Source organism: Monodon monoceros, unplaced genomic scaffold, assembly GCF_005190385.1.
Source record: "Monodon monoceros isolate NGI ecotype Baffin Bay Population unplaced genomic scaffold, NGI_Narwhal_1 Super_Scaffold_21, whole genome shotgun sequence".
NCBI lineage: Eukaryota > Metazoa > Chordata > Mammalia > Artiodactyla > Monodontidae > Monodon > Monodon monoceros.
The window spans coordinates 67,328,843-67,473,021 of record NW_021703778.1 but is presented as its reverse complement, the minus strand read 5'-3'; the positions used below and the strand labels follow the sequence as shown (position 1 = coordinate 67,473,021).

Sequence of the window (144,179 nt, the reverse complement as noted above, 5' to 3'; positions counted from 1 at the left end):
TTTTAGCCACAGCAATCAGAGAAGAAAAAGAAATAAAAGGAATCCAAATCAGAAAAGAAGAAGTAAAGTTGTCACTGTTTGCAGATGACATGATACTATACACAGAGAATCCTAAAGACGCTACCAGAAAACTACTAGAGCTAATCAATGAATTTGGTAAAGTAGCAGGATACGAAATTAATGCACAGAAATCTCTGGCATTCTTAAACACTAGTGATGAAAAATCTGAAAGTGAAATTAAGAAAACACTCCCATTTACCACTGCAACAAAAAGAATAAAATATTTAGGAATAAACCTACCTAAGGAGACAAAAGACCTGTATGCAGAAAATTATAAGACACTGATAAAAGAAATTAAAGATGATACAAATAGATGGAGAGATTATACCACGTTCTTGGACTGGAAGAATCACATTGTGAAAATGATTCCACTACCCAAAGCAATCTACAGATTCAGTGCAATCCCTATCAAACTACCACTGGCATTTCCCACAGAACTAGAACAAAAAATTTCACAATTTGTATGGAAACACAAAAGACCCCGAATAGCCACAGCAATCTTGAGAACGAAAAATGGAGCTGGAGGAATCAGGCTCCCTGACTTCAGACTATACTACAAAGCTACAGTAATCAAGACAGTATGGTACTGGCACAAAAACAGAAAGATCAATGGAACAGGATAGAAAGCCCAGGGATAAACCCACGCACATATGGTCACCTTATCTTTGATAAAGGGGGCAAGAATATACAGTGGAGGAAAGACAGCGTCTTCAGTAAGTGGTGCTGGGAAAACTGGACAGGTACATGTAAAAGTATGAAATTAGAACACTCCATAACACCATACACAAAAATAAACTCAAAATGGATTAAAGACCTAAATGTAAGGCCAGACACTATCAAACTCTTAGAGGAAAACATAGGCAGAACACTCTATGACATAAATCACAGCAAGATCCTTTTTGACCCACCCCCTAGAGAAATGGAAATTAAAACAAAAATAAACAAATGGGACCTAATGAAACTTCAAAGCTTTTGCACAGCAAAGGAAACCATAAACAAGACCAAAAGACAACCCTCAGAATGGGAGAAAATATTTGCAAATGAAGCAACTGACAAAGGATTAATCTCCAAAATTTACAAGCAGCTCATGCAGCTCAATAACAACAACAAAAAAACAATCCAATCCAAAAATGGGCAGAAGGCCTAAGTAGACATTTCTCCAAAGAATATATACAGATTGCCAACAAACACATGAAAGAATGCTTAACATCATTAATCATTAGAGAAATGCAAAACAAAACTACAATGAGATATCATCTCACACCAGTCAGAATGGCCATCATCAAAAAATCTAGAAACAATAAATGCTGGAGAGGGTGTGGAGAAAAGAGAACCCTCTTGCACTGCTGGTGGGAATGTAAATTGATACAGCCACTATGGAGAACAGTATGGAGGGTCCTTAAAAAAACTAAAAATAGAACTACCATACGACCCAGGAATCCCACTACTGGGCATATACCCTGAGAAAACCATAATTCAAAAACAGTCATGTACCAAAATGTTCATTCCAGCTCTATTTACAATAGCCAGGACATGGAAGCAACCTAAGTGTACATCAACAGATGAATGGATAAAGAAGATGTGGCACATATATACAATGGAATATTACTCAGCCATAAAAAGAAATGACATTGAGGTATTTGTAGTGAGGTGGATGGACCCAGAGTCTGTCATACAGAGTGAAGTAAGTCAGAAAGAGAAAAACAAATACCGTATACTAACATATATATATGGAATCTAAGAAAAAAAAAAAAAAGGTCATGAAGAACCTAGGGGTAAGATGGGAATAAAGACACAGACCTACTACAGCATGGCCTTGAGGATATGGGGAGGGGGAAGGGTAAGCTGTGACAAAGTGAGAGAGTGGCATGGACATATATACACTATGAAACGCAAAACAGATAGCTAGTGGGAAGTAGCCACATAGCACAGGGAGATCAGCTACCTGGATTGTGACCACCTAGAGGGGTGGGATAGGGAGGGTGGGAGGCAGGGAGACGCAAGAGGGAAAAGATATGGGAATATATGTATACGTATAACTGATTCACTTTGCTATAAAGCAGAAACTAACACACCATTGCAAAGCAATTATACTCCAATAAAGATGTTAAAAAAAAAAAGAAAGCAGCTGATAGACAACTAATTCCCACAGGACAGTTCTTCATAAATAGCACAAGGTATTATCTCTCTCCAGGGGTATGTATACTTTAATAGGAAACTCAAAACCTTTAAATCCCAAAGAAAGTGCAGTCAAGTTGGCAGGGAATGTTATAAAACCTCCTAACATTTCGTCAAATCACAGTAAATAAATTCAAATTCAGCAGCTGTCTATTGATGATCTACCATACTGTCTTCATAAAGATAAGGCATGGTTCTTGCACAGTGGAAGAAAACAACACAGAAAATACTACTTTTATTTTTTTTTAAATAAATTTGTTTATTTATTTATTGGCCACATTGGGTCTTCGTTGTTGCGCGCGGGCTTTCTCTACTTGCGGCGAGAAGGGGCTGCTCTTCGTTGAGGGCTTCTCATTGCGGTGGCCTCTCTTGTTGCGGAGCACGGGCTTCTGTAGTTGTGGCACGCGGGCTCAGTAGTTGTGGCTCGCGGGCTGTAGAGCTCAGGCTCAGGACCTGTGGCGCATGGGCTTTGTTGCTCCACGGTATGTGGGATCCTCCTGGACTAGGGATTGAACCCATGTCCCCTGCACTGGCAGGCGGACTGTTAACCACTGTGCCACCAGGGAAGTCCCTACCTTTTTTTAACTGAATGTCTGCTATACAATAGGCACTAAGCTGGATGCTTTTAATAAGCAATTTGTATCGAGTATTATATTTAGCTCAATGTTTAGCAAATAACAAATGTTCAATGTATCGTGGCCATGATTACTATAATCATTAATTACCTCTATAACTGCATTTAATCTTTTTGTTTTTGATACCTCAGATTTTTTTTGTAATTGGAGTATAGTTGCTTTACAATGTTGTATTAGTTTCTGCTGTACAGCAAAGTGAATCAGATATACATATACATATATCCCCTCCGTTTTGGATTTCCTTCCCGTTTAGGTCACCACAGGGCACTGAGTGGAGTTCCCTGTGCAGTAGGTTCTCATTGGTTATCTATACTGCATTTAATCTTCACTTCCGCTCTATGAAATAGTTATTAGCTTTACTTTAAGATAGGAAACAGGCTTAGAGAAGCTGAGTAATATGCTCAAGGTCATACAGCTATTAATAACCAGGATCCAAACTCAAGTCTGTATGATTTTACAACATATGTTATTAATACCTATACAATATTCAAATATTCCATAACATTAATAGAAAGATGTTTAATTTCATCCTGAAGTCTGAAGACTTGGCTAACAAGAATATGCCATAAAGAAGAAGTGATGTTTAAACTGGGTCCAGAATGACAATTTACGAAGTGGGAATGAAAGAGGGTGAGAGTAGAGTGTGGTCCAGGTACAAAATGATAAGGGTCTGAACAAAAGAAGTGGCAACAAGTACAGAGAAGAGGGGACATAAAAAGAGATATACAACATATAGTCTCTCAAAGGGCCTTTGTGATGCACTAGATCTGAGCAGAGAGGAAAAGGTAAGGATGACTCAGAAGTTTCTAGTTTGGCTGAAAGGAAGGAAATATTCCCACTACTGAAACTGCGAAAACATGAGATGGGCTTTAGGGGCAATTTTGTTTTGGACATTGTGAGTTTGAAGTACATTTGGGACAACCAAGCCAGGAAATTTTAGGCAGCTGGAAACCATGGCCAAACTTTAGAAAGAGGTCAGGGCAGAGGACAAGGATTTGGGGGTCCTTGCTGTGACTACAGAAGTTTGAAAAAATGGAAGTATAAGAGATTGACACGTAAGTAGCACTAATGCTATCTACATATAAGGCCAGTCTTAACACCAAAACCATGCTGAAATCTGAAAATAAGCAGGGCCTTAACACATGCCCACAAATCAACATATACCCAACACCTCCATCTTCATATAAAAAAAAAAGACGTTCAATAAATATCTGATAGGGCTTCCCTGGTGGCGCAGTGGTTTAGAATCCGCCTGCCAATGCAGAGGACATGGGTTCGAGCCCTGGTCCAGGAAGATCCCACATGCCGCAGAGCAACTAAGCCCGTGTGTCACAACTATTGAGCCCGCGAGCCTCAACCACTGAAGCCCACGTGTCTAGAGCCCGTGATTCACAACAAGATAAGTCACCGCAATGAGAAGCCCGCGCATCACAACAAAGAGTAGCCCCCGCTCACCACAACTAGAGAAAGCCCGCGTGCAGCAACGAAGACACAACACAGTCAAAAATAAAATAAATAAAATAAATTTATTTAAAAATAAATAAATAAATAAATATCTGATGAACGGAAAGCATGAATGAAGGAAGCACAGAGAATAAAACAGAATGTCCTAAGTTACACAATTTAAGTGGTAGAATGGACACTAGGATCCAGGTACTCTCAATCTTTTATACTTTACATTACACAGGTTTCTCCAACCCCACCCTCACACACATGCCCCTACCTCAAGGACTATTTGTTATGAAAAATAAAAATAAAGTTCCCTGGTGGCCTAATGGTTAGGATTCCAGGCTTTCACTGCTATGATCTGGGTTCAATCCCTGGTCAGGGAACTGAGATCCCGCAAGCACAGAGTGGCCAAAAATTTTTTTAAATTAAAAAATAAAAATACTCTTAAATCTCAAACAAGAGTATAAATGTTCCCTTCAAAACTCCATTTTAATAAAGGACACCTCTGAAAAAAACCACAGTTAACATCATACTTAATAGTAAAATACTAAATGTTTTCCCCTAAAATCAGGAACAAGCCAAGGATATCTGTTCTTGCCATTTCTATCCAACATTGTACCGAAGGTTATAGCCAGGGCAATTAGGCAAGGAAAAAGAAAAAAAGACAACCATATTAGGAAGTAAAAGTATCTCTATCTGCAGATGACATGATCTGATACAGAGAAAATCCTTAAGAATGCATGGAAAAACTATTAGAGCTAGTAAATGAGTTCAGCAAGGAAGCAAGATACAAGATCAATAAATAAAAATCAACTGTATTTCTATACACAGCAATAAGTAACTCGAGTATGAAAGTGAGAAAGCAACTCCACTTACAATAGCATCTAGAAAAGATGCTCAACATCACTAATTATTAGAAAAATGCAATTCAAAACTACAATGAGATATCACCTCACAGCAATCAGAATGGTCATCATCAAAGAATCTACAGGGCTTCCCTGGTGGCACAGTGGTTAAGAATCCACCTGGCCATACAGGGGACAAGGGTTCGAGCCCTGGTCCAGGAAGATCCCACACGCCGTGGAAAAACTAAGCCCGTGTGCCACAACTACTGAAGCCCGTGCACCTAGAGCCTGTGTTCTGCAACAAGAGAAGCCGCCACAATGATAAGCCCTCACACCGCAACGAAGAGTAGCCCCCACTCGATGCAACTAAAGACAGACCACACGCAGCGAAGACCCATCGCAGCCAAAAATAAATAAATAAATGTACATATATATAAAAAAAAGAATCTACAAACAATAAATGCTGGCGAGGGTGTGGAGAAAAGGGAACCCTTCTACACTGTTGGTGGGAATGTAAATTGGTACAGCCGCTATGGAGAACAGTATGGAGGTTCCTTAAGAAACTAAAAATAGAACTACCACATGATCCAGCAATCCCACTCCTGGGCATATTATCTGAAGAAAAACATGGTTCGAAAGGATACATGCACCTCAGTGTTCACTGCAGCGCTGTTTCCAATAGCCAAGACATGGAAGCAACCTCAATGTCCATCGACAGATGAATGCATAAAGAAGATATGGTACATATATACAATGGAATACTACTCAGCCATTAAAAAGAATGAAATAATGCCATTTGTAGTAACATGGATGGACCTGGAGATTATCATACTAAGTGAAGTAAGTCTGACAGAGAAAGACAAATATCATAATATTGCTTATATGTCTAAAAAGAAAAAAGATACAAACGAACTTATTTACAAAACAGAAGCAGGCTTGCAACTTAGAGAATAAACTTATGGTTACCAGTGGGGGAGGGTTGCGGGGAGGGACAGATTGGGAGTTTGGGATTGACGAGCACACACTGGTATATTTAGAATAGATAACCAACAAGTACCTACTGTATAGCACAGGGAACTCTGCCCAATATTCTGCAATAACCTAAATGGGAAAAGAATTTGAAAAAGAAAAACAAAACAACAACAAAAAATAGCATCTAAAAGAATAAAACACTTAGGAATAAATTTAACAAAAGTCCAAGCCTTGTACTCTGAAAACCACAAAACATCACTAAAAGAAACTAAAGACCTAAGTAAATGGAAAGAGATCCCATGTTCATGAATTGGAAAACTGTTAAGGCTGCAGTACTCTCTAAATTATGTGACAGATTCAACTCACTCTCTATCAAAGTCCTAGCTACCTTTTTTTTTTTTGCAGAAATTACCAACCTGATCCTAAAATTCCTATGGTAAGGCAAGGGACTCAGAATCCAAAAACTCTTGAGAAGAAGAACAAAGTCAGAAAACTCACAATTCTTGGTTTCAAAACTTACTACAAAGCTATAGTAATCAAGATGGTAATACTGGCATAAGGATTGACATGTAGATTAGTGGAACAGAACAGAGAGCCCGGATAAAAACCCATACATTTATGGTTAATTAATTTTCTACAAGGGTGTCAAGACAATCCAATGGGGAAAGAACACCCCTTTCAATATGTGGCGATGGGAAAAACTGGATATCCACATGTAAAAGAATGAAGTTGGACCCTTACCTCACACCATGTACAAAAATTAACTCAAAATGGATCAAAGATCTAACTGTAAAAACTAAAACCAGGGACTTCCCTGGTGGCGCAGTGGTTAAGAATCCGCCTACCAATGCAGGGGACACGTCTTTGAGCCCTGGTGTGGGAAGATCCCACAAGCCACGGAGCAACTAAGCCCACGCACCACAACTGCTGAGCCTGCGCTCTAGAGCCCAGGAGCCACAGCTACTGAGCCCGCGTGCCACAACTACTGAAGCCCACGCACCTAGAGCCTATGCTCCGCAACAAGAGAAGCTGCTGCAACGAGAAGCCCACAGACTGCAACGAAGAGTAGCCCCAGCTCGCTGCAACTACAGAAAGCCCGCATGCAGCAACAAGGACCAAACACAGCCAACAATAAAAATAAATAAATAAACTTATTTAGAAAAACCCAACTAAAACCATGAAACTAATAAAATAAAGCATAGATGTCAACCTTCATGACAATGGTTTAAAATATGACACCTTGGGAGCTCCCTGGTGGTCCAGGGTTAGGAGTTGATGCTTTCACTGCTGTTGCCCAGGTTCAGTCCCTGGTCAGGGAACTAAGATCTCGCAAGCCCCAAGGCATGGCAATAAACAAATAAATTAACTAATTAAAAAAAAAAGACACCAAAAAGCATAAGCAACTAAAGGACAAAAAGATGAAACGAATACCTCAAAACTTAAAACTTCTGTGCTTCAGAGAACACTATCAAGAAAGTGAAAAGACAGTCCACAGAAACAGCAGAAAATTTTGCCAACCATATATTTGTTAAGAGACTAGACTAGTATCCAGAATAAAGACTCTTACAACTCAACAATAAAAAGACAAACAACTCAATTAAAAATACGGGCAAAACAAAAACAAATTTTTTAAGAAAAAAACATATGGGCAAATAATTTGAATAGACATATCTCCAAAGAAGATATATAAATGGCCAATAAGCACATGAAATGATGCCCATTAGTCATTAGGGAAATGCCAATCAAAACCATGAGATACCACTCCACACTCACTAGGATAGTTATTATCAAAGAATGGACAATCACAAGTGTTGACGAGGATGTGGAGACACGGGAATCTTCATACATTGCTGGTGGAAATGGAAAATGGTGCAGCTGATTTAGGAAAAAGTTTGGCAGTTCCTCTAAAAGTTAAATATAAAGCTATCATATGACCCAGCAATTCTGCTCATAGGTATATTCCCAAAAGAATACATGTCTACACAAAAACTTATACACAAATGCACAGCAACATTATTCATAATAGCCCCAAAGTGGAAACAACCCAAATGTCTATCAATGATGGATGGATAGACAAATGTGATATATCCATATAATGGAACATTATTCAGCTATAAAAAGAAATGAAGTACTGATACGTGCTACAACATGAATGAACCTTGAAAACATTATGCTAAGTGAAAGGAGCCAGACACAAAAAGGTCACATACTGTGTGATTCCATTTACATGAAATGTCCGGAATAGGCAAATCCATAGAGACAGAAAGTAGACTAGTTGTTGGCAGGGGGTGGGAGAAAGGGAGAATGGCTGTGTGTGTGTGTGTGTGTGCGTGTGTGTGTGCGCGTGCGCGCGTGTGCACGCACGCACGCGTGTGTGTGTGTGGGAGAGAGACTGCTAATGGGGTGATGAAAATATTCTGGAATTAAGTATTGGTGATGGTTGCAGTATATAAAACCACTGAGTTATATACACTTAAAAAAAGGAAATTTGACTATCTTAAATTTTTAAATTGTGTATGAAGGGAAAAAAATCCCCATCTATAACCTGTTTAGCTCACCTCTTGCAACCAAATTCTCCAACCATCTATTAGTCATTAATGGATTCTAGAAATAGGTTAATTTCTACCTTTTGACAATAAATAAGGAAAGGCAGGAACATTAAAGCCATCTGATAAACATGGAAAAAACAGAAATTCTACCCACAGCTTGGGCTACATAATTTCTCAACCTTCTATTCATATAAAATTTAAGTTAATAACATGGAAGATTTACAAAGATTTTCCTAGATTTCCTTAAATTCTTAAATCAATCTCATGGTCAAAACCTACTATTAGGTGTCAATCCTGATTTGATTTTTTTTTTTAACAACTTTATTGGAGTATAATTGCTTTGCAGTGTTGTGTTAGCTTCTGCTGTAAAGCAGTGAATCAGCTATATGCATACATATATCCCCATATCCCCTCCCTCTTGCGTCTCCTTCCCACACTCCTTATCCCACCCCTCTAGGTGGTCGCAAAGCACCGAGCTGATTTCCCTCTGCTATGCAGCTGCTTTCCACTAGCTATCTATTTTACATTTGATAGTGTATATATGTTAATGTTGCTCTCTCACTTCATCCCAGCTTACCCTTCCCCCTCCCCTTGTCCTCAAGTCCATTCTCTATGTCTATGTCTTTATTCCCGTCCTGCCCCTAGGTTCATCAGAAACATTTTTTTTTAAGATTCCATATATATGTGTTAGCATACAGTATCTGTTTTTCTCTTTCTGACTTACTCCACTCTATGACAGACTCTAGGTCCATCCACCTCACTACAAATAACTCAATTTCATTTCTTTTTATGGCTGAGTAATATTCCATTGTACATATGTGCCACATCTTCTTTATCCATTCATCTGTTGATGTACACTTAGGTTGCTTCCATGTCCTGGCTATTGTAAATAGAGCTGCAATGAACATTGTGGTACATGACTCTTTTTGAATTATGGTTTTCTCAGGGTATATGCCCAGTAGTGGGATTGCTGGGTCATATGGTAATTCTTAGTTTTTTAAGGAATCTCCATACTGTTCTCCATAGTGGCTGTATCAATTTACATTCCCACCAACAGTGCAAGAGGGTTTCCTTTTCTCCACACCCTCTCCAGCATTTATTGTTTCTAGATTTTTTGATGATGGCCATTCTGACTGGTGTGAGGTGATACCTCATTGTAGTTTTGATTTACGTTTCTCTAATGATTAGTGATGCTGAGTATCTTTTCATGTGTTTGTTGGCAATCTGTATATCTTCTTTGGAGAAATGTCTATTTAGGTCTTCTGCCCATTTTTGGTTTGGGTTGTTTGTGTTTTTGATATTGAGCTGCATGAGCTGCTTGTAAATTTTGGAGATTAATCCTTTGTCAGTTGCTTCATTTGCAAATATTTTCTCCCATTCTTTTTGTCTTGTTTATGGTTTCCTTTGCTGTGTAAAAGCTTTTAAGTTTCATTAGGTCCCATTTTGTTTATTTTTGTTTTAATTTCCATTTCTCTAGGAGGTGGGTCAAAAAGGATCTTGCTGTGATCTATGTCATAGAGTGTTCTTCCTATGTTTTCTTCTAAGAGTTTTATAGTGTCTGGCATTACACTTAGGTCTTTAATCCATTTTGAGTTAATTTTTGTGTATGGTGTTAGGGAGTGTTCTAATTTCATTCTTTTACATGTAGCTGCCCACTTTTCCCAGCACCACTTACTGAAGAGCTTGTCTTTTCTCCATTGTATATTCTTGCCTCCTTTATCAAAGATAAGGTGACCATAGGTGTGTGGGTTTATCTCTGGACTTTCTATCCTGTTCCATTGATCTACATTTCTGTCTGATTTGATTTCTTCAAACCAAAATTTGAAAGACTGTAAAAAGATAGTTCCAAAGATTAGTCTCAGAGCTGCTAGAGTGATTATTTTGACTGGAAGCTCTCTCTCTCCTATTATATGGAGAGATTCCATGTTAAACGAAAAGAAAATCTACAATAATAACCTACCAGTATAGAATGCACACTTTCAGAGAATATAAATAAAAACAGGCCCAACTAGCATCTCTCCCCATTTCTGTCCTGTCAAAAGATCTTTAGGGTATATTAATGAAGGTCTCTTTTGGGAATGGCTATACCTGATACTGCAAATGTCAAAGAGTACTTTCAGACACCAGTGTCTTGAAGTTCCTGTCTCATTTTAACGTTAATAAGGAATAATAAACAAGACCAAAATAATTTCCCTACTAAGCCAAGATTTCCATCTTCTTTACCATAAACCTTTAAGAGTTAAACAAAAATCTATAATATCTATGTAAATATCTAATAAGCAGAAGCTCCAGACTGGTCAACATAAATCCAGATAGAAAATTATATAGAGAAAAAGGGAGGATTTGTTTCTGTGCTGTTGCCTTAACTAAAATGTTGCTCTAGGGGAAAAGAAAAAGTTCCTGTAGCTCAGTTTGTCTCAAGATTCCATGAAAAACAGCCCTTTTCTTTTATACAACAAGAAATCTCAAAAGACAAAATTGACAATGCTCATCAATGAAAGCAAATTATTATGTTAACTGATACCACAGACACCTCTTTCCAAAAAAGGGTTTGAGAAAGCAGGTCAATATTTAGCCTTTAAAAATAACAAAACCATTTCCCCCTACACATTCATTCACCATCACTAATTTAAAACAGGAACACCCAGACTTCTAAAGACAATCACAGATGAAGATAAAAACTTGGCTTAAAACAAGTTATAAAAACTTAAATATAGAAGATAGTTTCATACTCCAGGGTGAGATTTCATCAAATGTAATAAAATCTAGCCAAGCAGAGCCCGACCAGGTCAGTTCTCAAATGGTAAAATAAAAGATGCTTAAACTTAAGGGAACAGGATTGAGCTTTATGAGGTATATAGGTCATGTACAAGCCAGCCCTGAACAAATAATCTCAGCCAGCTTCACATTAAAAAAATTCTTCCATTAAGAAAATGAATATGGTAGAATTAAACATGATTTTTCTCTTGTTCCTTTTACCTTTCTGCGTTTTCCAAATTCTTTAAAATAAAGCACTTATTACTTTTGTATTTAAAACTTTTTTTTAAAAAAGCATTAATAGTGGATTTTAATGCCTGAACGCTGAAACTTCAGGAGTAGAAAATAATCTCAAAGAAACCTAAAACCACGTGGACAGGTTGCTGTAATTCACAAGGTCAAGACTCTCCCACTTGCCAAGTAGACAGTTTGCTCTGAGGGCATCAGAGATAACAATGCTTGTACTTTGCCCCAATCTTCTCACTGACAAAATAGGCTTTTGTCTAGAGTCACCAGATGCCTCAGCAAGTGCCTTAGCCAAGTGCCAGAGGCTCAGAGCCTAGATAACACAGCTGAGGTTTGGTACTCCTTACAGGGATTAAGAAACAATCCCCAGCCCACAACTCTATTGAGCAAGCTTTGGCAGCTGCCAGGGCCAGTAAAGAATAATGAGGGGACAGGGGTCCAGAGACATAGTTACGTTTCTTTCCCATACCAACGCTCTCCTTTTGTCCTCAGACGGCTCATGTTGCTGCCAACTTCAGGTCTTATGGTCTCCTTGGTTTAGCCACCATGGCTGTCTTTTTTTTTTTTTGGCTGCGTTGGGTCTTTCGTTGCTGCGCACAGGCTTTCTCTAGTTGCTTCGAGCGGGGGCTACTCTTTGTTGCGGGGCTCGGGCTTCTCATTGCAGTGGCTTCTCTTGTTGCGGAGCACCAGCTCTAGGCGCAAGGGCTCAGTAGTTGTGGTACGCTGGCTCTAGAGTGCAGGCTCAGTAGTTGTAGCACACGGGCTCTAGAGCACAGGCTCAGTAGTTGTGGCGCACGGGGTTAGCTGTCCGTGGCATGTGGGATCTTCCCAGACCAGGGATCAAACCTGTGTCCCCTGCATTGGCAGGCGGATTCTTAAACACTGCGCCCCCAAGGGAAGTCCCCATGGCTGTCTATCCTTTTTAAAAAACCATGCTGGCAATGATGGGATTTCAGTAAAACTTAAACACTTCCAAATAAACCGAAGGTACCTTACTCGGGGTACTTTAATAAAAGTTATGAGCCTTGATTCTACCTAGTTAAATCCCTTCCGGCTTTCGTCTTGGCAGACCAATATTAATAGGCTGTGTTAGAAGAGTTATAAAACACTCAATATGCAACTATTTCCTGTACCTTGAAATGTTAAGTACTAAAGGGGGTTGGGGAGGGGAGGGGAAAAAAACATTAACAACAAGAAATGGAAGGGGGAAAAAAACCTTCTCAGGGCAATGCCTAGACTCCAGAGACCAGGTCCAAGCTCCCTCCCTGCTGTTTCCAGCCACACGACAGCCAAAGCCAAGAACAATCCTTCCACTTACAGAGCCTTCCACACACTTCCCTCCTCAGCCAACTGTGGAGACAGGATGAGAAATTCCGTGGGCACATGCCAGTTCTCGTTTATGAGCCCCGTTACTACCTCAAAGGCTGCTTGGCCCAAGGCCTGCCCTCTCTTTGCAAGATCTTTCAAACTTCAAAACGCGATCTTTTCTTGGACTCCTCCTAAGACACTGAGGTGGTTTACTGGACCTCCTGCTTCCAGCCTAGGTCCTATCCAATGACTTCTCTGGGGACAGTTTTCTCAGGGAGCAGGCAACATCATCCAATATGGAAGGACAATTTACCCACCCATACATAGTGGAGAAAAACTGAAAGATTTTATATCAAAGATAAAAGCAAACACTTTCAGAAGTAACTTCAATGGGCCATCAAGAAAGAGATCATAAGAGTGGAAATGACCCAAAATCGGGTGACCCTCTCCTTTGCTGTCACAATACAGAAGAGAGGGTGGGAAAGGAGATACCTGTTTTGCTAATAATCTGTCCTGCACCCAGAGCTTATTTCTGAAATCTTGTAATAGAAATTTTCCTACATTGAAATTCCACACCCTATTGACTAGGAGTTGAAAAGAGACATTTGGAAGCCAAATTTTTAGACTATTTTTTGCCTTTCCATCCTACCATAGACCCCTTTCCCCCCATAATTCCATCCCACCTTTTAGGGATTAAGAGAGAGTGAAAACCTAGACATAGTTAGACATAGCTATTGGTTAGAGCCTGGTTCTCTATTGCCTTTGGTAAAAAAAAGATTAAAGATTTGTGTGTGTGTGTGTGTGTGTGTGTGTGTGTGTGTGTGTGTGTGTAAACATAACATTAACAACAGAAAACTGCATATATTATGCAACTCACTGCATTTTCATAAACATAAAATTATATAAACACAGCCGTGTAACACCCACATCAAGAAACAGTATTTTAGCAAATAGTTCTCAAATGGGATTTTGCCCTCTAGGGGACATCTGGCAATGTCTGGAGACATTTTTGTTTGTCTCAGCTTGGGGGGAATGCTATTGGCACCTAGTGGGTAAAGGCAAAGATACTGCTAAACATCCTACAATACATTGGGCTGCCCTCAGCCCCAAATGCCAATGATGCTGTTGTTGAAACTTCTGGATTACCCTCCAGAAACCCTCCTTCTACTTTCTCGCCAGTAAGGGGTTTTACCACTGAAATGCAAAACTCCTTTGCTCTAGCAGAAAAGCTGCTGTTACCATGATCACAGATGAAAAAACTCACCTGCCTGGGAAAAACAGGAGAGGTTGCAAGGAAGAAAAAATAAAACAGAACAAACATTTGCTGCTGGCTTACAACTACTAGACTACCACATACTATGCACTTACAGTGTGTTTTTAATCCATAACAATTTAAGGAAAATGAGATTCCGAGAGGCAGTTTGCAAGATTCCACATATATTCAGGGGCAGTGCTGGGGTTCAAATACAGGTCTAATTACAAACTCTATGCTTACATTTTAATTCCATTGTGGAAGTTCAGAATGATTTGGAAGAGGCTGTGAAAGGCAGAAAAAATAGGGAAAGTGGTTAAAGTAAAAAGCAAAGATCACTTTCATTATTCACAAGTAGCATGGGGAAGGAACTTTTCCTTAAAGCATGACTCAATCCAGTAAACCAAATCTAACTACAGAACTAATCAAGTTCTTTTTTTTTTTTTAAAGAAACTTATTTATTTTATTTTTGGATGCACTGGGTCTTCGTTGCTGCTCACGGGCTTTCTCTAGTTGCAGGGAGTGGGGGTTACTCTGTTGTGGTGCACAGGTTTCTCATTGCGGTGGCTTCTCTTGTTGCGGAGCACAGGCTCTAGGCGCGTGGGCTTCAGTCTTTGTGGCATGCGGGCTCAGTGGTGTGGCTCGCGGGCTCTAGGGCACAGGCTCAGTAGTTGTGGCACACGGGCTTAGTTGCTCCACGGCATGTGGGATATTCCCAGACCAGGGCTCGAACCCATGTCCCCTGCATTGGCAGGTGGATTCTTAACCACTGTGCCATCAGGGAAGCCCCTAAGCAAGTTCTATAATCCCTTTCAGAGAATTAAAAAATGATTTTGTAGACATGTGTTCCCTGTTGTAGCTTTGTACACTCTCCATTACACAGGGAAGCACTGCCCAGTATGCCATCTAAGTTAGCTACATTCTTGGTGCTCCTCAGGGATCTATCCTGGGCCCCTTCCTTTTTGTCTCATTCAAGGGTCACATTCTCCCTAGGTAGCTCACCCACCTTTATGGCATCAATTACCATTTACTTGTTCACATTAGTAATCCCCATATCTTTAGATTTCCAGTTCTCTCTCATAACCTCCAGACCTTAAGGGACATTTCCACTTGGTTGTTCATTCATTTAACTCCCTTCTCCAAATTAACTACTACTCATTCTTCAGATATTTACTCAAACTTCTTCATGGATATTTTCTCTGACAGTGACCCTGATATGCATGTGATTATTTGATTCCATTCTGTCTCTCCTACTAGATTTACTATTCAGTAGCCTGCAAGTTGAACTTGGGAAATGTTTCTGAAAGATGTAGAAGAATATAAGCAGGATAAATACAATGATAAGGAACCATTTCCTAAGATAAGGTCAGTACGAGAACATTTAAGAAAAGATAATTTTTACTAAGTGAGCACCAAATTAAAATCTAAGTTTCTGGGAGTTCCCTGGTGGTCTAGTGATTAGGATTCTGTGCTTTCACTTCCGTGGCCTGGGTTCAATCCCTGGTTGGGGAACTCCCGCAAGCCCCATGGCTTGGCCAAAAAGAAAATAATAATAAATAAATAAATAAAATCTAAGTTTCCTTTAAAAGTTTGTTTCTTGGGAGGTATTATTTAGGCCAAAGATATCATCTCTTGCTACCAAGTCTTAAACTACACTGATCTCAAGTTCCTACCCAAAACCATCCCTAAAGGGTGATAAACCAGCCATTTGCTATTTTTCTTGCCAGTAGCAAGTAAACAGGTGATAGCAAAAGTAGTAATATTTATTTGTTGTTGTTAAAAATAAAACTAAACCATCAAAGTTTATATTTAGGCACTCATTCCAAATCCCACCATCACAAAGCCCAACTCCACTACTTCCTCACTGCCACAATCATCCAAACATACCTCTCAGGCTGCTCCCAGTTCATTTCAACAAGCTTTCACCAGCATCAAAGCTCTATGCGGGGGCTTCCCTGGTGGTGCAGTGGTTGAGAGTCCTCCTGCTGATGTAGGGGACGCGGGTTCGTGCCCCGGTCTGGGAAGATCCCACATGCCGCGGAGGGGCTGGGCCCGTGAGCCATGGCCGCTGAGCCTGCACGTCCAGAGCCTGTGCTCCACAACGCGAGGGGCCACAACAGTGAGAGGCCCGGGTATCGCAAAAAAAAAAAAAAAAAAAAAAAAAAAAAGCTCTATGCGTGCAAGGGAATGGGAAGGATTAAAGTGGGATTTGCTGACTCTTTGCTCCTGCTTTTGGTTATTAGATATGAAATGGAAGATGAAATGTGACTAGGGAATAAAAACAAATGAAAAATCTGAAAATATTAGTCAAATATGAAAATGTCATTGGAGTATTATTTTCCAACTACCTTTCCAGACTTTTCTCTGCATTGAATGCCACTTCAGGTCACTAATCCAGAAGAAGCCAGAGACAGCCCTAACTAACTTGGTTTCTAAACAACAGTCAGTTTTTCCTCTTCATGCGATATCTAAGGACACCTACCTGCTTAGTTCTAAAAGGGCTGATTGAAGAGTTGGAAAGTGACATTATTTTGAGCCTTTAAGTCTGCTCTATCCCATCCCTTCCCCTGCTTTGAAAAGAAGCTCCATTTCACAAAGGCTAAGGGAAAAAACCCCAAAGCTTCCTAAATCAATAAGTTTAGAATTCCATTTCCGGTAGCTTTGCTCTAGCCAAACTGCTTCCCAGGGAGTGGCAAACTGTACTTTCCTTCTTCCTCAGCGATGCATTGGCCTACAACCAAAAACATTTCACTTAGCTCTTCAACATGAAAACTTCTGTCTCTCCAGTCCTATAGGCCAACTGCAATGTTCTGGCCAAGAGCTGCCACCAGCACACAGCTAGAAGCATAGCACTGGCACCAAGCCTTCAAATAAGGTATCCTATTCACAGCAGGTAAAAACCTGTAGTCAGTAGTACAGTGGTTTTCTTGATACAACCAATGCTGTGTCCAGACTGTAATGAATACCCATGGTAGAACATATAAAAATGACTACTTTTTCCTGGTTACTTACTTTCAATTGGAGAGGAGAAGAAAAGCCCCTCTCTAAATCTCCATAATGAAATATAATCCCATACGGTTAGGACTGGACCAATAACAAATGTAAAAGTGAGTATCATAAATAACAAAAAATAATTAAAACAACTACAGGATATTAAAGAAGCATGATATAGATTCTAAGTGTAAGTCAGAAAAGGACAGAAAATGAAGAGTAGCTGAAGGAGGTTACAAAAGGCACTGGGTCTAAGAAAGAGAGATTAGGCTCAAGGATATTTATGTTGGTAGGACGAGAACAGCTCTGTTCTTCAGTTTGCCTATAGGATGGTTTTTGTTTAACTCAAGGATAAGATATGAGGTCAGCATATACAAATGGCTTTATTTCTTCAGTGATCAAGGGAACCTAAAGAGAAGGAATTTGTGGGATTGTGAGGAACAAGAAAGTCAGAACTGGGACTTCCCTAGTGGCAGAGTGCTTAAGAATCCACCTGCCAATGCAGGGGACACGGGTTTGAGCCCTGGTCCGGGAAGATCCCACATGCTGTGGAGCAACTAACTCCGTGTGCCACAACTACTGAGCCTGAGCTCTAGAGCCCGTGAGCCACAACTACTGAGCCCGCCAGCCACAACTACTGAAGCCAGCATGCCTAGAGCCTGTGCTCTGCAACAAGAGAAGCCACCGCAATGAGAAGTCCGCGCACCACAATGAAGAGTAGCCCCCGCTCGCCGCAACTAGAGGAAGCCTGCACACAGCAATGGAGACCCAATGCAGCCATAAATAAATAAATAAATTTAAAAAAAGAAAAGAAAAGAAAGTCAGAACTGAAAAGTAAATGCTACAGAAGAATAATCATTATATTGGGCTGGATTCAATCCATGGACCCATAAATTTCCACTATAGAGAAACTCTGGACCCCAAGATTTCTTCCGTCATAAAATACTTCTGTACACTAAATAGATAACATAACCAAATCAACTTTATGTGACTGGCAAAAAAAAAAAAAAAGAAAGAAAAAGAAAAAACAAAGAACAATGTGAATGGTTTGGGCCTAGCAGTTATTCCATCCATTGAGTATACACTCTGGAGGGAGCCAGAGATGGGAGACTTGAACTGGCTGTTCACTTATCTGGTTTCCATTGCAATGTGTCTCCTCATAGCGTAAGCATTTTGCCAGGGTTAGGGTAATTCTAGTGCTTACAAATACATATTTTTTATCAATACAGTCCTCAAACACAAGCCAGCTTTTACATGAGACCGCAACTGAAGAAATAATGGTTTGTTTCAATGCTAAAGAAAAAATTGTTCATGTTGAATTTATGAAGCCAGTATGGCAATCTCCAACATATGTATAAGCAAAATGAAAAATGCCTTATGGCATATTTTATCTAAAACAGACACTCTACCAGATATTTAGGAATCTGCATACTGATAGAATTAAGATCTAGTCTAATATGGTGTATATAAATGTGTAGTCACTTTGTATGATGACTTCTTCCCCACATTTGCCAATTTTTTCTCCTCCTCTGCAATGGTATATGCATACTCAAAAACCTAAAAAGATCCATTTAAGTATAGATTATTGTAAATTTTGACAGCATAGATAATACAATTATCAGTACTAAAAACCATGTTTTAAATTTTATTATATAGGGACTTCACTGGCGGTCCAGTGGTTAAGACTCCGTGCTTCCACTGCAGGGGGCTCAGGTTCGATCCCTGGTCAGGGAACTAAGATCCCACATGCTGTGCAGTGCAGCCGAATTTAAAAAAAAATTTATTATATGAAAATTTTAGGTTATGTGATTATAATTTTGCCCCAAACATGACATTCCATAATGCTTTTAACTATAAGTTTGCAGCATATTCAAGTATGTGTTCATCTCTGATAACAATTAGCATTCTAACTATAATGAGACTTAAAATCCCAGTAGGGAAATACTTTATACTCAAAAGCATTTAATTTTCTTCCTGACTTCAAAGAAATAGTATGTGTTTACAAAAAGAAAGCAAAGAAAGACAGTGAACCTCTACTACTTTTGTGAAGTGATGCTGTCTCTTCTTAAAACAGCATGTTTAATTTGAATATGTCCAGAAGAAGGCTCAGGAACAAGTCTTTATTGGATAGCTGCATTATTTTATATTGGAGTGTCATGGATTTCTGGAAAATTAAGACCACCTATTGTCCAACATAAGCACAGAAATACATTCACAAATGAAAAAGAAAAGAAGCTGCTTTTGGATTAGCAATAAATTTAGATTATCTAAACCTGTCTTCTGCTCCCCTCCAATTTAAATAGAAAAAAACCACAAGTTGCCTATATATGGCAAAACATATCTAGTCATAGGAATTTTGTTCAAATTTGCTTTAAAAAATCTGAAACAATAATTTTAAAATGAATCAGTAACACTGATATGGATGCTCTACTTTTTTTTGTTTGTTTGTTTGTTTTGTTTTTGTGATACACAGGCCTAACAATGTTGTGGCCTCTCCCGTTGCGGAGCGCAGGCTCAGCGGCCATGGCTCACGGGCCTAGCCGCTCCGCGGCATGTGGGATCTTCCCGGACCGGGGCACGAACCCGTGTCCCCTGCATCGGCAGGCGGACTCTCAACCACTGCACCACCAGAGAAGCCCTGGATGCTCTACCTTAAAGGCTATAACTATCAAAAATTTATTAATTAGTTCTCCTAATTAAGGGGATAATGAGAAGTCAGATTCATTATGTCTATACCTAAATGACCCCAACACAATGAGCAATGAAAAAGGAAAGCTGGAGGAAGATCTTGACCATGCTGTAAAACACCTGAGGATCACATGATATCTAAAGTGCAGCGCACAGCTCCATCTGCAAATGGCAAAAAGCAAGAACTTTAAATGTTCCCTGGCTGAGTGACTAACAGGGATTTCCAGAGGCTGTATAGTGAAATCAAAGTCCTTTCCGCAACGACAGTGGTTTTTTTTTTTTTCTCTGCGGTACGCGGGCCTCTCACTGCGGTGGCCTCTCCCGTGGTGGAGCACAGGCTCCAGACGCGCAGGCTCAGCGGCCATGGCTCACGGACCCAGCCGCTCCGCGGCATGTGGGATCTTCCCGGGCCGGGGCACGAACCCGCGTCCCCTGCATCGGCAGGCGGACTCTCAACCACTGCGCCACCAGGGAAGCCCACGACAGTGGTTTTCAACCAAGAGGCACATTAAAAGTACCTGCTGAAGTTTTAAAAAAATAGGTACATGCCTGGGGTCCCCAACCCTGTAGATTTTACTTCAGTAGGGCACTTTTACTTTGTAGAAGCTCCAGAAGGGATTCTGACATGCACCTCCACTTGAGAAGCCTCAGCGCCAAGAGACTCTTCATCCAGAATTTCTCTAACCTCATGCTACTTTGGTTGGTATATGATGAATATGTACACCTCCTTTCTACAATACTCTCTGTACCAGTCAGTGCAGAGTTAAGTATTTAACTTCTAAAGAAACATATCAAATAGGAAATGTCAAGTCTGAGCTGAGTGGGCTGGAGTACCAGTTTACAAAAAACTTTTTACAGTAAAGAGAACCCATTACTAAACAAAAACAGAGGCCAAGAGAATACAAAGAGATGGCCAACAGGTACACAAAAAGATACTCAATATCACTAATCATCAGAGAAATGCCAATCAAAACCACAATGAGATACCACCTCACACCTGTTAAAACGGCTATTAAAAAGACAAGAAATAACATGTGTTGGCAAGGTTGTGGAGAAAAGGGAGCCCTTGTGCACTGTTGGTGGGAATGTAAATTGTGCAGCCACTACAGAAAACAGTTTGGAGGTTCCTCAAAAAATTAAAAATAGAACTACCATATGATCTAGCAATTCCATTTCTGGGTATTTATCTGAAGAAAACAAAAATGCTGATTTGAAAAGACATTAAAAAAAACCACATATGCACCCCCATGTTCACTGCAGCATTATTTACAATAGCCAAGACATGGAAAGAACCTCAATGTCCATCAATGGATAAATGGGTAAAGAAAACGTGGGGTGTGCATGTGTATATATATACACATATACACAATGCAATATTATTTGACCATAAAAAGAATGAAATCTTGCCATTTGTGACCGCATGAATGGGCATTATGCTAAGTGAAATAATTCAGACAGAAAAAGATAAATACCGTATGATTCCACTTATCTGTGGAATCTAAAAACAAGTAAACAAAATCCTGAGGACATGGACATAGAGAACAGATTGGTGGCTGCCTGAGGTAGGGGGTGGGGGGTGGGCGAAATGGGTGAAGGAGGTCAAAAGGTACATTTCCAGTTACAAAATGAATAAGTCATGGGGATATCACATAAAGCATAGTGACTATATTTAATAATACTGTATTGCATATTTGAAAGTAGCTAGGAAAGTAAATCTTGAAAATTCTCATCACAAGAAAAAAAGAATTTTTTTTTGTAACAATGAGGATGTTAACTGGACTTACTGAAGTGATCATTTAGCAACATATACAAATATTATATCATTACATTGTGCACCCAAAACTAATATAATATTATGTCAATTATACCTCAATCAAAAAAAAAAAAGGCCAAGAACGGATTTAATGTAAAGGTTTGGCTCATTTAAACCAAGCTAGTATTTGCCACTAAGGCTGGAACCCAGTGGTCTCAAATTTGAAAATACTCAATTAGTGTATTTTTCACAGGCACACAGTCGAATTGTACTCTCCCAGTGGACAATATTTCAAGTTGAAAACTGACCACCTCCTAAAAATCTAAGAACTGCCTTTTTATTTCCTGCAGCTAGTGACAAATTCACAAAAAGAAGCATCTCAATCCTTATTCTTCTCTTGACCATTTAGACTGCCTGTAGTTCTAATCCTTTCAAAAGGCTAAAGTCTGCACTCTTCAAAGATTAACAGAAGGAAAAAAAAACTTTCCGAACTAAAACAATCATGTTGTGCTCGCTTCGGCAGCACATTTACTAAAACAATCATGTTATAGCCATTTCAATGCTTAGAAAAATAATTCAGGGGCTTCCCTGGTGGCGCAGCGGTTGAGAGTCCGCCTGCCGATGCAGGGGACACGGGTTCGTGCCCCGGTCCGGGAAGATCCCACATGCCGCGGAGCGGCTAGGCCCGTGAGCCATGGCCGCTGAGCCTGCGTGTCCGGAGCCTGTGCTCCGCAACGGGAGAGGCCGCAACAGTGAGAGGCCCACGTACCACACACACACACACACACACACACACACACACACAAAAGTTAAATATCCCTTTTGCTTTCAAAGTCCCAAACCCTTAGGATTGCTTCCAATTTTAGGTTCCTGTCAGTTTGCCCATAAAGAGAAAAGATATATCTGAACATCACTCAGGAAATTAAAAAAAAAAAAAAAATCATACCTACTGTCCAGAGTTACTTTTTACCCCTTCAAGTCTTTGGTGAATTTGATCTTCACTATTAAGAGGACAATGTGCTCTACAACAGCGGATCTCAAACTTTAGTGTGTATCATGATCAATGGGAGAGCTATCGGTAAAACATAAATTGCTGGGCCTTAAGCCTAGAGTTTCTGACTTGGGGGCCTGGGATGGGGCCTGATACTTGAATTTCTAACAAGTTCCCAGATGCTATGCTGATGTTGCTGGTATAGGGATAACAGTTTTATAAGAAGCTAAAAGGAAGTAATTCTCTCTCACCTCAGCTGTCACCTTTCTCATGTAAAAACACTTCTCTACGGAGCACTTCCAACAAGAGAGACACTTAGGATTTAAAAACATCTCCAGGTTCTGAAAGCTAAAAGACTTTCTTTTCCCCCACTTCACAAGGGCTCCAATGTCACAAATGACATTAAAGCAGTGGAAATCCAGAAAAAGGAAAATTAAGGTCAGAATGATTGTAAACTCTGCTCAAGAACCTTACCAGGCACATATTACTTCTTCAGTCTGAAAAGTGTTTCCTTTGGGTCTCCTAAGGCAAGAGAAATGCCCAAAGGAAGAAAGAAGTAGCTTGTTTCATAACACTAAAAACACAAGGACAGGCTCTGAAAACAAGAGAATCTTGCTCCATAAGTAAAAAATCACAAAATGCTATGAATCCCTATCTTTCCTTTGTCATACTATTCTCCATCTCAAAAGAGCTATTCCTCTTACTGAAGACTGACCCAAACTCTATACTTTCTTAGGTAGCTTAAATATTGACTATGTCAATGTCAGCTAGGATGAACAACTTCAGAGAATAGGATTTGTTAAAAATGTCTCCTCAGCCAGCCTGGGAAGCTTCTTACTCGGGTGGGTGCTCTCAACCGTGACTAAACTGTACCTAGAGAAATATATTTTAAAATATTAATATGGCCTAGCACTTTCCTGATGGTAATCCTTCCAGGCCCATCCCAATGGCACAACTGGGAAATTAAGTGAAGAGAAAAGCAATCTCCTCTCTGCTCTCTACTTTCAGATGCTCCTCCTCTACAGCTTTGCCACGCAGAGACTCATTTCTATACATATACACTGAGATAGAACATTCGCACACACACAAATAACTCTCGGCAGGAACCAAAAATCAAAGCCTAACCCCAAGGTTTTTAAGTGAGCAAGTCCAATTTCCTTCTTTGAAGCCCTTGACACATGCTGGCTGGGAGCCGTCTGGATTTTTTTCTGCCTTGTTCCTGCACCAGAAGGCTCTGCACTGCAGGTCAGGGGATGATAAGGAAATGAACAGTGTAATTTCCAAGGCCTCTGAACACAGCCCTGTCAGCAGCTCTGGAGGCGGGTTACTCAAGCATGGCCTGAAGAGTGAAAACCACAGAGAGGAGGGCTCAGACAACCAGCAGTGGCAGGATCTCAGCTGTGCATGTTACTGCCATCTCCAGCCTGAAAGCCCAAGCCCTGCTGCCTCCCTGGATGAGCTCTGTTGGTAAAAGCTCTTATACACAAATGGCAAAAATACAAGTTCACGCTGGGGGAGGAAGATTAAGGACTAGGACTTAGATTTTCCATGTACTCTTGTGCAGAAACAGAAACATTTAGTGCTCTTCCAGCATACATGAGATTGCACCTGCTGGCAAACCCACAGTAATATGTATCCAACATACTCAACCCCATACCAGGGATATGGCCAAAAAGGAAACTCAATTCATATGAAATCTGAAATTCAACAGGCCACTTCAATATCCTTTGAAGCCAATTTCTGGTTTCTACCTCATCAAACCCCACTATAAATTATATCAGGGCCTTTAGAACACATTACCAGCATTCAAGCTTCCCAATCCAGGTTTGGAACTTCTCCTGAGAACAGTGCTGCACGTCTTAGCCAACATGCTTATCTATTCATACTGGGCTTCCGGTATAGGTGGTATGTTGTTATATTTCAGCCCATTATTGCCTACAGCAAACTGAGACATATTTCAACTCAAATCATGTTATTCTTCTTTTGTAATATTTACTAAATGCTCCGTATGTGCCAAACACCGTTCTAAGTGTTTTATATGAATTAACTAATTGAATTTCACAAAAATCCTATTAAGGAACTATTGTTTCCTCATTTTGCAGATGAGAAAACTGAGGTAGCTCAGTTAAGTAATTTGTTCAATATCACTCAGTTAATAAGTGTCAAAGCTGGGATACAAACCCCGGTAGTTTGGCTCCAGACTTTATACTCTTAATCACTAAGTTATGCATAAGAGCTCATGTGCAGTTTAAGTTTACAAGACTGGTGTTTTAGGTTGGAAGTGGCTCCCAATGCCCAACTTATGAAGTGTCCACCTTTAATGATGGTTAAAGAAAATTCACAAACATTAAAGTATATAGCAATTATCTGGAGAGTCTTCTGGAAGTACAGATTTCTGGGCCCCTACCCCTAAAACTTATTTAGCAGATCTGGGGTAAGGTCTAAGACTCTGCATTTCTGACATTCAGATGATATGATGCACATGGTTTTATGGACCACAATTTCAGGAACTCTGCTCTAGATGGTAAACTGTAAGCAAAGAGCAGCAACCATCTCTGTTCTGTTCACCAGTGTACACCCAGTACTAAGCACAATACCTGGAATGTAAAATGCACTCAGTTAATATACAGAATGAATGAAAGATGACAATGGTATCTAACAGTATCATCTCTTTACAAAACAGTTAATATCCACAATACATTTACGGTCTGCCTGTTAGTGATATATCCAAGAAGCACAAGGGCAGGGTTGTTTTTTTTTTTTCATACCTGCAATTGCCAAATAAAGAGGGAACTGGCAATGCCTCAATGATTACAATGAAAATTTGACTGAATGCAATACTCCAGAACACACACACACACACACACACACTCTCAAGAAGTCAAACTCAAAGTAGCAGTTTAAAAAGTAACTTTCCGTCTGTATGTATAACAGGGGAGGTTCAGCACCAGCTATAAATGGTTGTTCTTTGTAAACATCATCACCTTACCAAAGAAAGTGAAATTCAAAGATCCTTTGTTTACTGAGTGCCTACAATATTAAAATCGGTATAGAAAACAAATGAAAGCAGTCTTAAGAGCACCTAGGCATTTACATCCAATGTTTCTGAGGTAGTCTTTAAGTGGGAAAACAGAATCCTTCATAACAATGAAGGATTTGTTAAGAATCCCAGAGTAACAATATGCCAGAAGAACCTGGTAAACAAAAACCTGGCTTTGCCACTGACTACCTGTGACAGTCTAGGTAAGTCACATGACCTCCCTGGTCTCAGTTCCCTCTTCTATAAAGTGAGGAGATTGGACAAGATAATCTTTCTCAGGGCCCTCCTTGAATTACAACACCCGGATGGAAAACAGAGCTGCTGAAGAAAAAATAAATTAAGCTCAGACTTCGTTGTAGTTAGAGAATGCATCTCTGTCCCACATAAATATCAACTTCTTTTAATTTTTTCCAAGAAGGAAAATGCTTGAGGGCATTTGGCTTCAGGAAGCAAGGCTAACTGCTATTTCATCACTAGCTGAGAAAGAACAGCTTGTGAAGGAGGAAGGTGTTAAGAGAGCAAGCCCTGGATCAGAAGGAATAAAAGAGACCTGACCTTGGTTGAGCAATGAGGGATTGCAACACGAGAGAAATGAGATGGAAGGCATAAACTAGGGCAAGAAAACAAAATCAAGGGCAAAGGAAGATGCTCTTAGAACACAGGATATGATAGCAAACATGATTGGAAGGGGAAAGAGCAAAGAGCACACTTTAGTTTTGTCTCCTAAACTAATGGGGGAAGTGGTAAATATGTGTATGCAGCATTCTGAGAGCAGCAGAAGCTGAGACACAAACATGGGGAAAGCACAGTGCAGTGTTTCTACCTTCCAAGATCAAAAGCAGCCGCTGAAGAGACAAGGAGAGCTTCTGGCTGCAAACTTCTAGATCCTTTAGCCACTAGAGCTTTACTTTATACGATCTGGAAAAAAAAGGAGTCTCACCTTAAACTCCTGGTTTAAGCCCCAACTCAGAGTCAACACAGATAGATCACTGCCTTCTGTGGTTTGTAAATTCTTTTTTCTTGCCTGTCAGAGTGGTAACGTGAGCACTAAGCTGGGGACATTCAGACAGGCACTCTCCCTCATCCTACCTCCCCTTCCATCCCTAACTCAACAACCTATCAATCAAACCAAAGACAAGGAACAGACAGGAGCTGGAAGGCTCTGTCTTGTTTATTCCTCAACATTCCCTCCCCCATCTCTTCAGCTGGCAGGAAGTATGAGGCAAGAGTGTTCAATGACAATTCAGGGCAGCAGTAGTTGCTAAGACTCTCTAGGTCTCTCCTAGAACTCTGGGAAACAGCACAGTGAAGCCTGCCAGAGAGAGGTGTGGTGGAGCAAAAGTGGGATCCCATGAAGGGAAATTCACATTCTTGGCTGACTGAAATTCGCTCAGCCATAGACTGAGATACCCACCTTGATGAGAGAGGAGGTCCTGAGGTAGAGAATTAGAATATTCAAATCTCCCTCATTAGCTAGTTGTAGACATGTGACAATTCTGTCCTACACCACAAACTCCACTTGTCTTCTGTCTCTTGTTTCCAAGGGGTTACAGGAGTGGGTATGGGTAAGGAGACTCCAGCTAAGACACTTTCCAAATTTTATGAGTTTTCCCTCTTCATGACAGCTTCCAGCTCAGCGTATGTAATTCCTAGATTATATCAAAACATCTGTTTTGTTGTTTTGGTTCTGTTGGTTGTCCCCCACATGGAAGAAAACATTCCAAACCAGTTAAGCCATAGGCAAGCCCATATCTCAGAGACAAAAATCTTAAGGAAGTTTTTAAAGACTTAGCTTATGAATTATAGTATTAATCATCAAACACCGACTCAAACACCTCTTATGCCCAGCACCCTGGGATCCTTGTTTCTCAAAAGCTGCTCCACTCCGAGATTCCTAGCCTGCGTTCCCTTTTGCATCTTTCCCTCCTCCCATTCCAGAAACGCTGTCTTTCTGCACAGTGTTTTCATCTCCTAGCAACTTCCAAATATTTATTTACATAATTATTTATTTCAATGGCCAAATGCTTTAGAATGGCACCCCACAGAACCAGACTGTTCAAGAGGGTTGAGGGAACAGGGAAAAGAACTGAGAAAGCAGGTTCTTGCTTAGAGTGACATCAAACTGCACAGCAAATTTCCTCTTCTAAGAGTACTTCTCAGCAATTTTACCTTTCCTCCAAAAACAGCAGCACAGTCTCTTTCCCTTTTCTCTCCCATTCCACTGCCCCAGTCTCAGTCTTTTGGGGTGAGAAGGCATATAACACAGCTATATTATTAAGAAGCAAACCTCCCTGGCACCAAGGTGTATTCTTAGCTGAATATACTGCATCTTTCAGCCCAATTATAATCTGAAGGGCAGCCACCCAACCAGTCCCTGAACCTGTAAGAAGAAAAAGGGTTCCATTGCTTCTCTGTTGGAGACTCTCAAGGACATTTAGACTTAAATCCAATATGAAGATAAGCATCATTAATCCTTTCATCCACAGACCACTACTGGGCTTAGAAGATTGCAATATGAGTCAAGAGTTCTAAACAGAAAGGAAACTGAAGGCCACCCTCAGAAGTGGCCACTTTTCAGCACAGGAAGAACAAAGATTATGAACACGGATATACGGCAAGAGTTTACTGGAGCCAGATGTAGGGAACAGTCTAATGGGCCTGGAATAGAAGCAAGAACTCCTGGTACTCCTAAGCCTCTTTAAAACAGTATTATCCATCTGCACCCCAGAGAAAATGGTAAATCACAGCCAGCACAGGGTGCACCATGCCAGTAACCAGCTGGAACTTGACTCTGCTGAGGTGGACTGTAGCATCTGCCACCTAAACATAGGCAGACTCTCTGGCAGCTGCCACTGGTAAAAGGGAATAAACCATTGTGTTATTAGTGGAAGAAAATTCACAGTCCTGTTACCAGGGAAGGCCAGATGTTGCTAAGAGTCACAGATGTGCCAGAGGCAAGGACCAAAACACCTACAGCAAAGAAAGCGTAACCTAGCACTGAGAGGACACCACCACCCAAACATACACATCCTGCCTCTATTAACACTTACATAATGGAAAGAGGTATTCCCTGCTGCAGCTGATGCAATTACAGAGAAATCAATTTATACTGCGTCTGCTGGGATCAGCTGAAAGCGTAGGGTGAGCAGAACACAGAGCGGAAAATCAAGAGCCAGTGAACAGCACATTACCAGGCCAGCCACTTTGCAGGAAATTGTAAGCTGCAGAAGTTTAAGGCAGCCTGAGCTGACCCTAGATTCACACCCACTCTGGTCTAGGCCTGCAAACTGCATTTACTGAGACATGAACTAAGATCATCTTCCCAAAGGAGGAGAACCCCTTGTGGGGCTGCAGGCACCTGTCCTTCCAAGTCAAGCAGAAGGCAAGGTATCATTATACCATTTGGCAGCTATTAAACCACCAGGAGACCTCGATTCCCAATAGTTGAGGGAGATACCCAGCCAAGAACTATACTTTAGTGGCCAAAGAATCTCCTTCAAGGCCAAACTTTCATAGCCACTACACTAATCCATAAGACCTGATTAAGTACCTCAGTACCTCCTGCTCCACTGTTTACCTGCCCCAAACTGTGACCTTTTGCTCTTTGGCAGTCACCAACAGAACACTTGGTAGATACCATGTAATGAAAGTTACTTAACCCTTTTCTCTTCCAGAGACCCAGCAGCGCCATTTATCCCATTAAAAACAGCACTCAATTGAAAGCCTACTAAGTTTATCAACTTGTTAAGTTTATCAATGACTCTAAGGATGAAATGTCAGTCAAGCTGGGAACCATATAAAGGTTGATGCCAGCCTCTAGTAACAAGTATCTGAGGTGGTACAAGGACAAGGCTGGAGGTTCTTGACTTACGGAGAATTCATTCTACCAAGCAGCTACCCCCAACAACAGACACTCTTCTCCAAAATGTCCAGGCCTGCTGTTAATGAATCTGTAGGGAATCCCCTAATTTGGAACAAAACCACGTTATCATTACCAGCTGCTCTGACGTTGTAATTGGTCATTACCCACAAACTAATGAGGCTCCCACAGAGTGCACATAGCATTTGGCGGTTAGTCCAGGGCAGTTCTGACTGGCAGTGGGCAGCCAGATCTGGCCACCTCTTACCTTTTCAGACTTGACTTTCTTTAGCGGGCGACACTCATTCTCCCCTTCCTCTGGCTCCGGTTTAGCTCCCAAAGGGTTGAGCGCTGCCCCAGGCTCAATAGCTATACTCCCAAGTGGCTCCACAGCTCCTGGATCCACCCCTGTGCTTCCATCATACTGACCACCACGTCCTCCCAAGGGAACTGGCTGGAGGACCCCAGGATCCTTTTCTGAACAAGTCCCCACTCCTTCGCTTCTCTCCTTCTTGCTCTTAGATGAGCTGTTCTCCTTCTCCTTTTTGGAGCCGGCTACACTGCGGGATGCCTTAGCCGCCTTCTCTGAGCCCTTGGGAGCAATAGCAGCAACCAGGCTTCCTGCATTGGCACCATCTCCTGAGCGTCCCTGCACCTCTTTCTTGCTAGCTGCCCCCTCACTTGGAGTGAACAGGGACGTCCCTGGAGTGGGTTTGCTAGTGTCTTTGCCACTCTTATTCCTTTTAGATTTTGATTTGCCTTCCTTCCCTTGAGGACCTGGCACTGGGGTCACAAACTTGATGTTGTCTGGTAGTGTAGCCACAGCATTGGGAGCTGGTATCCCCACCTCCTTTGAGCCTGACATTTCCAGTTTCTGCTGGTCCTTTTCCAGATCGGCGTCCAGGTCAATGATGAGATTCCCTACTCCAATGTCCCATTCATCCCCACTGTCGTATGTCTCAACCGGGTTTGCATCCACTCCTTTCCCTCCGGAGGCTCCACTGCTCAAGGACATCTTAGAGTCAACGTCCCACCTCAAGATTCAAGGCTCTTCCTTGCCCCCAGCTTTCCTATTTTCAGCTTCAGCTATGTTCTCAGACCTGCCACATTGGTCAGTATATGCCCAGTGGACAACATCATTGCTGGAAAAAGAAAATTTAAAGAGCTGTTAAAGGAAACAATACAGGCAAAGAGGCTGAAATAAACTCCCACAAAAAACAGACCCTTCCTAGGTGGTTATCACACCACAATAGACAAGACAAACAGGTTCAGCTGTATTTCTAACCAAGTCACATTGGACCAAGGGAAAAGCTAATTCCCACTCCATCTCCACAGGGGAGAGTACAATATTTGCAATTGCCCGGAAATTCGGCGGTCTTAACTAGGAATTCTCTAGAGTTAGTTTCCCATTCCCAAGAGACTTATTTCTACTACCACTGCCAGGCGGCAATCCTCCCTCAATCAATACAGGCCCTGGCACATCCTCTAGCACAACTTTACTCATACCTCTTTTCTCCTTGCTTCTTCTTGAACTATCAGAGATTCAGAACATAGTCTAGCAAAGGCTAAATCCCTCTACTAACAGGGCCTGTCCCTACTAAAAATAATATAGATTCCTTGTCATTCTACTGCTGGGGGTGGTGGTATCTAATTGTGGGTAAGTAAAAGAGAAAAGCAAACAGAACTGGGGAAAAATACAATATCAGGATAGGGGCAAAACCTGCAATTAGAGGAGACAATCCTCAGAGAGGACTTAACCCATCAGCTTCAGTTCAGTTAAGCCAGCCTTATTAAACTCCAGGTTTCAAATTATGTCTAAATAGCAGAATCCACTGTAGTCTTTCTCACTACCCACTAAAATACCCAGGAAGACACACACACACACACACACACAGAAAAAAAATTACCCTATCAATAACTGAACAGTACTAAAAAACCTCATGTTAGAATGTGGGAGAAGTCTCTACATTCTAATAGTATAAGACTGATGGCACTATATTGATAAATAGCAGGGCCTCACCACATGGAACAGAGATAGCTAAAAAAGGGGGTGGCATGGGGTGGGTGGTAAAAAAGGCAATTTATACCTCTCCTTGGGAGTGTACCATCTAGAAAACCTGGCAGCCAACATACACCATCCAGCTATTACTTTATTTTGTTTTTATTTTTTGCTGTACGCGGGCCTCTCACTGTTGCGGCCTCTCCCTTTGCGGAGCACAGGCTCCGGATGCGCAGGCTCAGCGGCCATGGCTCACGGGCCCAGCCGCTCCGCGGCATGTGGGATCTTCCCGGACTGGGGCACGAACCCGCGTCCCCTGCATCGGCAGGCGGACTCTCAACCACTGTGCCACCAGGGAAGCCCCCAGCTATTACTTTATGATGAAACCAAAGATTTCTGTTCTTGCTCACTCCCGTTTACCATCTTTCTATATGCATATAGAAAATAACTCTCATAAGATGACAGAGCAGAAAGGGTAAAACAGAGGTGGCACAATGAATCCTACAAAGTAAATATCTAACAGGTAAATGCCATCAATATCTCTTAACAGAGATAAGACACATTGTACTTTTCCACCTGCTCTCTCAAGGCAGTGTCAAAGAACCAGGGTGCAGTTCAAGAGAAGATGTCACCTAGGAGAGCAGAGCTATACCAAGTGAGTGCTTGACAGCAACTGGGATGTAAGAGAGAAATTCAGCGCATTAATAATGGCAGCACATTAACCTGCCATTTAGCCATAGGTCTGAGAAGAAAATACATCCTTTACCCAAGTAGAGAGCTTAGTGTCAACAACTAACCATTGCTGACGTTGAGTCCACATAGATCTTACTTCATAAAATGATGAGCAAAAACTGTGTGTGTGGGAAAACATCACATAAGAACTATGGGGCATCCCTGGTGGCACAGTGGTTAAGAATCCACTTGTCAATGCAGGGGACATGGGTTCGAGCCCTGGTCCGGGAAGATCCCACATGCCGCGGAGCAACTAAGCCCATACGCCACAACTACTAAGCCTGTGCTCTAGAACCTGCGAGCCACAACTACTGAGCCCGTGTGCAACAGCTACTGAAGACTGTGCACCTAGAGCCCGTGCTTGGCAACAAGAGAAGCCACCGCAATGAGAAGCCCGCGCACTGCAATGAGGAGTAGCCCCCGCTCACCACAACTAGAGAAAGCCCGCGCGCAGCAACAAAGACCCAATGCAGCCATAAATACATAAATTTAAAAAAAAAGAACTATGAAAAAATGCCACCCACAAGGTAAAGGCAACATAATCTCTGAAAAAATTAAAGAAATGATACCTCTGATAGTGATCTAGAATTCTGAAGAAATTTTTAGTAAAATGTTTGGAATTCTCTATACTATACACTAATTCATTCAAAAAAACGTGTATTAATTGCCTACTAAGTACCAGGCACTAAACTAGGTGCTGGGAATACAGTAGCAAGTGAGAGTGTATAAGGCAGTGGAACATGATACTGAAAATAATTCTATTATGAGGGACAAAGGCATTTCTAGAAATGGGAATGCCAACTGAATCAGCACTACAAAGGATTATTAAAGCATAGTTCTTCCCAACATCATCATTTGTCACCTCTGCAATCTCTGCAATTGTGGTGAGGCTTAGAGCATAACCCACATTCATCTAACACTTACCCACTTTCCTCTTGAGCTGCACTATCATCAGTATGTAATGTAACCATAAGAACAATTCCATGTTTGTTTATTCAGTAAAACTTTCAAAAGACCTTCCTCCAAAAAACAAATAAACAAAAACCCTTCCTCTAGAAAATACGATGCTAATGGAAGAGAGACTCTGGAAAGGTATATAAAGGGAAGAATATAAAGTACATAAAAGTGTTTGTGCTCACTGAGAGCTCCTGACAGTTCTGCACTGGCTGACCTGTCGTATGGAGCAGGGTAAACAAAATATGACACTAAAGAAGACATAGCATTAAGAAGATACTAGGCTGAAATGGAAAGATATGAACTTAGACAAAAGAATCTGATTTTATTTTTTAAAAAAGGAAGATGCAAGGAAATGAAAAATGCAATTAAAATTCATACAGAAATCAAAAAAGCACAGAACTAAAACTGTGGAAAATGAATCTGTAAATTACAAGAAAACCTGAGATACTGTTCCAGAAGGCAAAGGCAAAGGACAGCAAAAAGAAAACAATGAGGGAAATCGAAAGACAGAGAAAGTATTTAACAATACTCAAAGCAAAACTGAAGAGACTAGAACAAACGGGAGAAGAGCAACCCATCAAGGCATAATATATGAATAACACCTTGAGCTGAAAAAGATCTTGAAAAAGTTCACTACCTTTTCAGCAAAATCAATTTAAAAAAAGCCAAACTTGCAGACATCCTAACAAAATATTTGAATTACAAAGGACAAAACTTAGGCCAACCTCAGACTGCTCTGCAATATTAAATGTTAAAAGAGAATGAAAAATCTACAAAGAATTTTGAAGAGAAAAGGTTATTTTTCAAGAGTCTTTCACTGAGTCAAGTTGTTTGTCACGTGTAAAAACAACAGATTTTCAGTTATGTAAGAATATATATATATATCCACCTTGTTAAAAACTATCTGAAGCATTAAAATCAGTTCAGTGCAGCATAAAGTTGAATAATTCTTGTAAACAGAAATACCAAATGATTTTTGTAATCTTAAGAGTAAACTCAACGCAGATATTCCTGGAAAAGATAGGAGGCAAAATCAATGCTTGCAATAATGCTGAACCTAGAACGTTCAGCCTTAACATCAGTAAGGAAAGACACTTCCTCAAATTCCTTTTGTCCCAATTCCATATGTCATGGCGAATTGTTTTGTTTTTTCTAGTAAGCAAGAAATATTGTTATAAAGCAGAGGCTAACACACCATTGTAAAGCAATTATACTCCAATAAAGATGTAAAAAAAAAAAGAAATATTGTTGTTAACATGTTTTTTAAATTGTGCTTCTTCTTAAAAGGGAGCTGGAGATGAAAAGAACATCTGATGCTCTGTGCTCATTTTCAAGTTCCACATCTTAAGTGAGATATTCATTAACTGGAGGGATATCCTAGAGTATAGTAAAACACCAAAAAACCATTTCGTAAGAGGAAAGGTCTTAGAAACTGGTATTCTTTAATCTGGAAAGGAGTTAGCTGAAGGGAGACAGGCTGGTTAGCTTCAAATATATGATGGTTGCAATGTGGAAGAGAGAAACTTATTCTGTGATGCTGAGGGTATAAAATGGACCAGTAAGTAGAAGTTACAGAAAGACAGATGTTTAACTCAGGAAAAAATGTAATACCCTGGAATTCCCAACAATGACCCACAATGCTTAATGAAGCCATATCTTTATCACTGAAAGTAGTGACCAGAAAAACCATAATCACCTGTCAAGCAAATTACAGAATTCTTCTATGTGTGACAGGGAGTAGTCTGGATATGCCCAGGGCCTTTTTCAAATCTGAAATTCTGTTAATGTACCTATCAAAAAGTGCATTCCCTGGGCTTCCCTGGTGGTGCAGTGGTTAAGGATCCGCCTGCCAACGTTCAAGCCCTGGTCCGGGAAGATCCCACATGCCGTGGAGCAACTAAGCCCATGCGCCACAATTACTGAGCCTGCGCTCTACAGCCCGTGAGCCACAACTACTGAGGCCGCGCACCTAGAGCCCATGCTCCACAACAGGAGAAGTACCGCAATGAGAAGCCTGCACACCGCAACGAAAAGCAGCCCCTGCTCGCTGCAACTGGAGAAGGCCCGCGTGCAGCAACGAAGACCCAATGCAGCCAAAAATAAAAATAAATAATTTTTTTTTTTAAAGTGCTTTCCCTACTAGAAAACTACCCAGAATTTCTGAATGACCAGGACGCAAACAAAGAAAACATATCCTGAGGACTGATATTTAGTGGTCCTGATGCTCTATAGAGAGCCACTGTCCTCTAATTTCTGAGTGAGTTAAGTAAGTACCACTTTTCAACCAGGTGACTTCTCAGAAATTCAGTTTACCAAACCCAGCAGGTTTCATAGTAACTTTGGTGGTACCTTTCCAAAGATATACTGAAAATTTGCCAAGGATTCTTTAATCAGCCTGGCTACAGCAGCCAGACCACTTTCCATCTGCTCCCTACCACATCCCTGGCTTCATACAGCCAATAATCAAACTCTCTGACAGTTCACAGCAGAGATGTTTAACCCCAGGAGGTAGGGTAACTAACATGGTAGCTGGAAATGAAAAGCACTGACCTCTTGCTTCCATGGCAGAGAAAGTGCAGAATCAGGAGAACCAATACCTTACAGAGACCACAAAGTACTTTCAACTTGCAGGAGCTTCTGGATATATCTTCTTCTCTCTTCTTCTGTCTAATTGTACTACACTTCGCTATTTAGGACCATGATTCACCAAACTCTGAATTACTTGCCAGTGCCATTTCTGCTTTGTTCTGCACCTGATCACTAAGAACTCTTCTCTGCGTGGATATAGCTAAGGGACCAAGATAGGCCATGACAATCACTCCTCATACCCTGCATCTATAACAATGAAAGTTCAAATTCCAGTTTCCTCTCTGGAACCCAACTCCATCTCTCAGACTCCCAGCCCACAGGCTGGTTTGTAATCATACATTTCAGGTCATTAATTGCTTTTTACTAGGGCACATGCCATAGATTACACCACTTCCCTACCTCAGTAATGAGCAAGGCCTCTCTTCCAGACTAAGAATGAGAAAAAGAGTCTTCACGCAAGGTCTCTGCCCCTGCCCAGAGGACATAAGCAACAACTGACCCTACTTATGTCCAAACACAATATGAAGAAGAATACTTCTCCTTCTGCCCAGATAGAGCTCTGTATCCATCCTACAGGGCATCAAAGAGAAAGGGTCTCTTTAACTGCCAATTACTTATAGCTAATCTGGTCTAAGTAGCAAAGTGTCCAATGCTCTCCCAGTGTAAATTTATCTGTCCTCCCCTCTTGTTACAGTTTTTGGATCAATCTTCTTACAGGCTTTGGTCTGTGCAAGTGACAGTTGTGTTTGAGTGAGTACACTCTGCTTGCAACCACACAGGTCACACACATTTGGGTGTGCGGGTGATCCGTCTGGCTAGCTAGTTCTCACCGAAAGCTATATGGACAAAGAAAAATATGCTACACTCAATTTTAGGAAGGCAGCATGGTGTAGAACACAAAACTGAGCTGAGAATCAAGAGATGTGATTTCTGAAAAAAAAAAAAAAAAAAAGAGATGTGATTTCTGGACTCAGATTTCCAATGACCCTAGCCAGGATGTTAGCCAAGTTGCTTCATTAAATATTAATTTTCTTATTATAAAATGGAGGGAGACTCCATCATGGTTCTAAGCATATTATGAGGATCCAAATCTGAAAAATATGACAACTCAAAAGTATAAAATGACCCAAATATTCTCACAATGTTCTAGGGTCTCAACTTAAATAGGCCTGCTTCATGGTTATACACTGTATAAAGACCTAAAGTATTTTTAAAATAAAGGAAAAATAAGTATTAAAACAATTTTTACAAATTAAATTACAGGTAGTACTGATATTCATTTGAGTTCTACGAAAGAAAACGGCAATCCTTTCTTCTTTCAATTACTCAGTGGTTTTCACTTACTCTGGTTTTCCATTTAGGCTACTCCTACCTTCAGATGTGGCTCATAAAATCCTACACTATACTGACTGATAAAAAGACTCCATCTTGCTTCAAAAATCCCTCAGGGCCAAGGTACCAACCTCAAAGCTCATGGTTTTAACATCTGGACTATCTCTTTTGCCAACTGTTCCAGTCCAGTAGGTTGTTGACCCCCCCTGACAGGCCTTCAAAACTAAATTGTGTGAGGTTCACAGGGTTTGATGCCCTAGGGAATTGTCAATAAAGCAGTGGGATAAAACAAAGTTGAGAGAAAACCAAACTATACCATCTTCCCTGAATTCCAGATGCTACCCTGAAATCACATACTCAGCCAACCTCAGGTGAGGCTAGTACAGCATGTAAACCATCCGTGGTGACTCTGAGCTTACCCAGCTGGAAGAACAGGCATCTCCCTCTCCAGCTGCCACATTAGAGCTCACTAATCAACTGAATTTCCAACTGGGGCTCTAACAAGAAACAATCAACTTTCCTTTGGGTCTCTTCCTTAATTTATTACATTAATTACTGCAACAAAGGAACTGTGTCATCTCCTCAAGTACCATACCTCTCAGCTTATATCTCCAATGGGGATCAGATAAAGATAGACTAAGAGTGCCAATTTGAGAAGATGGATCCAATTCAACAGGGCTCATCTGACCATGTGTCACCTAAGGACAGAAGAGCAAAAGTGTAGCATCTTCCAGTCCCTCAGTGTTTATAACCTGCACCTCATGAATAGTTTTATGGTCCTCACAGGCTGCTATTCTCAGAGTAAGATTATGAGGCTTGACCTGTTTCATTTCACATAAGCAAATGACACTTCCACTAGACATAATTATTCAACAGGGCTCAGGTTTAGAGCCTTGGTGTTTGTCAATACTGCTCTGTGCCAGCATACATCTCACAATAGGCTAAACAGCATACTAAACATGTAAATAATTCAGCCCCAACCTTATAGGGATTCATTGGTGGAACTGGTTCACAGAGAAAACCCTTACCAAGGCCTATGTATAAGCAGAAGGCAAAGATCATCTAAAGTAAACAATAAAGCTCTACCATCCCTCCTCCCCTAAAAACTGAAGGGCTATGTAGCCCTTTATAATTTAGTTCTTTTCCCCAGAGGTAAACATTCTGTACTAAAGAGAAAGAGGTGATGTCAAATTCTCAAGAAAAAAGTGAATAGTGGAGTTAGCTTAGGAATCAGGAGATCTAAGAAATTGGCCCTCCACACAGAACTGTTGTGGCAGAGCTTTTCTCACCTCTAAAACAGGGAATAATATGGGTCAGGTTCATAGGAATGGGGGAAAGGAAAAAACCTAAGCAGGGACTTCCCTGGGGGCACAGTGGATAAGACTCTGCGCTCCCAATGCCGGGGGCCCAGGTTCGATCCCTTGTCAGGGAACTAGATCCCACATGCATGCCGCAACTAAGGGTTCACATGCCACAACTAAGGAGCCCATGTGCCACAACTAAGGAGCCCTGGAGCTAAGGAGCCTGCCTGACGAAACTAAGGAGTCCATGTGGTGCAACTAAGACCCAGTACAACCAAATAAAATAAATACATAAATAAATATTTTAAAACAAAACAAAACAAAAAAAACCTAAGCACTTTTCAGGAAACATGAGGAATTACCTTCATTTTTATATTCTAGACCTCACCTCCCTTCCTAAGTCTCTTACTTAACTACTATCCTATAGTAACTCTAAAAAGCACACAAAGAAAACTTCTCTATCAAAAGACAGTATCTAGGGGCTTCCCTGGCAGTCCAGTGGTTAAGGCTCCGTGCTTCCACTGCGCACAGGTTTGATCCCTGGTCGGGGAACTAAGATCCCACATGCTGCATGGGGCAGCCAAAAGAAAAAAAGATACTATCTACACTGTTAGACTAACCATAAAAAATGGTGGAATTCACACACACATCCCTTAGGATATCTAAGCTAGATTGACTTCTCCAGCCTCATCTCATGGCCACACTCTGTCCTCTGCACCCCATTCCCACCTTACTGCCTTTTGGCATTTACCTCAGACATTCCCTGCTCACATCCTACCTCCCAGTGCGTGTGATGATTTGATTAACATTTGTTTCCTCCACTGGACTGCACGCATCCTGAGGGCAAGGGGCTGCATCTCTTTTGCTCACCATCGTATCCTAATAACAGTGTTTATGTCACAGTGCTCCCTCAATAAATATTCTGGTCAATAAATGAGTGAATGAACACTGCTTTCCTCAATGCGCAGAATCATAACACTGCCAAGGCTGCCATTTCTCATCTCCATTCTTACTTGAGCTTGATTTGTCACTAGTTATACGCTGTCTCAATTACCTAACAGTCTTCAAACTTACTAGAACAGAGTGTGGATTCCTCTTTCTTGTAAGATACAGATAAAGGATACAGATTTACCAAGAGTCTAGGGGAAAAGTAAGAAAACAATCCAGTCCCCACATTTCTTAAAAAATGCCTAACTGCTCTGGAGTATTCTCAGCCTTCAGTCTCATCCATGCATAGCTGCTACCCAAAATAGGGCTAGCCCACAAATCAGGATTTCTGGACATAAGCAATCCCTTGGAAGCCTCATACTTAAATGTATGATACATTCTATCAGACTTAAAACGTTCAGTTAGCACATTTTAAATATCTATGAATCAAAGGTGACAGAAGTCAGAAAAGTGGTCATGTCTGGGAGGAGGTGACTGAGCAGAAAGAAGCATGAGGGAACCTTGTGGGTGCTGGAAGTGTTCTATTATCTTAAGCTGGATGGTAGTTATATGGCTATATACACATGTAAAAACTGTGTTGTACACTTAAGATTGGTGTACTTTATGCACATTATCATATGCACATTATATTAAAAAAAAAGGTAAAATAGTAAACACCTATGAATAAAAGGACTATATTACTGGATCATGGTCCTGGTCCTAAAATAGCATTTTATGTGATCACGGTAAAAGGGAATCATGCCATCAATCCCCACAGGATATTTAGGGGGATGGAAAGGGAGGGAGGGAGGGAGGGAGGGAAGGAGAGAAGGAAGGAAGGAAGGAAGGAAGGAAGGAAGGAAGGGAGCTACATTTAAGGATTACCATGTGTTTGACTATATTGTGAGGAAATTTATAGATCTGTTGGAGAGTCTGAAAGAATTAATAACAACAAACCAAAAACAGTGAGGTACTTAATGATATTAAATCCTGGAAAAAAACATAAGTTGTATAAGAAAACATAACAGGGGACTTCCCTGGTGGTCCAATGGTAAAGAATCCGCCTTCCAGTGCAGGGGACGCGGGTTTGATCCCTGGTCTGGGAACTAAGATCCCACATGCCGTGGGGCAACTAAGCCCATGCGCCACAACTACTGAGCTCGTGCGCCTCAACTAGAGAGCCTGCATGCCGCAAACTACAGAGCCCACGTGCCCTGGAGCCTGCGCGCCACATTAGAGGAGAGAAAAAACCCGTACGCTACAATAGAGAAGAGAAAACCCGCATGCCAGAACTAGAGAGAAGCCCGCACGCCACAACTAGAGAAATCCCGCACACCACAACAAAATATCCAGCATGCTGCCATGAAAGATCCCACGTGCCGCAACTAAGACCCGATGCAGCCAAACTAAAATGTAAAAAACCAAACAAACATAATAGTAGTATACTAAACGGTTCAATAATAAATATTTACTTAACACAATAAATAATGGATACTGATGAAACCAAACATTTGACTTGATAAGAAGGGGAGGGCAATAGGAGTGTATATTATTTATTACTTAGAAATATGGGAGTAAATACAAGAAAAAGACTGAAAATTTTAAAGCAGGTGCCTAGTGGGAGTGAGACTTGGTGATGGGAAGGGGTAAACAGTGGATTACTGATTTTCATTAAAAGCCATACTACTATTTGACTTTTAATATAAAGTTCATGGGAAGACAAAAACAAAAAAGTACATGTATTAATCTGATAAATAAAACATTTTAAAATAACTTTATATGGTTATTATAGTTCCATAATTAATTAAAAAGAAATAGATGCAAAGTTCTAAGAGAGCATAAAGCAATTCCTATTCAGACAGATTGTATATTTAATTTTATTTTTCATTTGTAACATTCAAATATTTTAGTTTCATTGTAATAGTTGTTTCCTGTCCATCAATGGACACTGATTTTTAAAGGGGTCATTACTCCATTACAATAAATACAGTAAACTGGAATGCTGAAAAAATAAATTAAAAAATAAAATAATTTTATAAAAAGTTAAGGATACACTCCCCCAAATATTCCTGGATCCCCTTGACAGGTTATTATAAAATATATTAATCCAATAATTTATCAAAAATCTTATGAGATAGGAAGAGGGGTAGCAGAAGTGAGGCAGGTGTGGCTATAAAACGGCAATGTGAGGTACCTTGGTGGTGATGGAACTGTTCTGTATCTTGACCGGTGGTAATAAAATTGCATAGGACTAAATATACACACTCATAAATGGGTACAAGTAAAACTGGGGAAATGTGAACAAGCTGGGTGGATTGTATCAATGTCAATATCTGGTTGTGACACTGTACTATACTTGCATGACATTACCACTGGGGGAAATTGGGTAAAGGGTACAAGGGATTCCTTTGTATTATGCTTACAACTGCATGAGACTCTTACAATTATCTTAAATAAGAAGTTTTAATTTAAAAAAACACAAGAAAGCCTTCTAGACCCCCCTTTTTTTTTTTTGCGGTATGCAGGCCTCTCACTGCTGTGGCCTCTCCCATTGCGGAGCACAGGCTCCGGACACGCAGGCTCAGCGGCCATGGCTCACGGGCCCAGCCGCTCTGCGGCATGTGGGATCTTCCTGGACCGGGGCACGAACCTGTGTCCCCTGCATCGGCAGGCGTACTCTCAACCACTGCGCCACCAGGGAAGCCCTAAACCCTTTTTTTAATTTCTACTACCTCTAGTGTTAACAAATTTTATTTATTTACTATTGATAAGAGCAACCCAATAATTAAGCTAAATTCATTTCTAATTTGAAAAGGTGCTCTCTATCCAATACAGGATCCTAAGAACTGGTGAACAAGTCTATATGTTCTTCTCATCGCCTGATAGGGTTTGACAATACTCCCTCTGTCTTTAAAAGCTGAAGATTTTTTTTTTTTTTCATTTTACATGTCTTCATTAAAGCCTTCATCTCATTTGGCCACCAGCTCTGATACATATTTCTTAGGGATGCAAAGAACGCACAGTAACACAAAGACAAACCTTGCTTTTGTATAGAGGGAAGTTTATTTTTATCTTTCTTTAGTTCTCTTCCTAATGACGCCTAGCATTTCCCTGGCAGCACACTGAGCTAATTTTTTGAGGGATAGCTTACCAAGATTTCTAGTCTCCTTTGGGGGCTATAATTGTTAGCTAGAAGTTACTCATGCTAACAAAGTGGTTTGGACTTTCTGCCTCTTATTTATTTATTTATTTTTTGGCTGCATTAGGTCTTTGTTGCTGTGTGCAGGCTTTCTCCAGTTGCGGCGAGCGGGGGTTACTCTTCATTGCGGTGCATGGGCTTCTCATTGTGGTGGCTTCTCTTGTTGCGGAGCACCGGCTCTAGGTGCGCAGACTCAGTAGTTGTGGCTCGTGGGCTCTAGAGTGCAGGCTCAAAAGTTGTGGTGCATGGGCTTAGTTGCTCCATGGCATGTGGGATCTTCCCAGACCAGGGCTCAAACCCATGTCCCCTGCATTGGCAAGCGGGTTCTTAACCACTGCACCACCAGGCAAGTCCCCTGGACCTTCTGCCTCTTTTAAATGTAATACTATGCACACTGAAGCTCATCTTCTAGTTTTCATTCCCCACACACAGCCAAGATATTTCAGAAGTATAATCTTGAACAATTTGGGAACCTAAGTACTTGAAAGAGCTTAATGTCATGAGAAAACCTGAATATGTCACTTCTGTAAAACATTTATTAAAATGTCAAATAAAATGAGTGTCACTACTTAAACCCTTCCACCTAGAAGAACTTATCGAGATGGTTTCTGGAGGTAAAGTCATGAGAAACCAGCACAGTACAATGGAAAACAAAACAAAACAAGACAAAGGAGGAGGCAGCAAAAGCTCAAGTCTACTCTTTATTCCCCCCTAGATGTGTAAGAATCTTGGGCAAGTCACTGCACTTATTTGAGCCTCAGTTATTTCACCTATAAAAAGCTGAGATAATTAGTATACCATACACAGTTTAATACTCTCAGTAGAAACTGGAACAGCACCCTGACAAGAAACTCATTAATATTCTTACAACAAAATGAATAAATATTTACTTGAAATAGAACAACCACCAAAAAAGGTTATAAATAGCCTCATTAGCTGAAGTCAGGTTTGTGCCTACCTTACAAAAAATCTTTCAGCTTTCAGAACTTTGGGGTTTTAGAACGGCAGAGAAGAGACTGTGGACCTACACAGAAGTGTTTACTGTCAGAAAGTCAGTTTGCTAAGGCACAACAAAACATTTTCTCCCTTTCCAAGACTAAAGTTTTTAAATAGCCTTTGGCCTGACTTTAACAAAAAATCTTTTAAAACTAAACAGTGTCAGGACTTCCCTGCTGGTCCAGTGGTTAAGACTCTGCGCTCCCAATGCAGGAGGCCTGGGTTCGATCCCTTGTCAGGGAACTAGATCCCGCAAGCTGCAATGAAGATCCCGCATGCCGCAACTAAGACCCGGCACAGCCAAATAAACAAATATTAAAAAAAAAAAACCTAGGGCTTCCTTGGTGCAGTGGTTGGGAGTCTGCCTGCCGATGCAGGGGACACGGGTTCGTGCCCCAGTCCAGGAAGATCCCACATGCCGCGGAGCGGCTGGGCCCATGAGCCATGGCCGCTGAGCCTGCGCGTCCGGAGCCTGTGCTCCGCAAAGGGAGAGGCCACAACAGTGAGAGGTCCACGTACCGCAAAAAAAAAAACAAAACTAAACAATGTCCACTGGTAACAACTCTGTCCACACACAACTGTCAATGATTTGTCATTTGTGACTTCTCCTTATATAAACTAACCCATCGCCTTGGCCCCAGTAAATGATATGAATGATACCAAGTCATCTCAATCTTTAATTTACATTTTTCAATTTTCTAATATAGATTTTATTCCCTCCACCTCCAAACCCTTCTACGGACAGAACCACATATCTACACTAGTCCCTTAGTGTAATGACCATGCCACTTAAAACATGAAGTGATATACTTTCACTAAGAGTTACAGTTTATCCTTGAATTCTTTCTCAATTCTTGGGTAGATAGGTTTAATCTCATCAAATTTACTGATATGATCAAGAAAAGCCTAGGTAGCTAGGAAAAAAATGTATTGGAAAGACTAAATAAATATTACCATTTCTGGGATAACTCCAGGGACTTCTGTACATTTTTCTGTGCTTTCTATGCATTAAAAAAGATTAATTCGTGCCCTAATTTTTTTTTTAAGTTAAGCATTTATCATCATTTGACCAGAAGCTTTAAACTGCTTGGGAAGCGGGAAAAACAGAAGTGGAAATTCTCCAACGTCTTCATCCCTGAATGGATCTTTCACATCATAATCAAGCAGTCTTACAATTTTCTAGTTGCCTTTCCATTTTTAACATGTCTTCTTAAAAAAGCAAAAACAAACATAAACTCTTACCATCAGTTGAGCAAAGAGCTTAACTAATTCATCTTTTTTTCTTTCACCTAATTTCTAGGCAGCACGTGTGACTAACCACCATCACTTCGTGGGCTTCTTTGGTCTTGATTGAAAATGTTTAAAAATTTTTTTAAAAGATGCTTTTCTCCTCTCCACAACCTCTGAGACTATGCCAAGTGACCATCTGTTTTGCACAGTCCTTTTGATCCCTTGCTTTCTAATAAAATGGCTTTTAAGTCTTTAAACTTCCGGTGGGTTGTTTTTTAAAATCTTTCCACTTTTCCTACTGTACATACTTGATTGCAGCTCAATTTCTTAAAAATGAATCCTCATATGATAGATTTTATTCCTGCTCTCCCTGAAGAATGTTGAGCTTAATCAAGATTATGATTACTATTAAATAGTGTTGACCTACAGAAAAGTTTATCAATTCTTGTTTGTTCCTCAAAGCAAAATCCAGGTTATTTCTTTGCTTTATGGGATCTAAAACTGCCAACTGTGTGAAGTGGTTTATCTTACTCAAAACCACATCTTCACATTTGCTGTCAATAAAGTATTTAACTAATCTATGTGTAAGTAAATAAACCCCACATTATTATTATCTGGCCTAATTCTGCAGCTTCTCCAATCTCCTTTAACAGTTTCAACTCAGCCACATTATTGTGATTAGGGCTGTGACATTCTTATTTAAGTAAGGATTTCGATCCTTATAAAAATTTAATCCCTTGCAACCTGTATCATTCCTATGAAGTGCAGAGCCTAGCAGCACCATATTTCAACAATTAGTTTCCTTCCATCAAGTATCTGAGATGTGAATTAAACCACTGTATCATTATTTTGCCTACCAAGAAAGGAGAAGGGAAAAAAATTATATGAAGATGACAGAAATGGCACTCATCATGTTTATGTAACACTTTAAAACAAATCTAATGCTTCAGATCACAAATTCAGGTAAAATATATTATAGGCTTGTTGTTGGAAGAAAATGTCACTGTTATATTACCTACCCCAATGTAATCTTGTTAAAACTGAATTTCTTTCTTATACGAAGGCTCCATAAGAAAAAGAATATTACCAAACACTGTCCTGCATTACCCTCTTTGCCAGGTAGTGTTATGGAACTCATGTGAAATCCACACTGCCAGGATTTCTAGCTCTGTTAGGACTAGAAGGGACTACTAATACAAACCACAGAAACAATACTACTAAAAAAGCAATTATCACTAGCAAACTAAGCAACGTTAAAGCATTTTTACTAATAAAGCAAACAACTTGGTCAGTTAAACTGAAACCCTTTTAACCACTAGAGGAAAAAAACAACACACACTTGAATTAACAGACACTGGTTTTAAAGTTCATAATATCGGTAATATGTTATTGTACCACTTGAGTGTATGTGGTGAGGAAGTATGACTTCAAGTCTGATATGCAGCAAATCCTGACAAAGAAAAGCAATGTGAAATCTGCCCAGAGGCTCACCTAACATTAGAACCATATCTGCCTAAAAGTTAACAGATGTTTCTTAGCATCGACCCCAAGTTCATCGAGAACCTTTATTCTAAAATTTTATATCAAAATAGCACATTTTTTCAGAATGGCAAATAGGTCTCGTTGTGCACTGCACCTGCACAAGATGATGATATAAATAACTAGAAATAGAGCGTACAGGTATCCTGCACCTCTCAGCTACCTCAAATAGCATACAACATAACAAACGTGCTGAGAGCTTGATGTCCATAAGCTGCATTCTACACAACCCAAGGACGGAAATAAGACATCTCTCATACATTAGGTAGGAATTTTAGCTTGGAGCCAATTACCAAAACGGCCTAAGGGATTTCTGTTTCCTATCAGCTTAATGTAAAGAAAAAGGGAAGAGGCAACAGGAAAAATAATGAAGTAGTAGAAGGGTTAGTAAAGAGCAAGCAAGGAAACTATAAGAAAATTTACAAAACACAAGTCAAACAAGAGAGCATCTAGACATCATAAGACATCTTCATCCTCAGGCTAATGAATTAGGTACAGAGACTTCCAGAACACAGCTAGCTAGCTATGCATTGAGAGGAAGTCGAAATACGACAAACCTTAAAATTCAATTTTTAGGCTGAGAGCAAAGTGTACAGTCCCTTAAAACTTATTTTTAATGAGCTACCCCAAACAAAGTTGCTGAGGTCTCACTAGAAGAGGGAAGGTCATGATAATGGGCTTTTCCCGCTGAGGAAGGAGAAAACTCAGAGGTCTAACTCATCCATTACTCTAGGCACCCAAGGGCCAATCAACAGAAGAGTAAATCCCACTCCTCAGGGAACTGGCTACAAGGCCTCCAGTTCTACCCTTGGTGTCTTCCAGACATGACTGCAGTTTTCACCATGATTAACTTCCAGGAATGCCAGCCAGGGAAGCAGCCAAGAAAAAAGAACATTTTTCCGCCTCACTGTCAGCTAGACCCTTTGGAACAACTGCAGACAGTGCCTCTATCTCTCTTCGGGGCAGAAGAGTATTTAGCACCCTCAGGGAAGTGCCTAACAAACCAGTAACATACTAGCATCACAATTCTCAAAGATGTCTACTCTGACCATCTTATTTAAAGCTGCAACCTAGGGCTTCCCTGGTGGCGCAGTGGTTGAGAGTCCGCCTGCCAATGCAGGGGACACGGGTTTGTGCCCCGGTCCAGGAAGATCCCACATGTCGCAGGCTGGGCCCGTGAGCCATGGCCGCTGAGCCTGCGTGTCCACAAAAAAAAAAAAAAAAAAGCTGCAACCTTCCTACCTCCCCCACCTATCCTCCCTGCATACTCCTAATCTCCCTTACTCTGTTCTATTTTTTCCCACATTATTTATCACCCTCTTTACACTATATAATTATTTATTATCGTTATTTATATTTCCTTTTGTTAAAAGACAAGATCCATGGGGTTGGGATTTGTCTATTTTGTTCACTGATAGATCCTAAGACGCTAGGACAGGACCTCACATATAGCAGGAATCCAATAAATATTTATGGAACGAAGGAAGTAAATAAGAAAAACTAAAAAGACCTCTTGGAGGTCAACAATACCCAGAGGGCCCAACCATGCCTATATTCCTCTAACAGAATCAGTCTGGTTCCTGTGACTGACCTACATTGCTTCTGTCTGCCATGTACTACCTCTCCCCTTCCCCTCAAGTCTTCCATCAGCTAGGATATATGGAACCACAGTACTGCTGCAGGCACTAAAGGGCACAAATACTTGTCCTTGAGTCTGAAGGAATTCTAAAGGCTTTCACAGTCCGTGCCTTGTTCCTAGGTTATTCAGTTTGGGATAAAATGTGTTAAATGCAAGTTACCTTAACATAAAAGAAGGTCTGAAAAAAAAAATCACAAGAAGTTTCTGTTTTCAAAAATCAAATTCCAATTCAATTCAGCAAGCATTACACATAAAGTTATATTCAAAGCACTGGGGTGGAAGCCATGGGAAACAGGAGACTCAGGTCTCTTAGGAGTTTAGAATAAGGTAGGGAAAAAAATATATTCACATATGATTAAAGTCAAGGTGTGATACAGTGCTATAACAGAGATCCTAGCAAAGAGTTAAAGAGATACAGAGGAATACAAAATCAATTCTGGAGATATAGACGGGTGGGAAGACGAAAGTTAAGAAAGTCTTCAGGAAGGAGATGAAATTTTTTGGTAGGTTGAAGGAAGGATCAGATTTAAAGCTGAATGCCTTGGAGCAGGGAAGGGCATTCCAACAAAAAAGAAAAGAAAAAAACTAAGGTGTTGAGACTGAAAAATGCAGGGTAAGCGGAAGGAATGGCTGGAAAAAGAAAGAAGTAAGACTGAAGGCTAGGGTTGGTCAGATCATAGAGGATCTTGAGTGCTGGCCTATATAGGCAGTAAGGAGTCCTTAAAAGTTTTCAGCAAGAAGTGAAATAATCAGAACTGTGTTTTTAAAAGTCTACACTGGGGGCTTCCCTGGTGGCGCAGTGGTTGAGAGTCTGCCTGCCAATGCGGGGGACACGGGTTCAAGCCCTGGTCTGGGAAGATCCCACATGCCGCGGAGCAACTAGGCCCGTGAGCCACAACTACTGAGCCTGCACATCTGGATCCTGTACTCCGCAACAAGAGAGGCCGCGACAGTGAGAGGCCTGTGCACCGCGATGAAGAGGGGCCCCCACTCACTGCAACTAGAGAAAGCCCTTGCACAGAAACGAAGACCCAACACAGCCAAAAATAAATAAATAAATTAATTAATTAAAAGTCTACACTGGGATTCCTTGCTACATATTCTTCTAGAAACAAATTCTTTCCTTTCAAAGCACTTCAGCTCATAATCATACATTCGTTAAATGATTGCTAGTTTCCTCAACTAGATGTGTAAGTCCAGAAAGGACAGAGATGATGTCTAGCCTGGCACATAAGTGCTCAATAAATACAGGCATACCTTGGGGATATTACAGGTTCGGTTCCAGACCACCACAATAAAGCAAATATCACAGTAAAGCAAGTCACACAAATTTTTTGGTTTCCCAGTGTATGTAAAAGTTATGTTTATTATATACTGTAGTCTATTAAGTGTGCAATAGCATTATGTCTTAAAAAATAATGTACATACCTTAATTTTAAAATGCTAACCATCATCTGAGCCTTCAGCAAGTCACAGTAGTAACATCAAAGATCACTGATCACAGATCACCTTAACAAATATAATAATAATGAAAAAGTTTAAAATATTGTAAGAATTAGAGAAATATTGTGACACAGAGACATGAAGTGAACAAATGTTGCTGGAAAAATGGTGCCAATAGACTTGCTCGACACAGGCTTGCCACAAACCTTTAATTTGTAAAATACGCAGTATCCGCAAAGCACAGTAAGACAAGGGATGTCTGTATTCACTAAATAAATAAATAAAAACTATAATAATATTGCAGTAGTATGTAATACAGAAAGAAGCATTAACCATGAGGTTACTACAATAATATACAGATGAAGGCCTGAACTAGGTCAGGTGAAAAGGTGAAGCTAAATGATAAAGTATCTAGAATGATTCAAACTTGGTGAATGATCAGATGAGGTGGTAAGGAAGAAAAAAAGAACCAAATATGAACCCAAAGTTTTGTGCCACGGCAACTGGAAGAACTGTAATGCTTAGGGGAGAAAAGGGTAAGCAAGTTTCAGAAATGATGGACTGGAGGTACATTCAAAAGCAAATACCAAGTAGAAAAAAAATTTCCCCCTTCCCACTATACCTTTCAGATTCATAGACCCCATGAGCCTCACAATTCCAATTTCTCTATTGTTCCATTTCTGATACCATTCTTGCTGAGTTTCACACCAAACCTCAGAATTTGTAACTGAAGTTTACAAGGGACATTCTTGAACATTCACTTCTGCTCACATGAATAAAAGTTCATCTTAACCAAACCCAAAGTGCTTACCTAGGAATGTTACTAGGAACACTCTGATAACATACCAAAAGCCCTCTGGCTTTACTCTGTACATAGAACAGAGCAGACACTGCTGCCTTACTCTATGAATACTGAACTGCAGCCTAAGAAACTACAGGTACCAACATGCAATGTTGTATCAGCATGCAATGCAGTACCAGCAGGCAACGTGGCCTAACTGCCAGACCTGGATTTCAATCATGGTGTGGTTTGATTTCCTAGGGTTGCATGGCACTGGTCACTTCCCAATTCAAAACCCTTCACTTGACACTTAAAAAAAAAAAAATCTATCTACAAAAGCCACTTATATTTCTAATACAAATCTTTAAAAAATCTCATGCAAGTGGAACACTTCTCAAAATAACCTTTAGATTACCTGAAAATTAGTAATGTGCTACAGATGGCTGGGAATAAAGCAAAACACTCCCAGGACTTTTTATGAGTCCAAAATAAACAGTAGTTCCTCCCACTGAATTTTTCTGTTATAGACAGATGGATGTTTTAAGTACAAATTTAAGAAGAGTGAATGCTTCTTCCAATGTTCAAAGGTAGATTAAACATGTGATTTTGCCATGTTAAACACATTCCCCAAAAAGAAAGACTAAAAGACCATCATCTTCTTAACATTCAATAAACAGCCGCTATTGGAAGTTCCAAATCCAAAAACTAACTGGAAAATACTGATAAAAATCCTAACTTGGGGAATTAACAACTAGGTTATACAATTTTATTCCTTTAAACTGCTTGAAAGCAAAGATTTTCTAACATCACAGTTAACCCTTGAACAACATGGGTTTGAACTGTAATTTAGGTCCACTTATATCTGGATTATTTTCAATAAATACGTACTACAGTACTACACAACCTGCAGTTGGTTGGAACCTTGGATACTGGAAGGCCAACTGTAAAGTTATATGAGGATTTTTTACTTCCCTGGGGGAGGGGGGTGCCCCAACTGCTGTGTTGTTCAAGGGTCAACTGTACTACCAATTTCAAAGTTCCTAAAGTCACCCATCAACTTTAATTTGCTCAGTCCCTTTTAGGGGGTATTTCAGAGATCCCCCTTGTTGGTCAAACTGCCAGATTTTGCATTTTGATCATTAAAAATAACACTTTTATTTTGTAAACAAAACAGTGGGCAACTCTTATTCAATCCCAAGAAGTTAATTCAAAGTAGGTTTTCTACTAACTGGACAAAAATGGAAAAATGCCCAACCCACCTCCAAAATCAGTCCCTTGGCTCAAGATTTCAGATATAAGAGATTTAAAGATCTTAGATTACTGACTGAATACACAAAATTACTTCTTAATGATATCAGGCAAATCCTTTCAGGTTTGATTTCTTTCTCCCAAGCTGAGGTTCTTTTTGTACAGCTTTCTGATCCCCACTCCTATGGCTTGAGAAGGCTAGAAAAAGGTATATTTGACAAACTGGTGAACCTGCAGAATGAAGGTACAAGACTCTCCAAAAGAAGATAACTTCATTAAAAAAAAAAGGCACAGCATAAACTTTATAAACATATCAGAGGAGTGAGAGTCAAGCCCCCAGGAACTAAGGCTGCACTTATTTGCCCTTCTGAATACTGACACAATAATAAAAAACTGCCCACTTATGTCAACCATCAACCATTTTTGTCCCATTCTTTCATCATAATCTTGATAGCATAAAATTCAACACTATATGGAACCTTTAGAGATGATCATGTCTAATATGCTCACTTTACAGATAAGGAAAATGAAAACATAGGAGTGACTAGCACAAGTCATGGCTAGTCAGAGGCAAAACAGTGATCAGGATCTGGGTTTTATGACTAGCAATTCTATGCTTTTTCCTCTATGCTTTGAAAAGCTATATTAGCAAATAAACATTTTACACTACTAAATCAGAAAATAACTAACTGTAACTAAGCCACACAAAAATAAAATTCATCCATCTAAAAAGAACAAAGGGTTAGAATAGGAAGTACCCCAATTCAAACAGAAAGAAGGAGCATTTGTTCATACAGTACAGGGTTTCTTAAGGGCACAACCTCGCACATATTTTCTGAGCCATTTTATTAATTACCACCTGCTCGGATTTGTGTCCTGTGCTCCATCAAATGCAACTCCTTAAGAGAATGCCACACTGACTCTTGTGGCAAAGGACTGAAAAGTGGTAACTTCTGGCATAGATAACTTGATGGTACAAAAGGAACCCACAAACGTGGTGCCAACAATCAAGAGGAGAGGACTGGGGGCTTCCCTGGGTGCAGTGGTTAAGAGTCTGCCTGCCTATGCAGGGGACACGGGTCTGAGCCCTGGTCCAGGAGGATCCCACATGCCGCGGGGCAACTAAGCGTGTGCGCCACAACTACTGAGCCTGCACTCTAGAGCCCGGGAGCCACAACTACTGAGCCCGCGTGCTGCGACTACCGAAGCCCGCGTGCCTAGAGCCCGTGCTCCGCAACGAGAAGCCACCGCAATGAGAAGCCCCGCACGGCAACAAAGACCCAACTCAGCCAAAAATAAATAAATTAATTAATTAAAAAAAAAAAAAAAGAAGAAGAGAGGACTGAAGTTGAAGAGGGTGGAGATTTTGCTGGGAGCAAGTAATCCTGAAAATGGGATAAGAATAAAAACCCAAGGGAGCAACACTGGCCTGACACTAATGACCAGAGAGCACAATAAAAAGAAGGCAGTTTCAGAGCTTGCCTGGCATCAGACAGCTCTCACCTGCAAAAGAAAGAAGGAAAAAATTCTCACAGAGACAAGAGAAAGATCGCAGGTTTGGTCCTGAGTGATGGATTAGATATGACCTAATAGGTATTTGCCATCTCTTATTTCTGGGACTCTGATCCAAGAACAAACAGCAAGAGAACCATGAAAAATCAGCCCTGCTGGATCTGGAGTTCTGCCTTGACAAGATATAAAGCTCATTCATAGATCTGACTGTGCTCATGAGACTGCAGTTCAACTCCTGCTGCTAGAGCAAGGGGAGGGGGAAGGAAGATAGAAAGGGGTGAGTGGGAAGGAGGTGGAAGATCTGGGTTGTGACTATAATAGCTACAGTAATTAGAGTGTTTCCAGGCTGCTAGGGAAGTCTTCAGAGCAGAGAATGTGGATGGGAGAAGGGGGAGGGGAAAAAACATGAGGAAGCAAACTACTGAGAATGCTAGGAAAATACATGGTGGTTTGTGAACAGTTTAAAACAAATAGCTGTGATGGCTTCATATGGGGAAATAAAGAAGTTTATATTTTTTCCCAGAAGTGAATATTATACAAATGACTGCTAGGCTCCTACTTAAAGCTAGGTTGCAAACTAGGTTTAAACAGATTCTTGCAAATGTCCCTGTCTCTGTAGTGGTCCACTGGCCCTGGCCTCAGTCACACTGTTTGCCTCCCTTTTCCCTAAATCAATCAAAAAACTCAATCTATCTATCCATCCAGACAGCCAGCCATCTACCTAAATCTCTGTCTCAATCTCTCTGACAGATCAGAGCCTTCACTTCACTTGGAAAAGGGATTTCTGAACTCCAAAACATTTAAAGTCACTTCTTTGCTGTCAATCAACTGTTAATTAATACCCTGTGAATTCAATTAGATTGTGTGTATGTGTGTGCCTGCGTGTGTTTCAAGCACACAGCTTGTCAGCCCAACACAGAAAATCACTGGAGGACACTAAAGAAGTCACAAAATAAACACCAAGATGCTTGTTTATAAATTTTAGGCTCTACGCCACTGCCTACTATAGTGGCATGATCATGTGAAAGAAAAATAAAATGATATTAACAGAAGATGATGATAACCTAGAAGGAAAATCTGGGAATTTGCAGAAAACCTCAAAATAGAAAGTCCTCCTCCAAGTTACAGGAAATGCTATACTTGTTTTTAAGATAAACATTTAGTTGAGATACTTCCTTAGCATGATTTGGCCCTCTGATGATGACTTGATTCTAGCAGTGATGTTAATCTCAAAGCCAGAAAAAAAAGAGTTATAAAGGTGCTGGGAGAAACTAAAAATGGAATAAAACAAACAACAGAAGAGGTGCAAACTTCATGTGGAGAATTACATTCATAAAATAAAAACACAAGTGAAAGTCTTGAGTAAGATATGTCAGGTAGACTTAACACAAAAAGTCAATTACATCCTTTGCACCTGGGTATCCTCCCAGCAGCTAAATCCTTTTCACTACCCTAAAAGCAAAGAATTTTCTCCTTCCCTATCCCCCTAATAAACAAGTGCTAGAAACACTGAATTACTATTATTCCCTTCCCATTCATAGGGCATAAAGCCAGAACTCACAGAAATGTAATAGGGCCGTCTAGGACCATATCTAAGGCAAGCTACTCAGTAATTTAAAAGAAACACAGAGAAAAGGAAGAATCTCTTTTCTCTATTCCATTATCATCTCACTAACAAACCAGTATCAGGCATTAAGAAACGTGAAACAAAGAAGAATTTCACACATATGAACTGAACCTAAACCACAGAAGACCAAGTATTTTCTTGTCACTGTGGCATGTGATTCTTTAACCACCTGCTCAATAATCCCTCTGCAACTGCACAGCTGCTGCCAATTCCACATGCCCAGCTAGGCAGGTGCTTTGGTGAATTACCTGTTCCTTAGTGAAAACAGTCCTTCACTGACACTTAGTGGGCCCTGAACCTGCCAATCAGCATCGCCTCTCTTCGTTTTGTCTGTCATAGCCAACTTTTGTGAGATATCACAAAGGCATATTTAATACACTACGTGATTTTGTATTTTGCAGGGTTGTTTTTTTTTTTAAAGGAATCTGATATTTAAAAATCAGGCAGAAGAGAGAATTCAGCTGCTTAAAAGAAAATTTGCTGCACAACATAAGGCTGCCTCATCTCAGAGTGGCCCCATCTGTCTGGCAGTATTCCCATCCATGACCAGTTTCCACAAGGGAAATAACAATTGCTTAGCTACCTATGGAGCAGGAGAAAGTGGCACTAGAAGGTTCTATAGTACCTGGCAGTGATGAGAGAGAAAACAGAGTGTGAACTTCTAGAGACCACACATCATTCCTGTACTTATTAAGTCTCCACGGCTGAGCCCAGGCAGTAGTGTTCTGAGTCAAATAAGTAAGGAGTGGCACTTCCACTTGACAAAGCAATCAGTAAACCCCTCAACAAATTATCCTGTTCCAGTCATTTAGTTGCTATATGTTAATTGCAGCATAATTACTACCAGGAGCCAAAATTATGCTTCCATATCCTCACACAAAATAAGCAATAATCTGTCCAGCTATCTAGACCTCTCACAAGGAAACATTTTCTAACAAGAAGCTGGGGGAAAAAAATCCAAAGTGCTCTCTGAAATACGGTCACAGTCAGAAGACTTATAAGACTCCTTGTGGCAAGGGCCCAGTTCTGAAACCACTAAATCTAATCAGGGCAAATTTAATCTGAGGCTTCTGCCTTCACTGTCACCTGACAGGATTAAGAAATGAATGCCAACAGCCCAAGAGCAAAAAGCTTTGGACTCAGTTTAGCTGAGACTTCACTCAGAGACCTAGGACATATAGTTGGAAACAGTCTAAAGACAGGCAACACCTCTAGTAAGACCTTAAGACAGTTCTGTCATCAAGAAACATAAAGGTCAGAACAACCTGTTCCCTCCTAACAAAGCCCAACACCTAAGTGGCAAGCCATCATTTTTAAGAAACTCATTGAAAGAGAAAAGGGAGGCAACGTGGTCAGACTTAAGGCCTCAGAAAGACCTTTACCACAACCAAAGGCTAAAGTTCCTCTTCAACAACACTCTATAGGAAATGGTTGGCTATTGTGTACAGTGTATATTGTGTACAACTGTCCTCCCACAATGAGCTTGATTTCTAATCTCTGTTCAAAGAAAAGTTTTCTTTAATGTCCTAAAGGAAAACCTCATTTCTAGCCCCCAATAATTCTTTACCCAACTAACAGTACCTAAATGCTATTTGGGCACTTCTATGAGGTAAATGCAAGGACAGGGTTCCTTCTAGCTTGTTCTCATCCTTCTCTCATTAGTAACTCCCAAGATCTCACATGATTTTTTTTTTTTTATGTTCATCTCTTTGGCAAACTTCTCCCTAACACAGAAGCACACATGGATTTTCTACACAATGAACAAGTCACCTCCTTTCATCAGAATTAAAATGAAGATAAAAAGGAAAGTTGTTTCGTTTCCCCAGCCCTTGCCCAGATAGGCAAATTCTGTGGCTTTTTTGTTGTGCAATTATTCTGACCAGGAAGTCACCATTAAAAAGGTACTTGGTCCTTGACTCCCTATCTTAACCCTGCACAGGTTTTTAGCGGTATTCCTAAACGAATAAACAATCTTTGTGTGTGTCCCATCTCTATAAAAAGGATTAAATATGCTGGCTCAAACAAGAGTAAAACCCTCCCCTTGGAGTCTTCTTCCTTAAAAGTCTGACACAAACATCAGGGTTGGGCCTCCCAGCCACTCTTCCTCCTCAACTTAGTACAGACTAGCCAAAGAGGCAGGCACAACATGGCTGGCATTCCCTATTCTTCTGAAAAATGTGTGCCAATGAGCTCTGCATTGTTCCTCACTCAAAAAGAAGAGCCTTTCTGTCTGGCCTCCTCCAATGGCAAGCCCCAGTCTGGAAAAGGAAGAAAATGGCACTGAGGAGCCTGGGAGATGGAGCATATCCAAAGCTCTCAGACAAGACTTGAACCTATGACCTTCACTGTGTACACAATAGGCGGGTGAGAGGGACCGGTTTATCTCTGCAGCAGCAGTTCTCAGCCCTGGGGTAGCAGTCCCGATAAAATGACACGACTATTGTGTGTGGCAGCAGAACAGTCATCTCCTCACAACAGCCTAAACCAGCACTCCCTCCCCCAAGACAAAGCAGCAGGGGTGAAATTAACTCAAGGCTGCGGAGCAAAGCCTCATACAGAAAAGAGAGGCCTGTAGGGGATTGAGGACTCTCCTCAACCCCTAGGGCTCTGGACACATGGCTGGAAACAGACAGGCCTTCTTCCCCGTCTTTCCCACTCTCATTTAGATTGGAAGCTGTTTCTTAGAGAATTTAATCGTCTGTGATTTGTTCAGAAATATTCCCCCTGAAGGGCTCTGATCTCTCCACCCTGTGTGAGCCTAATTCCTAGAACCTGAAATGACTGTTTGCTGCTGCCTGTTTCACAAACACACATTAATTGGTCAGATGTGTCTCCTCCTCCTCAACCCCAGAGGGAGGAAGGAGAATCTGAGCAAAGCACAGAGATGATCCAACCGTAATTACACATAAAGGGAAAAGAGGGCAGCATGGGTTTTCCAAACAGGACAGGGTCACAAACCCTCCCGGGGGTACTAGGATAGCAGTTAAGGCCAGGCCCAGGAATCCCTCCATCTTGAAGAAAAGGACAGGAGTAAATGTGACCTGAAGACTGGAAGGAGTACACACCCACAACCTACTTACTGCACACTCCCGGCCACCTTGCTCCCCCCTCCTGGGCTGCGCACACGTCCTGCTCCCAGACCCTCGCCCTGAACCCCCCTAACTCTCTGACTAGCTCCAGTCGCCCTGGGCCCCCTCAAGATACCCAGACTCGCCTTTGAAACTCTCTGGCCTGTCCCCACAACCTGGCCAGACCCTAATCCCCTCTCGGGCATCCCTACCCTCAGCCGGAACCGGCCCTGGCCGCGCTTTGAACTTCACCCCGCGCCCCTCGACGCCCCCTCCCCCACCCGCGCAACGACACCCCCACCACCCGCGCCATACACACCTTCCCCCTCGCTCCGCCCCGGCCTCGCAACCCCCACTTCCTCTGTCAGGCGCCGCTACCCCTGGCCCCCTCGGCGCCGCCGCCTCTTTCCTCCCCCAACCCCGGCTCCACACAAAGCTCCGGACTCACCGCGCGGCCGGTCCCGGGAGCCGCCACCTCCGCCCGCCCGGGCCCCGGGCCGTCGAGCCGCCGCTGCTACGGGGCCCAGGCCGCCATCCGTTCCCGCGGCCCCTCCCCCCCCACCCCACCCCGCCTCGTCTCCGGCTCTCCGCCCCCTCCTCGCGCCGCTCCGCCCCGCCCGCCGGTGCCGCTGTGTCCGGGGCCGCGGGTCCCTCCGCCGCCGCCACCGCCGCCGCCGCCGCCGCGATCCGGGACAACCAGGGCCGCCCGCAAGACCCGGACACTGGACTACCGGGCCCTCGGATCCGGATCCCGGGCTGGTGTGCAGTCTGGAGCGGTAGAGCGCAGGGGAAACCCGGAACCTGGATGGACGAACCAAATCCTGGGTCTCGGAACGCGCGGTCACACGGAGCCCGGATTAGAGACTCGGAGCCCGGATTAGAGACTTGGAGCTCTGGGAATGCTGGAAAACCCGGCGAGCCGGTTAAAACAGAGATAAACTCGAAGAAACCTGGATTGAAGAGCTCGAACCTAACGCTCTCTCCTCGTGGAAAGAACTCTCGCTGGACCAGACTTCCTCGCAGAGAGGTCTCTGGGGAAGTATCATACCTTAAATGCGGAAGACATCAATTCTGTAGGTGTCCAACCGTGGGGAGAGGAAAGGGTCACAAGCGGTCGGAACGTGAACATCCACAAACACAGCTCATCGTGTTTCACCCATTTCATCCCTTGGTTCAGCAAAGTATCAATCCCCTAATTTTTTATCCTTTGTTCTCCAATTTCTTTTGCAGGATTACCACTAGTTTTCCTCCTAAAAGTACCCATTTCTAATCCTTCTAATATCACTTTTCACCTCACCACCCCATATCACCAAATCCTGTTGCCTTTTATTATCTAAAAGTCCTACGGTTCTTTTCCAACCCACCATTCCAACTATTGTAACTTTTATCTTATCTGCTATTCCATCTGATTGCCCAGCACTCTATCTAGTAGGCATCCTGTCCTTGTTTAAGTGAACCCTCCCACTCACCTCTCACTCAAGAAACTTATCATACTTTTTACCACCTCTTCCCTAAAACGTCCACCCCCTTCCCTTGCGAAAAGAAATTTATCTTAATTCTCAAGTCTTAGCCTCAATTATGTCCTTGACCATCTTAGCTCTGCAGGGTTTTTTTGGCTGCGCAGCATGTGTGATCTTAGTTTCCTGACCAGGGATCAAACCTGTGCCCCCTGCAGTGGAAGTGCAGAGTCCTAACCACTGAACCACCAGGGAATTCCCAGCTCTGCAGTTTTTATCTTTCCTTTCCCTTACCCTGAGGCATCCTGCAACAGTGCCACTCAAGAGAGTATGTGACTTGGGGATACAGCCAGGTCATAAAATCCCTTTATATCTCCAAATACACATGCAAAAGGTGTGTGTGTGCGTGTGTGTGTGTGTGTGTGTGTGTGTGTGTGTGTGTGTGTCAGGGGGTGATGGCTAAAGATGAACACTAAGCCTATCTGGCCTAGGAAAAATAATCTCCCCTTGATCCACCCATATTCAGTTTGTTCTAGGACCTGACAAAACTGACCCCAGGTGACAGAAGACCTCTAATCTGTACTGGACGATGTTACAAGCGAGGATTCAGCTACTTGCAGGTAGACAAAGAGAAGGGTTTAGAGACTTAGGTATGAATTAAAGGTTAACACTTGAGTAGTCATCTTCTACTGAAGAGCATGACTCTACCACTGAAAAAGACTGGACTGCAAAAATGGGGAACAAAGCACACATTCCTACAGTGAACTTCAATTTTTAGACAGAAATTTTTCAAGCCTAGAAGAACCATTAAAAATTTTCAAGCAATTGATGTCCTATACAGTAAAAGAATCTTAAGCTTTGACTTCTTATTCGTCTAGACCAGGGTTTGGCAAAATATGGCCCACAGGTCAAATCAGGTGCAGTGCCTGTTTTGGTATGTCCCATGAACTAAGAATAAGAATGGCTTTTACATTTTTGGATGGCTGAAAAATAATCAAAAGAAGACTATTTTGTGATGTGAAAATTATATTAATATATTAATTCAAATTTCAGTGTCCATAAAAAAAGTTTTACTGGCTCATAGCCATGTTCATTCACCTACGTATTATCTATGGATTCATTTCACTTGCACTGCAACAGCAGAGTTAAATAGTTGTAACAGGGACCATATGGCCTGGAAAGCCTAAAATAGTTGCTGTCTGGCCCTTTACAGAAAAAGTGTGCTGACCCCTGCTCTGAACAAGCAGTGTCTGATAGAACTTTTTGCAATGATGGAAATATTCTATTCTTGAGCTGTCCAATTCAGAAGTCACTAGTTACATGTAGTTATGTGAACACCTGAAATATGGTACTGTGACTGAAGAACTGAATCTTAATTTCACTTAATTTAAATAATCACATGTGGCTAGTGGCTACTATATTAGACAGCACAGCTCTAGATGCTCCTCAAATCTTATGTATTGACATTTTTTGCCCCTTGTCCCAACATCTCACTCCCTTCCTGTGACACATCTACACATTCTCAGTTGCCCTCTCTGCCCCACCTTATCTACCTGACCCCAAGTCAGGGTACAATATTTACTAGGTTTTCTTTCTAGACACTCCTCATTGTCACAACAGAAATCTAATCAGTCTACCAGGTTTCACCACATGAATTAACCCACATTATGTGCACACACATAAATGGACACACATTTACACAAGTTTCTTTGTGTCAGAGGATGGCACTGTGGCTATGTTCTTTCTTCTCTGCATGAGAGAATTAGAAAGCCCTCCACATGCTAGATTCCTTGATGCTGCTGGAGCCTGTGATATGGATCACCTCCCTCCAAACACATTCACAGAAGCTGAGAACAGCAGATGTGCGCTTGCTATTTGAATCTCAAGAAAAAAAATCCTTCATCACAGGACTTTCTTTCCTGCCCTCCGAGGCCTAATAAACTGAAGTTAGCTGATTTCTCTAGTTTAATAGATGCTTGCTTTTTTACTGGCCTTGTCTAACTGGGCAAGAGAACAACCCCAATACTGTCTCTATCTTGGCTAGGAGCTCTAGCAAAAGCATTAAAAAAAAAAAAAACTTACCAAACGAAATGAAATCCACATAAATGGACTTCAATAAAGACAGTAGTTAAAATGGAAAGAGATTAGGGTTATAACTCATAAAAAGCCATAACTTTGTAATTATTTGTAAAAGCAATCTTTATAGTCAATTTTTTATACCTACTCCCTAGGAAAAAAACGGGTTTCTGTAAACTTCCAGCTTAAAAAGAAAAAAAGGGACACCTAGTTTTCTTTCTCCAGATTAGCTATAGCAAGCAAACACCACCCCACCCCACCCCTACTCCATTCCAAACATCTATCTGCAAGGCCAAAGCCTCCTAAAAATCCTGGCAGAGAAAGACTCCAGTTTTATATATATCCTACTTTGAGCTTATATAATTGAGACTGTGTCCTGCCTAGAAAAACAAAAACGCTGAATCCTTTAGCCACTATACAAATTGAGAGCCAATGAACCCAACCATCCAAAGGAGGGTACAGATATTTAGGCTGTAGAAGTAAACCAGCTCAGAAATGTGGACCTTCCCTCAGGCCAAGCTGTCCCAGAGTTACAGGGTCAGTGCAAAGTGCTGTAAAGTACTGAAAGGCTACTCCTGGGCGAGTTTGTACTCGGGCTGCTAAGATTTTCCACTAGGCTTTAAATTATGCTATTCATCACTGAGCAACTGACGGCCATCTACCCCCAAGTCTCTCCCACACTTCCTCCCCGGTGTCTCCACAAATAAAAGAGAGACCATATACCACCACCACGTGAACTGAAGAGAGTCTTTCACAGTCTAACCATGAAAAGGAGAAGTTTCCAAGTTACTCTGCCTTTACTCATGTGGCTCCAGCTGCATATTTTGGTTGCTGAGGTGGGTTTCTCATAAACTTGTAAAGTTCTCGTAAACTTTCTTATCACAGCACACAAAATGGTTGCATAACCTGAACTCTTGCATCTCCTGATGTTTTTCTTTAGGCATGCACACACAATCTATCCAGGTGGAAAAATCAATCCATACTCCTCTGTGTTCAGGCTGTCTGTCGTTCAAATAAAAAGGCAGAAAGATAAACTTTTTTTTTTTTTGCTCCTTAGGTTCTTCACCTCCTACCTTTCAATTTTATTTTGGTATTAAGAAAACCAGACAATTCCAGCACAGAATTCAAATTGCTACTGCTTGGTAAACTATTAACTGCATAGTGAACCCAGTGTGGCTTCATTAATAGTACTAGGGTCTGCAGAAAGCCAGAGAGAGACTTTTTCCCCCCCTAAAGAACTGCCATTGGCGTCCTTTCCAACTTTCTCTACAGAAGTTGAACAGAAAAAAAAAAAAAAAAAGAATACAACATGCCTTCATCACTAGAACAAGAATTGGGTGGGTTTTGCCTGGGAATCCAGAGTGATCAGGCCCCCACAAAACCAATGCCCAGAGCTCTGCAACAAGCAGGGTTCACAGTTGAGTGAGCATCAATGCATAATGAGTGGAGGCATTTCAATGCAAATAAATGCTGAATATGAAGGATTAAAGAAAGGGGAAATTAATCTTTTTCATAACACAGGGCACTTTTTTCTCTCCCTTGCGCTCTCTTTTTTAAGTCATGCACACAACTGCTGGAGGGAATCCAACTTCCCCAGTGTGGTAGTGCTGCTTTATAAAAAGCAGAACATACACATTTAAGACCGTGAATTTCCTGAGGATGCCAGCAAATGAGATTCTGACAGCTCTTCTGAACAGCCTCAGAAAAAAAGTGCTTCACTAAGTGGGACCAGAATGACTAGTAAAAATCTCATTTCAAACCAACCTCCTATTTTTCCAAAGCTCATAGCTTCTTGGGGTATGGATGGCTTAAAGGGTTTGGTTTCAGCATTTTGGGATATTTTGATGCATTTACTGAAAGGATTTTATTTTTGTTTGTTTCTAATTCTCCATCCAAGTGATACTTTTGCAATACCAACAAAATAAACAGGGCGGTTTCATGCTGCTTTAGCAGGTGGCTCTATCTCATCCCAGTCTGATCCTCTTATGTCCTAATGTCTCAAACCAAAGAACAAAGTGGCAGCACCTCTTCAGGTTATCCCCCCACCCCACCCCCCACCAAAATCGGCCAGCGAAGGTTACTCAGCTGAATACTATTCACTTGAAGAGATGTTGGACTAGAGCAGCAAAGTTGATTAAAAACCTCTCTGTCCAATCACACGTTTCTATTAAACACAATTCCTCAAACATCCTAATACTCTACCAGGTTATCATTGGAAAAAAAAAAAAAACTTTAAAATTCAAGTGGTCCCTTAAAATACTGTTAACCTAGGTTAAGAATTTTCCTAACTAAAACAAATCCAAGCCTCAGAGAGGAAAATAATTTCCAACTTGTTCCTTTTTCTTCTGTATCATTCTGAGAAAAATGTCAAAGATCTAGAATTTTTAAAATAAGTCTTTATAAATAATGTATCCAAAGATTTTTGACCCACTACATAAAGTAAGAATCCCACTCTTTAAGAAAAATATACAGATTTTGATGAGTTTAAATTCTGAGAGGTTCAAGCCTGATGCCAAGCCTTTAGATGTCTACTGCTTCAATTCCAAAGGACCAGTGGATAGCAATTTTAGTACACAAAACTCCACTATGCTGTATAGTTCCTTTTTTCCTGGGTCAGACAGCTTTATTCTGCTTCATTAACCCCTTCTTTGCTCCTTGATGGATCTTGGAATCCAGTTTCCCTGTAAGGGAGAAAAAGAAGCCTCATTATTTATTTTTTATATTTGCAATGCAAATCTTTCATGGCCTCCCAGGTCTTCTGGTTACTGTGCTGCTGTCACATTCAATTATCTTGCTTCAGGACTCAGACACTTTCAAACTTCAGAGTTTCATTCTGTAAGAATGAGGAAGCAATGGGAACACTGTATAGGGACACACAAATGTACGTACGTACACAGACACAATGAGTATTCACCTAAAAATCTAAGAAGTTAATATTTCTAATTTTGTAGTTACTAGAAAAGAAACATTGCGTTTTCCAGAGTGCCTGATGCTAAGGCAGGTTTTTAAAGAATACACACATAATGATAAAGGAAGACATTTCACACAGTGGGAAACCCATTCCTCTGACCTGTTAACTGGCTGAGCATAATGCATGTACCTCCCTCACAGTGAGAAAAGCAGTTCAACTCACTCCTTTGCTGCCTCAGACTTAATAGGGGGAGTGACCTGAAACAGTGGAGTAGAATCCACACTGAATGCTTTACTGACAAAGGGCCCCTATCACCAGTTAAGAAGGGCAAAGGTCATAGGCTGTATGACTCTCCTAAGTGTTAAAGTTAGAAAACAAGCAACCTTCCTGTCCCAGGTGACCCTAATGAGAGGTACTTCACAGATGTGGTCTCCGACCTCTGACTTCTCAGATCTACCAGGATAAAGTTGGGTTCAGTGGTAGCTGCTGCCTTAGGAAATATCCATCTCATGAAGAAAAACTATCAGAGTTCCTGTCTGCCTGGCCTGAGAACAGAGCTTGCAGGTTGCTTTCTCCCACAAAAAGTCTTATTTAAGTCAATAGAGTTGCTGATGTTGGAAACAGAAATAGTTCAGTTCAGCCTTGGCACTAAATAAACAAACAAACAAAAACAAAAGCAGCTGGGTGTACTTCAGGCCTATACCCACAACCACTGCCCCTTGTATGTTGTCATTTTCATTTGTTGCAGTAATCAGGTATAAGAGAGAAAGCACTGGACACAAAGCCAGGAAACCCAGGTTCTAGTCCTCCTTTGTCTGATACCAACTAGATGAGTGACTTGGGGCAAGTCATTAGATCTCTCTGGACTTCAATATTCTCATTTGTCCAACTAAGGTAAGAATACATGTCCGGACTACTGCACAAGGAGAGTGTGAAAAAAATTACTTCAATCTAACACGTTTCCCTGTTTTCTTAATTTTTTTCTTCTTCCTCATCTTTCCAGGGCGACATCTGCCTCTGGAATAACATTACTTCCTTCTCTGGGCTTCCTTAGAAACCATCACTAAGTGATATCCTAAATGATGTCCACAACAGTCACAATGATGTTGACTTTAATTTGGGCTTTAGAGCACAGAGTTCTCCTAGAGATTTAGGAGTTCTTTCATCCCCCAGGCTGTCTTGCTGGAAATCCAAACATGTGCCAGCAACCTGGCAAAGGGCCCTGTTACGAGGCAAGTTTGCCGTTGTATCCCTAAGACTACCAAATGGCAGGTGCTCAATAAATGAATTAAACAAAGAAAAGCAGACACCACAAATTTCAAAACGTTTACTTTATAGGGACTACTAAGTAACCAAAAATAGCAGATATCAGATAAACATAAAAGAGTACTCATTGTAAAGCTGGTGGTACCCAGAGGTACAAAGAAGTATTGCGTCTCATTAAGCGTTTTAGGACAAGCTAGGACACAATTTAGAATTCCATCTAGGACCACAGACTTCTAGTTCTCTGTACTGAATAAGTTAGAAGACCCAGGTCCCAGTTTTAGTCCTAAGACTACCTATCTGTATAACCTTGAGGAAATCACCTAGTTACTCTTGTCCTCAACTTTTTCAATGCTATGAGGAAACTTGGACTACACAGTACTGAAGGCCCTTTGCAGCTCTGTGATACTGTGCCCTAAAAATGAAATGTAAATTGGAATACTTCGTTTCTGAGGCAATGTGATAAAGTGAGAAGAGCAGGAAACCTAGAGGTAGAAAGACCTGAGCAAAATATAATTTCTGTAAACCTGTTCACTCAGCTATAAAATGAAAGGAAGAAAAAATTCCTACTAACTTACAAAGTTGTTGAGAGGATTATAGCTAATGCTAAGTGTTTTTCTATATACTAAGCACTGTACCAAGTATTTTACATATACTGAATCATTTAATCAAATAATTAATTGAAATAATATAGATCAAAGGGACTTCTCTGGTGGCGCAGTGGTTGAGAGTCCGCCTGCCGTTGCAGCGGACACCGGTTCGTGCCCGGGTCCGGGAAGATCCCACATGCCGCGGAGCAGCTGGGCCCATGAGCCATGGCCGCTGAGCCTGCACGTCTCGAGCCTGTGCTCCGCAACGGGAGAGGCCACGACAGTGAGAGGCCCGCGTACCGAAAAAAAAAAAGAATTCACCTGCCAATGCAGGGGACATAGGTTCGAGCCCTGGTCCAGTAAGATCCCACATGCTGCGGAGCTACTAAACCCGTGCGCCACAACTACTGAGCCTGTGCTCTAGAGCCCAAGAGCCACAACTACTAAGCCCACGTGCCACAACTACTGAGCCCGCGCACCTAGAGCCCGTGCTCCACAAGAGAAGCCACCACAATGAGAAGCCTGCACACCACAACGAAGAGTAGCCCCCACTCGCCGCAACTAGAGAAAGCCTGTGCGCAGCAACGAAGACCCAACGCAGACAAAAATAAATAAATAAATAAAATTTATTAAAAAATATATACATTAAAGTGCTTCATGAGTTCAAAGTTCTCTGAAAAATTAACGGTAGTCGCGTTAGTTATGCTAAGGCTTGGGAGTTGTGTTTCTTAGTTATGGTCTCAGTTTTACTTTTACTTTACCATATTTACCAGATAACTCTAGGCAAGACTTTTAACTATATTTATTTCAGGCTCCCCAAAGCTTTACTGGATAAGAATATTCCAAATATAATTTTCATAAAACTCCAGTCTGACTGTGAAAGCCCTCACATGAGACCAGCTCAGGTAAGATCAACCCACTGGAGCAGAGCACTCAATGGTAGGCCAATTAATCTCTGGCTTCAATGATGACATCATAAAATGGAAAACTGATGGGAGGAAGGAGATACAGAGGACGAAGGATTTCCAGGGCACTCCCAGGGATTCAGAAAGTCTTTCATCCCCTAGACTAACCTAAGAAAACCATACATGTGCCAGCAATCTGTGAGCTCCTTACAACTAAAAACTTCTTTGCATCCCTAATATCTGCCATAGTGACCGCCAATAGTAGCAGTTGGTTTAGCTGGGCAATGAAGGCCACGGACTGGGGCTCCTTGCATGAAGAAGCAGTTATCGTGGATGCCCTCTGAACTCTGAGTTCTAGTTTAGCCTGTTTTTTTAAGACTTGGGATCTGGACAGTTAACTACAGTAATATACAGTACACTCTCTTAAAAGCAGAGAGATAATGCTTAGTTTCTGTATTTCCCCAATATTTTTACATTTAGTACATACAGCATTTCAGTGTTAAACCACATCCTCAATCATGGTGCCTAAAAGAAAATCAAATGCATGTGCAGCAGATGGAGGAGAAGTTAAAAGGGAAAAAACTATTTGCCATCAATCGATATAACTCTCATAGGGATTTTCACATGCTTTGCATAAGATATAAGGCAGAATTTGCATGAGCTTATAAAGCATGTAGTTCATTTAAAGTAAAAAAATTACCTTCATCTCTTTGAGCATTCAACCTACATATCCTACTATACTTAACTTTTTTGCGTTTCTTAATTTGAGCAGACACACAGCCAAGTGATTTCATATTGCACATTGTTTTCTGAATTATTTCAACTTCAAGAAGCACAATTATCCTTAGGTCAAGCAAGCTCAAGTTTACATGTCCAAAAACATAAATAAAAATATATGCCTTTAATTTAAAGCAAATATATACACGTGATACAACATGTAAATGAGTTATATTGTAGACAGTTATTTGCAAGTCAGAAGTTTGGAACTTAGAATAAATTTCCCATAGAACTAATCTATGAAAAGTGGCTAGGGGCTTCCCTGGTGGCGCAGTGGATAAGAATCTGCCTGCCAATGCAGGGGACATGGGTTCAGGCCCTGGTCTGAGAAAATTCCACATGCCGCGGAGCAACTAAGCCCGTGTGCCACAACTACTGAGTCTGCACTCTAGAGCCTGTGAGCCACAACTACTGAGCCTGCGTACCACAACCACAGGAGCCCATGCTCTACAACAAGAGAAGCCACCGCAATGAGAAGCCCGCGCTCTGCAACGAAGAGTAGCCCCTGCTCACCGCAACTAGAGAAAGCCCGCACACAGCAACAAAGACCCAATGCAGCCAAAAATAAATAAATAAATTAAAAATTAAAAAAAACAAAAGAAAAGGGGTCAGGTTCCTAAGCCATCCCACAAGAAAAAAATATTTAAGGCACAGAGCTGTAACTGAAGTAGAGTATTAATATTATTAATACCATGGAACTTAACCACTTCATGTAACAATATTCTAAAAGAAAATGTGAAGCATTCCAAATTAAGAGCCAAGTATAGGAACTCCCTTGTGGTGCAGTGGTTAAGAATCACCTGCCAATGCAGGGGACACGGGTGTGATCCCTGGTCTGGGAAGATCCCACATGTCGCGGAGCAACTGAGCCCGTGCACCACAACTACTGAGCCTGTGCTCTAAAGCCCATGAGCCACAACTACTGAGCCCACGTGCTGCAACTACTGAAGCCCGTACGCCTAGAGCCTGTGCTCCGCAACAAGAGAAGCCACCGCAATGAGAAACCTGCACACCGCAACAAAGACTAGTCCCCACTTGCTCCAAGTAGAGAAAGCCCGCGTGCAGCAACGGAGACCCAACACAGCCCTAAATAAATAAATTTATTAAAAAAAAAAAAAAAGAGCCAAGTATGTATTTTCCCCTATGGAAGTGGGATTAAAGAATTTTCCAACTGTAAACTACTGGAGGTGGTCCCTATGGCTTAAGGGAAGGAAGTTCTGGCAGAGTGTAAGGTTTTTAAAGACAGTAAGGATGAATGAAGGACAAAGGAATGAAGAGTTACAGGGAATAGAAACTTCACACCAGACTAAATCCTCAGGTAGGCTGGCTCCCTCTCAATATAAGTTTTTTTCTGAGACACAGAGATCGGTCAACCTATTCTTTCTCCACTGCCCCCAACCCCCCCCCCCCACCAACCCCTAACTTTACCTATTGTTTCTGACCCATGTTTCACCTGGTCTGGTCTACCATGGAAGAAGCTGCAGTCTCACAATTTCTCTCCAGCCCTGCTGTCCCTAAAACAAGCACACAGCCCATTTTCGCTTTTTAAAGCTTTTAACCAACAGAAGGAACGGGGAAACGCTTTCTCTTAAGACCATCACCCTCCCCGCCTCCTATTAAACCTTGTGGAGAAAAATGAAGGTCATATGTGTGCTGCTGGTGGGTCTCTGGGAGGAGAAAATACTGAAGTAAAACGTTTCAGAGAAATATATAAACTCTGTTTACACAAAACATTTTCTCACAGGAGTTTAAGCAGCAGATGAAAACCAAGATAGAAAGGAAGCTATGAAAAGGTAACTGGGACTAAAGATCAAGTAGCAGTGGGTCTGGGAGAGAAGACTGACCACGTTTTCCTCCTACCACCAGTGTTGCCATCAGTGCCCACAGTAAGGTAAGAATGGACTAGAGTAGGAAGGGGTAAAATTTCTCAACCTAAAACGGAGAGAAAAAGGGAGATTTAAATCCTAAATAGTGAAGAAGAAGGAAAAAGAATTTCCAGGGCCACCTGGCTAACAGGTGGGGTAAAGTATGAAGTAAATTGTGTAAGTGAAGGGCAATTTATGTTCAGATTTTCTGACCTGCAGGAATCTCAGGAATATGTTTCACAAATCATGAGGGTTGCCTGAATTTTGCAGTGAATATACATGAATCTAAATTCATACTCCAAGCATTTCATTTTGTGATCAAAAGCAGTATTATCCACACTGCAGTCAGCTAATCAACAGCATTAGTATCACTTGGGAGAAGGGCACAGGAACCTGTGTTTTAACAGCTCTCTAGGTGACTTTTATTTACATTACAGTCTGAGAAGTACTTCTTTACAGAACAGATTTATATAAAATAGTTGGTCCACGACGAACAAGGTGACATAGTATTGAGCACAGCCGACAACAATGCATGCCTCAGAAGCATCCAGTTCACACAATGGGAAAGCATTGTCACAGAGTCATGAAATAGTAACTGACATGAGCAAATGGGAGAGTTGCTGATGCTGGTTTTTTTTTTTTTAAACATCTTTATTGGAGTATAATTGCTTTACAATGGTGTGTTAGTTTCTGCTTTATAACAAACTGAATCAGTTATACATATACATATGTCCCCATATCTCCTCCCTTTTGCATCTCCCTTCCACCCTCCCTATCCCACCCCTCTAGGTGGTCATAATCCACATAGCTGATCTCCCTGTGCTATGTGGCTACTTCCCACTAGCTATCTGTTTTACGTTTCGTAGTGTATATATGTCCATGCCACTCTCTTGCTTTGTCACAGCTTACCCTTCCCACTCCCCATATCCTCAAGTCCATGCTCTAGTAGGTCTGTGTCTTTATTCCCATCTTACCCCTAGGTTCTTCATGACCTTTTTTTTTTTCTTACATTCCATATATATGTGTTAGCATACGGTATTCGTTTTTCTCTTTCTGATTTACTTCACTCTGTATGACAGACTCTAGGTCCATCCACCTAACTACAAATAACTCAATTTCGTTTCTTTTTATGGCTGAGTAATATTCCATTGTATATATGTGCCACATCTTCTTTATCCATTCATCTGCTGATGTACACTTAGGTTGCTTCCACGTCCTGGCTATTGTAAATAGAGCTGGAATGAACATTTTGGTACATGACTCTTTTTGAATTATGGTTTTCTCAGGGTATATGCCCAGTAGTGGGATTGCTGGATTGTATGGTATTTCTATTTTTAGTTTTTTAAGGAACCTCCATAATTTGTTAAGATGGTGTATCACATTGATTGATTTGCATATATTGAAGAATCCTTGCATTCCCGGGATAAACCCCACTTGATCATGGTGTATGATCCTTTTAATGTGCTGTTGGATTCTGTTTGCTAGTATTTTGTTGAGGATTTTTGCTTCTATGTTCATCAGTGATATTGGCCTGTAGTTTTCTTTGTGACATCTTTGTCTGGTTTTGCTATCAGGGTGATGGTGGCCTCGTAGAATGAGTTTGGGAGTGTTCCTCCCTCTGCTATATTTCGGAAGAGTTTGAGAAGCATAGGTGTTAGATCTTCTCTAAATGTTTGATAGAATTCGCCTGTGAAGCCATCTGGTCCTGGGCTTTTGTTTGTTGGAAGATTTTTAATCACAGTTTCAATTTCAGTGCTTGTGATTGGCCTGTTCATATTTTCTATTTCTTCCTGGTTCAGTCTCAGAAGGTTGTGCATTTCTAAGAATTTGTCCATTTTTTCCAGGTTGTCCATTTTATTGGCATAGAGCTGCTTGTAGTAATCTCTCATAATCCTTTGTATTTATGCAGTGTCTGTTGTTACTTCTCCTTTTTCATTTCTAATTCTATTGATTTGAGTCTTCTCCCTTTTTTTCTTGATGAGTCTGGCTAATGGTTTATCAATTTTGTTTATCTTCTCAAAGAACCGGTTTTTAGTTTTACTGATCTTTGCTATCGTTTCCTTCATTTCTTTTTCATTTATTTCTGATCTGATCTTTATGATTTCTTTCCTTCTGCTAACTTTGGGGTTTTTTGTTCTTCTTTCTCTAATTGCTTTAGGTGTAAGGTTAGGTTGTTTATCTGAGATATTTCTTGTTTTTTAAGGTAGCATTGTATTGCTATAAAATTCCCTCTTAGAACTGCTTTTGCTGCATCCCATAGGTTTTGGGTCATTGTGTTTTCATTGTCATTTGTTTCTAGATATTTTTTGATTTCCTCTTTGATTTCTTCAGTCATCTCTTGGTTATTAAATAGTGTATTGTTTAGCCTCCATGTGTTTGTATTTTTTACAGCTTTTTTCCTGTAACTGATATCTAGTCTCATAACGTCGTGGTCAAAAAGATATTTCATATGATTTCAATTTTCTTAAATTTACCAAGGCTTGATTTGTGACCCAAGATATGATCTATCCTGGAGAATGTTCCATGAGCACTTGAGAAGAATGTGTATTATGTTGTTTTTGGATGGAATGTCCTATAAATATCAATTAAGTCCATCTCATTTAATGTATCATTTAAAGCGTGTGTTTCCTTATTTATTTTCATTTTGGAAGATCTGTCCACTCGTGAAAGTGGGGTGTTAAAGTCCCCTACTATGATTGTGTTACAGTCAATTTCCCCTTTTATGGCTGCTAGTATTTGCCTTATGTACTGAGGTGCTCCTATGTTGGGCACATAAATATTTACAATTGTTGTATCTTCTTCTTGGATTGACCCCTTGATCATTATGTAGTGTCCTTCTTTGTCTCTTCTAATAGTCTTTGTTTTAAAGTCTATTTTGTCTGATATGAGAATTGTTACTCCAGCTTTCTTTTGATTTCCATTTGCATGGAATATCTTTTTCCATCCCCTCACTTTCAGTCTGTATGTGTCCCTAGGTCTGAAGTGGGTCTATTGTAGACAGCATATATACGGGTCTTGTTTTTGGATCCATTCAGCCAGTCTATGTCTTTTGGTTGGAGCATTTAATCCATTTACATTTAAGGTAATCATTGATATGTATGTTCCTATTCCCATTTTCTTCATTGTTTTGGGTTTGTTATTGCAGGTCTTTTCCTTCTCTTGTGTGTCCTGACTAGAGAAGTTCTTTTAGCATTTGTTGTAAAGCTGGTTTGGTGGTGCTGAATTCTCTCAGCTTTTGCTTGTCTGTAAAGGTTTTAATTTCTCCATCAAATCTGAATGAGATCCTTCCTGGGCAGAATAAGCTTGGTTGTAGGCTTTTCTCCTTCATCACTTTAAATATGTCCTGCCACTCCCTTCTGGCTTGCAGAGTTTCTGCTGAAAGATCAACTGTTAACCTTATGGGGATACCCCTGTATGTTATTTGTTGTTTTTCCCTTGCTAATTTTAATATTTTTTCTTTGTATTTAAGTTTTGAGTTTGATTAATATGTGTCTTGGCATGTTTCTCTTTGGATTTATCCTGTATGGGACTCTGTGCTACCTGGACTTGATTAACTATTTCCTTTCCCATATTAGGGAAATTTTCAACTATAATCCCTTCAAATATTTTCTTAGTCTCTTTCTTTTTCTCTTCTTCTTCTGGGACCCCTATACTTTGAATGTTGGTGCATTTAATGTTGTCACAGAGGTCTCTGAGACTGTCCTCAATTCTTTTCATTCTTTTTTCTTTATTCTGCTCTGCAGTAGTTATTTCCACTATTTTATCTTCCAGGTCACTTATCCATTCTTCTGCCTCAGTTATTCTGCTATCGATTCCTTCGGGAGAATTTTAAATTTCATTTATTGTGTTGTTCATCACTGTTTGTTTGCTCTTTAGTTCTTCTAGGTCCTTGTTAAACGTTTCTTGTATTTTCTCCATTCTGCTTCCAAGATTTTGGATCATCTTACTATCATTATTCTGAATTCTTTTTCAGGTAGACTGCCTATTTCCTCTTCATTTGTTAGGTCTGGTGGGTTTTTACCTTGCTCCTTCATCTGCTGTGTGTTTCTCCGTCTTCTCATTTTGCTTAACTTACTGTGTTTGGGGTCTCCTTTTCGCAGGCTACAGGTTCGTAGTTCCCGTTGTTTTTGGTGTCTGTCCCCAGTGGCTTAGGTTGGTTCAGTGGGTTGTGTAGGCTTCCTGGTGGAAGGGACTAGTGCCTGTGTTCTGGTGGATGAGGCTGTATCTTGTCTTTCTGGTGGGCAGGTCCACGTCTGGTGGTGTGTTTTGGGGTGTCTGTGGCCTTATTATGATTTTAGGCAGCCTCTCTGCTAATGGGTGGGGTTGTGTTCCTGTCTTGCTAGTTTTTTGGAATAGGGTGTCCAGCACTGTAGCTTGCTGGTCGTTGAGTGGAGCTGGGTCTTGGCGTTGAGATGGAAATCTCTGGGAGATTTTCGCCGTTTGATATTATTATGTGGAGCTGGGAGGTCTCTTGTGGACCAGTGTCCTGAACTTGGCTCTCCCACCTCAGAGGCACAGCCCTGATGCCTGGCTGGAGCACCAAGAGTCTGTCATCCACACAGCTCAGAATAAAAGGGAGAAAAAAAGAAAGAAAGAAAGAGAGCAACCAAACCAAAAAACAAATCCACCAATGATAACAAGTGCTAAAAACTATACTAAAAAAACCCAAAAAACGGACAGACAGAACCCTAGGACACATGGTAAAAGCAAAGCTATACAGACAAAAACACACACAGAAGCATACACATACACACTCACAAAAAGAGAAAAAGGGAAAAAAATATATATATCATTGCTCCCAAAGTCGACCTCCTCAATTTGGGGTGATTCGTTGTCTATTCAGGCATTCCACAGATGCAGGGTACATCAAGTTGATTGTGGAGATTTAATCCGCTGCTCCTGAAGCTGCTGGGAGAAATTTCCCTTTCTCTTCTTTGTTCGCACAGCTCCTGGGGTTCAGGTTTGGATGTGGACCTGCCTCTGCATGTAGGTCGCCTGAGGGCGTCTGTTCTTCACTCAGACAGGACGGGGTTAAAGGAGCAGCTGATTCGGGGGCTCTGGCTCACTCAGGCCCGGGGGGAGGGAGGGGTACGGAATGCCGGGCGAGCCCGCAGCGGCAGAGGCCGGCGGGACGTTGCACCAGCGTGAGGTGTGCCGTTCTCCCGGGGAAGTTGTCCCTGGATCACGGGACCCTGGCAGTGGCGGGCTGCACAGGCTCCTGGGAGGGGAGGTGTGGATAGTGACCTGTGCTTGCAGACAGGCTTCTTGGTGGCTGCAGCAGCAGCCTTAGCGTCTCATGCCGGTCTCCGGGGTCTCGCACCCGTCTCTGGAGCTCCTTTAAGCAGCGCTCTTAATCCCCTCTCATCGCGCACCAGGAAACAAAGAGGCAAGGAAAAGTCTCTTGTCTCTTCAGCAGCTCCAGACTTCTTCCCGGAGTCCCTCCCGACTAGCCGCGGTGCACTAGGCCCCTTCAAGCTGTTTTCAGCAGCCAACCCCAGTCCTGGCCCTGGGATCTGACCTCCAAAGCCCGAGCCTCAGCTCCCAGCCCCGCCCGTCCCGGCGGGTGAGCAGACAAGCCTCTCGGGCTGGAGAGTGCTGGTCGGCACCGATCCTCTGTGCGGGAATCTCTCTGCTTTGCCTGCTGCACCCCTGTTGCTGCGCTCTTCTCCGTGGCTCCGAAGCTACCCGCCTCCGCCACCCACAGTCTCTGTCCGCTAAGGGGCTTCCTACTGTGTGGAAATCTTTCCTCCTTCACAGCTCCCTCCCACTGGTGCAGGTCTCGTCCCTATTCTTTTGTCTGTTTTTTCTTTTTTCTTTTGCCCTACCCAGGTACGTGGGGAGTTTCTTGCCTTTTGGGAGGTCTGAGGTCTTCTGCCAGCATTCAGTGGGTGTTCCGTAGGAGTTGTTCCACGTGTAGGTGTATTTCTGATGTATTTGTGGGGAGGTGATCTCCACGTTTTACTCTTCCGCCATCTTGAAGCTCCTCCGCTGATGTTGTTTTTAAAATGAAGTTAGGGACTGCCCTGGTGGCGCAGTAGTTAAGAATCTTCCCGCCAATGCAGGGGACACAGGTTCAATCCCTGGTCCGGGAAGATCTCATATGCCGCGGAGCAACTAAGCCCATGCGCCACAGCTACTGAGCCTGCGCTCTAGAGCCTGCGAGCCACGACTACTGAAGCCCACGCGCCTACAGCCCATCCTCTACAACAGGAGAAGGCACAGCAATGAGAAGCCTGTGCACTGCAACAAAAAGTATCCACCACTGGCTACAACTAGAGAAAGCCTGCGCACAGCAATGAAGACCCAGCACAGCCCAAAATAAATAAATTTATTTTTAAAAAAAATGGGAAGTTAGGCAAAGAGGACACCACTATATGTTTCTTGAGATTCCTTGGAAATAAAAGATGCTGCTGTAGCACTAGACAGAGAAAGAGGAGTTGGGAGTTGAAGAAGAGCTGGAAGTTGAAAGAATCAAGTCACAAGCACTCCTAAGAAGTGAATATGCAGAGGGTACTATAATCACAAACACATAAAAGCAAACATTACAGAAAAGAAAACAATCAGGAGATTTCAAAAAGAGGATGAAAAGCAAGAGGGCTAGAGCAGAGCTCTAGGAAGCAGTAATCAAGGGAATAGTGGGAAGTGGTACCTCCAAAATAGACATTCAAAAATAGACACTTAAAAAGTTAAGTCTTATTCTCAGATTGAATACTGAGGAACAATGCATAAATGACAATGTTGCCACTGGCACTGGCTTAATACTTCCTTTACTAAGAACAGTACAGTGGGGCAAACGTACTCTTGGCTGACAAATAGGATTTTAAAGGTAATGGGGTCCTAAATGGAAGTTTAGAGTGATTCACTCATATACCAATAATTGTGGATCGAGGTATATTTTGGAAAGGCTATACTGTAGTTAACTTAACATTAAAGTTATTGATAAATAGAATTTTTTTTATTGAAGTATAGTTGATTAACAATGTTGTGTTAGTTTCAGGTATATGATAAGTAGAATTTTACTAATCCTCCAAATATTTGAGATGACATAGAACAGGGTAAAAAGAGAAAAAAAATTTTAAGTTAAACAAGTGAGATTCAAGACAAAAAGAAAAAAATTAGACCATCAAAGCTTGTGACTTACAGATTTTTGGACTTCCTTTAATAGGAAACTTCACAATCATTTCCTGGGGATTTGTGCAGATGAAAACAAATGGAGAATCAGATTCTTGACTCATGTCTGGATACTGTGAAATATAAAAATAAAAAGTTCAGGCTAGTTGGAACAAATTTTGAATTTCAAAGAGATCAAAGGATGTCCCAGAATCCACCTCAACATTCTGATAATAGTACTCTCCATTACGCAGTCAGGTAAAGAGGATTATGCTCAGTAAGCAAGAACAAACCTTCAACTTTCCCCAGGCTTTAGCACAGTATTCTTATACAGTCTTTTGCCCACCATCTGTGACTTCCTATAATGGAAACAACTTCTTCAAAAAAGATGCCTGACATCTTCCCAGAGAATCAAAACTGACTAGTCTTTCAATATAAGTGACTGTGAGTTGGGAGATTCAGAGGTCTCCTTCAGGAACATCAGGCACCCCCAGGTTCAGCTCAAGTGAAACAGTGGAAGATTTAAGAAAAATAGAACATTTGTGGAAATTCTGCCAGAAACAATCAACAGAGCCCTTCTCTCACTAAAGGGAAGGAAGATGATTCATTCTGAAAGGTATGAACATGCCAAAGTTGTTTTGCTGGATGCATTCCAGACTCACTTAGGGTGAAAAGGTAATGGTAGAGCAATTCTGAAAATAATTTAGAAGCCTCCTTTGGATCTCATATCACAAAACAAATCTGTGTGAATACTTAGGACTTTTACTCCTTCTGCAAAGACAGACACAGAACGTAGAGTAAGACTATCTGGCCACACAATCACAACTTAAGGAACAACTGGGGTTGGCAGTAAGTGCTCTCTAGCAATGCCCAACTGACCAGGTACTTCATTATTTCCTATCTTGGGATGTCCTGTGTTTAGCATGTTGGATAAATACGACCCAAAAGCTGACTATGGCTGTGGGTCAGACTTCATCATCGGAGGAGCCTTTCTCCTAGTAATTAAAAAGTATGAAATTATTTTCCACTCTTATTCACCTGCTAAGATGTGTCCTCTAAGATATAAAAGGCTTTAAAGTAAAAATGGACGCTTCAGTAAAGTAAATAAGAAAATTCAAATGTCTCTGTAACTAGTGGAAGCATAAACAGGCAACTTCTTTACTGACTACTCTGTCCCAAAGCTGTGAAGAAACAGAAGGGATTTACAGTGGCTTTTAGTCCTGCCCACATACCATGGGTTTCTGTGTGGGACAGGTGTGGCATGTACTTTGACAAAACATAGCTTAATATCAAGTATCAGCCACATTTATATTCACAGGCACTCACAATTATATTCACATGAACATTCAAAATGCTCATGGTAGAAAATAAAGACTAAAGATGGAAGGAGAAACTTTCTTCTTTCCTTATCCTTTGGATCTTTAGAATGCAAAGAAAAGCAGGGTCAGCTGTTACTGTTGAGGTGCTTTGGGACAAATAAAACCTAATTCTCCAGAGGCCAGAGCAGCAACAGTCACCATTCACATTACTTCAATTTTCCTGCTCTCTCTTCTCTGTGTCTTAGAGAGTGTCAAGGCAGAGGACAAACCTGCCAGGACTTCACAGCTCCGCTTTTCCAAAACTACAAGCCATTTCACTCCTCTTTCTTCCACATCAATAAATGTTCTCTCTCTGCTGGATCAATCCCATTAACAAACATACTTTCTATAATGTCTGCCATAAAACAAAAACTCCCCAGATCCCACATTCTCCTCCAGCTGCTGCTCCATTTCTCAGATTCCTTTCAAAACAAAATGCATTAAAAGATTATCTATACACTCTGCCTCAAATTTGTCTCCTATTTGTTCTTGAATTCACTATAGAGAGGCTTTCACTCCCATCATTCCACCAAAACTGTTCTTGTAAAGGTTAGCGTTCACTTCCATGCTGCCAAATCAAACGATCAATTCTCAGTTCTCATCTTAATTGATTTATGTAGAACTTGACAGAATTCTTCTCTCCCTCCTTCTTGAACACATTCCTCACTTTGCTTCCAGGATACAATTCTCCTTCTGGTGTTGCTTCTTCACTGACTGCTCCTCATTTCCCCATCGTTTAAATGCTGGAGTACTTCAAGAGTCAAACCTCAGACCTCATCTCTCTCTACATTCACAACCTTGGCTATTTCCTCCAGTCTCAAAGTTAAAAAATAAGGTCCTGAATTTGTAACTAGGAGAGGTGATGGATGTTAACTAAACTTATTGTGGTAATCATTTTGCAATATATAGATCATATATCAAATCTTCATGTTGTACAACCTTAAACTAATACAATGTTATACACAATTATATCACAATAAAACAGGAAAAAAATAAGGTCCTGTAAATATAAATCAATACCACAATGAGATACCACTTTACTCTCACTAGGATGACTTATTATAAAACAAAACGAAAATAAAAAACAGGAAAAATAACAAGCATGGGTAAGGATGTGAAGAAACTGGAACACTCATGCATTGCTGGTGTGAACGTAAAACGGTGCAGTTGCTGTGAAAAACAGTTCGGTGGTTCTTTTAAAAGTTAACCGTAGAATGACCGTATGATCCAGCAATTCTACTTCTAGGTATATACTCAAAAGAACTGAAAATAGGGATTCAGATATTTGTACACCAATGTTCACTGCAGCATTATTCACAATAGCCAGTGGTTTCCACAATCCAAATGTCTAATGATAGATAAATGGATAAACAAAATATGGCATATACATACAATGGAATATTATTAAGCCTTAAAAAGGAATGAAATTCTGATACATGCTACAACATGAATGAACCTAGAAAAATTATGCTAAGTGAAATAAACCATACACAAAAGGACAAATATTATATGAGTCTACTTATGTGAGATGCTTAGAATAGGCAAATTCGGGAATTCCCTGGTGGTCCAGTGGTTAGGACTTGGTGCTTTCACTGCCAGGGCTGGTGTTCAATCCCTGGTCAGGGAACTAAGATCTCACAAGCAAAAAAAGATAAATTCATACAGAAAGAAAGTATAATAGAGGTTACTAGGGGCTGGGGGAAGGAGGAAAGAGGAGTTAATATTCACTGGGTACAAAGTTTCTGTTTGAGATGATGAAAACTTCTGGAGATGGACGGTTGCACAACACCGTGAATGTACTTAATACCCCTGAATTGTGCAGTTAAAAATAGTTTAAACGGTAAGTTTGTGTTATGTATATTTACCACAATAAAAATAAAATAAAATAAAAAATCAAGGTCCTGGATTTCCTTTCCAAACCTGCCCCTCTCTTATTCATACCCCTTTAAAACAAATAGCTATTCCATCTTTCTAGTTGTTCAGGCCAAAAACCCCACAACCAACCCGCTGGGAAATCCTGTTAACTCTATCTTCGAAAGATACCCAATAGCTCACCACTTCTTAAGACCTCCTTTGCTACTTCCCTGGTTCAGGCCATCACAATGTCTCCCTGGATTACCACAATAACTTCCTAATTGGTTTCTCTGTTTCTGCCCTTTAACCTCCCTCTTGCCTATTCTCAACACAGCAGGCTGAGCTATTTTTAAAAAATATATCAGATCATGTCACTCCCCTGTTTAAAACTCTCCAATGGCTTTTCATCAGTCAGAATAAAAGACTAAGTCCTCACTATGACCTACATGTCCCTAGACAATCTGGCCCCCATTTCCTCTCTGATGCCTTCTCCTACTACTCTCCCCACTTTCCACTCCAGCCACACAGGCTTCCTTGTTCCTGCCTCTGGATGTTTGTACTTGCTTACCTCTCTTCCTGGGATGCTTTCCCTGCTAGGTATCTACATGGTTTCCTCTCTCTTTCTTCAGGACTTTGTTTATATGTCAACTTTGTAGTGGGTCTTCTGGCACTCTTAACCCCCATCTCCTACCTTATTTTTTTTTCTACAGCACTTACCATCATCTGATACTATGTAATTCACTTACTTAAATTTTTAAATTTGGACTTTCCTTACTAGGATAAAAGCTCCACAAAGGGAGGGATCTTTTGTCTGTTTTGTTTACTCCTCAGCACCTAGAATCATGCCTGGCACATAGTAGGCAATCAATAAATATTTGTTGGATGAAAGAACAAAAAAATTTACCAACTTGTGCTTTTAAGTTATCTTAACCATTCTAAATATGCACATGCTGGGAACTGGACACACTTAGGACTAAACTCTAGATAAAAGCAGGTGCTACTCTGTAACCTGTTATCCCTCAAGCTAAATTAGAACTTTTGTGTCTTGGCAAATGGCCAGTAAGGCCCTATGTTTAATGAAAACTACCCTGACATATATTAACAGAGTAAGAAAATGTCAAATAATGGGGAAAATGATGGATAAATGAAATTATAGAACAAGAGGTTCCTTGGACCCATTCATGCCTTACAATAGAGATAAAAACTAAAATTAACTTTCCCAGCTGAATCTAAATCCAAGTTTCATGTGAATATTCCTTTTCCCAAGGTCTATCACTAAATTTCACGGGGCTTACAAGAAACAGAGCTGAAGTGCAAAGAAGCCTACAGGAATAAAGAAAAGTAAGAAAAAAAAAAGAAAAAAGAAAAGAAAAGTAAGGCCTATGTGTTGGGAGAAGGGATTCTTTTTCACAGTAAAATGCATTAAAGCAAAGTCAGCTTGGCAGAGCCTCAGTACCTGCAAAAAAGTATAATCTCTGCAACTGGGTCTTAGACATGACAGACCACATTAAACACCAACAAGACTTACAAGAAAGGGATTTTTGGTTTGAAAGTCAAAAGACTAAAATGCAGCTGACTCAAAGAAAGAGTAAATTAAGAAAAAGGAGGTTCATATTTGTGAAGAACGTGAATAAACTCTCGATGTCATATCCAGTTTAGAGAGGATGCTAGACTAAGGGTCACGGAGATGGCACAATAGATAGGATAGGGAATGTGGGTTATAAGCCCAAGCAACTCAAAGCAACCATTTACATTCAGTAACAGACTCCTCAGGACGCTGCTGTTCTTGTCTTCAATAACATGACTCCTATCACCTGGTTTCCAGCCTGATGATTGCGGGAGGTGGGCCTACTCTTCTTTCATGCCTCATAAGTTTCATAGCTGTCTAACACAACAGATAATTAACTACTAAACAGCCATTTTCTTCTCCAATCCAGAGGGAAATTGTTCACTAGTCAACTAGAAAACATTTTTCTTGCCATTTTCATAAGAGAAAAAAAAAGTTTAGTGGTTTTTGGCAACCACTACTGACTCAGAGCCAAGTGAGCATTTTCACCAACTCCACCAGACTCCATTTAATCCTCGTACTGAAATGATCAGAAAGTCCCAAATGATGTCACTCTTCCCAAAAAATCCCCAGATGACCTATATGTAAATCTTACACCTGTCTCCAGAGGACTAACAGCTAAAGCAAACATTTAAGAAGAAACTCATTGACAAAGAACATATATTTGCTGTAGGTTTTCTTGGTCTGAACTTTGAGGAACTAGACAGGACATGAAATCAGGCTCTGAAATCTAGTTAGCTGAAAACCAACTCCAAGAAGATTGAGGTGATAATACTCAGAAAGAGAGAAGGAAATGAGTCTGATAAAAAGGCCACAAGCACAACAGATCCAAAGAAGCATATCCTGAAAACAACTGCGTTCTCTGATAAATAGTTCTCATTAAAAAGAAAATAGTTCTCATTTTCCTTCAAAGCAATTCAAGGTGTTCACAGGATAACTAATACCTTGGCCCCACTATACTGGAGGATAAGATTTTTTTCGCATCAGAGTTAACATATTGATCATGATACTCTGATGAGATGACTACTGCATATTTGACTGGAGTTGGATAAAGATCATGCCAACTGGCCCTAAGTGGGATAGCTGAACTCACGTACCAGTACCCAGTGCAAATCATGTGCCTAGCAGCAAACATAGAGGGTTCCAGCTCAATGCTACAGAGACCATCCATATTTGCTCCAGGCAAGAGGAATAAGGGATAAGCAAGATGCAGCTTTTGGGTCTTCCAGACACTTGTGGAAGATGATCTGGTTGAAGCCACACAGCATTGGTATCTTGGTCCCAGTGTGACTTTCTGTGCTCTTGGGAATGCTATCTATACTGAAACCTCCACACACAAAAGAACCCGAGAACTTATATTTTCTCTAAAATTAACCTCATAGATTTTCTGCCCTGATTCTTCAAGACCTAAATGGGAATCACCCATTCATGACAATTATTTTTGTGTTTTTTTGTTGTTGTTTTTTCATGACGATTTTTTTTGGTCTTAATTTGCATATAGCAGGCTTTCACTCCAACTTAAACTAGTGAGAACCAAAAGAAAATTGCTCTTAATTAAAGATACTACATTGTAAGGTCCTTAACCATTCAAATCTACCCCAATATCTCAGAATGCTAAGACTCCTCTTGTGTTAAGGGCTCTGCCAATTTTAGATTTTTATCTCCCAATGGCTCGTCTGACTCAACTGAGAACAACTACTGAGGGAGAGCTCAGCTAATCCTTTGATATGAGTTAACATATCAAGGTAAGATCATTATCAAGTAATATAGTGTTATTAACAGCAACAATACCTCTTTATCAAGTAACATGTCCTTTAGAACAAAACAGATTAAAATATTTTAAAAAGTCCAACTGAAAAATCATAGAAAAACTGATTTTTGTATGGCAATCACATACTACAGAACATCTCTCCTTTACTGCTACAATACAGGCTTCCTTTGCCACACAGCTCCTTTATTTTAAAAAGTCATTTTCCTTAAAAGAAAATACTCTTCTTATGTATACCCCATCTAGACTAATGGTACTACCATTTACCCCCTCACCGCAGCCAGAAACCAAAGTTTATCTTAGACTTCTTTCTGTCTCCCTTCACATCCAATCAAATCACCAAGTCCTACAGACTTTATCTCCTAAACATTTCAAACATCTGTTCCTTTCTTTCCAACTCAACTGCCAGAGCATTGTTGCTGGCCTCCATCATGCCTCCACCTGGACAATCATGATAATTTCCTAACTCATCTACTTGTTTTCAGGCTTGCCTCATCCAGTCCATCTTTCCTGCTGCTGCCAGAACAATCTTTCTAAAATGTACATCTTATTATCTTATTACATCACTTACATGGTTGCCTTCAGAATACAAGTCAAATTATTTCACATAGCATTTAAGGCTTTTCATATATCAACCAGTGCCTGCCCCTCAATTTATTGTCACCACCGTTAAGTGAACACCTACTATGTGCCAAGCTATATGCTAGGACACTGGAGACAACAAGGTGAGCTGACATAGATGGTGACCTAAAGGAACTACATGTGAACATATAATTACCAAAAAAAAAAAAGGTTAAAAATGTAAATAGAAATATGAACACAGTAGCCCAGAGAAGGAAGTAATTAATCCTGTCAGGGAGGAAATGGGTTGAGGTCAGAGAAGACTCTACAGGAGACAGGGACACCTGAGCTCTTTCAAAGAATGAATAGAATTCTCATGGGGGACAAAAGCATGGAGACATAGGAAGGTATATTGAGGAAGATATAAATTCTGCTTTCTTCAGGGATTTCCTTTTTTTTTTGAAGGTTTCTTCACTCTCCCCACCCTGCCTCCAGCCAAGCTGAGTTAGAAGTGAGATCCTTTCCTTTATGCATTCCTTTAGTCATATGATAATTATCAGGGTTGGGTTTTCTTGTCTCAGTCTCTTCTAGAAGACTTAAAAAGTTCAAGAGGGGATGGAATATCTTGTTAAAACTCCAGATCCTTAATCTTTAGCACAGTGCCTGACATATGACAGATGGTCAAATACTTGCTGAATGTGTGATTATATAATATTCCGAGTAATAACGTCTTAAATTAGGAGATAATTTGCCCCCTGGTTCATAAAGTACACTGGATAACAAACTAAGAAGGCGTTCAACAGGTTGCAAAAAGATAGCAAGGTTGTAACGCTACAGCAGATTCCTTCTAGATCAAGCAGACTGCTTTCTCTCTAAGCCTGGGTTTACTTATAGGTAAAATGAAGGTGTCACATTAAGTGACTGAATCTACCTACATAAAACCTTGCATCTGTCCCCACCCCTCTTGTCTCATTCCACTGCCATTTCCTAGAACAGATTTTAAAAATATATCCAACCTGGATGACAAGTGTCTCCTCACTAGACTTCCCACCTTCAGTCTCTTCACCGCAATCCATCTTCCACATTGCTGCCAGATTCATTTTCTGGCTCCGATGACCTTCAAAACACCCCTCCCTGATCCCACAATGGACTAGAGAAAAAAGTCTTACCTCTGTAGCTTATCACTCAAAGCTATCTACCATCTGACCACAACATACCTTTCCATTCAACAAAGTGGTTTGCTATTATTCTCCATACAGGCCCATGACTTTCCACCTCACATTACTCCCTCTCCCTTAGAATATGCTTTCCTACCATGGAAGTAGGAAGACTTGAACAGCAACCCCAATTCTACCATTTACTGACTGACAGTACACAAGTTATCTTAACTCTGAGTCTTAAGTTCTCTCATCTCTAAAAGAGGAGTAAAGATACCTTGCTTGGTATCAAGTTGTTGTGAGGATTAGAAAATAACATACGTAATAGGTCTGGCACATAATAACTGATCAAAAAGTGATAGATTTTATCATTAATATGCTTCAAGGCTAATTCAAAAGCCACATTCCTAAGATGTTCAACATTGCTAATTGTTAGAGAAATGCAAATCACACCTACAACAAACTACCACCTCACACCAGTCAGAATGGCCATCATTAAAAAGTCTACAAAGAACAAATGCTGGAGAGGGTATGGAGAAAAAGGAACCCTCCTACACTGTTGGTGGGAATTTAAGTTGATGCAGCCACTATTCAAAACAGTATGAGGTTCCTCAGAAAACTAAAAACAGAATTACCATATTATTCAGCAATCCCACTCCTGGGCACATACCTGGACAAAACCATAATTTAAAAAGATACATGCACTCCTATGTTCATAGCAGCACTATTTACAATAGCCAAGACGTGGAAACAACCTAAATGTCCATTGACAGATGAGTGGATAAAGAAGATGTGGTACATACATACAATGGAATACTACTCAGCCATAAAAAAGAGCAAAATAATGCCATTTGCAGCAACATGGATGCAACTAGAGATTATCATACTAAGTGAAGTAAGTCAGAAAGAGAAAGACAAATACCGTATGATATCACTTTTATGTGGAATCTAAAATATGGCACAAGTGAACCTATCTACAAAACAGAAACAGACTCGCAGACATAAAGAAGAGACTTGTGGCTGCCAAGGGGGAGGTTGGGTCGGGGAGGGATGGACTGGGAGTTTGGGGTTAGTAGACGCAAACTATTACATATATTGGGTTGGCCCAAAAGTTCGTTCGGGTTGTCCCCTAACATCATACGAAAAGCCAGAATGAACTTTTTGGACAACCCAACAGAATGGATAAACAACAAGGTCCTACTGTATAGCACAGGGAACTATATTCAATATCTGGGATAAACCATAATGGAAAAGAATATAAAAAAGAACGGGGCTTCCCTGGTGGTGCACTGGTTGAGAGTCTGCCTGCCGATGCAGGGGACACGGGTTCGTGACCCGGTCCGGGAGGATCCCGCATGCCGCAGAGCGGCTGGGCCCGTGAGCCATGGCCGCTGAGCCTGCGCGTCCGGAGCCTGTGCTCCGCAACGGGAGAGGCCACAACAGTGAGAGGCCCGCGTACCGAAAAAAAAAAAGTGAGCATGGCAGTCCTCAACTCATCAAGTGGGCACTTGATACCCAGGTTGCAAACAACTCTAAAGACAGTCTGTTCTGACCTAGAAACTCAAGTAAATGTTCTAGTCTTCATGAGAATTCTGAAAATACATTCCCTGTCTCCGTCAAGTGAGCTGTGATGTTAAAGAACTGCTTAGAGTTGGGCTAGCTGTTGCAGACACACAGTTCCCCCCTTTGTTGGGTCTCAGATGCAGCCCTCACAATCTCTTAGGAATCATACATTTTAGGTCTATGAATTGGCAGGTTTTCTTAGTAAAACAGAGAGGATATTTTCACATAATTTAAAAGAGAATTTGGGGACTCTGCATTTTTCAATGCCAATGCCTGGTTTGAATACTGACTATTATTTCCTTCATTCTCTAATTTCTCATCTCTCAGACTTATGGACAATCCTTTGGTGATAGAAGCCGATGATTTCCACACATGAAGTGATATATGCGATCTTCCTGAAGATCTGTATCGCATGGATACTCATAAAAAGGAACAAGTAATACTCTCTTCCCCACTGCAAGACAGTAATTCTTTTGCTGATGTCAATTTGTAGGCACCCTGCAGTAGAACTGCCTCAGCGTAATTCCTTAAATACAGGATCTTGGCTATTACAAAAGCCATAAGATCAAATGGACTAAAAGGTCAGTAAGCTGGCAGGAGAAGAATGGATTTAGTACAAAAGAAGTAGAATAATCAATGACCTCAGAGATTTCAGACAAATCAGATTTTCTATTGAAGGCAGAGATATAAATAGCACAAACACAATACAGACACATAGAAACAAAAGCCACCAACTCAACTTTCTGTTTGACAACTTGTTAGGTCTAGAGAACTGTTCAAACCACAGCTGCTAATGGTTATGGATTTGGCAATCAAAATGTCTTTGTTAAAAAAAAGGTTTTAACTGCCTTACTATTGAGGTTACAAACCACAGCCTTGATGCATTGTTGCAGTCAACATCCTCCCTGCTGTTTTTGAGAGCTTACATCTGCTGCTGGCAGATAAAACCCTGGCAAGGCATGGGCTTCTTCCAGGGGAGTACAGGAGTTTTAACTAGGTGGCTCTCATCTACCTTTCTTTCCTGAGTTGAGCCTACAGCCTTTGCTGTAGCATTCCTATCTTGTTTAGGTAGATCCCCTGCCATTACTCAGGAGGACTGATGGTCTAGCAGGATTTTTTTCTGGCACACATCAGCCATGCCAGCCATACTACTTTTAGAAGACAAAAGGAAGATGAGTTCTTAGCTCAGGGGAAAGCACTTTAAGCACATATTTTTAAAGCCACTTATAGAGTGGTGCACTTGATTTTAAACATCCACTAATAAAACCTTTTCTGTTTTTTTTTTTTTTAAGGAACTAAATGATCACACTATGCCAAAAATAGTGAGGGCTTAGTATATTTTAACTTATCAAAGAAAGGCCAAGAATGAAAGGTCAGGAAGTAAATTACTGAGTTTCTTTGGGGAAGGAAAAAGTTAGGAACAAGATGGAGAATTAAAACATGGTTCCAAGTCACACAGGAGATTAGTTTCAGTTGAAATAAAAATTACTAGATCCACAGTGGTTTTCAAAGAAAATATGGGACTTCCCTGGTAGTCCAGAGGTTAGGACTCTGCACTTCCACTTCAGGAGGCACGGGTTCGATCCCTGGTCGGGGAACTAAGATCCTAGAAGCCCTGCAGTGCAGCCAAAAAAGTGAAAAAAAAAAAAAAAGGAAAATGCAGTTCAGCTGGGTGATGAGGAATGAGTGTGAAGATGCAGAAAGACATAAGTCAGGAAACTGTTTCCTGGATCATTCTCCCTCAGTGGACCGACCTATGAGGACAAAAAAGCCCAAACATACTTAGGCTAGCACTTGCTAACTATATATATACCACAAGATACCAGTATGCAAATATGTTGGTGGAGGCTGTTGTGGTCAGAAAGGTATGAGAACACTGCATATTACATTCACCAGATAAATCAGAGAATTGTATCAGAGTCAAAATGCACACCAGCACATTCAGGGCTCTGAGAAATTCTGCAGTAAACAAACAAATTTGTTTAATCCAAATAAATTTTCCAAATGTGTGTGTCAACAGAAACCCCTCACCCCCCTGTTTTTCCAGAAAACACCTATGCCATGGAATAGTTTGGGAAATGCTAGTCTAGGGGTATTACTCCTAAACTCTCAACTCATTCTTGAAAAAACGAGAATAACATTGGTAAAACAGACTAAGCAATCACAATTCTTACATCACAGAACCCTAGCTCAAACAGAGACAGGTAGATTACCAAAGGTGCTCGAGACATTTTCCAAAAGACAGCCAAATACCAAAGCTACGACCTTTAAAAGTGATAAGATCCTCACTCAATAAATAATCCCCAAATAGGGCTAATATCAATTGTGAATACATTCATGTGCTACTCTCAAACACAGAAAAGAAAGAATGGGGAAAAGCCACAGAAAAGCTGACCATAGGGAAAATGGATATGGGCTCCTGTTTGATGAAACCTCATGGCTTTTGGCATTTTAGGGTATTCTAATGTCATACACATCAGGGAAATTCATAAAGAGTTGCCAGGACCTCCAGCTGGGAACATATGGGAGGATTCCTACACTTCTATGTGCTGCCCTCAGCATCCTCAGGATAAAAGACAGAATATAAGCTCAGGTAGGAGTATCATGCTGACCTGAAAGAGAGGTACCCTTGAGAAACCAAAAAGATTTGTTTTGTTAATTATATTTCTAATTCCCATAAGCCTTGTGGTACTCTATAGATTAGGATTACAGCCCCCTACCCTTCTCAACACAAATGTGTGGTAGAAAGAAGATTGGTTAACTGCCTAGAAATTGAATTCATTTGACCTTGTATCAAGTGGTGGTCTGCTTGATCAACAAATGAGAAAGTAAGGGAAGGCCCCTGGCCAAAACACCACCCACACTGCCAGATGCTCCTGGGTTCTCTTTTAGAATGCAAATATCCTCATAAGAAAATATAACACATCAAGTGATACTAAGCTCTTCATGAGTCTCTAAAACTGTAAAGCCTACACCAATGTAAGGAATTTTTACAATTATTACTTCTAGAATGAAAAAAAGGGAGGAGAGGAAAGAAGACATTGAAAAAAATCAGCAAAAGGTCCATAGATAGATAGAACAGGCACAAGTGGTGTGGAAAACAAAGGGCCTCCATGTATTTACACTTTTGCCTAGGTCTAGATCAGGTACTAAGAGCAGAACAAAAGGGTCGGAGTCAAAATTCACACTTTGTTATACAGCAGAAACTAACACACCATTGTAAAGCAATTATACTCCAATAAAGATGTTAAAAAAACCCACAAAATTCACACCAAAACGCAAGCACTGTACTCATATACATAATCAGAAAAGGGCTGAGGAGGCAATCCACAAGCAAATGAAAGACAGAAAACCAGAGGGACTTCCCTGGTGGTCCAGTGGTTAAGACTGTGCTCGCAGTGCAGATCCCTGGTCGGGGAACTAAGATCATGCATGCCGCACAGCGTGGCATAAAAAAAAAAAAAAATACAGACAGAAAACTAGAGGGATAATAATTACTGGCTAAAACCTGTGAGGAACGAACAGAGGGAGTGAGATGGATGGGAACAGTATTTTGTTTTGTTTTGTTTTTTTAAAGCAGACACTGGGACTTCCCTGGTGGTGCAGTGGTTAAGAATCTGCCTGCAGGGCTTCCCTGGTGGTGCAGTGGTTGAGAATGCAGGGGACATGGGTTCGAGCCCTGGTCTGGGAGGATCATGCCGCGGAGCAACTAGGCCTGTGAGCCACAACTACTGAGCCTGCGCATCTGGAGGCTGTGCTCCGCAACAAGAGAGGCCGCGACAGTGAGAGGCCCGTGCACCGTGATGAAGAGTGGCCCCTGCTTGCCACAACTAGAGAAAGCCCTTGCACAGAAACGAAGACCCAACACAGCAACAATAAATAAATTAACTAATAAACTCCTAACCCCAACATCTAAAAAAAAAAAAAAGAATCCACCTGCCAATGCAGGGGACATGGGTTCAAACCCTGGTCCAGGAAGATCCCACGTGCAGCGGAGCAACTAAGCCCGTGCGCCACAACTACTGAGCCTGTGCTCTAGAGCCCGCGAGCCACAACTACTGAGCCCGTGTGCCACAACTACTGAAGCCCGCGTGTCTAGAGCCCGTGCTAAGCAACAAGAGAAGACACTGCAACGAGAGGCCTGTGCACCGCAATGAAGAGTAGGCCCTGCTCACCGCAACTAGAGAAAGCCTGCGTGCAGCAACGAAGACCTAATGCAGCCAAAAATAAATAAATTAATTAATCAATTAATAAATACACCTATATAAAAAAAAGCAGACACTAATAGCAGTAATGAAAGGCACAGAAGAGTCTGCAAAGCATTTACTGAGAAAATTAAGTTGAAGAATATGTTCTTAAGCACAGTGATGGAACCGCTATTGTGTAAAGTAACTGTTCAAAAAACAGGAAAACCATACTGTTAGGTAAGACTTTTTAGGCTTTAAGGATGGAGTTTCCCACTTTGGATTCCTGCTAGACTAAACATAAGGCTCTAAATTTCAAGAATTTTCCAATTAAGCTAAAGTCCTTCAGCTCCCTCTGCTGTTCAAAAATGTACTCTAGTTACGTCAGTTCAATCTTCAGTAATCAAAATAAATAAAAATACATACATACAGTATGTACATACATACACACACACACACCCAAAGTTGGCACGGTCCAGGCAATCAGAGTTCAAACATACTTGTCTTTCATGAATTCCCTGGTCTGGACCAAACGTTCCAGAGTACGTAATAACAAATTCTACCATTCCCACTACCTAACTGAAATAATTCAAGGAATAATGAAGGATTTCTTTGCCAAAAGCCGAAGTTTTATTAAGGGATGAGGACTCTACACTATTAGCTGGATTGTGGCAATAGCTTTTTAGGCAGAAATGTATATGTACCAGTCCTCCACACACTAGGAACCAAAGCATCACTAAATTTTTTCCATTTCTCCCATGGTCTTTTCTCTCCCCAATATTCCCTCCTTAGAAGATTCTCCAAACATGTCTAAATTCAGTTTCTAGCTCCTTACTATCTACAGGATACTCTGAGTTGAAGGATCTACAGGTCAGCTACTGTGGCAAACAAAGCATCTGTCCCAGAGAAATACTCTTTACTCACCTGATTCTTAAATTGCTTCTGGGACAAGCAGTCAGTTAGGTCCACACAGCCCAGAAGACAACCTGATGGATAGTCATTGGGAAATTCCACTTCTAAATTGAGAATAACAGAAGGATTACATAAATTTCTTCTTTGTGACCCTGGAACTCACAAATCTGTCTTCAATTCTGAACAAATCACTTTCTCTATTATCTATTTATGGACATAAGGAAAAAATGAGGCTTTTTACTTGGCACAACTGTTTGTATTTTAGCAAAACATTTAGTGAGTAGCTGGCTTAGTCCACTATCCACATCCTAAACTATAGGAAAATAAGCCTCATACCATTGAAGTTCAAGGACCCCACAACTTCACTCGAAACAAATCAATTCCACTATACCCAACTGGATCAGACTAGAATTTGGTGGTGACAGGTTCTGGAAACAAGCTTGAGGTGTCAAGAGAAAACATAAAAATGCAGTTAAGAAACATAAGAATGTCAAAACATGAATTTAAAAGAACCCAGGGACTTCCCTGGCAGTCCAGTGGTTAAGATTCTGTACTTCCACTGCAGAGGGCGTGGGCTCGATCCCTGGCCAGGGAACTAAGATCCTGAATGCTGCAGGTGCACACACACCCAAATAATAATAATATAAACAAATAAATAAATAAAAGAACCCAGTCATACCAGTCAAAACAGAAATGCATTTTTAAGGAAACATACACTTTTAATTCCTAAAGCTTGGTTTCTTAACTTTTAAAGGTGGTTCTGTAATTATCCTCTCATTTTACCTTCAAAACTACTGTATGGGCTGAATAAGAGGAAGGAAGCCAAGACATCCAAGGGTCAGAAGTTTTTTAGGATCCAAACTGAGTGTTTGGGGTGACTGTCAAAACTCACTGCTTAAGTCAACCAACTTTGATCTGTCCAAATCCGATAGCACATGTCTATTTGAGTCACTCCCAATAATAAAAAGTCTTATTTGCGGTTGTTCTTCCCAATCTAAAGATCCCAGAATTTATAGTAGTTATTTTACTCTCATAATAAAAAAAATGTAGAAAATTAAGACTAGTTGGTTGATTTCTGGTGTTGGGAATGGATATTTTTATTTGTACTGTTTGGTGAATTAATGTTTTGAACAGCTGTCCATGATTTGCTACTAAACAAACAAACACAAAGTTTAAAGTCCCTTTCAGCCAAAAAAAAAGAAACCACAAAAAAGCCACAGGAAGAAGGAGGTGAAAGGAGAAGAACATCAATGACTTCTCTCCACAAAGTAAGACTGAAATTAGAAGAATATATGGCTGTTACCTTTCCCACGAAGGAGAAGATATGTAGTCTGGAGTTCTGAAACTTCTTGAGGAGAGGGTCTTTTGGCTGTGGCTGCTATCCAAAGTCGTCCTCTATGTGGGGTGTACCAGCTTCTGCCCTCCACCCTTAAACAAATACAAATTTAGTAGGAAGAATCTAAATTTTAGTGTCTTGGAAGATCTCATAATGTACAGCAAATTATCCAGTTGAACCAAGAGATCTATATATGATACCTCACCAAGAAGGGTATTTTTCGTAAAAAACATTTTTCCTACAATACCTTTCACTTGAGTATAAACCCTGTTCTCTAGTTTTCCCTATCATCAGAACAAAGGCAATTCATCTCTCTCAGTTCCTATTTTTCACTTGATCTCTGTAACTCAGAAATGAAGCTTTCACTAGCCTTGGGACTTCTACAATCCAAATCTTCTATTTTCAAGGCATCCAAGTTGTCCCAAAAAAATGAAAATCCTTGTCTTTGAGTCATGAAAGATTTTGTTCATTGTTCTCCAACCTGACAGAAAAATCCTCACCCACACATAACTCCCCAAGAATAGTACCTTCATAATTACTATTTAATAGAATTTAAGTAAATAAAAATGCTTATCATCTTTACTCTAAATTGCAACCACATTCATTTATATTTTCTAAGTATTTTATAAAGGGTTATGTTCTTTGCAGATAATTAAACAACCCGTTAGCTAGTTTGAAAGAATCTTTAAGTAGAATAACAAAATTCAATCAAGAGAATGTATTACTGCCTACTTTCCAAGGATTACAAAAAGATGTTTCTCCTTTAGTTGCTACAAAATGAAATAAAGTACCTTGATAATATAACCCTATTATACTTGCCTTATAATGGGAAACGGAATTTCTCATACCCTTAGTTTTCCAATATAGATCAATTGGAAGAGCACCAGGCACACAGTGGGTACTCAATAAATGAGGAATGAATCAATATATTTCTCCCTCTACACCAAATGATCCACAGGGTTACTGGGAAAACGTTCTCACAAATGTGGCAGAACCACCCACTTTCTTTCTGTGGGATTAGTGATTGTGGGCTGGATGCTGTTCATCCTGTTCTTTTCAGTGAGAAAATCTGGATAACACAGATCCAAAACAGGACGAGATAAATGTAAACATTCTGATTCCCTCTGCAGAAAGCAAGCTGTTTAGTTGTCTACTTTGGAAAAGGAAGACACCTCAACTGCAGAGAATTGAATGAGAAGAATAGACATCTGAGGGCCCAGGTGCCCTGGAGCAGAAGCAGATTCACATACACTTGTTATAATGCCACTACATACATGGATTATGAAACATTTTGGAGCCAAAGAAAGAAAGCCTGACCTTGAAGAGGGGAGAAAAATGGTAACACACCTTCACGAAGGAGGCAAATCTCAACTAACCATGGAAACCAACAAAGTAGAAATGATTGTTCCTAAATTCTGATAATAAATTTTCTTTCAGGAAATAGAGAAATGACTGAGGCTTACAAAGTAAGGGTGGAAAAAGCACTCTGACAACCTGAACTCTAGTTCCATCTCTGCCACTAACTAGCTTTGTAATTCATAGCAAGCTCCTTTACCTTTCCCTGCTTAGGTGTTCAAGATTGTAATAATACTGGTCTGATCTACTTCAATACAGCTTTGAAAACTGTAAAATTCTATTTAAATATAAATACATAAGGCATTATTATTGTTATGAGTTAGGACACTCCCAGGGATATAAAATTCTAAGAGATAAAATAAGAAGGAAAAAAGAGGTATCTGCATCCCCACATTCATTGCAGCATTATTTACAATAGCCAAAACATGGAGACCATGTAAATGTCCATCACTGAATGGATGGATAAAGAAAATGGATGAAGATTATTCAGCCATAAAAGAAAATGAAATCTTGCCATTTGCAGCAATATGGATCAACCTTGAAGTACTATGCTAAGTGAAATAAGTCAGAGAAAGATAAATACTTTATGATCTTACATGTGCAATCTTAAAAAAAAACTCATAAATATGGAGAACAGACTGGATGAAGGTAGTCAAAAGATACAAACTTCTAATTATAAGATAAATAAATCCTGGGGATGTAATGTACAGCACGGTGACTACAGTTAACGATACTGTATTGTATAGTTGAAAGTTGCTAAGAAAATAGATCTTAAAGGTTCTCATCACAAGAAACAAAAAATTTGTAACTATGCAAGGTGATGGATGTTTTGTTTTGTTTTGTTTGTTTGTTTGTTTGTTTTGCGGTACGCGGGCCTCGCACTGTTGTGGCCTCTCCCGTTGCGGAGCAACAGGCTCCGGACGCGCAGGCTCAGCGGCCATGGCTCACGGGCGCAGCTGCTCTGCGGCATGTGGGATCTTCCCAGACCAGGGCACGAACCCATGTCCCCTGTATCGGCAGGCGGACTCTCAACCACTGCGCCACCAGGGAAGCCCAAGGTGATGGATGTTAACCAAATTTATTGTGGTGATCATTTTGCAATATATACATATATATGTAATCATTATGTTGTACACCCTGACGATGTTATATATCAATTATATCTCAATAAAACTGAGAAAACAAGGGAAAACGAACATGTAATGATACGTGAAAGAAGAAAAACATAAACGTAAATATATATTATGACCTCATTATGTAACAATTTTCACAGGAAAAAGAATATAAATAAATACTCCAAAATGCTAACGGTAGCTGTTTCTAGGTGGTGGAATTATAGATGATCTTTCTTTTTCAGCTGCTTTTCTGTATTTATCAATTTTCTATTTACATTTATAAAAGCAAAGGAAAGAACTATTTTTTAAAAGTTGCACTGAGAAGAAACATATGAAACCATGGAATAGTAAGCTATTACCATCACTAACATGTACCACGACTTAACTTTATAATACCTCTACTTATCCCTCACTACTTCCCCCACTTTTTGCAGAAAAGGAATTTGTGGTAAGATAGCTTCTCAATATGGTTACTCAGATTAAAAGACAGATGTATACATAGAAAAACAAAATCAGTTAGGCTGGTGTCTTCAAAAAACTAATAAATAGGCATAAAAACTTTGAATTTCCGATAGGATCAAACCATTAAGGTTGCTGAGTGATATATTATTGTACAAAGGCAAAGCCAAGAGAAGTTTTCTCAATAGACTTCCTTCCAAAGATGAAAAAACTTCTGTTCTATTCTTTATTATGACTAGGATCCTTAGTCCTTCTAACCTCAGTTTTTTTAAAGCTATTCAGTAAAGAACAAGTCCATAACATGAATACATTGCTTAAAGTTCTATGTGCTGCAGAGTATTATAAATCATCGCTAGATTACTTTCATGGTAAGGTGTTACCTGCTATATTGGGTTGAGTAGCATCCGTCCCAAACTTATGTCCTCCCAGATGAATTCCAGTCCATAATTCTATATCAAGTTTATGTAAAATCTTCCAAGATTCATTTCTGTCCTTACTATTTTTTTTTTATTTAATTTTTTATTTTTTGGCTGCACCGCATGGCATGCGGGATCTTAGTTCCCTGGTCAGGGATCGAACCCACGCCCCCTGCAATGGAAGTACGGAGTCTTAACCACTGGACCACCAGGGAAGTCCGCCTCATTTCTGCCCTTACCTTTTAATCCCTCTGACAAGCAGAGAAGCCCAAGGCTGATGCATAGAGAGGCACCAGCCACCATCAAAGCCTTCCTGAAATTCTTGGTCCTGGATTCGAAACTGATGCCGACATGAACTGAACTCTAGTCCTGATCCTGCTGAATGGAAAGCCTTCTTCTGTGAGGCTGCACCCGTCTGATCTATCCACTATACAGGAAAGAAACCAAACATATAATTTTGTCTGACAAGGGAAAAATCTGGGGTAGGTATACAAAATGAGATGAATTCTAATATTAATGGATCGTACTGGAAACATTCTCTTAGAAAAATGTATCCCATCTTTGTCTGAAACAGGGTCAAAAAACGTACAGAAGGTATAAATTCAGTAGGAGTCCCAGGTATGATAACATGGTCCCATCTTAAAGGATAGTTAGATAATGTTGAATTCTCCACACACAGCTTCCTAATCCCAGCAACAGTACAACCATCAGACCAAATAATTGGTCTGTAATTATTTCCACTTTAAAATGATTAATGATCCGTATTGGGCAATTTCCCAATATAATTCTATCAGCCAAATGAAGGTTCAACATTTTGGTCCATACATTCTTCATGTGGGTCATGAAGGGTCACATACTGTTACCATGATAAAGCCAAACAGATGCTTTCGGGGGGCAGCAGTTCTGACTATTGGATGCATGAAGTATTCTCTTATCCTGAAATGAACAACTTGTCCCCCAAAAGACAGGATGAAGCACTACTGAAACAAGGCTCCCATCATGTAAAGAGAACACAAAATTACAGGGTGCAGATAATTACAGGAGACTAAAGAGTCTTGGCAGTAGTTCAGTCAGAGAATGACAAAGGGTAACATTTCTTCCAGAGCAAGAAGACTGAGTGCTCTGAAATTTATTTTTTTTAAAAAAACGGCTCTATTAGGATGATGAGGTTTAGAGTTAGGTGTGTTAATTTTTTGATGTTTTATTTAATAATTTATAGGGAAAACAAAAATACTAGAATGGTAGTCTAGAGACTCCAAGCAATCATTTAACCCTTAAAGGTTTCAGTTTTCTCAACTGTAAAATGATGGAGTTGGACTAAATGAATCTCTAAGAATCTTTCTGCAATAAAATTTTATGACTGTAATCAATTGTGTCATAGCTTAAAAAAAACACACAAACATTTACTATTTAACTCAGTATATGTGAAAAGCATATAAAGTAGGGAGACATATAAAATATAAAAAAGATATGGTTCTTGCTTTCAAGGAACTTACAATCCTACGAGAAGACAGACACATAAATAACTATCCACGACATAAAGCAGATTTAAGTAAATACTACACAGGGATTTAAGTCCTTAAGCGGGAACACAGAGGCAGAACTGATCCATTACAGGGGAAATAGGTGATTTCATAAAACTGTTGGCGTATGAACAATCCCGAGGCCCAAGTTGTCTGTTCTATTTCTATTACAGTTCTTGTTTATACTACCTGTTTTTCTACTTCACAGCTACTTTCCTAACTTAATCTTACTGTCTTCAGTAACACTATATTAGAGCCTGCTAACTAGTCTCATCTCCATTTTCAGCCTCTACGTAACTCTCTACTGCCTTACTAACTGCAACACTAAATTGGGCCCTCATCATCTTCCCACTGTGCTACCTCAATAACCTGTTTTCTGGTCACGTGGCATGTGCGATCTTAGTTCCCCGACCAGGGGTCAAACCTGTGCCCCCTGCACTGGAAGCGTGGATTCTTAACCACTGGACCACCAGGGAAGTCCCTACTGCAATAATCTTCCTAGCAATTTCCCTGCTTCTGTCTTAGTCTTCCCTCTAGTCCATTCTCTACATAGGCATGGAAGTCACGCCAATTGTCTGCTAAAGTTCTTCAAGGACTCTTCCTTGCCTACTGTAGAATAAAACTAAACTCCTTAGTATGAGACATAAGGACTTTCATGGTAAGATGTTACCTGCTATACTGGGTTGAGTAGCACCTGTCCCAAATTTATGTCCTCCCAGAACCTGTGAAATTGACCTTATTTGGAAACAGATGTAATCAAGTTAAGATAAAGTCATACTGGATTAGGGTGGACACCAATCCAGTGACTGATATCCATATAAAAGGAGAAAACACACAGAGACAAAGACATACAGGGAAAAAGTCCATGAAAAGACAAAGGCAGAGTAAAGTTACGCAGCTATAAACCAAGGGATGCCTGGGGCCATCAGAACCTCAAAGAGGCAAGGAAGCGTTCTCCCATAGACATTTGGAGGGAGTATGGCCCTGCCAACACCTTGACTTCAGTGTTGAGAACTGTGAGAGAATAAATTTGTTGTCTTAAGCCAACCAGCTGTGGTATTTTGTTATGGCTGCCCTAGGAAACTAATACACTTACTAGCGCAGTTTAATTTCTAACAGTACTTAATTACTTGTGGTTCTCCCAACCTACAATGCTCTCAAGCTGCTAAGCCTTTCTACATGTTATACCACCTACCTAGAATTCCCTCCCCAAATTTGTCTGCTTGGAAATTCCTATTCATCCCTTAAGTCTCCTCTCAAAAACCATTTCTTTGCTGACTCCTCTGTGAGTTTATAATCTCTCTCCTAAACTCCTACTGTATCCATGACATGTGTCTATCATAGCAATTATCTTAAGGAACTGAAATTCTTTGTATTCAAACACATCTTCCCACTAAATTTGAAGTCCTTAAAAACTTTAAGGGCTCTTACCTTTTAATTTCCCAGCACCTAGCAAAGAACCTGGCATGTATACAGTGCTGAATGAGTATCTCCAGTCAAACTCCCTAAAGCACTGCTCTGATTGCATCTCTCTGCTCAAGAACATTCTATGATTCACATTTATTTACAAAATAAAAATGTGAAATCTTCCTAGCTAAACACTTAACTCTTTAGTGATCTGACTCTATCTACCTAACTACTCCATTTCTCATGATAATCCCTTTTAAAATTATTTATTTATTTTATTTTGAACTTTAAAGATCAGATTTGTTTGGAGAAAACAAAAAACCCCACAACCTAAAGGATGGGATTTTACATCTCAAGACCTCTCCCAGGTATGAAGTCTATAGATTACAAATCACTTTCGTAGAAGATATTTTTGTACAAATTTTACATGTATTGAGGAGTGGGTCATAAATGCCTGTTTGTTTTAACAGGGTGGCAGGGTAGAGGAATGGGGGGAAAAACAGCTTTTTTGGACACATCTATTTGGAAGGAGCAGACATGAAGAGAGCAAACCCTACTTTTGCATCATCTATAGCAAATGGTTTTAAAAAAATACCCTCTCAACCTTGGGTATCTCTAAAAGCCACTTCCTACTAGGCACTCCAAGCCAATTATTTAAAGTTACTTCACTTGGTATGTCTTTTATGTCCACTGGGTAAATGATTATTATGCTCCCTGCTGCAGCACTCATAAACCAACACCCCTTCATGGCTGGACAGGGTCTAACCTAGGACTGATGCGAGAGGAGACCAAGATGTCTTTTCTCTGCAGGTACCAATATTGCCCGTAAGGACACCATCTGTTGAGCTGACAGTACCAAGGTGCACATAAAAGCAGGCAAGTAAAGCTACTGTGTTGCAAGAGAAGCCAGGACCTTGTGAAATTGCTCTTCTCCATTATCATTTATTCTCTCAAGGGATGCTAAAAAAAAAAGAGAACCAAAAAAACCACACATTGGTCTAGGCCACATTATAAATCCAAACATTGGTGTGGGATTTCACTTGGAGATAAGGAAACTTTTGTTTTTTAAAAAGCTCCCCAAACCCCAATCAAGGTTGTAAGAAAGGCTCCCAATTTAACCAACCTCGCTCACCATCTAAGACTGGTAATTGAAAAGTTTTCTGAGGTGTCAAAGGGGTCAAAGTAGCAGGAGCATGAATGGCTGGAGGGAAGGAGTGAGTGTCAAAACATGAAGGAGCCAAGATTGGCTTGAGAAAAAGCAATGATTCCTCACTGAACAGCTCCCAGGGGCTCTAGAGAATGCTTAGGAGGTCAAGTACGTGACTTAAGCAGAAGCTGCCTGTGGGAAGGTAACAGGAAAGAGTAGCATGAGGAACATAAGACGATGACAAGAGTCTAAATTTTTAAAGCTTCAAGATTTCAACAGAATATGGATATATTTGAACTTTCAGAAGGGATAGTGTTTAAGAAGGGGTGAAACCACGACACATAAAAGACCTGGGAGGGACTTCCCTGGTGGTGTAGTGGTTGAGAATCTGCCTGCTAATGCAGGGGACACAGGTTCGAGCCCTGGTCTGGGAGGATCCCACATGCCGCGGAGCAACTAGGCCTGTGAGCCACAACTACTGAGCCTGCGCGTCTGGAGCCTGTGCTCCGCAACAAGAGAGGCCGCGACAGTGAGAGGCCCGCACACTGCGATGAAGAGTGGCCCCCGCTTGCCACAACTAGAGAAAGCCCTCGCACAGAAACGAAGACCGAACACAGCAAAAATTAATTAATTAATTAATAAACTCCTACCCCCAACATCTTCTTAAAAAAAAAAAAAAAAAAGACCTGGTAATTCCCACAACCCCTAAGTGTTTCCTGCTCCAGGAGGTAAACGATTATGTGTTTACTGGAGGTCATACCATTTTCCCTATTACTGGTGCAAAATAATTCATCAAATCCCCAAGCTTCTTTTCAAACCATGATTTCCCCATTCATTTAGGTCACCAAACAGTCCTATTCTTCAGTGGCCTGTAGACTCACTCCCACCTAGCCCCCTGGGGGGGTAGAAATGAAGGAACTCCCCCATAGGCTGGCCCCAGTAACTCAGAATTAAATAAGAGGAGGGGCTGGCAGCCTCCTGGAGACTAAAACAACATCAGAGACTAAACCTACCTTGCCGAGGATGGAGAATTTATTCAGATAGTGTTTGAGAATTCATGAATACCATAACTGGATGATAAGAATTAAAGGTAGAAACCTCACACTCTTCCTTATACCTGCCTGCTGCCCAACCAGATTCAAGACACTGCATCACTATCACTGCCATTTTGCTAAACGGAGGCCCCTAGGCACTAATCACACAGGCAACTGCACGTATCATAAAAACGCACCACAACTTTAAACGTACAGCATTAAAGGCTGTACGTCTCTCTCTGGCTACACTGGTGATTCTCCAGTTAGTTCAATACTTTAAAGGCTGCAGCAGCATGCAAAAGAATTTCATTTTGTTTCTTTTTAAAAAAAAAAAAAAAAGTTAAGAAAGGTCTCCAGGAGACGATGAGTTTTATTTTGTCTTGTCTGGATGGAGGTTTGATTTGCTCTCGAATGTTCCAGGGTGGTGAGAGACTAGGAGAAAGCACAGAATGCAGAGGTCTATTCAGTGTAATCTTCTCCCTCATTTTCATCTTCACCATCAATGGCAAAAGCAGCATACTTGCTTGCAGAACTGAACTTAGAGGCTGGATTTTCTTCAGCTTTCTTTGGCTCAGGTGCAGATCTGGAGTCTTGATCCTTTTTGCCATCTTTCCTATCTGACTCCTTCCAGTGGTCTTTGTTCCCTCCATCTCCTGGACCATGGCTGGAATTTCCACTTTGGCATTTTGGGGCACTCACCCCATCTACTTTATTTTCATCTTTCCTTACTGGTCCTTCCTCAGATGGTTGAGCTGGAACTACTTTCCCTCCACCACTTGTAGGGGACTGCTGCTCTGTGTCTGAGCTCTGAGATCAAGCAGGAGGGTTAGAACTTCGCTTCATCCAAGCATTCTCCTTTGGTGGACGGGCTGGCATAACCTTTAGAGGCTGTTCGGATTTGGGAGGCTTAGAAGTTGTAGACTGACAGTCTTCCTCTTTACTGGGTGTTTCATTTTTCTAGAGACTTCTCAGTTTCCTTCATGCATTTCTGCCAGATGTGGCTGAGGTCCCTGTCTGTGATGACTCACTTCCTGTCCTCGACCATTCCCGTTCCTGAGTCTTCACTTCGCCAGCTTGGGTGTCTCTCCCGAGGCCATCGTTCTAGTTTTGGCTCATCCAGCTGACGCTGCGGTTTCTCCTGTTCCTTCTGTAGCCGCTCTTCTACTTCTCGTTCTCTAGCAGCTGTGTCAACAGGCTTTGTCCCTCCAAAGATAGAGGCTGCTCGACTGGACTGGGACGTGCTAGCAGCGGAATCATTTTCCTCAGGAGTACTCTGAGGCTTTAGGTTCAGTTTGGGTCTTTGGGGGAGACCTCTATCATCACACCTATCATCCCGAGAGTAATCGTCTCTGGAGCTCCATGACCAGTCATCTCATCTGTCATGTCTGTCTTCACAGCGGTCCCCACCTCCTCTGTAGTCATCATCCCTATGGTACCCACTACCAAATGCTCTTCTGCCACTGCCTATCCTGGAATCGTAGCCTCTATCATAGTCTCTGCTGCCTTGGTCATCATAGCGATCTCGGCCCCCGTATCGATCCATGTCCCGGCGTGGGCCATCAAGATAACTGTCCCGATACCCATCACAATATCGGTCTGAATCACAACGATCTGGATACTTGTCTCCAAAGCTATCATCACCTCTTCTAGGTGGGTAGTCATCAAAGCTGTAGCAGGACGGACCCTCCAGTCTGTATCTGTTTTGTCAGAATCCCGATTTCTATCTCAGCCAAAAGAACAATCATCCCTGTCTTTATCCTGTGCTTGATCAACAACGTCCACTCCAATTCTCCTGTTACCTAGAGACTCTTCATTGAGGCTCAGGGCACTGAGCAAGGAATCCAGGTCCTCAAACTCAGCATAACCAAAACCTTTCAACCCTCAGGATCACTGGGTTCACGTGGTAAACGCACTGCACTGATATTTAATCCTCTAAAGAATTCCTTAATGGAGTCTTCTGTCACATCATAGGGCAGGTCCCCTAGAAAAGCAGTGTAGAGTGGTGATTTGGTCGATATTGGGTTCCCAAGCAGCCCATGGAGCAGTGGGCAGAATGGAACGGTCAATTGGAGGTGCCCTATACACATCATCATCATTACTATGCCAAGTGGTTGAAACATCTCCTTCTAGGTCATCTGTTCCATCAGCCCACCTGACTGGTTTGGGGACATAGGTGCTTCCTCCACCAGTCCCTCTATCCTCAGCCAGGAAGTCTGTTACAGAGACAGTCTTCCCCTTCTTATTCTTCTTTTTTGCTGAGGCTGCCATGTTTGGAGAGGGAGAGAGAATGCAAAGGTTATTTATTTATTTGGTTGCTCCGGGACTTAGTTGCAGCAGGCTGGCTCTTTAGTTGCAGCTCGAGGGCTCCTTAGTTGTGGCTTGCTGGCTCCTTAGTTGCGGCACGTTGTCTCCTTAGTTGTGGCATGCACACTCTTAGTTGCAGCATCCCTGTGGGATCTAGTTCCCTGAGTAGGGATCGAACCTGGGCCCCCTGCATTGGGAGTGTGGAGTCTTAACCACTTCGCCACCAAGGAAATCCTGATAATCCTTTTTATGAGTACTATCTTGGTAGTCTAAATTCACTATTCCCTATGTAGTTGATCCTTGAGCAACATGGGTTTGAACTGTGTGGGTCCACTTATAAGTGGATTTTTTTCAATAGTAAATACTACAGAACTACATGATCGGCAGTTGGTTGAATCTGTAGATGTGGAACCTACTGTGGATGTGGAACTGCTTTACAGAGGGCCAGCTATAATTAATACACAGATTTTCGACTATGCAGAGGGCCAGTGCTCCCAACCCTCCCTTGCACTGTTTAACTGCATATATGTATATACGTGTTTGTGTGTGTATCCCACACCTTATTCCTATAGTTAATTCTGATTGGAATTTTTTTTCCCACCATTGGAATTTTTTTTCCCACCATCCCCAAACACCATTTTCTTGGATATCTACTTCTAAGGAATGCCAGCTTCCCTATAAAAGCCTCTTTTATTCCTCTCAACTGTCTTTCCCTCCTTTGGGTTTCCACTGTACTTTATTTATATTTCTATTAATATTAGAGCTGCCTATGTAATCTTTTCCTCTACTAGTCTATGCATTCTTTGAGGATAGGAGCAGTGTCTGGTTGATCACTTACTTCTGTGATTATACATATTAGATGCTCAATGTACCTGATGGCGAAATGAATGACAACAATGAGTAAGTGAATTAATGTATTAATTTAAAACACCACACTATGGGACTACCCACATTCTATAAAAGATAGAGAAAGAACACTAACAAGAGGACCATGGGATTATTGTTTAAAATCTCTATAGTACTTAACAAAACCTTCTCTTGGGAAATGCTCAAATGATAACTTGTCACTTAACAAAATCTTCTCTTGGGAAATGCTCAAATGATAACTTGTCACAAGTGCTGCAAAAAAACTGGAAAAATTGGGTCAGAGTATAAGATGGGTAGGAGTATTGAGAGAGCAGACTGGTATCTACGGCCTATGAAACAGGCACATTTGAAAGGAGAAATATCTGGGCCCAAACTTTTCCCATCATCAGAGCAAAGGTCCACTAACCTGGGGAGGCGACTGGTACAGGTTGGGATTCACCAGAAGTCCTAAAGGCTCTTCAGAAGATCTATCCAATTTGTTCGGTGGTTGGTTCAAGGTTCCATTGGCAATGGCATGTATTGCCTCATCTAGTCTGTGATAACAAACAAAAGGATGCAATAATTGGTAATGTCCTATGCTCAGAATATCTTTATTTAGCACACACATAAAACTCTTCAACAGTAATAAAACTTGACACTCAAAGAGGGGTCCATGGATGACCTTCCCTGCTCCCCCTACCAACGTCCCCTTCTCTTCACTCCAAGAACCCTAAGGAGTAGGAGTTGGTAGAAGTTCCAGAACACTAAGAAAATAGGTAGGGCACAAGACACTCATTCACCTCTTTAACAAGATTATTAGAAATGCCAAGATTAGAAAAGGTGCCTAGAAACAGTCTGACCCACAGAAGAGTATTCTATGGCAGCCTATTTCTCAACACCTTCAATTATTCTTCTGCCCACTCAGCAGTCCCTCTCCACTCTTCCATGCTGATTTGAAGTCTATTCTTGCTTCACTGCCCAAAACTTCTAAGGAGGCCCTATACCAGCCCAGTATAAAAGTACTTATTCCTTTCTCTGAAGTCCTGTAGCACTTACTATTTAAACAGTCATCAAATATACCCAACGTTATCCAGCGCCTATGGTGTTTGCTATGGATATTTGGCTCTCAACCTATAGAAGAATGTGATGATTTCATTTAAAGATTATGGAACTAACCCTACTGGTTAGTAAGAGATCATAGGTCTTGCAGGAACCATATCTTATTCTGCTCTACAGCTCTTCATTACTTGCTGCTGTACTCCATGTCCCTGACAGATGCTTGACAAATGTTTGTGAATGATGATTCTAAAGCACGATATAATGAAAAGCTTCTACTAGTAGGAAAGGCTGAACCCAACCTTGAATACAATTAAAGAGATATTTGTTAGGAACCTCTTATACACAAGGCAACTTAAAAGGAGAGGAGGACAGGGCTCCTGCCTTCAGGAAGCTTTAAACCTAAGTGGCAGGTTTAAGACAGCTATAAAGATGATAAAACAAGGAAGGATGCAATTATTACTGTAAGATAGATACAATCCATTTGGTGGTTATTATCCCATCATCCCATGTGTTGTATCAAGTACATTCAAAGGGGAGGTAGATATCTGAAAGGCAAAGATTGGAGGACGGATATCCAAAGTAAGGAAAAAGCAGAAACAAAGGCATGAACCAAAAAACAAAACAAAACAAGAACTTGAGGTAAGAGGCAAGTCTAAAGTAGGATGGGGGGCTTCCCTGGTGGCGCAGTGGTTGAGAGTCCGCCTGCCAATGCAGAGGACACGGGTTCGTGCCCCGGTCCGGGAAGATCCCACATGCTGCGGAGTGGCTGGGCCTGTGAGCCATGGCCATTGAGCCTGCGCGTCTGGAGCCTGTGCTCCACAATGGGAGAGGCCACAACAGTGAGAGGCCACATACCGCAAAAAAATAAATAAATAAAATAGGATGGGGATGATGGAATCTAAAGGAAGGAAATAGATTTGAGACCTAGTACACTGGTTAAGTATATCTAGAACTCTAGAATCTATGAAAGAAATAGTATAAATAGCTAATCAATATATTTTTAGAATGCTCAGACTTACTGGCACACAAGCAAAGCAAAAAAAAGTGAATAAAAATTATGATGAAATACCATTTTTCATGTATCAGAATGGCAAACATATTTTTTTAATTGTTGAGAAAGAGATGAAGAAACTAGCATCTAGGCACCTGGTGTCAAAAAGTCAAAAAATATGCACAATTTAAATTTTGAGATACTGTCCAATTTCACTTCTAAAAGGCTGTACCATTTTTTATTGAACATAAAAATGATTTTTCTTACACATAAAAATGATTTTTCTTACTATAAAAGCAATCAATGTTTATTACAGAAAAACTAGAAAATGCAAATTAATAGAAAGAAAATGAAAAATTCATAAACCCATCACCCAGAAATAATTTTATTTTTTCTTTATATCTGTGTAGCATATATATAATAGTTAAAAACAAATTAATTATTTTGAAGCTAGTGGTAGAATTTGTTTTAGGGAGTGAATAACCTCTGATTAGGAAAATTCTGTGATGGATTTGCCACAAATGAAAGAGAAAGACCGAGGACTGGACCGCATAGAAAGCATTACTGTGTTCACCAATATCCAGTTTTCTCCGTGTGTGTGTGTGTGTATGTGTGTGTGTGTGTGTGTGTGAGAGAGAGAGAGACACAGAGACAGAGACAGAGAGACAGAGAGATATGTATGCCATTTCCAAAACGTGGAGTGAGATCTCCACGTGCTTTCTTTTCAGTACTGTGCTAGAGCCAATATGTGTATCTTTTCTCAACTCTGTTCAGTGACTTCATGTTGGTAACTTGAAATTGGCTATGATGTAAATTTTTTTCAATAAACTTTATTTTTTAGAGCAGCTTTAGGTTCACAGCAAATCTGAATGGAAGGTTCAGAGACTTCCCATTTACCTCCTGCCCTCACATATGCACAGCCTCCCCTATCATCAGCTATCCCTCACTAGAGAGGTACATTTGTTATAATTAATCAGTCTATATTGACACATCAGTATCACCAAAATCCATAGTTTCCATTTGGGTTCACTCTTGGTGTTGAGACTTGAACATTTTAATATTCCCGTCCTTAGTAACAGGGCATATCCATTTTCCTACACTCAAAGATTATGCAATATTATAAATTACAAATTTCAGACAATTTAATGATACATTATGTTTCAAAATGTGCATTTCCCTGATAAATAGCTGAGCATCTTTTCAAATGTTTATTGGCTATTTGTATTTCCTCACCTGTAAATTGTCTGTTCTTAGCCTTTGCCCATTTTTCTACTGGATGTGTCTTTTTAACTTGCAGCTCTTTATATACTATAGATATTGCTCTTTTGAACTGTTAAAACCGTTTAAAATGTTTTCTCTCAGTATTGTACTTCTTTATGTGATTTAAAATATCTTTGTCTTTTTGACTTCTGGGTTTTGTATCTTGCTTAGAAAGAACTTTATCATACCAAGACATTAACTATATTCTCCTAAATTTCTACTATTCTATTTCTTTCTGATCCTTTTATTTCTTTTGCATTTAACTCTTACTTTTCTTCTCTCTCTTTTTTTTTTTTTTGGCCACACCATTTGGCTTGCAGGATCTTACTTTCCCAACCAGGGATCAAAACCAGGGCCCCAGCAGTGGAAGCTTGGAGTCCTAACCACTAGACTGCCAGGAAATTCCCTTGCATGTAACATACATACATACATACATACATACATTTATTTATTTATTTCTCATTGTGGTGGCTTCTCCTCTTGTGGAGCACAGGCTCTAGGCACATGGGCTTCAGTAGTTGTGGCATGCTGGCTCAGTAGTTGTGGCTCGCGGGCTCTAGAGCGCAGGTTCAGTAGTTGTGGCGCATGGGCTTTGCTGCTCCACGGCATGTGGGATCTTCCAGAACCAGGGATCAAACCTGTGTCCCCTGCATTGGCAGGCGGATTCTTAACCACTGCGCCACCAGGGAAGTCCCTGCATTTAACTCTTTAGTCAAACTTATTCTCACAGTATGCTTTGAGGTAGAGATCTAATGTAGATTTTTTTCAAAGCTGATGGACCATCATTTATTTAATCCTTCCCTTACTGTTTAGAAAAGTTTTACACAACTATAGACACACATCCATACACACACAATGCAGACGCATGGCTCTCTTCCCAGATTCTATTACATTTCATTCATCTATTCCTGTGCCCAAACTGTACCTCACTGTTTTAAAAACAGTTTTTTATAAAACTACAGTAGTTATCTAGTAGGTCAAGTGGCCCTCACTGTTCAATTCCAAAATTTTCTTAGCTACTATTCCATGTTTCTACTCCAAATGAATATGTTGCTCTAAAAATTAACAAAAATAACAGACTCATTAAAAGGGGGGGGCAAATCCTTTACAGTTAAACTGCCCCCTTCTTTCAGTCCCTTTCTGGTGTTGTCCACTTACTTGCTGTGATACTCAGTTAGAGGATTTTCATCTTCCATGATCTTCCTGCCTGCAAAGTCAATGGTGACCTTCTTCGAGAGCCGAGAGGCATGTCGAAATTCTCTCAGCTCCTCCTCTCGCTTCTGTAGGGCTTCCCGTTCAATTTTGGACAACCACTGGTTAGAATCACTGGCAAAGTAATCTGACTCATCATCAATGACTTGGGTCCTTCGAATGCTAAGGAAAAAAAAAAGCACACATGGCATTTGTGTTGACACAGTTCGGTCAACAGTTAGGTCACCTGTTGACAAACAGGGACTTGATTACTGGGAAGCTGTGTCAAGTAGCTCACTCTTCTGCTGTCCTGAAGGTTATTATCTCAAATATAGATGCTCAAGAACGTTCCAAAACTAGGTCAAACTCTGCCTGATTTCCAGCTTCCACGTATACCTTATTCCCACTGCAGACTCAGCTCAGCTCTTAGAACGAATCTTATCCTTGGGGAGGAAAAGACACAGCACCAAAATCTATTGTCCTCCTATTTTCTTACTAGTCCAGCCCTCACCTTCTTATAACTGGGCTTAAGTCTGATTTTGCTGCATCTGAGTTCATGTCTTGGCAGCTTACTCAATATCCTAGTCCTTCTACAATTGGGACCTAGACTATTCCTGCTAGGCCCAATTGCCGCTATTTCCCTTAGAAACTGGAGTTCCATCCTGGATTCTCAGTCCTATAAGCTTATTCTTAGGATATCTTTAATACTCTACTACTATATGTCAGTTTTCACCACCTCCCCCATCCCCACCCCAACCCTATCCCCAGTCCCTCATTTAACATATTTACAAGGGCCAAGTTCCAAGATATGACAATCAGGCCTATTTCTAAGATCATACCAACAAAGAAATTAACAACTAGAAGGAATCTTGATAATCCAACTCTCTCCTTCTACAGATAATAAACCTGGGCCTCAAAGAAGTTAAGTGACTACTCCAAAATCATCAATCAGTCTCAACTGCATAATTAATAATTAGTATGATATATTCAGGCATACGGGAATACTGAAATCAGATTCAGATTTCATTCTTTCAGGACTCAGCTGGAATTATAAAAGTTTTAAAGTAGACTAAGAGTGGTACTATACACAAGCCTACATAATGAAATTGGCGTCCTTAGAAACTCACCAGCATAAGAGCAACAATGCCAATAGGGAGAGACCCTTTTCCAGTTTCTGTTTATCAAAAAATGTACTCTATTTCTAATAATGAGTTTCACTGAGTAAGGATAAAAGTGACATTTAAGGATGAAGAGCAAATATTAGTCACAAACCTTGTGACAGGCTTATTAATGAAGAGCTTTCAAAGTATATCTCATGTATTCACAGCAAATGATTTGAAAGCAGCAGGTGTGTCTAACCAAAGGATTATAATGCTAGGAATAGACATATTCAGTTACCACAGTAAGAGATGCAGGGTCTTTCTAAGGATTCTCACATGGCCACTTGAGAAGTGAGCATGTAAGTCCTATTTAAACATTCTTTACCACTAATTGGTCTTCAATACATATTTTTTCCAGAAGAAGAAAAAAATGAAAGAGAAAAAAATAAAAAACAGAACTAACAAATCCATAAATCTGTCTCCTAAAGAGAGGTGAGTGGGCTCAATGACAAAAGTGTAGGAGTGCAAAACTCAATTTAGGGACATTATTGAATCAGAAAACAAATTTAGTGTCAAAGGAAAAAGGGAGGATAAATCATGTCTTCCCATGAGGTGGTGTTAACACTCTCCCAGAGACAGTTTCTTATGGAATATCCAGAGGCTCCCCAACAGTTTGCACATGGTAGGCACTCTAACATATGCTGACTGAATAAATGATGGTTTCAAGTAAAACAAGTGAGGAACTGTGTCAACCCAAATCAACTTTCCATGGGGTACACTAGCATTTGCCAAGAATCAAAAAATATTGCAGGGTAGGATCCTCTCGGTGGGAGCCTATCTTATTCAGACATGATTCAAAAACAAGCTGTAGACCTCCTCCACAGAGCATCTGGCTCTTCTTTTGTTGTAAACACTTTCATAGTCCACCCTAAGAAGGTATCAAGTGCCAAAATAATGGACTACTCTATTTCTTAGCATTTTTTATTTTAACCACATCATACCTAGTTCTGTCAAACTCTAACAGTTTGTCTTTATGCTTGATAGCTTTCTCCAGACCAGATTTAAATCGCAATTCTTGATGACGAAGAAGGTCCTTGGTAGAGATGTCCACTTTTCCAGAATTCTCTGTCCCTGAAATTCAATAAGGAAATCAAATGGTGTCAGTGAATCATACCAATTAGTTGTATCGCTGTGCAGCAAAGAACAAAATATCAGTAGATCTGGCTGTGCCCCTAATGACTGACAGCCTTCATTTCAATGGAAAACAAACAAGTACACAGGCCAGGCTTTACTTGTCAGGCATCAAGCAGCGCTTGAAACATAATACATTCTCAATAAATGTTAAGGATCCACTTCTTCCCTTATGGAGATGTGGATCACTGAGGGTAACAAACTGTTTAACAACACAATATAAAAATGCCTTATAAGAAAAACTTTATTGAGCAGGGCTAAATATCACCTTTGAACATACTTTTATATATCAAAGCTAAGAACTAAATAATAAAAGGAAAAAAGAGAAGAAATTGCACAGAGGGACAGAAATGAATAACGAGAACTTATCAGATGCTAAGGCACTTCATACGTACTATAGTACTTAATTCTCACTATAACCCTGTAAGACAGTTTATATTATCTTTATTTTACAGATAAAGAAACTGAAATTCAGAGACATTAGCAAATTTACTGAGTTCAGTAAGTCAGAAATTAAAAGGTAGAAACAAAATTTAAAGTTAGGTCTGTCTGGACTTCCCTGGTGGTGCAGTGGTTAAGAATCCGCCTGCCAATGCAGGGGACACGGGTTCGAGCCCTGGTCCGGGAAGATCCCACATGCTGCGGAGCAACTAAGTCCGTGCGCCACAGCTACTGAGCCTGCACTCTAGAGCCCGTGAGTCACAACTACTGAGCCCACGTGCCACAACTACTGAAGCCCACACGCCTGGAGCCCACGCTCCACAACAAGAGAAGCCACGACAGTGAGAAGCCCACGCACTGCAACGAAGAGTAGCCCCCACTCGTCGCAACTAGAGAAAGCCCACATGCGGCAACAAACACCCAACACAGCCAAAAATAAATAAATAAATTTAAATAAAATAAAATAAAGTTAGGTCTGTCTAACTCTAAAGCCCACATTCATTCCTCGGCCCATGTGTTATCTTCCTTTGTGACAACATACCATAAATGTATATATCTCAGAAAAGATAGCCATAAATCATGATAGAACCAAGATCTAAAATGTGTTAGGAAAACAACTAAGCTATAATGAAGGCTGACCTTTCCCTACACCTAAAACTCTAGGCTATTTAAAGTCCTAAAAAAAAAAAAAGTCCTGTCAAACCTTTCTTTTAAAATTTTTAAAAAAAGAGGTTGATTCTTGTGTTCTGAATATAAGAAAAGCACTGAGAACTACCTTTTCTCATAATAACGACCCTAGAAAAATCCAAATGGAAAAAATATGGAGACATGTTCTACCTCATTAATAATAATAATAATAAATTACGACTATAAAAATAAAATAACATGAAATGTCAAAACCCAATAGTGATAGGTTTTGGGGTAAAATACTAATATTGTTGTAGACTAGTACGATATTTTGGTGAAGTAATATGGCAAATACATCTTAAGTGTCAAAAATGATAATATTCTTTGACTCAGTAATCCCATTCCTAGGAATTTATCCCAAGGAAATAAATCAAAGATATAATATTAACAAAGTTGACCACTTGTGGTATTATTTATAATTCAGAAAGAGTCAAAATATCCAGTAATGAGGAAATAGATAATCAATTATAATAAATAAATTTAATGACTATTTTTAAGCACTAAAAATTACAAATATGAAGAATATATGGCAACATAAACAATAATTATAAAACAGTTAAAAAAGGAAAAACGTAAAATTCTATATACACTAGGATTGCTACTTCATAATACCAACCAATCTATCTATATTTAAAAAACAACTATGAATTAAAGCAGGAACAAAATATTTGCACAAATGGAAAGTAATGAGTATATTGTTTTCCCTTTAAAAATGTCCTTAACTATTTTTGTCATGCTTTTTTTAACTATAAAAAACTTTGAAGAGTTGCAAAAAAATTAAGAGTTCCTGTATACCTTTCATTCATCTTCCCTTGTTAGTATCTTATCTCACATAACCATAGTACAATTATCAAAAGTAAGAAATTAACAATAGTACAATACCATTAACTATATTACAGACTTTATTTGGATTTCAACTTTTTTTCCACTAATATTATTTTTCTGTTTAGGGATCCGATTCAAGATCCTACAACGCAATTAGTTGTAGTGTCTCCTTAGTCTCCTCCATACCGTTACGATTCTTCAGTCTTTCCTTGTCTTTCATGATCTAGCACATCTCCAATTCTTAAACTTTCATCCAATAATTTTAGCATCTACTGGTGGATCTTGCCTGTAGCAATTACTATCAATACTACTGTGGTGTTGACATGGTAATTTTCTGTTACCATAATTCCTTCACTTTATTAATTGGAATTCTATAAGAGCAGTTCCTTCTCTCCCATTTATTCATTTATTCAGTTACTTCATGACATTAATTTTATTCTTTGGGTTATAATACAATAGTATTATTATTAGTTTTTTTGCTCAATGTTAGGTGGTTTTAATAAGAACTTAAAAAAAAATAAACGAGTAAATAAATCGCATCTTACATACCAGGATACAAGTAAGAGAAACAATCACAGATACAACAAAATGTACATAACTACAGTGACCCAATTAGAAGACTGCTGCCTACCTGACATGAGCTTCTTCAGCAGTTTCTGGCTCTTGTTTGAGTCACGCTGTAAAATATCCTGTTCTTCACGAGTACATACCTATAAAGTAATAAGAGTAAGACACATGATCCAATAGTTAAATGATAGTGTTTGCTTGATATACTTAAAAAGTAACCTCAAATTACACATTAGATATGGCAATAAAATAGACTGTCAGTGTTTTTTAATCCAGACAAGTATACCAAAAAAAAAAGTATACCCAAATGAGTTTTGCCCTAGTCTCTTTCCATTTCTCCCTTCTTTTGTGAACCATACAAAAAACTGATATCACTACAAGTGTCCCTGAATGACAGTTAAAAAAAATAATCTAACCTATTTTCAAAAGATAAAGATTTGCCACCACTGAGAATACTGAAAAAATATACAAGACTTTTTTTATAGCCTTCCAGTTCTAATCGTGAAATCCAAGTCTTACAAGAGAATTGCTAAGCAAGTGTCTTATTTATTTATGTATTTATTTTTGGCTGCGCCATGCGGCACACAGAATCTTATCTCCCTGACCAGGGATTGAACCCATGCCCCCTGCAATGGAAGCAGGGAGTCTTAGCCACTGGACAGCCAGGGAAGTCCCACAAGTGTCTTATTAAAAAGAGCCAGAAAAAGAAGCAGTGAAAACTAGTCTAGCTTTTATATGTATTTTGCTTCTTTGCCTTCAAACATTACCTGCTTATAAAGTAATAAACACATTAAGCAAAGAAAAAGTTCTGTTTATTATAAAATCACTAGAAGTGTAAGAAGGGAGGTTACTTAAAAGCAGAAGGGATTACTTAAAAACAATTTCATATTAAGTTTATGAAACTGCAAGACCTCAAGGCCTATCTGCTTTACATTACTCTGTTTCTTGAATTCACCGAAGGATCCAAGGGACCTAACAGAAAACACTGTACTTGCTAGCAGTTGCCTGAGTGGCACACAGCAGCTGTAGAGTGTTTCTCTAGAGAAAAACCCCATATGGGAGGACATTTGCTGCTGTTTTATGAACATTTTTGATGTTAGATACTACATTTTTCAGGTCATCCATTGTCTATCAGCTTATTATCTGAGTACATTAAAAAATTAAAGGCCCCACCAGAGAAGGGAAAACAAAGCAACACAAAATGTATACCTTCACCAATACCAAATGCCATTGCTTCTGCCAGTCAGCTCAACTGGCAGAATAAGCCTTCCAGACAACTCACTAGGGTGTTTGTAACAGAGTCATTACAACTACACTTTTGAGGTCACTTACTCAGATAATGAGGAGCTATAAAAAGGAGGTGTTGGGCTTCCCTGGTGGTGCAGTGGTTGAGAGTCCGCCTGCCGATGCAGGGGACACGGGCTCATGCCCCGGTCTGGGAAGATCCCACATGCCGCGGAGCGGCTGGGCCTGTGAGCCATGGCTGCTGAGCCTGTGCGTCCAGAGCCTGTGCTCTGCAAAGGGTGAGGCCACAACAGTGAGAGGCCCGCGTACGGCAAAGAAAAAAAGAAAAAGGTATTCTGGAAAAAGAAGCTATAGACTTGAGGATTACATCACAGTGGCTCTGTAACCCTAGGAACATGAGCCACATCTGAAGACTGACAAAAATTTTTGACATTTCAGGCCCTAAAATTTTCTTGAATTGAACTTAATCTGACACAAGACTTAGATCCCTCAACAAGGTATGTTCTCAAAACCTTCTCACAAATAGGCCTCAGTTCTAGGATATCTACTTGGGTTTTTTTTTTTTTTTTGTACGCGGGCCTCTCACTGCTGTGGCCTCTCCCGTTGCGGAGCACAGGCCCCGGACGCGCAGGCTCAGCGGCCGTGGCTCACGGGCCCAGCCGCTCCACGGCATGTGGGATCTTCCCAGACTGGGGCACGAACCCGTGTCCCCTGCATCAGCAGGCAGACTCTCAACCACTGCGCCACCAGGGAAGCCCTCAACTTGGGTTTTTGACTAAATTTTACCGGTGGCACAACAACGTAAATCAACTATACTTCAATAAAAACAATAAAATTAAAAAAAAAAAAGAATTTACTGGACACCTTAGGGAAGAAATTTACTAAGAAAAAGAGAAATTACTAGGGGTGTGAATGTCCCTATGTATAAAACTGAAGTGTAGTGAAATAAGAAAGAAACAATTTACCAGAGTACCACAGAATAAGCAGGGGCCGGAACCCTCTTGTTCACAGACAATACGCCCACAGATCAGACAGTTATTGATCAGCTTGTGCTTCTGGCCCAGGCAATCACAAGTGTGGCGACCAGGGATCAGGACTGCAAGCTTGTCCTGTCCCTCTTTTGTATATAAACTGACAAACTTCGTCTTCTTCTTTAAGGAGCTGCTGTTCTCTTGTGCCTGATCGTACAAATATATCAGAAATAACATCAAATAATTAATGACAATGAAAACAGTCAGGAGAGAAAAACCTCAGTTCTGTTCAATAATAACTTACACCCTACCCAGCAACCATGAAAGAAGGAAGTAGGAGAAATACAAAGGAGTTATAATCAAGGGTCTAAGTAAAGATTATGCCCTAGAAAAACTAGCTAATATACTCTGCTTTTTCTGCTAGTAGCTGTCACCCCTGGTGGAAGGTAAATGTAGCAATAAAAGCTGTTTATGTGACATATTTATGTATAGCTAAATTGGGGATCATAGAAAACAAAAATGCCTCTAAAAGCAGGTGATATTCACAGATCTGGAAATAAGAACAATCAGTAAAGTAAGAAAAATCTATAAAAAATTGACTCAATAAGAAAAAGACAGATAACACAGTGGAAAAATGGGCAAAGGACCTAAACAGGAACTTCATAAAAGAAGATATCCAAACAGCCAACAGATACATGAAAAGGTGCTCAACTTCATCAGTCATCAAGATAATATAAAATAAAACCAGTGTAATACCATTGCACACCAACCAGAATAGCTAAATTGAAAAGACAGAAAATACAGAGTGTTGGCAAGGATATAGAACAATTAGAACTCTCACACACCGTTCGTGGGAGTGTAAACTGGTATCTACTAAAGCTGAGCATATGTATATCCTGTGACCCAGCAATTCACCTCTTGGACATATACTCAAAAGAAATGAGTAAATATGTTCAACAAAAGACATATACAAGAACATTCACTGCAGCATTAGAATTGGAAAACTACCCAAATGTTCAACAGTAGATTGAATATTCACTTAACAGAATCCTATATAGCAATGAGATAAACCATGTGACACAAAAGAGTATATACTATTTAACTCCATTCATACAAAGTTCATAAGCAGGCAAAATTAATCTATGATGTTCAAAGTCAAAATGGTGTTTTCCCTTGGGAGGGTTGTCATTGTGGGGCGCATGGGAGTTTTTTAGAGGAATGGTAATGTTTTATTTCTGGATATACAGGTATGGTCAGTTTGTGAAAATTCATTTATTCACTTCTGTATGTATGTTATAAAATAAAAACTTTAAAAAGAGAACTATATCAGCCTCTGCCTTAGTCCATTCTGGCTGCTGTAACAAAATATCACAGACTAGGTAGCTTATAAACAACAGAAACTTATTTCTTATAGCTCTGGAGGCTGAAGTCCAGGTTCAAGGTGCAAGCATGGTTGGGCAAGGGCCCTCTTCCAGGTCACAGAAATTACTTCTTTGTTGTATGTGGCAAAAAGGGTTAGGGACTGTGAAGTCTCTTTTATAAGAGCACTAACCCCATTCATGAGGACTCCACCCCCATGACATAAGAACCTCCCAAAGGCCCCACTTCCTAATTCACACTGGGCATTAGCATTTTAAGGTATGAATTCTGAGTGGTACACAAACATTCAGACCACAGCAGCTTTTGACACTTAAGGTGCATAGATGCCTCTCCTCTGGTGTAGTCCTACTTTCCCTTTAAATTGAGAGTTTCTCAATCATTTCCAGAGACTGAAGTTTCAAAGAAAAATCTCAGGAGTCCTAGTGGATAGGAGAGTTATAACAATGAAGGTAACAATTCTTTGGTTACTATAAAGAGAGGTAACATGCCCTAATGTCCAAAGCCAAAACTTGAGATATACAGACAGTATCAAATAAGTCAACGGAGGTAAATGTTAAAATCTAAGACAAGTGCTAAGGATGTTATCTAATTCTAGCAGGTAGCCATTTTTCAAACTGGTCAATTATACCTTTGCTCTCAGGGATGTTTGTGAGGGGAAGACTAAAATCTCTAAGCAGAAACTTCTATCTCACTCCCTTTAAAATATCCAGTTACATTAAAATAACACATTTGAGGGATTGAGGGCTGTGCTTTGATTAGGTCTTTTATCCATAACAGGCAGCAAGTATTTATTGAGAAGGAGGAAAGACAGAGTAATAGAGGAGAGAAGGGGAGAACAGGGCAAGCCAGAAAATTCATAACATATCACTCCTCTGCCTAAAACCATTCAGAGGGGTGGGGAGGAGGGGTTAAATAATTAAAAAACAAAATACGAAAAACAAAACCACTCACTGTCTTCCCATTGTGCTTAAAATTTAATCCAAGCTACTTATAATGACCTATAAAGCCTTACATATGGCCCTCAGGGGCTCTCTAGCCTCACCTACACATCATTCTTCCCCTGTCCACTATGCTCCAGCCACACAGGGCTTTTGATACTTCTGAGAACACTTTTCTCCATCTTCCCTTTGCACTTGTTATTCCCTCTTTCTGCATTGTTCCCAGCCCATCTCTTTACATACTGGTTCCTTTGTAGTGTTCAGGTCTTAGCTGTAATTTCACTCCCTCAGAAAGGCTTTCCCTGAATACCCTACCTACATTAGCTCCCACTCTTCCAATAACTGCCTATCACACTGCCCTTTTAATTTCCTTCATGTTAGTTTTCACAATATATAATTACTTTAAAAAAATTTCTTTGACTATCTTTTCTACCTCTCCTCTGAACCACTAAAATGTAAACTCTAGGAGGGCAAGAAACCTTAATGAGTCTTGTTTATTGCTATATCTCAAATGTCTAAATCAGTTCTTGACACACAACAGACACACAATAAAAACTTCTGAATAACCAAATGAATTGCCTGAGAAAATTGAAGACAGATTTAAGATTTACTTACATGTCCAAAAATGGAACTGGACATACAGTTTGACCATCATTTTTCATGGTTCCAGATCTTCAAATTCACCTACTTGCTAATATTTATTTGTAACCCCCAAATCAATACTCCAGGTGCTTTCACAGGCATTCATGGACACGCACAGAATGGCAAAACATTTGAGTCACCAAATGCACACATTTCCAGCTAAGTTTGAGCAATGCAGTGATCTGCCTTCTTGCTTCAGCTCTCATACTGTAAACAAGTATCCTAAGTCGATTTAGTGCCATTTCTTTGCATTTCTGTGCTTTTTGTTGGTAATCTCACCATTTAATATGGCCCCCATGCATAATAGGAAGTGCTATCTAATGTTCTTAAGCACAAGAGGCTGTACCTTATATGGAAAATAGGTATATTACATGAAAGGATGCCCAACATCGTTAATTATCAGAGAAATGTAAATTAAAACCACAATGAGATATCACCTCACACCTCTCAGAATGGCTATCATGAAAAAGACCACAAATTACAAATGTTGGTGAAAATGTGGAAAAAAGGGAACCCTCATACACTGCTGGTGGGAGTGTTAACTTGGTATCATCACTGTGGAAAACACTATGGAGGGGCTTCCCTGGTGGTGCAGTGGTTAAGAATCCACCTGCCAATGCAGGGGGCATGGGTTCGAGCCCTGGTCCAGGAAGATCCCACATGCTGCGGAGCAACTAAGCCTGTGCACTACAACTACTGAGCCTGTGCTCTAGAGCCTGCGAGCCACAACTACTGAGCCTGCAAGCCACAACTACTAAAGCCCGTGTGCCTAGAGCCCATGCTCTGCAATGACAAGCCACCGCAATGAGAAGCCTGTGCACTGCAACGAAGAGTAGCCCCAGGTCACCACAACTAGAGAAGGCCTGCACACAGCAACAAAGACTCAACACAGCCAAAAATAAATAAAATAAAATAAATTAATTAAAAAAGAAAACAGTATGGAGGTTTCTCAAAAAACTAAAAGTAGAACTACCATATGACCCAGCAATTCCTCTCCTGGGTATATATCCAAAAAAAAATGAAAACACTAACTTGAAAAGATACATATACCCAATGTTCATATCAACATTATTTACAATTGCCAAGATATGGAAGCAACCTAAGGGTCCATCAACAGATAAATGGATAAAGATGGGGTATATATACACAATGGAATACTATTCAGTCATAAAAAGAATGAAAAATTGCTATTTGCAACAACATGGATGGACTTGAAGGGTATTATGCTAAGTGAAATAAGTCAGACAGAGAAAAACAAATACTGTATGATATCACTTATATGTGAAATCTAAAAAATGAACCAGTGGATATAACAAAATAGAAACAGACTCACAGATATATAGAGAATAAAAGATAGGGGTAGGGGATTAAGAGGTACAAACTATTATGTATAAAATAAATAAGTTACAGAGATACATTGTACAACACAGGGAATAGAGTCAATATTTTATAATAACTATATGTGGAATGTAAACTTTAAAAATTGTGAATCACCAGGAATTCCCTGGCAGTCCAATGGTCAGGACTCCATACTTCCACTGCAGGGGGCATGGGTTCAATCCCTGGTGGGGGAATTAAGATCCTGCAAGCCCCCCCAAAATAAATAAAAATTAAAAAATAAAATAAAAATTGTGAATCACTATGTTGTACACCTATAACATATAATATTGTACATCAACTATAATTCAATAAAAATAATAATAAATAATAAAAATTAATAAATAATAATAAAGAAAGGTGTATTAGATAAGCTTTCTTCAGGCATGAGTTACAGTGCTATTGGCTTTGACTTCAATGTTGATGATCAACAATATATATTAAATAAAGTGTCTTTAAACAGAAACACACATAAAATGAGGTTATGTTTTGATTGGTTGATGGAAATGTGATCAGAGGCTCCCAGAAACCTAACCCTGTATTTCCCCTAGAAACAATGTTCTGTATACACCACGGCTTTAAAAAGAAATGAGCGGGCTTCCCTAGTGGCGCAGTGGTTAAGAATCCACCTGCCATTGCAGGGGACACAGGTTCAAGCCCTGGTCTGGGAAGATCCCACATGCTGCGGAGCAACTAAGACCGTGTGCCACAACTGCTGAGCCCGTGCTCTAGAGTCCGCAAGCCACAACTACTGAGCCTGTGTGCCACAACCACTGAAGCCCACGCACCTCGAGCCTGTGCTCCACAGCAAGGGAAGCCATTGCAAGGAGAAGTTCGTGCACCTCAGTGAAGAGTAGCCCCTGCTCCCCGCAACTAGAGAAAGCCCACGCACAGCAACGAAGACCCAACGCAGCCAAAGATAAATAAATTAATTAAATAAATTTATTAAAAAAAAAGAAATGAGCTGCATGATATCCCACCAAATGAGGGAATAATAATTTATTTAATCTGTCTCTTACTGCTAAAAAATCAGGTCAGTTCATATTTTCAATATTATAAATAACATTATACAGAACATACATTTTTTGTGTGCATTTCTGATTACTTTGTTAGATATTTAAGTCATATTAATAAGTCAGAAGTATATGAATATTTCCACAGTTCTTGATACATGCTGCCAAACTGCCCTCAGAGAGCTTAAACCAATTTACATTGCCACCAGTAGTGTATAGGAGGTTCCTGTTTTAATACAACTTCATAATCACTGTATCTGTTTTTAAAATCTTTGAGGGACTTCCCTGGCAGTCCAGTGGTTAAGGCTCCAAGCTTCCACTGCAGGGGGCACAGGTTCAATCCCTGGTCCAGGAACTAAAACCCCGCATGCTGCATGGCATGGCCAAAAAAATTTTTTTAAATAAAATCTTTGACAATTTGATATGCCATATCTCAGGGATTTAATGTGTATTTATTTGATTATTAGTAAAGTAAACAACCAACCTTGTTTGCCCAGGACTTAGGGGAAATCTCAGAATACAGGACTTTTCAGTGCTAAAACCAGGAGAGTTCAGGCAATTAGGGTGACAAACTGGACTCCTTAATTACTAGTAAGGATAAACATTTTTAATGTTTATTGGTCATTTGTGCTTTTTCTTTTGCTTGTGATAGTCTTTGCTCATTTTATTTCAATTAATAAAAGGCTTAAGACTATTTTTTTTAAGTTCACATTATTTTGGAAACCCTTTTCCATGTTTTATTGCATGGTCATCACTCAGAACTTTTTGATCACTACTCTTCCGTCTTATCATAATTAACTATTCCCTTCTGCTGGGAAATTTAGCTTGTCAAATTGCCCTGAATAAAAATATTTCTGCTTACCTCACAGGGCTATTTTTAGAGCCAAGAGAGAATATGAAAGAGCTCTAAATGCTAGATAATGATGATGATGATGGGTAGTGAATGGCCTAAAATAGGAACACTCTTAAAACAGCTAGAATTGTGCATTCTTTTAGTACAAAGCCACAAAAAATGTTGAAATTGAAGTCCTGGTGTATTTCATTAAATATTTTCTATCATGTCTATCTATCTATCTATAATCTCTAAGCGAAGAAGTCCTTTTTTTAAAAAATGAATTTATTTATTTTATTTATTTTTGGCTGCAGTGGGTCTTTGTTGCTGCACGCAGGCTTTCTCTAGTTGCAGTGAGTGGGGGCTACTCTTCGTTGTGGTGCGAGGGCTTCTCATTGTGGTGGCTTCTCTTGTTGTGGAACACAGGCTTTAGGCACGTGGGCTTCAGTAGTTGTGGCACACGGGCTCAGTAGTCATGGCTCGCAGGCTCTAGAGTGCAGACTCAGTAGTTCTGGCGCACGGGCTTAGTCGCTCTGCAGCATGTGGGATCTTCCTGGACCAGGGCTCTAGCCCGTATTCCCTGCATTAGCAGGTGGATTCTTTTTTTTTTTTTTTCTTTTAGAAGATGTAGGGGGTAGGAGTTTATTAATTAATTTATTTATTTTTGCTGTGTTGGGTCTTCGTTTCTGTGCGAGGGCTTTCTCTAGTTGTGGCAAGCGGGGGCCACCCTTCATCGCGGTGCGTGGGCCTCTCACTATCGCAGCCTCTCTTGTTGTGGAGCACAGGCTCCAGACACTCAGGCTCAGTAGTTGTGGCTCACGGGCCTAGTTGCTCCGCGGCATGTGGGATCCTCCCAGACCAGGGCTCGAACCCGTGTCTCCTGCATTAGCAGGCAGATTCTCAACCACTGCGCCACCAGGGAAGCCCCAGCAGGTGGATTCTTAACCACTGTGCCACCAGGGAAGCCTGAAGATGTCCTTTTAATACTTATTTAATCAGGTTGTCAAAAAATATCTACCATATAGAAAGTAATATGTTATCATTATCACTCTCTAAAATTCATGCATTTGTTGAAAAGTTGCCATTCTAGACCAATTTATACCCTTTGCTCTCTGAAATGTATCAGTTGTTTGCTCTTCTCCATATAGCCAGAAAAGCCTCATTTTCTAAGCACTCACCTTGGCCAAATCAAAAGGTGTTTTGACCTCTATGGTTGTATCAGGTTCAGTAAATGCAGGAACTTCCTGTCTGTTTCTCCCTTTCCGCCTACTCCTCTTTAGCTGGTCTCCTGACCTCTGCCCATCTAAAATTTCTTTAAAGAAGAAGAAGAAGAAGAAAATAAATAAATAAATAAATATATATATATATGTACATAAATAGATTGGAAATAGTAGGATTCATTGGTGAATTAATAGCTAACAAAGAGAAGGCAATGCTTAATACTTAGAGTCAATATAAGAAGTCAGGCAGGTTTTTAAATTATCTTTTCCTCTCAAATCAGAATTAAATTTAAACCATCATTTTCAATATTGTAGTCAATAATAAAGACTACTAGCTAAAATTAAGACGTTAAATTAAAGGGAATTCCCTGGCAGTCCAGTGGTTAGGACTCCACGTTTTCACTGCCAAGGGCCTGGATTCAATTCCTGGTGCAGGAACCAAGATCCCGCAAGCCGTGCGGCACACCCAGAAAAAAAAAAAAGTTAAATTAAAATCTGATATTTTAGACTGTATAATAATAATGACTTATTTAGTTTGGTGCTCATCTTTTGTACTGTTTAACTTAATAGTTACTTCTAAACGCTATTCATACTAAAACTGGTCAACATTTACTTACATTCATGTATACACATAACTAAAGTTTTTCTTTAATCTGTGTATAAATTTTTCAAGTTATTCTGAAGCCACATTTGTATCTATAAACAAGTATTTTAGTGATATTTTCTAAGTTGAAAAAGTCTGAACTAAAACAATACTCATTACAGATCAAGTAGAACTGAACTAAAAACATGTATACATATGATTCTGCTTAAGTTAGTTGTGAGGAAATATGGGTGACAGAACATACCAGGTCCTATAAACCAGCTAATTTATCAATATTTCAACCTTTACTTTAATTTACTTAAGTTAATTACATTAACTTAACTTACCATCTTTTTTGAAGGACTGCTGCAGAGCATCAGAAATCAGCTCCTGATCATTCTTTTGCCATTTAGTTACAAGCTCTTCTATGAATTGACCTTTTCTGCCCTCATTTCCCTGAAGAAGGTCAGTAACATATTCTCGTAACTCTTCAGCACTCTCAATTGACAAAACATACCTCAAGAAGCAAAGAAATAAGTTGTTAAAAGAGGGCTAGCTTATACTATGTTTTTCAATAATCGTAACAGAGATCAAGGTAGTAATAAACATTCATTAATCCATTACACTGTTTATTTTGAGCCAAGTTCTAGGTTAGATGCTAGGGATATAAATTTGATTAGAACAAAGACTCTGACCTCAAGTAGTTCATAATATAACCTTCATGTAATCTTGTATTTCTAGAATCAAATCAGTGTTTTGAAGATAGGTTTGTGGAGCTGTCCTTAACATAGGAATACTTTCTAACCCAAATGGGAAAAGAATGATAAAGAAGAGATAGGGCTTTCCTGGTGGTGCAGTGGTTGAGGGTCCGCCTGCCAGTGCAGGGGACATGGGTTCGTGCCCCGGTCGGGGAAGATCCCACATGCCGCGGAGCGGCTGGGCCTGTGAGCCATGGCTGCTGAGCCTGTGCGTCCGGAGCCTGTGCTCCGCAACGGGAGAGGCCACAACAGTGAGAGGCCTGCATACCGCAAAAAAAAAAAAAAAAAAGAATAGATACATGTACATGTATAACTGAATCACTTTGCTGTACACCTGAAACTAACACAACATTGTTAATCAACTACACTCCAATATAAGATAAAATTTTTTAAAAAATTTACAGTGTACTAAATAAGTGTTTGTTTTACTATTTTTTAAATTTATTCTGACAGGAGAGTTTTTAATATTTTGACACACATTTTGGAAGGTCATGGAATAATCAAAAATTTCCCCATTTTTTTATTAAGACCATTTTATTAAGATTTTTAAATTGTAGATTGCATGGTCATTTTTATGGTTCCATACTACTGTGCAAAGCAAGGACTACTTATGTCTTGATTGAGGGATGGTTACAAGGCTATATATACTTGTCAAAACTCATCAAATTTTACATTTAAAACAAGTGACTTGAATAAAACTTACATCTCAAAAGAATTGTTAAAAATAACTGTTATAAAAAAAAAAGAATACTTTCCATAACCACACATCTGCAGTCATTATATTTTCCTAGGAACAATACAAATTACTTCATCTTTATACTGCAAAACCTAAAATTTCTTTTTTGCTAAAAATATGAATATATACTATAAGCTAACCAGTTACTAATTTAACATTCTTAAAAATTATAAATCAAGATTAGCATCACATCAGAATGAGCAGATCTATTTTAAGAAAATGGTATGAAGCGTTCCTAAAAGTGAAATGGGGTGGGAGTACAAGTCAGTACAACTTTTCTATAAATCAATCAGCCAATATATTTAAAGTGCCTTAAAAAGAATCCAATAATTCCATTTACAGAACTCTCTAAGAAATAAGAGACACAGGAAAGTTTATGCAAAAAAATTAACTACATCATTATTTGAGTTAGTGAAAAACTGGAAACTATTTTAAACATTCATCAATGAAAGGGGCAAATGAATTCAAGTTTTTGGACTTTACAAAATATAATATGCGACCACAAAAAGTAAAATTTTTGAATAATTATTATTTTTAAAAAATCACTGACTTGTTTATTTTACTTTATTATTATTATTATTTTTGGCCATACCATGCAGCTGTGGGATCTTAGTTCCCCAATCAGGGATTGAACCCGCACCCTTGGCAGTGAAAGCACGGAGTCCTAACCGATGGACTGCCAGGGAATTCAGCAATTCAGTAATTTCTCAGTAATTATTATTACTTGAGAAAACACTCTCATATAAAGTGAAATAGTGGGACACACTGTACAGCATATGATCCCAATTGCTATAAAAGGAATGTATATATCCATACACTTATGTGTAGAAAAAAGGCTAGAAGGTTATACACCAAAATGATTACCACTAAGAGAGAGATGATTAAAAAGAGTTTGGGTTTATTTTTATTTTCTTTTTTTCCCTACAATGAATATATTTTGAAAATGTATTATAATATGCATAGGAAAAAACACTAAGAGAGAAATGATGGTTATCTCTGGGTTGTGGTATTATGGTAATCTTGGTTTCCTCCTTTATGCTTTTCTGATTTTTTTCCTACAGTTTTCTACAGGGACTATGTCATGTCATTAGAGAAGTAAGAAGTGAAAAAATTAAGATATCAGACCATGAAAGCATTATATGATCTGAAGAAACTGTAAAGTAGATACACTGGTATGAATAGTAAGAAAAATTATTACAATAATGCTATATCCTTTATTTTTTTATTTATTTATTTTTTTGCGGTACGCGGGCCTCTCACTGCTGTGGCCTCTCCCGTTGCAGAGCACAGGCTCCGGACGCGCAGGCTCAGCGGCCATGACTCACGGGCCTAGCCGCTCCGCGGCATGTGGGATCCTCCCGGACCGGGGCACGAACCCGCGTCCCCTGCATCGGCAGGCGGACTCTCAACCACTGCGCCACCAGGGAAGCCCTGCTATATCCTTTAAATTAAAAAAAAAAAATCATGTAATTGGCCCATCCTTGGTAGTACATGTACTGGGTTCTTTTCCTAACGTGGTGGTCGATTTGCAGAGTTACAATCTATAAGTGAACAAACCTGTGCCTTTGTGCCTCTTTAAGAGCATCTTCTAATCCATCACAAAATTTTTTAAAAAATACACAATTGTTTTTCAGGACTTTCAAGGTTTAATCAACTTGATCCCCAAACTTACCAGGCCCCATTAAAAGATTAATTGGCGGGCTTCTCTGGTAGCGCAGTGGTTGAGAATCTGCCTGCCAATGCAGCGGGCATGGGTTCGAGCCCTGGTCTGGGAAGATCCCACATGCCGCGGAGCAACTAGGCCCATGAGCCACAACTACTGAGCCTGCACATCTGGAGCTTGGGCTCCGCAACAAGGGAGGCCGCGACAGTGAGAGGCCCGTGCACCGCGATGAAGAGTGGCCCCCACTCGCTGCAACTAGAGAAAGCCCACATACAGAAACGAAGACCCAACACAGCCAAAAATAAACAAATAAATAAAATTTTAAAACATTAAAAAAAAAGATTAATTGGCATCAAGAACTCACAGAGCTGCAAGGAACCTCAAGGATCATTTAACTCTGGAGTATTCAAACCACTAGGGAATTATTTAAAGAGTTTCAGAAACAATTGAATAAATATCATTTAACTATTTTAAAAAGTATAATAAATAACAACATATATTCAAATGTGTTATATACCAAATCTTAACAAAATAGATTCATCCAAAACATGAACTAATGCAGATTGTGGAACAAAGTTTATTTTGCTAACTCTGTGCATAGACCTTAAGGTCTCATAAATGTATCACTGATTAGGAAGGTAGTAACTCTGTGCTGTCTTTTTAAAAAATTCAGGCTGCTCATGTCAAATTGTTCTAGCTAGCACACTAGTATAGTACACCTGGGTAATTCTCAATGAATATCAGGCAAGGCAAGGCACAGCAAATTTACACAGCCAACGCTTTCATTGTGCCATCATAGCCTGTTGTGCAATAACTAGTGAAAACCTAATAAGTGTTTTCAATAGCATTATATTATAGGTAGCTTTAGGGCTTATTTTAAGTTTTGAATAATTCTTGTCTAACTTATATTTATAAATATTTTTAAATGCAAGCAGGTGTACAGCCATACTTATTGCTTTAACTTTAAAACAGAAATTTCGGATCACTCCTCTTTTAAGGGTGTGGATAAGTTTAACTGAGGAAAATCTAAGGCTGCACAATGAGCTATTAAACCACAATCTATGAGACTTAGGAATTTTCCTAATACTGTGTAAGCAACAAAATACAACTGGATTCTGAAACTGAGAAGATTGCAACTATTCATACTCCATTGTTGATTCACCAAAAAGAGACTCAATCTTTTTTTTTTTAAACTGATTGACTTTTTTGTTTGGTATATTACAAAGCTTCATTATTCCATTTGACAGGATTCCACTGCTTTAAAAAATGCCTGAAAACTACTTAACCTGATCTTGCCTTCAAACAAGGGTAAAGCCAAGCCATACAATTTGGCTGGGTTTTTTTTTTTTTATCTTTTTTAAAAATATTTTTTGTCAATTTTTCAAAATTGATGTATAGGGCTTCCCTGGTGGCGCAGTGGTTGGGAGTCCGCCTGCCGATGCAGGGGACGCGGGTTCGTGCCCCGGTCCGGGAGGATGGCTGGGCCCGTGAGCCATGGCCGCAGGGCCTGTGCGTCCGGAGCCTGTGCTCCGCGGCGGTGAGGCCCGCGTACCGCAAAAAAAAAAAAAAAAAAAAAAAAAGCAAGTGCTTAAAATTGATGTATAGTTGATTTACGATATTGTGTTAGTTTCAGGTGTACAGCAAAGTGATTCAGTTACATTTTCTTCCAGATTCTTTTCCACTGTAGGTTATTACAAGATATTTAACGTAGTTCCCTGTGCTATACAGTAAATCTTTGTTGTTTAACTATTTTATATACAGTAGTGTGTATCTGTAAATTTCATACTCCTAATTTATCCCCCTCCCTTTCCCCTTTGGTACCCATAAGTTTGTTTCTATGTCTGTGAGTCTGTTTCTGTTTTGTAAGTAAAATCATTTGTATTATTTTTTAGATTCCACATATAAGTGATATCATATAATATTTGCTTAACTGAGTTATTTTTGAGTCTATTCCAGTGTTCAAAATAATCCTTTAAAATTGGCTCTCTTAACTCTCTCCTTGTCAACAAGTCTATTTTCTCCCCAAATCAGAAATTCACCTTACCTCCTACAAAAGCCCTAGAACTGCAATTTAGGTTTCAGCAACAATGAGCAAGGAACCAAATCAAGAAACACTTCCAGGTTCTTTAAGTCCAATTTTTGTAGAAGTTTTTCCCTCCTCCTGAACTCTGCACTGCCACCTACCCATCTTTTAGTTCTCAAGTTAAATTCATCCCTTGCAGTTAACCTTACGAGTTTCTCAAATCTTAGAGTTCTTTTTCCTATGCTCCTCAATACACTGCACTTCCCCCACCTCCTCACTCATCAACCGTCTTTTTGTCCTGGCATGCAGTATCGCCAAAAAAAAAAAAAAGAAGTTAAATCAGTTGAAAGCAGATATTAAATCATGTCACCATTTCCACTTCATTACAATCATAACGCGTTACAAAAGATAATCTCTGCTAATTTTTCATTTTACAGATGAGGAAACTAAGGTACAAAGATGGAAAATTAAGTTGCCTAAGGCTCCAAAACTGGTGAATGACCACAGAAAATAGAACCGGGACTCCCGAGTCAGGAGCTGTTTTTTACACAGTACCACGCTACCCCCATTTAAATTTCAGGTCCTATTTGACACAACCCGGATCGGGCAAACTAAAATGTTCAGAGTAAGGAATTTCTGGAAAGACAATTTGGCTTGCCCCTTCTCTCCAAAATCTATAAGGAAACTGGTTCCTGGGACAGACAGGTCTAATTATCAGGGATTTGGCGTTTTCCTGGGGAAAAAAAAGGCCCCACCAGACGATTGTGGAGCATGACACCCTATTCCAGAAGCTAAACTAGAAAGCCGGAGGTCAAAATTCGGCACTCATAGATAGACCGCAGCCCTTTTATCACATTTCTTCACTCTCATCAACTTTTTAGCCCCCTCCGTTTCCCCGTTTGCTCAGCCAGTGCACATCCCAGAGCTCCTTCCCGCCTCTGACCCGAACCGGTCTTACTGTATGATCTCCTCACTGACATCCAGGCCGAAAGTCTTCCGCAACTGCTGGGTGCACCAGCCCACCAGCTGCTCCTGGGACAACGCCCCAGTCACCGCCATTTTCCCCAGCCGGAACCAGCTGGGGTGCAAAAGCTCGGCGTCCTGCGCCGGACTAGTCCCCTGCGCAACACCGTCCTCGCTCGCGCGGGTTCCGTCAGCCTGCACTGCCCCGCTTGGTAGCACCGCCCCCAGCACAGATCCCTCCCACCTGTGCCTCCTCCTGTTTCTGCCCGCTTCCTGATGTTGTCACTTGTACCAGAGCTCCATCTGCGAGTGGTTCTTCCGCGTCGTTAAATGTAGGACTCGAGAATTGGGAAATCTGCTAAGACAATACAAATACCTCTAAAAACTACAGTTTAGGGAAAAACAAAACAATACCCCGTAACCTGAGGGTCCAGTTTTTAAACTGTTCCGGTTTTATGTAAAATATTTAAAACAGCACTTGAAGGCTAGAGTAAACGCTGTAAGGGTTTGCTCCGGTGGTAGTGGTTTTATTAATACCCTTTGTAGTCTAATACCTGATTCACGCTCCTAAAACCTCTTTTTGCTTTTTTGAGCCAGGTCCTTTCCAGGAGGGCCAGGACAACTCTGCAAGCTCGAGGGAGAAAAAAAAAAAAAAAACTTTAATAAAAACAGGTAATGTGATTTGGCTTTGAAGACCTTCCATATAAATTCTCTGTGTTGATTTTTAAGAAATTAAAGGTACTTCAACTCAAGATGATGAGACTTAAGGGTCTTTTGCTACTTCCCTACTCCATTGGGACAACGGACTGGGGAAATTTTAGCCAGATTTTTCTGGAGAGCATAACATAATGTCTTCTGATATATTTCATGGATCAATTTGACTGGCTTTGTGTTACATGGATAGGCTCTTCATTCCCATTAGGCTATTTATACTAAATAATTACATCAATTGGATGTTGTTTCACCTCTTTATGTTAGTGTTTTCACCGACATAAATAACCAAAATCATATGTGTGTTGATTTACGTTGAGTTTACATTATTTTTGTCATTAATTTGGAAAATATGTGGCTTTCCAGCTTAAAAAGTCTGAATTTTCATAAATAGTGGGTACAAGCTTTGTTTCTTCATAGATGTCTGCTACATTTAATACTAATTATAACATATCCAAATCCTTTACCTGTTTTTATATCTGTTCTGTTCCCATAACTAAAATGATAACTTCTTGAAGATAGACTGACAAGCTTTTTGTACAATAAGACTCAGTATATCACACATTATGATGAAATTACTAGGTCCTCAAGAATAAAAGTGTTCTTTTTCATAAGGAATATGTTATTGATTGAAATTTCTAGTTTGTAATGTATGTAATGTAATGCCATTTACCATATTACCATTTATTAAAATGAATTTATGCCTGAGCAAAGTAAGCACATCTATTTAATATGACTTAAAGATATTCTTTTATATAAATTTAGGCAGAAGTTTCATTTGTACATACTATAACTTTTCTTAATGCCTTAGGCCTTCAAAATTTTCAGGTTCACACCACACAACTATTTTAACTGTAAAGGAGAAGCACTTCTGCAAAGCAAACATTTAAATTAATGCTTTTTTCCTGAGTTTTTATTCTAATTTGCATCCTTCCTTATCATAATTGGCATTAAAAAGACAGACATACAAACACAGCTATAATATGTAGATTGCCCCTGTGTGCAAAGGTATATTTGCAATTCTTTCTAGCAATTTACTTGGCATGTGGACTAAGAGAAAAGACCAGCAGATTCTTAACTCAGTTCTAATCTCTACAAGGATCTGGGAATTAGGTAATTCAGGCCTTTGTAGAAGCCACTTAACTGAAAAGGAAAAAATGTGCATTGAAGAAACATTGTGTATTGAGAGGGGCATGATGACAAAGAACAAGGAGGGATACCCTAGGGCTTGTTGATTTTTCTGATAGGACTTTGGCTGTAATTTTAGACACTAAGATTTAGACAAAGCTACAGGTAATTTGCAATACCTTTCCTCCTATTATAATGTTAATTTCATCTGCTGTTTAGATTCTGTAATTCAAAAACACAAAGTAGTTGTTGATTCTGTTAAAGTACTGAGAAGCCTTTATTCTGAAAGTTCAAGCACAATTTATTGGAGAGAATTAATGTCATGCTTACACTTTCAGGTTTGCCTTTCAAGTGCACATTTAACAAAGTACATCCTAAGGCAAATTCATTTGATCAGGTTTTGTGCGTGGTATTCAGAGAGTGAAAATCATTGCTCAGGGGGTATTGTGAGTACTTAAGATAAGCATAGGGAAGGAAAATAGTTATCTCTTATTCTAAAATCATGTTCACTATGTGCCAGGGATGTGCCTTTGGCACATATGACATATTTTTAAGGAATTCTGAGACCATACAGGTCTCGGGAAAACGTTTTATTATTATAATAATGTTTCTTTTAATGTATGTATGTACATACAATTCACTGTTTTTTCTTGTTTCACACCATCCTAAAAAGTTTTGGGTTTTTTTTTGTAATCCCTGTAAATAGGGAATTCCCTGGTGGTCCTGTGGTAAGGGACCGGAGCTTTCAGTGCTGCTGGGGCCAGCGATCGATGCCTAATCGGAGAACTAAGATCCCACAAGCTGCACGGCCTGGCAAAAAAAAAAAAAAAAAAAATCCCTGTAAATAAATTGTATTAGCTTTTTCCCATTCCATAGACTCGTTTTAGTTATGGATGCTGTAAAGAGTGTTCATACCTGAGATATTAAAAAGTCCGCTTCATTTCAGGTGTCACTTCCAGGAATGACATTATGGATTTAAGCCTGTGGTTAACTTTTAAAGAAATGTTGGAATTCGCTGTCTTTCCTGGGTTTTCTTTTCTAAGCAGGCCCCTTTACCTAGTTCTTAGCACCCACACATGGGGCACCCCAGGAAAGCGCCTTGGCACCGCCCACCTCAGGCGGGTACGAATCACAAGCTTCTGCAAGTTGATGGACGAATCAGCACTGCGCCCAACCCCGCCGCGGTCACCACTGGACACTGGCGATTGGTTGCACCTGAAAGGCGCGGAACCAATGGGAGCGGAGTCCTGGGAGAGTCAGTGGAGCGCGCGGGAAAGGGACCAATATAAACTGTGGCGGGAGATTCGTTTTCTGGGCCTTGTCCCGTGAAACATCTTTGGCTGGGGAGTCAGTTGGTTGTTCTCATCTCGTGTTTGAACATGGTGCGGACTAAAGCAGGCAGTGTCCCTGGCACCTACAGAAAAGGTGAGGCAGGCGAGCATGGTAGTGGAGGGCAGGTGGTTCCCTGGGCAGCTCCGCCGCGGGCGGGAGAAGCCGGACCTGCCCACAACCCTGGCCGCCAAACTGGTCCAGCCCGTCAGGAAGCAGCAGCCCGATCCCTTTAACGAGGAGGAAGACGCGGCGGGGACAGGGGAGGGTTATCTGCTGTTCTGGATCGCGGGCCTCTCCTCTCCAATAGGCTGGGTCGGAGAGTGTGGTGAGAACGTGGCTCTGAGACTCTTCTGAATGTCCTTCTTTGCCTCTCTCCGCAGTGGTGGCTTCTCGAGCCCCCAGGAAGGTGCTTGGTTCCTCCACCTCCGCCGCTAATTCCACGCCGCTTTCGTCAAGGAAAGGTAAAAAGCGCCCCTGCAAGATCCTGGAGAAACCTTCTCAAAAGGAGATCAGGCCTGGCACCACAGTTCTCCTGACCTGCGAGCCCCCTGCCCCACCGTGGAATTTCTTTTCCTGAGCTCCTCACCCCCGAATTTCTTCCTTGCCTTTTGCTCTAATGAGCGGGCCTGTCTCTTGGCGGGATGGGGTAGGGGTGCGGGGCGGAGTGGGTCGCATTGTAAAGAATTTCAAGTCTCGGGTTAGGGATGGACACAGTTTCTCTTCAAACCCGTATTTCTTTTCTACTTTAGCGTTGTTAGTTTTCTTAGTATTGACAACTGGGCTTTTTCTTGTAAGAGGCTATTTAAGTACCTCTTTACTAGATTAAGAATCGGGACTATAGTTGACAGTGCTAATCACGTTTTTGTTTTCATTTCTACATATTTTTCTTTGTCCTTCCTTCCCTTTCTCCCTCTCTCCTTTCTTTCCTTTTATTTTAGTTTGGTATCGGTGTGTGTGTTTTACAACTTTGCAGCTCCTGTTACTGCTTTTGGGACATTAAGAGGGAAAACCGGGCCAGGGAAATAGTTTCACATCGTTCATTCTGTGCGAGAGGTTGAGAAAATACCATGCCATCTGCTGTCTCATTCCTTTTAGGAGGAAATTGAGCAGTTTGGAAGATTAATTCCACAAGCTCTAGTTAAGAACATACAGGAAAAAGTGTGTCAAACTTTAGTATGACAGTGCATAAGACTAACTGAATAGCTCAGCTTGTGGACAAAATATGAAAAATATTTTCTAGTTGTAAACATCTTGTTAATGCTATTTTTCTAGGCTAAAGGATAAGTGTAATAAAGTGTTATACATTATATTATAACTGAATACAGCTTTATCATGTCACATTTTAAAATTTAAAGATGGATGTAACACCATTTAATACCCTTTAGATTTGATGTTAAAGAATTAACTTTCCCTTTAAGGAATAGTGATTGTATTCTTAATTTTTATTTAGTTCTATCTGTTTATATTTTATAGCTGAAAATAAGTATGCAGGAGGGAATCCAGTTTGTGTGCGCCCAACTCCCAAGTGGCAAAAAGGAATCGGAGAATTCTTCAGGCTGTCCCCTAAAGATTCAGAAAAGGAGAATAGGATTCCTGAGGAGGCAGGAAGCAGTGGCTTGGGAAAAGCAAAGAGAAAGTAAGTTTTTATATTCTGGAATACTTATATTCTTGAAAATAAAAAACAACAGAATATTGAGTAACTTAAAAATTTCTGTTTGAGCAGATAAGAAAATACAAACCAGAGGTTTTTTAAACTGTGCTAACCTTTTATTATAAGTCACTCCCAAATTTCAAACATCAATGAAAGGTATTATTTTTACTCATTTCAGTCACTCAAAGAGGATCAGTTCCCATTCAGATGATAAGTGTTACATTATTAATCATGAACTTCTGGTCTTTATTCTTTAATTTTTTCTGCCTGTTTTCTATAGTCTTTTTTCAAAAAGCAATTTCTAGGTTGGTTTATCTAGCTTGAATTCCATTAACCTCACCTTTCTAAAACTATTAGTTCAGCCTCCACAGGAAATATATACCCAATGTAGAAAAGTTGGAAAATATAGAAATCCCCATCACTTAGAAACAACCAAAACTAACACCGTGGTGTATTTTCTTTACAACTTCTCTGTAAATACATAAGAAAACTTCAAAACAAAACAAGGTGGGCATAAAGCTGCAAACATGCAGAGTTCATTGTGTAAACTTTTTAAGAAGATAATTAAATCATGCTTTCAAGTTTTTAATGTCAGGAAAATGCTCATGATAAGTGTTAAGCAAAAATTCTGATACAAAAGTACAATTATTGTGTAAAAGATATGTATCTAAATATACCAAATCTCTGTACAAAATATACCAAATATCAATAGTGATATATCTGGGTAAAAACCTCTCATACTCAGTGCTACCAAGTTTCAACAACAAATATTTTAAGAATCAGGAAAAAAAAATAATACCATTGGGGGGAAAAAAGCAATGGAAACCTGCTTTTTAAATAGATTTATAAGTAATAGTGTCCAGACTCTTTAAAGAATTTTGAAATTTTTGTTTCAAAAGCAAATTATTTGACTGGAGATGGGGAGTGGTGAGCGCTGGTGGTGCCACGTCACCGCCAGTATGAAGCCTCCGGCTAGATTTAAGACCCTGCTGGATACCTCCCCTGCACCAGCCAGTAGCCTGTGATCCTCCTCCACGGCACCAAGCAGCGAGCCTTGCCCAAGGCGGAGTGATCACCATGGGCAAGGGGATGGTGGCCAGGCTCAGATTGGGGCTGCTGCTTCTGGTGCCGCTCCTACTCAAGCAGATTTATTCATTCGTTCCTTTAACCGACACGGAAGGTCCTCCGTTCGAAACCACAACGGTCAGCTGTGCTTTGCAGTCAACAGCTAGTCTCCTTGTGGTCTTGCTTGCCCTTCTACATCTCTACCGTTAAGAGACTTGGCCAAGAAACATCTACAGTTTACCAACCCATGTTCTAAAGCCCAATCCGTACGCCGTCTAGAAGTCCAGTGTGGCAAGGAAAATAAACAGGTCTTCATCAAGTCTACTAATTTCATCCCTTGTTTTATTAACACAGAGAATGTTGAGACTCCCAAATTGGACTAGTTTAAAGAGCATCTGAAGGATTTGACCAGATAATGAAAGCCAATATTAAATCTGCTGGAGTTTCATGTACAAGCCTGGAAAGAGACAACATCGAGAATTAATGATGTGATTAAGTATAACTTAAGAAATATGGACACTTCAAACTGTACCTTGCAAATAAGAATAATTTCATCTTCATCTAGAGAAAAAGGATGAGCTATGGAATGGAGATTCAGTTTCCATTTTTTTCACGAAATCTAGAAGGCGGTAAAATGATTAGGTAATATAAAAAGCTTCAGTGATTCTATTTATGATGTACACTGGAAGGAACCACCAGGTATTACCGCAAATCCTCTGTGTATTGTTTCAGCAGTCCTGGTTTAATGCTGATATACTCTCCATCAGGTTTTACACTGTTTTCACTGTTCTCTTGGGAACTTAACTCTTTTCTCTGGGGCTTTGGATTTGACATTGCATTTGACTTTCTGCAGTAACTGACACGTTCCAGGGCAATGATGGATTGGAATCTACTACAAATCCAAGCATAAGTAATCCCAGCAAATGCACTTAAAAGTCAAATAACAGATATTTCCTATCACACGTTCCCATCCAGATTTATTTACTAAGTTGGATCATTTAACTTGATTCCAAAGATTAGAAGTGCATTGACTTCAACCAGTCTTAAAATATTTCTTTTTATTTCTGCATATATTGAATAATTTTTACAACTTAAAAAATTGATCTGTTTGGAAGGCATATTTGACAAATCTTGAAATTAAGAGGCAAATATATGAAGGCAGCAAAAATAATGTGTATTAGGTATTTGGGAAGTGAAGACTGGAAACTTGCCTGCATTGAATTCATAACTCTTTTGTGCCCTTTCCGTAAACATATATATATAAATATAAAACTTAATGAATAGGAATAGCTACACGTGGAGCACTTTCTACATCAGTCATTATTTTTAGATGGTTCTAAGCCTAAGTGGACTTGATCCTGGAAAATAAAACTTTACAACTGCCTTGATGTACAGAAACCTTTTTAGAAATAGAAACTCTGTGAAATCTTTGGTTCACAGGTTCACACAATGATGCTTAGATGTTAAGTATCCAATATGGCCATAGTACTCTTAATAAGTTTTAAGCCAGTATTTGCCATCTTTAGAAGTCTACACAGGAACAACTAGATCCAACTGATCTCAGGTTATGTGAGATCTGTGCGTGTGAATGAACACCTCTTGCTTCATATCTGAACACTGTACACCTGTTTTGGATTGTACATTGTTTGGAATTGATTTGCATTAAACACAACTAAATAAAAATAACTGGTTAATGAGCAGTTAAAACAAAGTATTTGACATATAAAATGATGTTTATGCATATAAAATTTTAAGACTTAATACTGTTCAAGGTCATTTAGTAAATTGTTATCTAATGAGGAGTGTCAAATTCTGGAGCAGTAACTAAATTTTATACTTTGTTGCTACATCACTATTATCATTTCTGTTTCAATAAAATCAATAAGGAAGGGGATACATTTTTGGATAGAGTTTTTTAATAGACTTGTTTTCATGATCCTGTAAGTCTCCTTTAGTTCCTTCTCACTTACTGGCACCATTCTTCCTTGTTCTTTCTCATTCTAATGTGAACAAGCTAATAGTCAATATTAGCTCTAGAATATATGACAGTCCTCTTGAATTATTTATGACTTCCATTAATGAAAGAAAATATTTGGTAATATAGCCAAATATGGCTATACCATTGATCATGACAGCAATAAAACCTATATTACAGGCTTCCTATCATATGGAAAAGATTACACATATAGTCTCATAAAGCACTTTGATCCATAGTATAATAAAATCTGTGACATAAAACTAGGTAATAGAGGTTTATATTATTACTTTAGGCCTCTGTCTTAGATTTGTTTAAGAGAGTTGTAGTTATCCCTTTATTTATAATAAATCAATAGATTGACTTTTTTTTCCTCCCAGTTTTGTTGAGACATAATTGACATACAGTACTATATGAGTTCAAGGTGTAATGATTTGACTTACGTACATCATGAAATGATTACCACGATAGGTTAGTGAACATCTATCTCATACTGACACGTTAAAGAAATAGAAAATTTTTTTCCGTTTGATAGGAGCTCTTTCAATAGATTTACTATTGGTCGTAAATAGAAAACTACCAGTATATCAGAAGGACTTCTGTCTCCCTAATTCTTAATCTGGAATATGGCTACTCCTATGGCTTTATTCTCACAGAGGCAGATGCGTGGGGGAGAATCAGAATCAAGAAAAACTGTCTTCTTAAAACCTTGAACAGAACTATGATACCTACAGTAAATTAAATCAGGTCCTTGAAAAAATAGAATTTTGGGTTATGATAGTGTTCATTTGTTAACTTGATTTAATTTCCAGGAAAGTACAATGAAGACTTCTTCATAATATAAGAGTAGGTGAGTCAATGGTAATCTTATTCCAAGTCAGAATATCCTTGTTTTAGCTTCCTTCTTTCACTCACTTGCCCTATGACCATTCAGGCTCACTGGATCTAATTTGAAAACCATTTTAAAATAGATCTCACAAATCTTTATCAGTTCTAAAAAATTATGATTAAGTTTTTAATTGACTTTTTCTCTATAAAAAGTATAATGAGGGACTTCCCTGGTGGTGCAGTGGTTAAGAATCCGCCTGCCAATGCAGGGGACATGGGTTCGAGCCCTGGTCCGGGAAGATCCCACATGCCACGGAGCAACTAAGCCCGTGTGCCACAACTACTGAGCCTGTGCTCTAGAGCCCTCGAGCCACAACTACTGAGCCCATGTGCTTCAACTACTGAAGCTGGTGCACCTAGAGCCTGTACTTTGCAACAAAGAGAGGCCACCTTAGTGAGATGCCCACGTGCCGCAAGGAAGACCCAACCCAGCCAAAAATAAATAAATAAATGTATTTTTAAAAAAAGTATAATGAGTACAAAATGGCTTTGGGATAATATAAATTATTTTTCAAAAGTTGTGATTACCATATGCCAACTTAAGACAATTTTGGGGTTTTTCTAATTAGATAATACATTCATATAGTTCCAAAGGGTATACAGTCAAATATGTCAACTTGCTGTTTTCTCTGCTCAAGTGGATTGGTTAAATTCTTTTGCTTTTCATAATCTCAGAGTTCTTGCTGAAGGATTGTACTCTTCATCAATCCACTTAACATACTGAAAGAAGATGCTATAGAAATAGAGATTCCGTCTTTAATAAAAATGGCAACATATCCTAAAGGGGAAAGTGATTTGGCAAATTAACAGGCAAAATAGATTATTAAAAATTTTGTCACTCTAGTATTTGGAACCTGTAGGAGTTTGTCAATTAATGGAGTTTAATTTTCTCCCATTTCTGGTCAGTTGACAAGACACACTACACTGTTAATGTTCCTGAATTACATAAGTTTTTAAAAACTACTTATGTTCTGTTTTTTAAACATTTGACTCAGGTGACTATCGAAGTTCTCTCTTCTTTCCACAGGTCATGTCCTTTGCCACCTGATCATACAGATGATGAAAAAGAATAGAAATTACTTATTCACCCTTGACTGATGTCTCCTGTTTACTCTGGTATTCTAGGATGTAAATTTGCATAAATATATTTGTTCCAATTAGCTTTGTTGAATAAGCATTTAATTTAAAAAATGAGGCTTACATTTAGTTATTCAAAAGCAAGTAGTTATGATATTGGAAAGTTTATAAGATTAATTATGGTTACTTAACTTAGTATTCAGTATAATGCAGTATTCGGTTTCTTTTACCTGTTAAGCTTTTTCTTGCTAAAATTATTGCATGGTGTTCTACTTATGAATCTGCTGTTTTTGAGATTTGCTTAGAATTTTGTACTGTTGCCATTTTTATTGGCATTTGATTATTGGAGTGATGCCATATTTTTGTTCCTTTTATTTGCTTTAAAAAGCAGAGGTAGATTTTTGCACATTAAAAAATTCAGTATTAATTAAACTGAACCCATACCCTTTTTAAGAAAGGGGGCCAAAAATGGAATGTTGAAAAAATTTGGATGGCCATCTACCTTCTTCTTAGAAAATTTTAAGGGCAGTTTTGTCTTAAGGATTTGAAGGGTTGATGAAGCTTCTAAAAACAACAACAAAAAGATAAAATACTCACATAGAATTGGGCAGGAAAATTCCATAGACTACATTAAAAGAGAGGAATTTTCCTAGAATATGCATTTGGCTTAGTGTCATAAAATATTACTCTTTGGGCCTATACTTTTCAAGTTGGAAATCAATAAAATATGAAAGGCAAATCATGCCATAAGCCCAGAACTATGTCTAAAGTCCTTAGAGCTACTATTATATTTTTCAAGATAGTCAGGGGTATAATTGAAGAGGTGGGTATAATAATACTTATAACTGATATTCTTGCTTCCTCATCAGGCTTTTTGCTCACTGACAACCTGTTATCAAAACTAACCATGTTTAACAGGAATGCTTTCCTGAAGTTTGTTTTTAATAAATGAATACTCATTGTCACAATACTATCCATATGTGTGCTTTCTAAGATTATATCCTACTAGGTATTTCTATTTTATTCCTTCCAAATGCAAATCACTGTACTGACCTGATTTTATCAACTTCCAAAATAAGTCCTTATGACTGTAGATTGTATTTTTTGCTTTTTCTTTTAGAGGTGGATATTAAACGTAATGATACTGAATTGAGACCAGAGTTTTTATCCTAAGTGCTTCCTTGACAATTAGGCTTTTGATGGGTATGAAACCTGATTTGCTATTTTTCATTGATGGAGAGAGAAACTTTATGGTGGTGTGTCCAATGAAGTCTAATTCTGGTACGTACTTGTTTCCCAAAAATTTGACCTAAAGAACCTACAGTCTTTTCAAATACAATCCTTTCAAAATATATAATACTTGGTGATGTCTAACTTTATTAGGCAGAGGTCCCATGTAATCTGTTTCGTTGTCAAAGGTTTTTTAAAATGTAGATTGTCAATTTAGCCTCTTCTAAACATAAGAGAAGGACAGACTCCCCGTTTACATTGAAATTGAATCAAAAAATAAAGTTTATACATTAAAAATATAAAGTAAGCTTTAATTTTGTACCCTTCACAAAGTTAATCTGATTTTCCTTTTTGAATGGATTATTCAAATAATTAATGTTACTGTTCAATTCCGGAGCAAACAATGATTAAAGCTACTTTTATGGAATTTTTGAATGCTAATGGAATTTGTGAGGATCATATGAATTTTGTGTTTACATAGTTTCACAAAAGAAGATAATACTATAGTGAAAATTATAAAGTGTGCTCAGAGTTATTTATGAGATGACAAATACTTGTCATTTTTCTAAAAAGCAGAAAATAAAGCCTAACCTAACTGAACTTTTCCCATATGTATATATACACTGCTTATAAATCTCACTGTACTTAGAATTCTTCACGCTAACTCACTTTTGGAAAAACTGAAGATTCAGCTGGACCTTGGTCCAACCAACATTGTTAAAATGGCTCCTTTTACCTTTGAGGATAGCCTATGGAGGTGGGAAAGATTGTCACTGAATCAAAACTGGGAGGAGTGTTAGAAGCTACCTTGTTCAACCCAAGCCAGCTATAGCTTTTCATTAGATGGAGTATTTTATTAGCTGGCAATGACAATCGAAAGTGCTACAAGTTAAAATTTTGATTTTTTTCTTAACTCCCCTCCTCCTCTTCTTGGTTCTGTCCTTGAAATAACATAGAACAAGTTACTCCTTCCACATAACAACCTTCAATTATTTAAAGATAGCTGTTACATCTTTAGCCTTCTCTTCCTAAGGCTAAACATTATGTTGTTTATGTCACATGTATCCTAAGTGAGTTTCTCTAAGTCCCTTGTACAAGAGGCCATGCCTTGTGTGTGGTATATTGCTTAGGCAGATAAAAAGTAAATCTGGCTATATTTCTTCTAACCGATCCCAAGTATTCATTGATTTTGGTATCTTTTATGTTTGTCTGTTTTGTCTTTTGTATTTGGAGATGCCAATGGAACTCTAAGAATATTTGAAATTTTAAGTATTAATTATTAACAGAGTATTGGGTTTCCCAAAAATAAACGTTATACAACCTAATTCTTTCTTAAATGATTACAAGGGACAATTAAAAAATGACAAAAAGCTTTCAAGAGATTGAGAAAAAAGGTTAGAGGTCCTATATTGATTTGAAGGATGAAGGTACTATATTGACCTTGAAGGCTATTTGAGATCTAGCGTAGATTTGAGAGCACTGTCTTAATTATGGTTCATATTAAGAATATTGATTGGGGACTTCCCTGGTGGCCAGTGGTAAAGAATCCGCCTGCCAATGCAGGGGACTCGGGTTTGAGCCCTGGTCGGGGAGGATCCTACATGCCGCGGAGCAACTAAGCCCGTGCGCCACAACTACTGAGCCTGCGCTCTAGAGCCCGCAAGCCGCAACTACGGAGCCCGAGTGCCACAAATACTGAAGCCCGCGCGCCGAGAGCCCGTGCTTCGCAACAAAGAGAAGCCACCGCAATGAGAAGCCCACACACCGCAACGAAGAGTAGCCCCCTCTCGCTGCAACTAGAGGAAGCCCGCGCGCAGCAACAAAGACCCAATGCAGCCAAAAATAAAAATAAATTTAAAAAATCAAAAAACGAACAAACAAAAAAAGAATATGGATTCCTGGGGACTTCCCTAGCGGTCCAGTGGTTAAGACTTCGCACTTCCAAGGCAGGGGGCGCTGGTCTGATCCCTGGTCGGGGAACTAAGATCCCACATGTCGAGTGGTGTGGCCAAAATAAATAAATACATAAAATTTAAAAAATAAAATGAAAGGTTGATTTGGGTAATAATTAAAAAAAAAGAATATGGATTCCTGTGATACTGCTCACAAAATCCTAAAAGCGTAGTTAAACGCACATAGCTAGTTTTAGGTGTGGATTGTGCTATATACATATTTATTTATTTGAATTTTTAAACATTTATCAACATTTTAGGTTGATTTAGTTACAATAAAATGTATATGTTTTCAGTGTACAATAAAATGTATATACCTGTGCTATACATCTTTAGAGGTCTCCAAGTAATGAGTATGTTAAAAGTGATGGAATTATACACGTTGTGATCATTTAGGAGTTAAGCCAGGTATTCATACACCTATACAAAAGTGACTCAGTAATAATTTTTTAAAAACTGTAGGAAGAGAGGATCTAAATAAATGCTGTTATGTGCTATTATAAGTCATATTTCTTCAGACAACAGGAAAAATGAATGATGCATAGGAATTTGCATTTTTGTATTGGCTTAAACTACCACATTTGATCTTAACTATTTTTACCCAATAAAACATTTCTTTCTATAGAAAAGATTTACCGTATTCATGTTTTTAATTTTTTAAAGACATCTAAGTCCACCATAGTTTTATTTATTTTTTATAAATTTATTTATTTCTTTATTTTTGGCTGTGTTGGGTCTTTGTTGCTGCCCGTGGGCTTTCTTTAGTAGCTGCGAGTGGGGGCTACTCGTTGCGGTGCATGGGCTTCTCACTGCAGTGGCTTCTCTTGTTGTGGAGCACGGGCTCTAGGCACGTGGGCTTCAGTAGTTGTGGCATGCGGGCTCAGTAGTTGTGGCTTGCAGGCTCTAGAGCACAGGCTCAGTAGTTGTGGTGCATGGGCTTTGTTGCTCTGTGGCATGTGGGATCTTCCCGGACCAGGGCTTGAACCTGTGTCCCCTTCCTT

At 40.0% G+C, this 144,179-nt stretch overlaps 3 protein-coding genes and 1 pseudogene across 14 annotated transcripts in view; 1 reads left to right on the top strand and 3 right to left on the bottom strand.

Annotated features, from left to right (window-relative positions):
- ZNF609 (zinc finger protein 609) overlaps nt 1-60,158 on the bottom strand; it is a 227,329-nt gene extending 167,171 nt beyond the window's left edge. For 8 of the 11 annotated variants that reach the window (XR_003795799.1, XR_003795803.1, XR_003795804.1 and 5 more), the window contains exons 1-2: nt 58,141-58,240; nt 29,842-30,715 (exon numbers count right to left, since the gene is read on the bottom strand). Coding sequence is in view for 5 of the 11 variants with exons in the window: in XM_029236918.1 (XP_029092751.1) it covers nt 29,842-30,588 (747 nt within the window). In the remaining 6 variants the exon portion in view is untranslated. Of the gene's footprint in view, nt 1-29,841; nt 30,716-35,811; nt 36,996-49,441; nt 49,523-58,140; nt 58,249-58,642 lie in introns of those variants that run through there. The other 3 variants (XR_003795800.1, XR_003795802.1, XR_003795801.1) reach the window with 3 other exon arrangements.
- A 3,443-nt stretch (nt 60,159-63,601) lies between these two features.
- Nucleotides 63,602-130,279, bottom strand: TRIP4 (thyroid hormone receptor interactor 4). The gene is made up of 13 exons (XM_029238843.1): nt 130,165-130,279; nt 124,374-124,543; nt 123,402-123,535; nt 116,036-116,248; nt 113,890-113,968; nt 111,116-111,245; nt 108,982-109,197; nt 104,941-105,067; nt 96,492-96,679; nt 92,874-92,998; nt 91,583-91,674; nt 76,678-76,780; nt 63,602-63,906 (listed from the first exon to the last, which is right to left on the bottom strand). Exons 1-13 carry the CDS (start codon nt 130,263-130,265, stop codon nt 63,839-63,841), a joined length of 1,746 nt encoding a protein of 581 aa, XP_029094676.1. The 5' UTR covers nt 130,266-130,279; the 3' UTR covers nt 63,602-63,838.
- Nucleotides 101,823-103,692, bottom strand: LOC114904665 (annotated as a pseudogene).
- A 3,048-nt stretch (nt 130,280-133,327) lies between the features above and the next one.
- PCLAF (PCNA clamp associated factor) lies at nt 133,328-140,969 on the top strand. Of its 2 annotated transcripts, none has more exons than XM_029238727.1 (4): nt 133,328-133,433; nt 133,721-133,801; nt 134,814-134,976; nt 139,947-140,969. In XM_029238727.1, the coding sequence occupies exons 1-4, from the start codon at nt 133,388-133,390 to the stop codon at nt 139,990-139,992; spliced, it is 336 nt and encodes a 111-aa protein (XP_029094560.1). In that variant the 5' UTR covers nt 133,328-133,387; the 3' UTR covers nt 139,993-140,969. The 2 variants fall into 2 exon arrangements, with proteins under 2 accessions (XP_029094560.1, XP_029094562.1); XM_029238729.1 differs by lacking the exon at nt 139,947-140,969 and adding an exon at nt 136,411-136,480 and having other exon boundaries at nt 133,343-133,433.
- Nucleotides 140,970-144,179: the final 3,210 nt, after the last annotated feature.

What these genes read in the sequence shown, in the direction of transcription:
- TRIP4 (XM_029238843.1), bottom strand. Translation starts at nt 130,265, where the DNA reads ATGGCGGTGACTGGGGCGTTGTCCCAGGAGCAGCTGGTGGGCTGGTGC. An exon ending in GCTGAAGAAGCTCATGTCAG is followed by an intron (nt 111,246 to 113,889) that starts GTAGGCAGCAGT and finishes ATTGAATTTCAG; the next exon opens with GGACAGAGAATTCTGGAAAA. An exon ending in CTAACTGAGTATCACAGCAA is followed by an intron (nt 105,068 to 108,981) that starts GTAAGTGGACAA and finishes TTGTTATCACAG; the next exon opens with ACTAGATGAGGCAATACATG.
- PCLAF (XM_029238727.1), top strand. Translation starts at nt 133,388, where the DNA reads ATGGTGCGGACTAAAGCAGGCAGTGTCCCTGGCACCTACAGAAAAG. An exon ending in GCCGCTTTCGTCAAGGAAAG is followed by an intron (nt 133,802 to 134,813) that starts GTAAAAAGCGCC and finishes TATATTTTATAG; the next exon opens with CTGAAAATAAGTATGCAGGA. An exon ending in TTGGGAAAAGCAAAGAGAAA is followed by an intron (nt 134,977 to 139,946) that starts GTAAGTTTTTAT and finishes TTCTTTCCACAG; the next exon opens with GTCATGTCCTTTGCCACCTG.